This window comes from Scyliorhinus canicula, chromosome 4 (assembly GCF_902713615.1).
Source record: "Scyliorhinus canicula chromosome 4, sScyCan1.1, whole genome shotgun sequence".
Taxonomy (NCBI): Eukaryota; Metazoa; Chordata; class Chondrichthyes; order Carcharhiniformes; family Scyliorhinidae; genus Scyliorhinus; species Scyliorhinus canicula.
In genome coordinates this window covers 188,657,129-188,801,307 of record NC_052149.1, presented here as the reverse complement: position 1 = coordinate 188,801,307, position 144,179 = coordinate 188,657,129, and the positions used below count along the sequence as shown (strand labels likewise).

General features: G+C 47.4%; 1 protein-coding gene across 2 annotated transcripts; it reads right to left on the bottom strand.

Annotated features, from left to right (window-relative positions):
- Positions 1-52,524: 52,524 nt before the first annotated feature.
- Positions 52,525-142,050, bottom strand: rufy1 (RUN and FYVE domain containing 1). 2 transcript variants are annotated; one of them, XM_038795708.1, is made up of 19 exons: positions 141,762-142,050; positions 137,594-137,767; positions 137,394-137,511; positions 137,215-137,316; positions 131,205-131,328; positions 117,204-117,268; positions 106,677-106,742; positions 106,055-106,124; positions 105,858-105,959; positions 94,916-95,032; positions 94,149-94,316; positions 92,597-92,694; positions 88,258-88,377; positions 84,486-84,615; positions 72,457-72,551; positions 65,325-65,373; positions 62,032-62,118; positions 61,248-61,325; positions 52,525-53,675 (listed from the first exon to the last, which is right to left on the bottom strand). In XM_038795708.1, the coding sequence occupies exons 1-19, from the start codon at positions 142,000-142,002 to the stop codon at positions 53,532-53,534; spliced, it is 2,148 nt and encodes a 715-aa protein (XP_038651636.1). In that variant the 5' UTR covers positions 142,003-142,050; the 3' UTR covers positions 52,525-53,531. The 2 variants fall into 2 exon arrangements, with proteins under 2 accessions (XP_038651636.1, XP_038651637.1); XM_038795709.1 differs by lacking the exon at positions 62,032-62,118 and having other exon boundaries at positions 141,762-142,002.
- Positions 142,051-144,179: the final 2,129 nt, after the last annotated feature.

The following is a 144,179-nucleotide window of genomic DNA, read 5'->3' as shown; positions in this document are numbered from 1 at the left end:
GCGTCGAATGTGATGGCAGACAGCGGCGGGAGGTATGTGACAGTAAGCGGTAAGCTGCAGGGGGAGCGGGTGGTGCTGGTCAATGTATACGCCCCGAATTGGGATGATGCGGGTTTCATGCGGCGCATGTTGGGCCGGATTCCAGATTTGGAGGCAGGGTGCCTGATAATGGGGGGGTGGGGGGGGGGGGGGGGGGGGGGGGGGGGGGGGGGGATTTTAACACGGTGCTGGACCCGGCACTGGATCGATCCAGATCCACGATGGGGAGGAGACCAGCGGTGGCTAAGGTGTTGAGGGGGTTTATGGACCAGATGGGAGGGGTGGATCCATGGAGGTTTGCGAGGCCAAGGGCCAGAGAATTTTCATACCTCTCCCATGTGCATAAGGCCTATTCCCGGATTGATTTTTTCGTTATGAGTAGGGCGCTGATTGTGAGGGTGGAGGATGCTGAGTATTTGGCGATCGCTATTTCTGACCATGCCCTGCACTGGGTGGACCTCGAGCTGGGGGAGGAGAGGGACCAGCGCCCGCTTTGGCACTTGGAGATGGGGCTGCTGGCGGACGAGGAGGTGGGCGGGCGGGTTCGAGGATGTATCGAGAGGTACCTGGAGGCCAATGACAATGGGGAGGTCCGGGTGGGGACGGTCTGGGAGGCGCTGAAGGTGGTGGTTAGGGGGGAGCCCACAAGGAGAGGAGAGAGGGAGAGACTGGTGGGGGAGATGGTGAGGGTGGACAGGAGATATGCGGAGGCTCCGGAGGAGGGATTGCTGAGGGAGCGGCATAGTCTCCAGGCTGAGTTTGACTTGTTGACCACCAGAAAGGCGGAAGCTCAGTGGAGGAAGGCACAGGGAGCGGTGTATGAATATGGGGAGAAGGCAAGCAGGATGCTGGCGCACCAGCTCCGTAAGCGGGATGCGGCCAGGGAAATTGGTGGAGTTAAGGATAGGGGAGGGAATGTGGTGCGAAGGGGGGTAGATATTAATGGGGTCTTCAGGGACTTTTATGATGAACTGTATCGGTCCGAACCCCCAGCGGAGGAGGGGGGGATAGGGCGCTTCTTGGACCGGTTGAGATTCCCGAGGGTGGAGGAGGGACTGGGGGCGCCGGTTGAGCTGGAGGAGCTGGTCAAAGGGATAGGGAGCATGCAGTTGGGGAAGGCGCCGGGGCCGGATGGGTTCGCGGTCGAATTCTATAATGTATGCAGACCTGTTGGGCCCCCTGTTGGTTAGGGCCTTCAATGAGGCAAGGGAAGGGGGGGGCTCTGCCTCCGACGATGTCTCGGGCGCTGATTTCCTTGATCCTTAAGCGGGACAAGGATCCCCTGCAGTGTGGGTCATACAGGCCGATCTCACTCTTAAATGTAGACGCCAAGGATAGAGGATTGTATGCTGCAGGTTATCCACGAGGATCAAACAGGGTTTGTGAAGGGGAGGCAGCTGAACACTAACATACGGAGGCTCTTGAATGTTATAATGATGCCGGCGGTAGAAGGGGAGGCGGAGATAGTGGTGGCGTTGGACGCGGAGAAGGCCTTTGATAGGGTTGAGTGGGGGTACTTGTGGGAGGTGTTAGAGAGGTTTGGGTTTGGGGAGGGGTTTGTCAGGTGGGCGAGGCTGTTATATGAGGCCCCGATGGCGAGCGTGGCCATGAATAGGAGGAGGTCGGAGTATTTTCGGTTATACTGAGGGACGAGGCAGGGGTGTCCCTTGTCCCCCCCTGCTTTTTGCGCTGGCAATTGAACCCCTGGCCATGGCGCTGAGGGAGTCGAGGAACTGGAGGGGGCTGGTGCGAGGTGGGGAGGAACACCGAGTGTCGCTCTATGCGGATGACCTATTGTTGTATGTGGCGGACCCGGTGGGGGGAATGCCGGAGGTGATGAGGATTCTCAGGGAATTTGGTAATTTCTCAGGGTACAAGCTCAACTTGGGGAAGAGCGAGCTGTTCGTTGTACACACGTGGGACCAGGAGGGGGGGATTGGTAGGCTCCCACTAAAAAGGGCGGAGAGGAGCTTCAGGTACTTGGGGGTTCAGGTGGCCAGGAGCTGGGGGGCCTTGCAGAAGCTTAACCTCACGAAGCTGGAGGAGCAAATGGAGGAGGAGTTTTAAGAGGTGGGACATGCTGCCGCTGTCTCTGGCGGGTAGGGTGCAATCAGTCAAGATGATGGTGCTCCCGAGATTTCTGTTCCTGTTCCAGTGCCTCCCCATCCTTATCCCAAAGGCGTTTTTCAGGCGGGTTAACAGGAGCATTACGGGATTTGTGTGGGTGCACGGGACCCCGAGGATGAGAAGGGTGTTCCTGGAGCGGGGCAGGGATAGGGGGAAGCTGGTGCTGCCCAACCTCTGGGTATTATTGGGCTGCCAACGCAGCGATGGTGCATAAGTGGGTGATGGACGGGGAAGGGGCAGCATGGAAGAGGATGGAGATGGCGTCCTGTGTGGGCACGAGCCTGGAGGCGCTGGTATCGGCGCCGTTGCCGCTCCCTCCAACGAGGTATACCACGAGCCCGGAGGTGGCGGCTACCCTCAAAATTTGGGGGCAATGGAGATGGCACAGGAGGGATGGCCTCGATACGGGGGAACCACCGGTTTGTCCCGGGGAGAATTGATGGTGGGTTCCTGAGTTGGCACAGGGCAGGTGTTAGGAAGTTGAGGGACCTGTTCGTAGACGGGAAGTTTGCGAGTCTGGGTGAGCTGGAAGGGAAGTTCGGGCTCCCCCCGGGGAACATCTTTAGGTACATGCAGGTAAAAGCGTTTGTCAGGCGGCAGGTGGCGGAGTTCCCTCTGTTGCTGCCGCGTGGGGTCCAGGACAGGGTGCTGTCGGGGGTGTGGGTAGGAGAGGGGAGGATCTCGGCAACGTACCAAGTGATGCAGGAGGTAGACGAGGCCTCGGTGGAGGAGCTGAAGGGTAAATGGGAGGAGGAGCTGGGCGAAGAGATTGAGGAGGGGACGTGGGCAGACGCCCTAGGAAGGGTGAACTCCTCCTCTTCTTGTACGAGGCATAGCCTCATACAGTTTAAGATGCTGCATAGGGCTCACATGACCGGGACAAGGATGAACCGGTTCTTTGGGAACGAGGACAGGTGTATTAGGGAGCCCAGCAAACCATGCCCATATGTTCTGGGCATGCTCAGCAATTATTAAATTGGAGAGGGTGAAATTTGCCCGAAGGGGGTCAGTGCAGGGGTTCTTCAAGAGGTGGCAGCCATTGCTAGATGTTCTGGCAGAACGGTAGAAAAAGGACAGCAGCAGCAGCAACCCGGAGGGGGGGGGAGGGATTCGGGGGGGGGGGGGGGGGGTTGGTGGAGGGGGGGGAGGGGGGGAGGGGTTGGAGGGGGGGAGGGGAGGGGAAGGGGGTGGAGGGGGAGGGGGAGAGATTGGAGGGGGGAGGGGTTGGAGGGGGAAGGGGCTGGAGGGGGGAGGGGCTGGAGTGAGAGGGGGGAGGGGTTGGAGTGAGAGGGGGGGAGGGGTTGGAGGGGGGGAGGGGAGGGGAAGGGGTTGGGGGGAGTGGGAGAGATTGGAAGGGGGGAGGGGTTGGAGGGGGGAGGGGTTGGAGGGGGGGAGGGGTTGGAATGAGAGGGGGAGGGGTTGGAGGGAGATGGGGAGGGGTTGGAGTGAGAGGGGGAGGGGTTGGAGGGAGATGGGGAGGGGTTGGAGGGAGGGGGGAGGGGTTGGAGGGAGGGGTTGGAGGGAGGGGGGGGAGGGGTTGGAGGGGGGAGGGGTTGGAGGGAGGGGTTGGAGGGAGGGGGGGAGGGGTTGGAGGGGGGAGGGGTTGGAGGGGGGAGGGGTTGGAGGGGGGAGGGGTTGGAGGGAGGGGGAGGGGTTGGCGGGAGGGGGTGGGATGGGGTTGGCGGGAGGGGGGAGGGGTTGGCGGAGGGGGGAGGGCTTGGGGTGTTGGGGGGTGGGTTGGGGTGTTGGGGGGTGGGGTGGGTTGGGGTGTTGGGGGGTGGGTGGGGGTGGGGTGGGGTTGGGGTGTGGAGGGTGGGGTGGGTTGGGGGGTGGGGATGGGGGGTTGGGGGGTGGGTTGGGGGGGGGGGTGGGGTTGGGGGGGGTGGGGTTGGGTGGTGGGGGGGGTGGGGGGGGGTGGGGTGGGGTGGGGGGGTGGAGTGGGGTTGGTGGGGTGGGGTTGGGGGGGGTGGGGTTGGGGGGTGGGTTGGGGTTGGGGGGTGGGTTGGGGTGGGGGGTGGGGTTGGGGAGTGGGGGGGTGGGGTTGGGGGGTGGGGGGGGGTGGGGGTGGGGGGGGTGGGGAGGGTGGGTGGGGTGAGGGGGGAGGGGTTGGGGAGGTGGAGGGAGGGGGTAGAGCGAGGGAGGGGGAGGGCAGGGAGGGGGAGGGCGAGGGAGGGGGGAGGGCGAGGGAGGGGGGAGGGCGAGGGAGGGAGGAGGGTTGAGGGGGTGGAGGGGAGGGGGTGGGAGGAGGGCAGGGGATGGGGGGAGGGGTTGGAGGGAGGGGGGAGGGTGGGAGGAGGGCAGGGGGAGGGGGAGGGGTTGGAGGGAGGGGGGGAGGGGTGGCGGGAGGGGGGAGGGGTTGGCGGGAGGGGTTGGAGGGGGGGGGAGGGAGGGGAGGGGGGGGGGGGAGGGGAGGGGTGAGGGGAGGGGGAGGGGAAGGGGAGCCGGGAGTGTAGGAGGCTAGGAAGGGGAGCCGGGAGTGTAGGAGGCTAAAAAGGCCGGCATCCTGGCCTTGCGTCCCTAGTAGCCCGGCGGAGGATTCTTCTTCAGTGGAAGGATGTGAGACCCCCAAGCATGGGAGACCCCCCAAGCATGGGAGACCCCCAAGCATGGAGGCCTGGATCAACGATATGGCGGGGTTTATTAAATTGGAGAGGGTGAAATTTGCCCTAAGGGGGTCAGTGCAGGGGTTCTTCAAGAGGTGGCAGCCATTGCTAGATGTTCTGGCAGAACGGTAGAAAAAGGACAGCAGCAGCAGCAACCCGGGGGGAGGGCTTGGGGTGTTGGGGGGTGGGGTGGGGTGGGGTGGGGTGGGGGGTGGGTTGGGGGGTGGTGTGGGTTGGGGGGTGGGTTGGGGGGGGTGGGGGGTGGGGTGGGGTTGGGGGGTGGGTGGTGGGGTTGGGGGGGTGGGGTGGGGTGGGGTTGGGGGGGGTGGGGGGGGTGGGGTTGGGGGGGGTGGGTTGGGGGGGTTGGGGGGGGTGGGGGGTGGCGGGGGTTGGGGGGGGTTGGGGGGTGGGGTGGGTGTTTGGGTGGGGTTGGGGTGGGGTTGGGGAGTGGGGTGGGGAGGGTGGGTGTGGGGTGAGTGGGGAGGGTTGGGGAGGTGGAGGGAGGGGGGTGTGGGTAGGTTAGGGAGCGAGGGAGGGGGAGGGGAGGTAGAGGGAGGGAGGCGAGGGAGGGGGCGAGGGCGAGGGAGGGGGGGGTGAGGGAGGGGAGGGGAGGAGGGGGAGGGAGGGAGGGAGAGGGGAGGGAGGGGAGGGGAGGGGCGAGGAAGAGGGAGGGTTGAGGGGGTGGAGGGGAGGGGGAGGGAGGAGGGCAGGAGGAGGGAGGGCAGGGGGGAGGAGGGAGGACGGGCGGGAGGAGGGGGCAGGGGCGGGGGGATTAGAGGAGGGCAAGGGGTGGGGACGGGGAGGGGGGCGAGAGGGGGAGGGGTTGAGGGGGTGGAGGGGAGGGGGCGGGAGGAGGGGGCAGGGGGAGGGGGGAGGAGGGCGGGAGGAGGAGGGGGGAGGGGGGGATAGAGGAGGGCAGGGTGGGGACGGGGAGGGGGGCGAGCGGGGAAGGGGTTGGGGGGAGGGGGAGGGGTTGGGGAGGTGGAGGGCGGGGTAGCTAGAGCGAGGGGGGGAGGGATGGGGAGGGGAGGGGGGAGGGAGGAGGGGGCAGGGGGAGGGAGGGGGGAGGGAGGAGGGGGCAGGGGGAGGGAGGGATAGAGGAGGGCAAGGGGAGGGATAGAGGAGGGCAAGGGAGGGATAGAGGAGGGCAAGGGGTGGGAGGAGGGCAAGGGGTGGGGAGGAGGCAAGGGGTGGGGAGGGGACGGCGAGGGGGGTAGAGGGGGAGGGAGGGAGGAGGGGGACGGGGAGGCGGGGCGAGAGGGGAGGGGGAGGGGCGATAGGGGGAAGGGGAGGGGGGTAGAGGGGGAAGGGGGAGAGGGGAGGGAGGAGGGGAAGGGGGAGAGGGGAGGGAGGAGGGGAGGGCGGACGGACGGGAGGGGGAAGCAGAGGGAGTGAGGGAGGGGTGGGAGCAGAGGGAGGTGGGGGAGGGAGGGGAGGGGGGGATGTTTCTTTGTTTTGGGCTGAAGGGACGTGTATAGTTGTTCATTGCTAATGATGGGCGTTAATTTATTTTTCTGTTTTGTATACATGAGGGGGAGTTTTGTTCTTTCTTTTCTTGATTTTTTTGTTATTGATATTTTTGTGAAAATATGAATAAAAATTATTTTTAAAAAAGATAAAGAAAGAAAGAAGGAAGGAGGTGTTAGTCGTTGTAGCTCAAGGGAAGCGATAAATCCAGATGATTCTGAATTTGACATTCCCAAATTAATGGATAATGAAGTATTAAGTACTTGGGATAAATTTTTATTTAAAAAAAAAAAAAATTTTATTGAACATTTTTACAAAATATAAACATCTCAACTCTATTAACAAACAACCGCGGTGGTAACACCCCAAGAAACAATACCACCCAACTTCAAAAGCAACTACAAACAAAAGAACACCCAAACAACAAAAGGGAAGGGATAACACCCGCCACATCCCACAAACCCATGTACACAGTTCTCCCTCCCACGATCCAATCCCCCCTCGCTCCCCCCTCCCCCCTCTCCTCCCCCCCCCCCCCCCCCCCCCCCCCCCCCCCCCCCCCCCCCCACCCCCCCCCCCCCCCCCCCCCCCCCCCCCCCCCCCAAGAACCCTTGTACTGATCCCCTCAGGGCAAATTTCACCTTCTCCAATTTGATGAACTCCGCCATATCATTGATCCAGGCCTCCACGCTGGGGGCCTCGCATCTTTCCACTGGAGCAAGATCCTCCGCCGGGCTACTAGGGACGCAAAGGCCAGAACACCGGCCTCTTTCGCCTCCTGCACTCCCAGCTCCACTGCAACCCCAAAAATTGCGAGTCCCCAGCCTGGCTTGACCCTAGATCCCAGCACCCTCGACACCGTCCTTGCTACCCCCTTCCAAAACTCCCCCAGCGCTGGGCACGCCCAAAACATATGGCCGTGGTTCGCTGGGCTCCCCATAGCACTTAGCACACCTGTCCTCGCCCCCGAAAAACCTACTCATCCTCGTCCCAGTCATGTGGGCCCTATGCAGCACCTTGAACTGTATGAGGCTAAGCCTCGCACAGGAAGAGGAGGAATTCACTCTCTCCAGGGCATCCGCCCACGTCCCCTCCTCAATCTCCTCACCCAGCTCCTCTTCCCATTTACCCTTCAGTTCCTCCACCGAGGCCTCGTCTACCTCCTGCATTACCCGGTATATGTCCAAAATCCTCCCTCCTCCAGCCCACACCCCCGAGAGCAACCGATCCCGCACCCCTCGTGGGGGCAGCAAGGGGAACCCCTCCACCTGCTGCCTGGCAAACGCCCTCACCTGCATGTACCTAAACATGTTCCCCGGGGGGAGCCCAAACTTCCCCTCTAACTCCCCCAAGCTCGCGAACCTCCCCTCCACAAACAGGTCCCTCAACCTCCTAACCCCTGCCCTGTGCCAGCCCAGAAATTCGCCATCAATGCTCCCTGGGACAAACCGATGGTTCCCCCGTATCGGGGCCTCCATCGAACCCCCCACTTCTCCCCTATGTCGTCTCCATTGCCCCCATATTTTGAGGGTAGCCGCCACCACCGGGCTCGTGGTATACCTCGTTGGAGGGAGTGGCAACGGCACCGTTACCAGCGCCTCCAGGCTCGTGCCCACACAGGAAGCCACCTCCATCCTCTTCCATGCTGCCCCTTCCCCATCCATTACCCACTTACGCACCATCGCTGCGTTGGCAGCCCAATAGTACCCACAGAGGTTGGGCAATGCCAGCCCCCCCCCCCCCCCCCCCCCCCCCCCCCCCCCCCCCCCCCCCCCCCCCCCCCCCCCCCCCCCCCCATCCCTGCCCCGTTCCAAGAACACCCTTCTCACCCACGGAGTCCCATGCGCCCACACAAATCCCGTAATACTCCTGTTGACCCTCCTAAAAAAGGCCTTCGGGATAAGGATGGAACACTGGAACAGGAACAAAAACCTCGGGAGCACCGTCATCTTAACGGACTGCACCCTCCCCGCCAGTGACAGCGGTAACATATCCCACCTCTTAAACTCCTCCTCCATCTGCTCCACCAACCTTGTGAGGTTGAGCTTGTGCAGGGCCCCCCCTAACTCCCAGCCACCTGGACCTCTAGGTACCTGAAGCTCTTCCTTGCCTGCTTCAGTGGGAGCCTACCAATCCCCTCCTCTTGATCCCCCGGATGCACCACAAACAACTCACTCTTGCCCAGGTTCAACTTATACCCAGAGAAACCCCCGAATTCACTAAGAATCCTCATCACCTCCGGCATCCCCCCCACCGGGTCCGCCACATACAGCAACAGGTCGTCCGCATACAGCGACACTCGATGCTCCTCCCCACCCTGCACCAGGCCCCTCCAGTTCCCTGACTCCCTCAATGCCATGGCCAGGGGCTCAATCGCCAACACGAAGAGCAAGGGGGACAGGGGGCACCCCTGTCTCGTCCCCCGGTACAGCCAAAAGTACTCCGACCTCCTCCTATTTGTGGCTACACTCGCCAACGGGGCCTCGTAGAGCAGCCTCACCCACCGGATAAACCCAAACCCAAACCTCTCCAACACCTCCCACAAATACTCCCACTCAACCCTATCAAAGGCCTTCTCTGCATCCAATGCCACCACTATCTCCGCCTCCCCTTCCATGGCCGGCATCATAATGACATTGGGGAGCATTCGCACGTTCGTATTCAACTGCCTTCCCTTCACAAACCCCGTCTGGTCCTCATGAATGACCCCGGGCACGCATCCTCTATTCTAGTGGCCAGGATCTTTGCCAGCAGCTTAGCGTCGGCGTTTAGCAGCGAAATCGGCCTATATGACCCGCACTGCAGAGGGTCCTTGTCCCGCTTCAGGATCAAGGAAATCAGCGCCCGTGACATTCTTGGGGGCAAAGCCCCCCCGCCCCCCCCCCCCCCCCCCCCCCCCCCCCCTCCCTTGCCTCGTTAAAGGTCCGGACCAACAGGGGGCCCAACAGGTCCAAATACCTTTTATAAAATTCCGCCGGAAACCCGTCCGGCCCCGGCGCCTTTTCCGACTGCATGCTCCATATCCCTTTGACCACCTACTCCAGCTCGATCGGCGGCCCCAGTCCCTTCACCTGCTCCTCCTCCATTGGGATAAATTATTGAGTTACCTTCCAGAGGAAAATCGAAATGACCTAAAAGAGTTATTGCAGTCGCATAGAGCTCTTTGTGGGAATAAATTTTGATGTACAAAAGTAATCATGCTGGTTTAGGGGCTGGTTTAGCTCACTGGGCTAAATCGTTGGCTTTTAAAGCAGACCAAGCAAGCCAGCAGCACGGTTCGATTCCTGTGCCAGCCTCCGCGAACAGGCGCCGGAATGTGGCGACTAGGGGCTTTTCACAGTAACTTCATTTGAGGCCTACTCGTGACAATAAGTGATTTTCATTTCATTTTTCATTTCATGCATGATGTAGATGTAGGAAATGCTATTCTCATTAAACAACATCCATTCAGGCTCAATTCACTAAAGTTAGCACAGGTACAAAAGGAGATTGATAGCATGCTTATGGCTGATATCGTTGAAGTGATTGGAACACGTGTGTGGACTATAGAAATGTCAATGCAGTTACGAAGTCAGATTCGTATCCTGTTCCTCATTTGGAAGACTGTATTGAAAAGGTGGGACAAGCAAATTTTATTACCAAACTTGATTTAGTTAAAGGATATCAGACAGGACAAAGAAAGTTTTGGCTTTTATGACACCAAAAGGTCTGTATCAATTTAAAGTCATACCATTTGGAACAAGGAATGCGCCAGCAACATTCCAAAGATTAGCCAACAAGGTAATTTCTGTAGGGTGTGCATTGACGATTTGGCGGTGTTCAATCAAACGTGGAAGGAGCATTTGGAACATTTAAAATCTTTATTTGATCAACTACAGGAGGCTGGATTGGCGGTAAATTTGGCTAAAAGTGAATTTGTGAAAGTTCAAGTCATATTATCAGGCCATACAATTGGACTTGGTCAGATGACCCCACTAAATGTGAAAAGGAAAGCTATTCGAGAGTTTCCAATACCATCAACGGGGAGAGAAGTTCTGAGATTTCAGGGCATGAGTGGTTTCTACTGGAAATTTGTGCCAAACTTCAGCAGCGTGCTTTCTCCACTGACTGAACTTCTGAAAAAGCACAAGAAATGTCAGCGGACGTCGGAATGTCAGGAGGCATTCGATAATCTGAAGACTGTATTAACCATTGCACCAGTGTTGATGACACCTAATTATGCCAAGCAATCTAAGGTGACAATTGATGTGAGTGATGTGGTGTTGGTGCTGTACTGTTGCAGAAAGACGATGAAGAATCTAAAGACCTATTGGTTATTTTTCTCAGAAACTAAATATTCATCAAAATAAATATTTGACCATCGAGAAGGAGACACTGAGTTTGGTATTGGCTTGGAAACATTTTGACATTTATGTTAGTAACAATTCATCGGAGATAATTGTAATACAGAACATAATCCATTAAAGTTTTTGGACAAGTTTACACATCAAAATGCAAGACTGTTCAGATGGAGTTTATTATTACAGCCATTTAAATTAACAATTCTACATGTGACAGGAAGGGAAAATATGGTTTATCACAACTGTGACGTATGAGAAGACTGGAACATTCGAAAGTGGAAAGGAAAGACTGAAATGGACTATACCCGTTTACATTTGCAGGTTTAAAATGTAAAATTATACTATCTTATGTAGTATAAGTTGTGTTTAATCATGAGAAATGTTTAGAGTTAAAACGGCTTTGGAAAAATGAAGCCATTTATTTATATTGCTGGTTCCTTTTTTAAAGGGGGGGGGCGTTGTGTGACAAATGCAGGATTGTCGATATATTGGATTATAAACATTTGGCAATTTAAGGGTTAAAAGCTTGGGTTTGACTGCACTAGTCATGTTTTTAGAAGAACCTTGCTTTGCAAGACCAGAAAACGTTTAGGAGCCAGAGGTGAAATTGACCATCGTAAAAGCCTGGGTTAATGTACTGTTGTTTGACTTTGGGGGGGGGGGGGGGGGGGGGGGGGGGGGGGAGACCCTGGGGAGTTAATGTGTTTTCAGCCTGGGGAATTAATTTGTTTATCGACTTGGGGAGATTATGTCATTGCTGGGTGGAGCTAAGGCATTCAAACATTTTGAGTTGAGTGCTGATCTGGCTACCCTTTAGATCACAAGTAAAGTATTTTGTTCTCACAGTAGGATAGTGAAAAAAATAATAGTTTTTAAGGCAGTGCAGACTTCTCAGAGGACAAGGAAGAAGCTGAAACAAGCCAGTTGAAACAACTTTTTGAAGATATCCAACCAGAGTCTGCAGGGAATCTGACAGGAATCAAATCTATTCTGGAAAGTAAGTATTACTCTGTGCCATTGGAATGTAGGATGGTTTGAGAGTTTTCTTCTTTCTTGTTGTAAAGAGATTGTAATTATTTACTGTATTGAGTTAAAGGTGTAATTGTAAGCTATATTCGGGTTAAAGGGGTATGGAGAACAGGCAAAGAGGTGGATTTGAGACCATAAGAACATAAGAACTAGGAGCAGGAGTAGGCCATCTGGCCCCTCGAGCCTGCTCCGCCATTCAATGAGATCATGGCTGATCTTTTGTGGACTCAGCTCCACTTTCCGGCCTGAACACCATAACCCTTAATCCCTTTATTCTTCAAAAAACTATCTATCTTTACCTTAAAAACATGTAATGAAGGAGCCTCAACTGCTTCACTGGGCAAGGAATTCCATAGATTCACAACCCTTTGGGTGAAGAAGTTCTTCCTAAACTCAGTCCTAAATCTACTTCCCCTTATTTTGAGGCTATGTCCCCTAGTTCTGCTTTCACCCGCCAGTGGAAACAACCTGCCCGCATCTATCCTATCTATTCCCTTCATAATTTTAAATGTTTCTATAAGATCCGCCCTCATCCTTCTAAATTCCAATGAGTACAGTCCCAGTCTACTCAACTTCTCCTCATAATCCAACCCCTTCAGCTCTGGGATTAACCTAGTGAATCTCCTCTGGACACCCTCCAGTGCCAGTACGTCCTTTCTCAAGTAAGGAGACCAAAACTGAACACAATACTCCAGGTGTGGCCTCACTAACATCTTATACAATTGCAACATAACCTCCCTAGTCTTAAACTCCATCCCTCTAGCAATGAAGGACAAAATTCCATTTGCCTTCTTAATCACCTGTTGCACTTGTAAACCAACCTTCTGTGACTCATGCACTAGCACACCCAAGTCTCTGCACAGCGGCATGCTTTAATATTTTATCGTTTAAATAATAATCCCGTTTGCTGTTATTCCTACCAAAATGGATAACCTCACATTTGTCAACATTGTATTCCATCTGCCAGACCCTAGCCCAGGGGTGGGCAAACTACGGCCCGCGGGCTGCATGCGGCCCGCCAAAGGTCTTTATGCGGCCCACCAAGTCATTAAAAAAAGGTTTAAGGTTAATGGGGGGGCTGTTGGGTTACTTACTGGTATAGGGTGGATACGTTGACTTGAGTAGGGTGATCATTGCTCGGCACAACGTCGAGGGCTGAAGGGCCTGTTCTGTGCTGTACTGTTCTATGTCCTATATGAGGCGCCCAGAATCATAACCGGGTGAAGTAATTATTTTACTTAATATACTATGCGGCCCTTTAAAATTGTGAATTTCTGAATCTGGCCCTTGCACGGAAAAGTTTGCCCACCCCTGCCCTAGCCCATTCACTTAACCTATCCAAATCCCTCTGCAGACTTCCAGCATCCTCTGCACTTTTCGCTTTACCACTCATCTTAGTGTCATCTGCAAACTTGGACACATTGCCCTTGGTCCCCAACTCCAAATCATCTATGTAAATTGTGAACAATTGTGGGCCCAACACGGATCCCTGAGGGACACCACTAGCTACTGATTGCCAACCAGAGAAACACCCATTAATCCCAACTCTTTGCTTTCTATTAATTAACCAATCCTCTATCCATGCTACTACTTTACACTTAATGCCATGCATCTTTATCTTATGCAGCAACCTTTTGTGTGACACCTTGTTAAAGGCTTTCTGGAAATCCAGATATACCACATCCATTGGCTCCCTGTTATCTACTGCACTGGTAATGTCCTCAAAAAATTCCACTAAATTAGTTAGGCATGACCTGCCCTTTATGAACCCATGCTGCGTCTGCCCAATGGGACAATTTCTATCCAGATGCCTCGCTATTTCTTCCTTGATGATAGATTCCAGCATCTTCCCTACTACCGAAGTTAAGCTCACTGGCCTATAATGTCCTGCTTTCTGCCTACCTCCTTTTTTAAACAGTGGTGTCACGTTTGCTAATTTCCAATCCACCGGGACCACCCCAGAGTCTAGTGAATTTCGGTAAATTATCACTAGTGCATCTGCAATTTCCCTAGCCATCTCTTTTAGCACTCTGGGATGCATGCCATCAGGGCCAGGAGACTTGTCTACCTTTAGCCCCATTAGCTTGCCCATCACTACCTCCTTAGTGATAACAATCCTCTCACGGTCCTCACCTGTCATAGCCTCATTTCTATCAGTCGTTGGCATGTTATTTGTGTCTTCCACTGTGAAGACCGACCCAAAACACCTGTTCAGTTCCTCAGCCATTTCCTCATTTCCCATTATTAAAACTCCCTTCTCATCCTCTAAAGGACCAATATTTACCTTAGCCACTCTTTTTTGTTTTATATATTTGTAAAAACTTTTACTCTGTTTTTATATTCTGAGCAAGTTTACTCTCATACTCTATCTTACTCTTCTTTATAGCTTTTTTAGTAGCTTTCTGTTGCCCCCTAAAGATTTCCCAGTCCTCTAATCTCCCAGCAATCTTTGCCACTTTATATGCTTTTTCCTTCAATTTGATACTCTCCCTTATTTCCTTAGATATCCACGGTCGGTTTTCCCTCTTTCTACCGTCCTTCCTTTTTGTTGGTATAAACCTTTGCTGAGCACTGTGAAAAATCGCTTGGAAGGTTCTCCACTGTTCCTCAACTGTTCCACCATAAAGTCTTTGCTCCCAGTCTACCTTAGCTAGTTCTTCTCTCATCCCCTTGTAATCTCCTTTGTTTAAACACAAAACACTAATATTTGATTTTACTTTCTCACCCTCCATCTGTATTTTAAATTCCACCATATTGTGATCGCTCCTTCCGAGAGGATCCCTAACTATGAGATCATGAATCAATCCTGTCTCATTACACAGGACAAGATCTAGGACCGCTTGTTCCCTCGTAGGTTCCATTACATACTGTTCTAGGAAACTATCGCGGATACATTCTATAAACTCCTCCTCAAGGTTGCCTTGACCGACCTGGTTAAACCAATCGACATGTAGATTAAAATCCCCCATGATAACTGCTGTACCATTTCTACATGCATCAGTTATTTCTTTGTTTATTGCCTGCCCCACCATAACGTTACTATTTGGTGGCCGATAGACTACTCCTATCAGTGACTTTTACGCCTTACTATTCCTGATTTCCACCCAAATGGATTCAACCTTATCCTCCATAGCACCCATGTCATCCCTTACTATTGCTCAGATGTCATCCTTAAATAACAGAGCAACACCACCTACCTTACCATCCACTCTGTCCTTCCGAATAGTTTGATACCCTCGGATATTTAACTCTCAGTCGTGACCATCCTTTAACCATGTTTCAGTAATGGCCACTAAATCATAGTCATTAACGATGATTTGTGCCATCAACTCATTTACTTTATTCCGAATACTACGAGCATTCAGGTAAAGTACACTTATGTTGGTTTTTTTACCTCTGTTTTGAATCTTAACATATCCAGTTTTATTCCTTTTGTTATTACTGGGCCTATTCACTGAGCTCCCCTCAGTCACTGTACCTTGTACTGTCGCCCTTTTAGATTTTTGACTATGTCTTCTCTGTCTTGCACTTTCCCCCTTACTTCCTTTTGCTTCTGTCCCTGTTTTACTACCTTCCAACTTCCTGCATCAGGAAGAGATCAGCCATGATCTGATTGAATGGCAGAGCAGGCTCGAACGGCTGAATTGCTTACTTCTGCTCCTAATACCTATGTATCTATATGATGTTAAATTGTTTAATATTATGTTAATAATAAAGTTTTGTTTTAAAAATACCAAATCCCTATTTCTTCGTGCAATCACTCCTGGAGCGAAGTGTTCTTTCTGCACAGTCTTACAAAATAAATGAAACATATTGGGGATTTGGTCCAGTATCCTAGCTACTGTTGGGGTCTGGTCTGCGATCGTAATAACGGTACTTTCTCAGTTCAAACCTGATGATCAGATTTACATGAGGAATTTTGGTAGTAAACAGAGGAGGTTACCAGGAGTAATTTTAAATCAAAGTTGTCCAGAATCTTGTGTCTTGAGACTGCAACATGGAAGAATTGTTGGCAGACACCAAGACCGTATTCGCTTACGTTATGACTCAGTGTCAGGTGAAGTTTCAAAGTGAGCAATCGGTACAGAGAGCATGGCAGATGGTTCTGCTGCAGTGGGCGTTCACCAGGAAGTGGTTCCTGTGTGTCCAGGTATGCCAGTTCACTCTGCTGGGGGAGTGGAAGAGGAATGTTCATGTTCAGATTCTCAATCTACCACATCACCTATGATTACAGATCAACTGTTTCAAGATTCACTAGTGATATTGCGTAGGCCGCAATATAAATCGCTAAATTCCGGACAGACTGGCATATAGTTAAGACATTACTTTAATTGTATTTCTGTCCTGATGGGGGTTGAAATTGGGGGGGGGGGGGGGGGGGGGCTGTTATACAGCGTAATTTGGAGTGCAGAGTGTTCTTATAAGTCTTTTTCCTATGTAATTGTTTCTCTGGTGTCTGTTCAGGATTTTGGATGTGTGTGGACTTTGGCAGATTTTTCAATCTGCAAGACCTGTTTTACTAGTTCTCTTGTTTCTTTTAAACAACATTCGACTACCTGCTTTTTGGTCTCAAGTTACCACAGCTCCAAACACTGACAGAGCTGGTACCTTCCCAGGGTGAAAGTCAACAGGCATTCATACTCCAGTCACAACTGCAAGTCTTCTCTTCAGAGTTGGAGATCAGCTCAGAAGCTGCAGCAGAATCAATATCACTTCTGCAGCCGTAGAATCCTGTACAGCAACTTTGTCTCAACAGTTAATTATCCACAAGAAGTTCACCTCATTACAAAAGGTGAGGCTGTCTTGTCTCCATACTCTCATCAATTCTTCCCATTGCTCATAGTGGAGCAATTTTGTGCAGAGGGAAGCGTGTGTCGTTCACCACTGCCTACAGAAAGTATGTCTGTTCCCCCCCCCCCCCCCCCCCCCCGCCCCAAATATCACTGTGAAATCATCTCTTCTTTTCCTGGCATACTTACACGAAGTTGGTCGTTTCTCCCCCCCAACCCCCCTTTGTTGTATAAGTTCATTGAAATAAATCTCAGATCTTCAATGCCGTTTCAGCTTTTGATACAGTTATCACAGTCTTCCCTGTAGTTGAATATCATTCCTCTTCTGAAGCTTCTTCCCAAAGTCTTTCAAGGGAGCAACAAGTTCCTCATAGTGTCCTGAGTTCTTCTCTTCTAATTCCAGAGAGCCCAAAGTTCTTCATTCTTTTCTTTTGGATCAGTCTTTCATTCAAAAGTCTTCATTCACCTTGTTATTCAATTATCCTGCATCCCAGCAATTGGGTTAGTAAAATATTGTCCAATTCTGCAGATGATGATGTCTTACCAGATCCAGAAGAACACCTTCATGTGTCCAAGAAGTTTTGCCTAAGGGCTGAGTATACTGAGGTCACTGGACCTTAAGGGGGGTGCCCAACTTCAGAAGGGAGAAGCAGGCTTCTGATACCCCCTCCACTCCACCTGAGATGCAACTTAATTCTATTTTGGGCTGCCCCCATGGAGGATCAATCTTTCCACCAACCTAAAAATTGAGACAGGGCAGGAAACGGTCATTAATTGGCCATTTAAGTGTTCAGTTAGGGGAAGTCAAGGACTTACCTGCCCACCCTAGCTTAAAATCGCTTGGTGTTCATGGCAAGTGGGAACCTGGATTGAATCCCGTCCCTTCAATTTTAAACTCTCATCCGTTGGTGGAGGAACATAAAATCCTGACCTATGTTTTATTGTGTCCCTTTAACTTAAAGTGAAACAGAATTCCTGGTAAACAGCTTTGTTCAGAGAAATGCAAATGTGATCTGGTTGCCATGGGAGTGAAACTGAAACAGAAACCCATGGTGGTGGCGGCTACTAGTTTTATCATTGTTCACAGTGGGGTGGTATAGTGGTAAGCACTGCTGCCTCACAGCTCCAAGGATTCAATTCCAGCCTCGAGTGACTGTGTGGAGTTTGCACTTTCTCCACATGTCTGCGTGGGTTTCCTCCGGGTGCTCTGGTTCCCTCCCACAGTCCAAAGATGTGCAAGTTAGGTGGATTGGCCATGCTAAATTGCCCCTTAGTGTCCAAAAGGTTAGGTCGGGTTACTGCATTATTGGGATGGGAGGAGGCTTAAGTAGGGTGCTCTTTCCAAGGACTGCTGCAGACTCGATGGGCCAAATGGCCTCCTCTGCACTGTTGATTCTGTGATTCTATCTCAGGACCGAGAGCCTCTTTGAAGCGAGAAACAGTTCATGTTTCAGGTCAAGTATCTTTCATCAGAACTGAAAGAAGATAGAAACGCAATAGGTTTCGTTCAAGTGAAAAGTGTGGGGGTGGGGGGGGGGGGGGGGGGTGGCAGGATGAGCAAAAGGGAGAGTTTGTGATATGGTGGACTGAAAGAGGTTATATGCAAACTATTTCAAGGTACCAAAGGCAAAGGGAGTAGTAATGGTTGTAGTAAAGAAACAAAAGATTTGGCCAGAGGTGATGTGATAGTAGAATAATGAACAGTTGTGTCCAAAAACAAAAATCATATTAAGATCTGCACACGCAAAAACAAGTTTTTTAAAAACGCAACAGGGATTACCATCTGAAATTGTTGAACTCAATGTTCAGCCCAGAAGGCTATAAGGTGAGGTGCTGTTCTTCAACATTGCATTCAACTTCTTTGCAACACATCAGCAGGCCAAGGAACAAGGTGGAGAATTAAAATGGCAGACAACTGGAAGCTTGGGTCATGAGATATTCCACAAAGTGCCCGCAAAGTCTATGTTCAGAGGGCGGCACGGTGGCGCAGAGGTTAGCACTGCTGCCTCACGGCACCGAGGACCCCAGTTCGGTACCGGCCCCAGGTCACTGTCTGTGTGGAGTTTGCACATTCTCCCCGTGTCTGCATGGATCTCACCCCCACAACCCAAAAATGTGCAGGGTAGGTGGATCAGCCATGCTAAATTGCCCCTTAAAAAATCTACGTTCGATCTCCCAAGTGGGGAGGAGACTGCATTGTGAGCGAATGCAGTATAATAAATTGAAAGAAGTTCACGTGCTTTACCCTGAAGGAGTGTTTGGAGCCTTGAACGGTGAGGAGAGAGGAGTTAAAAGGTCAGGAGTTACATCTGCATTTGCGTGGATGCTGTGGGAAGGGAATGAGATATTGGGGACGATTGAGGAGTGGACCAGGATGTCACGGATGAATCGCCAGATTGTTTTGCTGATTGTCATGGGGAAGGGAAGGCGTGACTGCTGGTGGCATTGCTGTAGAAATGGCGGGAATAGTGGAGAATGATCCATCAGATGCGAAGATGGTGGGGTGGAAGGTGAGGACATCTAATCTCGATATTTCCATCCCCTCTAAAGGTCTGAGAGCTCAAGCAACCACCCTCCTCAGTCTGGCTGAACTTGTTCTCTCATTGAACAAGTTTTTCTATAATTCATCTCATTTCCTCTAAATAAAAGGTGTTCCTATGGGTACACACATGGGTTCTAGCTATTTTTAAATTATTATTTCTTCATGGGATGTGGACATGGCTGGCTGGGCCAGCGTTTATTACCCATCCCTAATTGCCCTTGAGAAGGTGATGGTGAGCTGCCTTCTTGAACTGTTGCAGTCCCTGTGGTGCAAGTACATCCACAGTGCTGTTAGACAGGGAGTTCCAGGATATTAACCCAGCAACAACTATATAGTTCCAAGTCAGAATGGTGAGTAGCTTGGAGGGGGCCTTGCAGGTGGTGGTGCTACAGTTTGTCTGCTGTACTTGTCCTTCCAAATCTCAGTGGTCGTAGATTTGGAAGGTGCTTTCTAAGAAGCCTTGGTGAGTTCCTGCTATGCTGGCCTTGATCTAGGGTATGTCAGGGCCTCTCAACTCTTATTCTGTTACGTCAATGACTGTATTGGTGCTGTTCCCTGCTTTCATCAAGTCCAGAATAGTTATGTTTTCTGATGTAAGGGCAGCACAGTGGTTGGCATTGCTGCCTCACGGCGCTGAGGTCCCAGGTTTGATCCTGGCTCTGGGTCACTGTCCGTGTGGAGTTTGCACATTCTCCCCGTGTCTGCGTGGGTTTCGCCCCCACAACCCAAAGATGTGCAGGGTAGGTGGATTGGCCACACTAAATTGCCCCTTAATTCGAAAAAATGAATTGGGTACTTTAAATTTATTTCTTTTTAAAATGTTTTCCGATGCTGCATTAAGAAGAAAATAAAGCCTGTAAACTTTCAGTTGGGATCAAATGGAGGTTGATGTGGGATTCCACAACAGGCAAAAATACAAGGAGCATTGGGAGGAGCTGGAGAACAGTGTATTACCAGAGTCATCCTGTCACCTCTCTGCCAATCAATTTCTCTGCCTTTGCTGCTATGAAATCTTAGTAAACTCAACTACATTAAACTGCAGACAGTTTTTGCCGACATTTCTTGGTACTGTGGTGGGCTGCTTCCAGTAACTTGAAAACATAATCAAATTTGCTTATAATTTCCAGCCTTCTCTCACCTTCAAATGTTTCATCTCCAACTCTTCCCTCGCCTCCTCCATCTCCATTTCTGGGAGCAGGCTATCAGCCAATATTCATTATAAACTGACTGATTTCCACAATTACCTTGATTATACTTCCTCACATCCTCTATGCTGTGTAGACGCCATTTTATTCTCCCAGTACCTCCATCTCCAAAACATCTGTTTTGATGATGCAACCTTCCACAAGAGCACTTCGGATATGTCTTCTTTTTTCCACAGCGAAGGATTCACCCACTGCAATTGACAGGGTCATCAACCATGTCCAACCTATTTCCCACACTTCTGCCCTCACTCCTCCCCATCCCTCCCAAAGCAAAGATAAAGTGTGAGATTCTCCGTTGCTCGACGCCGATATCGTAATCGGCGATCAGGCGGAGAATCAACTCTCATGTCCAAATTGGGGCCGGCGCCAGTTTGACACCGGTCAGCCATGCCGTTCCCCCTCGGAAATGGCATAATCGCATCACGCACCGGTGTAACATCGTCATCGATCAGCCCTCCCATGATGCTCCACCCCTGATAGGCTGAGTTCCCGACAGCACGGGACACATGTGGTCTCAGCGGTCGGGAACTCGGCGTGGCAACTGCGGACTGTGTCCAGCGCCAACACACTTGACCGGGGTCTGTACTGCTGGCCGGGGAGGACTTCTGCGAGGGCTGGGGGGACTGGTGGACGGTGGCCTGTGGGGTCGTGGATGGCGGGTCGGGTCCCTGCACGACCAGCGCCATGTATGGCGCGACTGCTACAGGTCGTCAACCAGGCGCATGCACGGCCTGGGACCCGGCCATTCTTCGGCCTTTTCCGGCACGGGAACAAGGAGTTTCATCCGGCGCTGCTGCTAGCCCCTCACTGGTCCCGGAATCGGTGAGGGGTGGCCGCCGATTTTTCCCTCGTAAACCTTCCGCGGATTCTCCGTTCGAGCCGGCACTGAGCTGCTGAAATGGAGAATCCAGCCCAAGTTCCCCTTGTCCTCACCTTCTTCCTCATTAGTCTCTACATTTAACAAATAATCCCATTCCGCCAACTCCCAGCATGATGCCACCACTAGATACATCTTCCCCTTCTCTCGCATCGCCTGTCAGCATTCAGTAGGCACCGTTCCTCGACATCCTGGTCCATTCCTCAATCACCCCCAACAATGTGTCTCTTTCTCAAGGCACCTAACTATGCAGAAGCTTACTCGCTCCTCACCACCAAAGTCCCAAACATTTCATCCAGATGAAGCAGTGAGTTCCACATACTTCTTTCAACAATTTCAGACCGCAAACTCTGACACCAATTTTTTCTTTTTTTCTTTTTGCATGTGCTGTTCTTAATTTTGTTTTTCCTGTTTTTGCTTTAGGACCTTTAGGGCACAGCTATTCATTATCCTGCTATTCATATCCACTCTGTTTCTTTACTACAACCATTACCACTCATTTTCCTTTAGTACCATGAAAACCTTTGTCATATAACCTGTCCTGCCATCCACCTTTTTCTCACCCTTTTCACTTGCATAAAACGTACTATATTTATATCTTCCTTTAGTTCGAAGAAAGGTCCTTGACAGAGAGGCTAATGCTGTTACTCTCTCCACAGATGCTGCCAGACCTGCTGAGTATTTCCAGCAATTTCTGTTTTTATTTCAGATTTCCAACATCCGCACAATTTGTTTTAGCTGTTGCTGAGCCTCAGGTAAAAGAAGTTTTGGAACTTTCCCAGGAACAAGTGTCCGTTGCCCTGTAAGAAATGGTGGAGAGAGGAAGTAAAGCTCTCAAAAGAAAAACAGAGCCAATGAAACGTCTAAAGGGGTCAGATACAGGCATTTCTGGAATCCTGAATCGTCAGGACAGGGAAAAAAGTGAATCTGAAGGGTTAGAATTTGCTGGTGATAATTATGTCTGGGAAAACTCTGGCAAATTGCAATTATTGCCCAAGGACACTGGAAGTTTCAACCTGCTGTGGTAGGGAGAGATGACTCTTGCAGGACAGCTCAGAGTGATGTTGGGACTGGTTCTGTAATGCTAGATATCCACCGGCAACATGGCATGGAGCATAAGCAATTCATAGGACATATTTTAGTTTTGTTAGTTAATGCAGAACCTACATTTTTGGTCTGTTAATTAGTCTTTGGTCTATGTAAAAGTGAGATAGCAACTTAAAACAATCATTAGGAAAATTAATACAACTATAGGCTGACGACTCCCCTGGACTTAGAAGAAGTGGCTGCAGAGATAGTGGGTGAATTCAGTGTAATCTTCTAAAATTCCCCTGAGCCTGGAAAGATCCCAGCAGATTGGAAAACAACAAATGTAACATCACTATTCGAGAAAGGAGGGAGACAGGAAACTAGACCAGTTAGTCTAACATCTGTCATTGGGCAAATGCAAGAATCCATTATGAAGGAGGTTTAGAAAATCATAATTCAATCAGGCAGTCAGTGTGATTTTGTGAAAGGGAAATTGTGTTTGACAAATTTATTAGAGTTCTTTGAGGATTTTAAAAGCAAGTTAGACAAAGAGGAGCCAATAGATGTAATGCATTTGGATTTGGAAAGACATACAGTAAGGTACTGCACAAGATAAAAATTCATGGTGTTGGGATGGTATATTACCATGGATAGGGGGTTGCTAACAAATAGGAATTAGGCGGATAAGATAAATGGATCATTTTCACATTGACAAACTGTAACTGATGGAGTACCGCAGGAATCAATGCTGAGGCCTCAGCTATTTACACTTAATTAATAACTTAGATGAAGGCATCATTATGGACAAATTTTCTGATGATAGAAAGGTAGGTAGGAGAACATGTGAGGATCGGCAATGGGATATTGATAGCTTAAGTGAGTGGGCAAAAATGTGGCAGATAGAGTATAATGTGGAAAAATATGAGGTTGCCCACTTTGGCAGGAAGAATAGAAAAGAAGCATATCATTTAAAAAGGAGAGAGACTGCAAAATGAAATGAAAATGAAATGAAAATGAATGAAATGAAATGAAAATCGCTTATTGTCACGAGTAGACTTCAAATGAAGTTACTGTGAAAAGCCCCTAGTCGCCACATTCCGGCGCCTGTTCGGGGAGGCTGTTACGGGAATTGAACCGTGCTGCTGGCCTGCTTGGTCTGCTTTAAAAGTCAGCTATTTAGCCCAGTGTGCTAAACAACCCCGAGTGCTAAACAGCCCCGAGAAATGCTGTGGCACAGGGGGATCTGGGTGTCCTTGTACACAAATCACAAAAGGTTAGAATGCAAGTACAGCAAGTAATTAATAATAATATTTATTAGTGTCACAAGTAGGCTTACATTAACACTGGAATGAAGTTACTGTGAAAATCCCCTAATTAGGAAGGCAAGTGGAATATCAGCCTTTCTTTCGAGCACAAAAGTAAGGAAGTCTTGCTACAACTGTTCAGGGCAGTGGTAAGGCTGCACCTAGAATACTGTTTACAGTGATGCATTTTGGAAGATCAAATTCAAGAGCGGACTATATGGTCAATGGAAGGGTCTTGGGGAAAATTGATGTGCAGAGAGATCTGGGAGTTCAGGTCCATTGTACCCTGAAGGTGGCAACGCAGGTTGATAGAGTGGTCAAGAAGGCATACAGCATGCTTGCCTTCATCGGACGGGGTATTGAGTACAAGAGTTGGCAGGTCATGTTACAGTTGTATAGGACTTTGGTTAGGCCACATTTGGAATACTGCGTGCAGTTCTGGTCGCCACATTACCAGAAGGATGTGGATGCCTTGGAGAGGGTGCAGAGGAGGTTCACCAGGATGTTGCCTGGTATGGAGGTTGCTAGCTATGAAGAAAGGTTGAGTAGATTAGGATTGTTTTTGTTGGAAAGACGGAGGTTGAGGGGGGACCTGATTGAGGTCTACAAAATTATGAGAGGTATGGACAGGGTGGATAGCAACAAGCTTTTCCCAAGAGTGGGGGTGTCAGTTACAAGGGGTCACGATTTCAAGGTGAGAGGGGGAAAGTTTAAGGGAGATGTGCGTGGAAAGTTTTTTACGCAGAGGGTGGCGGGTGCCTGGAACGCTTTACCAGCGGAGGTGGTAGAGGCGGGCACGATAGCATCATTTAAGACGCATCTAGACAGGTATATGAATGGGCGGGAACAGAGGGAAGTAGACCTTGGAAAATAGGAGACAGGTTTAGATAAAGGATCTGGATCGGCGCAGGCTGGGAGGGCCGAAGGGCCTGTTCCTGTGCTGTAATTTTCTTTGTTCTTTGTTCTTTTGTTCCACATAATCTCTACACTGCCGAAGGAAGCCATTTGAGTAGGTACCAACCCTCTGAAAGAGCACCCTACCTAAGCCCACTCCCCCGCCCTACCCCGGTAACCCCATAACCCCACCTAACCTGCACATCCTTGAACTGTGGGAGGAAACTAGAGTGCCCGGAAGAAACCCACGCAGACACAGGGAGAATGTGCAAACTCCACACAGTCACCCAATGCCAGAATCGAACACGGTCTCTGGCACTGAGAGGCAGCAGTGCTAACCACTGTATCGCCCCTTACTTAAGAATGGATATAGTTGCTTTGGAAACAATTCACTACACGAAGGATTTGACTCTTGAGGAAAGGTTGAGCACGTTGACTCATTGGAGTTTCGAAGAGGTCATCTTATTGAAACATAAAGGTGATCTTACTGAAATATAAAGGTGATCTTATTGAAACATAAAGGTGATCTTATTGAAACATAAAAGATTCTGAGGAAGCACGATAGGGTTGATGCTGATAGGAATATTTGCCCTTGTGCGGGAACCTAGAACTAAGGGACACTTTAAAATTAAGGGATTTTCCATTTAAGATGGAAATGAGGAGGAATTTATTTTCTCAGAAGATCATTAATCTTCCAGAGAGAGCAGTTGCAGACTGGGCCATTGAAAATGGTCGGTGCTGATTTTGACATATTTTTGATCAATAAGGGTTATGATGGACTGGAAGGAAAGTAAGTTAAGGCCACAATCAGGTCAGCCATGATCTCATTCAATGACAAAGCAGACTTGATGGGCTGAATTATCTACTCCTGTTCCTATTTGCTATTATCTTATGATGATCAATAAACCCAAGAGGACAAGGTAAATTAAGATGAATTAAAATTGCTGAGGATGAGAAGTCAATGCTGGTGAGGGAAACTGAGGAAATGTGTGCGTGGGTCTTGAGTGAGTAGTAAGAGGATGATGATTTAAGAGTGTGGGGTGGAACAAGGTAATGCACTGAAATTCAGAGTTAAATATTTTGAGCATCAGTCACTTTAACTGAGAAAACATCAGTTAAAAATGTATATGTACATTACACAGGCCAAGCTTCCTCCTGCAACAGATCCACCTCTTCAATGGCTTTCAGTATATTCTTCAAAGTCTGATGGGTGGGTGAGTGAATAGATATTCTGCTCCTGACGGAAAAGTGTATTTATTATGAGGCTGTCATAATAAAAATTGCATATTCCCTGCCCTAATGTGCTGCGGTACAAGTGTCGCCTCTGTCATGATCCATCCTTCCCTATGCTGACTTGTCATTTATTCTTGACCACTACCATCCGCTTTCAAAACAAGTGGTCACAACATGACTTGATGGAACCTTTAGCATCACCAGACACCACTCATATGTTTGACAACTATAAATGAGTTAGCCTTAAAATTATTTTCAGTTGGGAACTGATATAATGATTACTTTTTCCTTCTGATCTACAAACCTAAAAACAACGGTTTTCAGTCATTCTAAATTGAAAAGTAATTCTCTCATCTTCCTCTAACTGCAGAAGAAAATGTTTTTAAAAAGCAGTAAAAGGGTACTGTGAATAGTTCTGAGAACCAGCATGAACAAGATAGTTATCAGGTTTCCTGCAATTACTAAATTCCATAGCATTAGGAGTCATCATTTACTTTTGCTGGAACAAATCATTTTTCAGGGTCTATTCTGATTCTATGTAAGAGCTCGGCTGGAGAGCAGATGCGGTTTCTAAACTCTACCCTATTCTCATGACCATTTGTTTTTAATAACCAACAACATAGCTTCAATATTTTAATTATTTAAAACAGTGTCCTTAAACAGGATTAAGATTACCTTCTAGAATAGGATTTTCTCTGAGGTACAGACAGTATTCCAGGGTGCAGTTATCATTTTTATCCACAAGAAGGGAATATTGATGAGCCTGAAAATTTCAGAATCTTGTTGCTATTAAGTTGTTGGAGTGTGTTTATTTTGACATTTTGGCTGCTTTAGAATAAGCACAGTAAGAAGTCTTACAACACCAGGTTAAAGTCCAACAGGTTTGTTTCAAACACTAGCTTTCGGAGCACTGCTCCTTCCTCAGGTGAATGAAGAGGTATATTCCAGAAACATATATATAGACAAATTCAAAGATGCCAGACAATGCTTAGAATGTGAGCATTTGCAGCTAATTAAGTCTTTACAGATCCAGAGATAGGGGTAACCCCAGGTTAAAGAGGTGTGAATTGTCTCAAGCCAGGACAGTTGGGAGGATTTTGCAAGCCCAGGCCAGACGGTGGGGGATGAATGTAATGCGACATGAATCCCAGGTCCCGGTTGAGGCCGCACCCGTGTGCCAAACTTGGCTATAAGTTTCTGCTCGGCGATTCTGCGTTGTCGCGCGTCCTGAAGGCCGCCTTGGAGAACGCTTACCCGGAGATCAGAGGCTAAATGCCCTTGACTGCTGAAGTGTTCCCCGACTGGAAGGGAACATTCCTGCCTGGTGATTGTCGCACAATGTCCGTTCATTCGTTGTCGCAACGTCTGCATGGTCTTGCCAATGTACCATGCTTCAGGACATCCTTTCCTGCAGCGTATGAGGTAGACAACGTTGGCCGACTCGCACGAGTATGTACCGTGTACCTGGTGGGTGGTGTTCAACGTGTAATGGTGGTACCCATGTCAATGATCTGGCATGTCTTGCAGAGATTGCCATGGCAGAGTTGTGTGGTGTCGTGGTCGCTGTTCTGAAGGCTGGGTAGTTTGCTGCAAACAATGGTTTGTTTGAGGTTGCGCGATTGTTTGAAGGCAAGTAGTGGAGGTGTGGGGATGACCGTGGCAAGATGTTCATCTTCATCGATGATGTGTTGAAGGCTGCGAAGAAGATGTTGTAGTTTCTCCACTCCGGGAAAGTATTGGACGACGTAGGGTACTCTGTCGGTTGTGTCCTGTGTAGAATAAGCATTGAGGATAACTTGTGGTATTATTTGAAGTGACAGAAGAGATGCATTTCCATTGCTTTGCACCTACTTGACATAGATCCAGTGACGGGGTGGTCAGGATAAGTGTGACAACGTTCTTGTAATAGGGTCAGTTGTGCTGCTTACCACAATTTCCTGAAACTTGATGCAAGTATTGAAAGCTCAGCCTCTTGTTGGTTGCCTTGAGAACCGGCTTTAGTGATCTTCGCCAGGGGAGGCAGGGAAAGAGTGAATCAATCATCAAAGTGGTGCACTGGGCACAGGTAATCTTCACACCTGCGGACACAGATTAACCGCAAAGCATTATCTAACAAGAGGTTTACCACATTAATGGATTGCTCTATTCTCAGCCTTATCATCTGATATGGGGCAGGGTCTCTTGTAGAAGTATATAATCAGGGATCGTTTACCAGCAGAACTAGGGACTTTGAATGGAGAATGGACACAATGATGTCCTCATTACACTTACACTCCATAAGGAATTATTCCATGAGTTGGTACGGTTATAAAGTATATCACTCTGGTACTGGTCAGTAATTTACAGTTTCACATAATGGAAATGGATGGAAAATCAGCCAGCGCAGAGTTACAATTATAAGACTCACATTCCCTGTAAGCAGGATTGTTTGCTGGTAAAGGCTAATCAACTTGATCTATGTACTTGCAGCAGCAGAGGTTCCATTATTGGAGTAACCAACTCTGAAGAAAATAAAAGAGACACTTGGACCATGCAAGGGAGTGCAGCAACCAAGCCCAAGCGAGCAAAGTGACTGATGGCGGAAAGGGGGTGTGAGGCTGTGTGACCCTCCCTCCCATGGTGAGGATCCTGAGTATTTTTCATGTTGAAATGGTGCTGTTTTGTGCATTCGTTTCCTCCATTTTCATTGAAAATAGATGTTCAGTCAAAACTTGAAAATATGTAAACAATGTCCGCTTCCCATGCAAATTGTTCAAGGGTCCCAAAATAATGTTGCTTTATTAATGCAACCTGGATTCATAAGCTCAGTTTAACCCTGCAATTTCACATGTGAATTGAATTTGAACATTGTTTTCCAGTTATGATTTAATGTAAACGAAATTTGGTTCCTTTTCCATGTATATATTATTTGTGCTAATATACTATTTTGTATGATTCATACAATTCATGCCATTTTTGATCCCAATAAAAACTTTGATGGAAATGTAAAATATTGCACTAAATGTTTTTTTATTGTGATCTTTTGGATATGATTAAACTTATACATTTGATTGTAAGAATTTGTAAATATTTAGTCTCGCAATGAAATCCCTTGTTAGAATACTTTTTATGCTGCAGCTTCCAGCAGACAACAATTAGATCATGCAAAGGCTATAAATGCACATCTTACTTGCAGTTTAGCCTTGATGTGTTCAACATTATACGCATTCCTACAACATTTGTCCCAAATTTCTGCGGGTGTTTAAGTTTGCTGGGCGAGCCCTAGGTGCCATCAGAGTCAGTCTTTTAACTCTAGCTCTCTCGCCTGTCTACTCCCGTGTCGATCTCGCCACCGCTATCACCTTGCTGAGCCTACTCATGGCCAGAATTCTTCGTTCGTTCACGGCAGCGCAATTCTCTGATCCCACTGCAGTTATTGGGAGATTTGGCTGAGCCCCAAATTCTCCATCCTCGTTAGCAGCGGTAGCGGGGCGGACTCCTGCCACCAGTGAATGGCGCAAAGCTGCCCGCTACCGAGAACTGCGCGGCTTGGAGGCCGGAGATTACCTCCACCACCAGTCACACACTTCTGATGCCACCTCACCTCTCACCAACCCCGCTCCTTCTCCTCAGTGTCTGAACCCCAGCAGCAAGAGGAACACTGCTTTGGGGACCAGAGGCGGAATTTCCCGGCCTCCCAGCCACATGTTTCTCAGTTCCCGCCACCGTCAATAGGAATTCCTATTGAAACCACCCCACGCCACTGGAAAAACCACAGGCGGGGGTGCACTACCAAAGGACCAAAGAATCCCACCGCCAGCGAACGGCCGGAGAACCCCAGCCCAAAACGTTGCAGTTTATCAACAGAGCCAAACGTTCAGACGCAAAGGCCAGGATTGACCGTTGCAAGTCCGACCGGCTACCGCTGCTTACGAGGACAGGAAATTTGGTGCGCAGCCAAAACTTTTGTTTACTGCAGGGGGACCGGAGAATCCCGCTGCCGTGAATTGACGGAGAATTCCTGCCAAATAGAAATACGGACAAACAGACTTCCGGTGGCGGCAATGCGGAGCTAAGCCGCACGTTCGGCAGCTCCCGCTTTAATAGGACTTGTGGGCTCTTTTAAGGGCCCCACACGGCGCTGATTCGATGATTCCCAGTGTATAAAGGGGTCTGGAGCAATACCCCCCGGGATTTATGGTGCGGACCCGGAGTGAGGCGAGGAAAAAAGCGGCAGCAGCTCCCCTGGAAAAGCGAGGGAAGGTGGACAAAATGGCGGCCGGTGGAGCCCCTGAGGAGTGGAGGCAGTGGGCCGAGGAGCAGCAGGCGGCCCTTCTGCGCTACTTTACGGAGTTGAAAGTCGAGTTGCTGGACTCTCTGAAGGCTACGACAAGTAAGCTGCTGGAGACCCAGACAACCCAGGGTGCAGCCATCCTTGAGTTGCAGCAGCAGGCCTCTGAACGCGAGGATGAGGTCTCGGCCCTCGTGGGGAAGGTGGAGATGCATGAGGCGCTGCACAAAAAGTGGCAGGATCGCTTTGAGGAGATGGAGTTTCGGACAAGGAGGAAGAACTTGCGGATCCTGGGCCTCGCGGAGGGGCTGTAGGGGTCGGACCTGCCGGCTTATGTGGCCATGATGTTGAACTCGCTGGTGGGGGCAGGATCTTTCCATCTGCCTCTGGAGCTGGAGGGGGCCCACAGAGTGCTGGCCAGGAGGCCTAAAGCGAATGAACCCCCGCGGGCGGTGCTGGTGCGGTTCCATCGGTTCAGTGACCGGGAGTGTGTCCTGCGATGGGCCAAGAAGGTGAGGAGCAGCAAATGGGAGAATTCGGTAGCGCGTATCTACCAGGACTGGAGTGCGGAGGTGGCCAAGCGGAGGGCCGGGTTTAACCGGACGAAGGCGGTGCTCCACAGCAGGCAGGTGAAATTCGGCATGCTGCCGCCTGCGCGCTTGTGGGTCACCTACAAGGACCGGCATCACTATTTTGAGTCCCCGGAGGAAGCGTGGGCCTTTGTGCAGGCTGAAAAGTTGGACTCGATCTAGGGATTGGGGACTGTGGGGTGTTTTTTATATCACTGCTTATGCTGTTGCTGGCTATTCTGTTTGTTTGTTTTTTCCCGCTTTCGGATGATGTTGGTTATGGTTTTGTGCCTGAGGGGGGTATTGGGGCTTGTGGTTGATCTGTTTTTGTTTGTACGGGGTTGGTGGATGGGTTAGGACTGCTATTTGGGAGCTGTGTTGAGGGGGTGGGGTGGGGCAGTGGGAAAGCGCGGGCTTTCCTCTGGTTTCCCGCGCTGCGGGACGAGGGGGGTGGAGCTGGAGGCAAGGGGCGTGGATATCAGTTCCGTTTTCCCGCGCTGGAGCGGTGCCAAGGAGCTGCTGAAGGGGGGGGAGGGGTGACCCCATATCGGGAGGGGTCGGAGTTAGGGCGGGAGCTGCCGGGGTCAGCAGAAGTCAGCTGGCTCACGGGAGTACTATGGAGGGAGCGTCGCGGTTAGGAGGGGTCCTAACCTGCGGGCGGGGGGTTACCGGGTTGCTGCTGGAATGGCCAGGGAGGAGCTGGTGCGGGTCGGGGGGATCGGGGTGAGGTTCTATCGCCATAGGAAACGGGCCGAGTGGGGGGTGCTGGCCAGGGGCGAGCAGTCGATGGGCTATGGCTAGTTGACGGGGGAGTGGTGCCCCCTGATCTGGCTGATCACGTGGAACGTGAGGGGTTGAATGGGCCGGTTAAGCGGGCCTGGGTGTTTTCGCATCTGAAGGGGCTGAAGGCGGACGTGGCCATGCTTCAGGAGATTCACCTGAAGGTGGCGGACCAGGTTCGTCTGAGGAAGGGGTGGGTGGGGCAAGTTTTCCATTCAGGGCTCGACACGAAGAACCGGGGGGTGGCGATCCTGGTGGCGAAGAGGGTGGCGTTTGAGGCGTCTGAGGTGGTGGCTGATAGTGGCGGCAGATATGTGATGGTGAGCGGTAAGCTGCAGGGGGAGAGGGTGGTGTTGGTAAATGTGTATGCCCCAAATTGGGATGCTGTTTGTTTCATGAGGCGTATTTTGGGCCGCATTCCTGACCTGGAGGAGGGGGGCCTGATCATGGGGTGGGACTTCAATACGGTGCTGGATCCCGCACTGGATCGTTCTAGTTCTAGGACAGGCAGGAGGCCAGCGGCGGCCAAGGTGTTGAGGGGGTTTATGGACCAGATGGGAGGGGTAGATCCCTGGAGGTTTGGGAGGCCGAGGGCACGGGAGTACTCTTTTTTTCTCCCACAAGCACAGGGTTTATTCCCGCATTTACTTTTTTGTCCTGAGTAGGGGGCTGGTCCTGAGGGTGGAGGATGCCGAATATTCGGCTATAGTGATTTCGGACCATGCTCCGCTTTGGCGTTTGGATGTGGGGCTGTTGGCTGATGACGGGGTGTGCAGGAGGGTCTGGGGATGTATTGAGAGGTACCTCGAGGCAAATGATACTGGGGAGGTCCGGGTGGGGATGGTGTGGGAGGCTCTGAAGGCAGTGATTAGGGGGGAGCTGATCTCCATCCGAGCCTATAGGGAGAGGGGGGAGAGGAGGGAGAGACTGGTGGGGGAGCTGCTGAGTGTAGATAGGAGGTATGCGGAGGCCCCGGAGGATGGATTGCTGGGGGAGCGGCGTAGCCTGCAGGCCAAGTTTGATTTATTGTCCACCAGAAAAGTGGAGACACAGTGGAGGAAGGCGCAGGGAGCGGTCTATGAATATGGAGAGAAGGCGAGCAGGATGCTGGCGCATCAGCTTCGCAAGCGGGACGCAGCTAGGGAGATTGGTGGAGTGAAGGATAGGGGTGGGAATGTGGTGCGGCAGGGGGCAGAGGTCAATGGGGTCTTTAGGGACTTCTGCAAGGAACTGTACCGGCCGGTGCCGCCGGTGGTGGGGGGTGGGGAATGGAGAGCTTTTTGAACAGGCTGCGATTTCCAAGGGAGCAGGTGGAGGGACTGGGGGCGCCGATTGAGTTGGAGGAGCTGGTTAGAGGGATTGGCCACGTGCAGTCAGGGAAGGCGCCGGGACCGGATGGGTTCCCGGTTGTATTTCATAAAAAATACGCGGACCTGTTGGGCCCCCTGTTGGTTCGGACCTTTAACGAGGCATGGGAGGGGGGGAGTTTTGCCCCCGATGATGTCACGGGCGCTGATTTCCCTGATCCTGAAGCGAGATAAGGACCCCTTGCAGTGTGGATCATATAGGCCAATTTCACTGCTGAATGTGGACGCCAAGTTGCTGGCGAAGATCTTGGCCACTAGAATAGAGGACTGTGTGTCGGGGGTGATACATGAAGATCAGACGGGATTTGTGAAGGGGAGGCAGCTGAACACTAACGTGCGAAGGCTGCTAAATGTGATAATGATGCCGGCGGCAGAAGGTGAGGCGGAGATTGTGGTGGCATTGGATGCGGAGAAGGCCTTTGGTAGGGTTGAGTGGGGGTACTTGTGGGAGGTGTTAGAGAGTTTCGGGTTTGGGGAGGGGTTTATTAAATGGGTGAGGTTGCTGTACGAGGCCCCGATGGCGAGTGTAGCGACAAATGGGAGGAGGTCTGAGTACTTCAGGCTCTACCGTGGGACAAGGCGGGGTGCCCCCTGTCCCCCTTGCTTTTTGCGTTGGCAATTGAGCCTCTGGTCATGGCGCTCAGGGAGTCGGGGAGGTGGAGGGTGCGGGGTGGGGAGGAGTACCGAGTGTCGCTTTATGCTGCTGTATGTAGCAGACCCGGTGGGGGGAATGCCGGAGGTGATGGAGATTCTTGCTGAGTTTGGGAGTTTCTCGGGCTATAAGTTGAACCTGGGCAAGAGTGAGCTGTTTGTTGTACACCCGGGAGATCAAGAGGAGGGGATTGGTAGGCTCCCGCTAAAAAGGGCAGTGAGGAGTTTTAGGTACCTGGGGGTTCAGGTGGCTAGGAGTTGGGGGACTTTGCATAAGCTTAATTTTACTAGGTTGGTGGAGCAGATGGAGGAGGAATTTAAACGGTGGGACATGCTGCCGTTATCGTTGGCGGGTAGAGTACAGTCCGTTAAAATGACGGTGCTCCCGAGGTTTTTGTTTTTGTTTCAGTGCCTCCCCATTTTCATTCCGAGGGCCTTTTTTAGGAGGGTGAATAGCAGCATCATGGGATTTGTTTGGGCGCATGGGACTCCGAGGGTGAGGAGGGTCTTTTTGGAGCGGGGCAGGGATAGAGGGGGGCTGGCGCTGCCCAACCTCTCTGGGTACTATTGGGCGGCTAATGTCACGATGATACGCAGGTGGGTAATGGATGGGGAGGGGGCAGCATGGAAATGGATGGAGATGGCGTCCTGTGGAGGCATGAGCCTGAAGGCACTGGTAACGACGCCGTTGCCGCTCCCTCCAACGAGGTATACTACGAGCCCGATGGTGGCGGCTACCCTCAAGATTTGGGGGCAGTGGAGGCGACACAGGGGGGAAGTGGGGGGCTCGGTGGAGGCCCCGCTGTGGGGGAACCACCGGTTTGTCCCAGGAAACATTGATGGCGGGTTCCTGGGGTGTCACAGGGCGGGCATAAGGAAGTTGGGAGACCTGTTCATTGACGGGAGGTTTGCGAGCCTGGGTGAGCTGGAGGAGAAGTTTGAGCTCCCCCCGGGGAATATGTTCAGGTACCTTCAGGTCAAGGCGTTTGCTAGGCAGCAGGTGGAGGGGTTCCCTTCGCTGCCCCCGTGGGGGGTAAGGGATAGGGTGCTTTCGGGGGTGTGGGTCGGGATGGGAAGGTGTCTGACATCTACCAGGTGATGCAGGAGGTGGAGGAGGTGTCGGTAGAGGAGCTGAAGGCTAAGTGGGAAGTGGAGCTGGGCGAGCAGATTGAGGAGGGGACATGGGCGGACGCCCTCGAGAGGGTGAACTCCTCCTCTTCATGTGCGAGGCTTAGCCTCATCCAGTTCAAGGTACTGCACAGGGCTCATATGTCCGGGACAAGGATGAGCAGGTTTTTTGGGGGTGAGGACAGGTGCATTAGTTGTTAGGGGAGCCCAGCGAACCATGCCCATATGTTTTGGGCATGCCCGGCACTGGGGGAATTCTGGCAGGGGGTGGCGAGGACGGTGTCGAGGGTGGTAGGGTCCAGGGTCAAGCCAGGCTGGGGACTCGCGATATTTGGTGTTGGGGTGGAGTGCAGGAGGCGAAAGAGGCCGATGTTTTGGACTTTGCGTCCCTGGTAGCCCGGCGGAGGATCTTGTTGCAATGGAAAGATGCGAGACCCCCCAAGCGTGGAGACCTGGATCAATGACATGGTGGGATTAATTAAGCTGGAGAAGGTCAAATTCGCCCTGAGGGGGTCGGTACAAGGGTTCTTTAGGCGGTGGCAGCCTTTCCTCGACTTTCTGGCTCAAAGGTAGGGGACTAGGTCAGCAGCAGCAGCAACCCGGGGGGGAGAGAGAAAAGGGGGGAGGGAGAAGGGGGGGAGAGGGAGAGGGAGAAGGGGGGGGAGAGGGAGAAGGGGGGGAGAGGGAGAAGGGGGGGGAGAAGGGGGGGAGAGGGAGAAGGGGGGGGAGAAGGGGGGGGAGAAAGGGGGGGAGAAGAGGGGGGAGGGAAAAGGGGGGGAGAAGGGGGGAGGGAGAAAGGGGGGGAGAAAGGGGGGAAGAAAGGGGAAGGGGGGTTTAGGGGGCATTGTTTATGTTAATTTAATTTATTGTTAATTTATTTTGTTGTTTATTGGGTTTGGGGGGGGGGGGTGGGGTTGTTTGGTATATGCGTTGTTATGGGTGCCGGGGGTGGTTATTATTGTTATTGTTATTATTATTATTGTTCTGTTGTTATACATTTTTCAAAAATCTCAATAAAAATTATTTAAAAAAAAAAGAAATACGGACAAACAGAGGCCCAGAAAGATGCCCTACAGCCTACAGGATGCAGGACAAATGTTAAAAACATGGGATAGTCAGTCACCCTGTCCACCATCCAAGGAAGAACAATAGTTTTTTGTCACTGACCAAGGACTGAACATGGTAGAGAATCTTAAGCATCGGCTGTGGGACCTGGCAAGAGCCAGTCCATAGTGTTTATGAAAGCTAGGTCACTCAGAACAATTGCCTATATTTCAAACTTTGTATGATGAAATGACTGACTGGAATACGACTGCGCAATATTCGCTAAAACTGTCTGTAAACAGCAGACACTGGCACTAATTGAATGTGTTATTGATCCAAATTTGTCATTTAAAAATGTTTATTGACATTCAGTTTGGACTAGGTGATGGCTTCTTGGGAAGGAAGCATGTACTTATTCTCGGAGAATTTCATTCTTCCATTTAACCATTAGGTTGTGGCCTTGTGAGCTGCCAATTTGGAAAAGGGCCACAGAATTATATAATTAAGCCCATTTTGAAAATGTCTGAGCTATTTGCCTCAACCACAAATACGAAAGCAAAATACTGCAGATTCTGGCAATTTGAAATATAAGCAGAAAGTGCTGGAAATACTCAGTAGGTCAGACAGCAACCTGAAACCTTGGGCGGGATTCTCCGTTGCCCGACGCCGAAATCGTATTCGGCGATCGGGCGGACAATCCCCTTTTGCGACCGAATCGGGGCCGGCGGTGCTTTCCGGATGTTCCGCTCCCTCCAAATCGGCATCATCTCGGAGCGCGCCGCACGCCATTGTGATGGCGTTAGCGCATTGCTTTGAGGCCCTCCCCCGATGGGCCGAGTTCACGACCGCGCAGGTTGCGTGTGGCCTGAGCTTTTGTAAACCCGGTGTGGCTGCTGCGGACTGTGTCCAGCGCCACCACACTCGAGGAGGGGGGAGGAAGCTCTGCTGCTGGCAATATGGGGGGCTTTGGAGAGGGTGGGGGGGGGGGGGGGACTGGTGGATGGTGATTTGGGGGTGGCGTGGGGGGGGGGTTAAGGGGGACACTATTTGGCCGCCGGTCGGGTCTATGTGTGGCCCATGCCATGCTGTACAGCGCAACCACCGCAGGTCGTCGCCATGTTATAAGCGGCCACAGACATGGCAATTCTCCGGCCGTTTATGTTGAGAGTTTTATCTGGCACCGCTTCTAGCCCCCCCCCCACTGGGTGGAGCATCGGCGCGGGGGCGGCGTTGACTTTTTCATTGTAAAACTAGACACTTCCTCCGGACATAACCTCAAAAGCGGAGAATCCAGTCCCTTAATTCTATTTCTCAACACAGAGGATGTCTGACCTACTGAGTAGTTCCTGCATTTTCTGCTTATATTTCAAATGTCAATTTCTAACGGCTCAATCCCCACCTGTGCTAGCAAGTTCCACATTCAAACTCATTGAACAAAAGAATCGTTCCTCGTTTCCCTACTGGACGAATAACTATCTTGTATTTATTATCCCTAGGACCAGAGAATCCCGCTGCCATGAACAGACGGAGAATCCCTTGTTTTTGATTCTTTCACAATTGGAAACATTCTCTGCCCATCTACTCTGCTCAATCCATTCACAATTTCAGACATTTAGCGGAATTCAAACTTTTAAAAGCCCAATCTGCTCAATTTTCCAGATAACTGTAACCTGAGCTTGCCATCTTTGTAAATCATTTTCACACTTTCTCCAGTGCTTCCGTTCAACTGCAGCAACCCACCACACATTGTGATCCTTAAATTTTATGGCCCAAGACTCATAGATCATTTAGAATTTACTGTGCAGAAGGAGGCCATTCGGCCCATCGAGTCTACACCGGCCCTTGGAAAGAGGACCCTACCTAAGCCCACGCCTCCTCCCTATACCAATAACCCGACCTAACCTTTTGGACACGAAGAGCAATTTATCATGGCCAATCCACCTAGCCTGCACGTCTTTGGACTGTGGGAGGAAACCGGAGCATCCGGAGGAAACCCACGCAGACACGGGGAGAAAGTGCAATCTCCACACAGACAATCACCTGAGGCCGGAATTGAACCCGGGACCCTGGAGCTGTAAGGCAACAGTGCTAACCACTGTGTCATCGTGCCGCCCCAATTTAGAACTCCTGATCGTGGTGCAGTCCAATTACTTACTCACCGAAGAACCCCAAAAGTGTCAGCATTGCCTTAGTGCTGACGCCTGACCAGACATTCTAGGTTGACACTTCAGTGTATTCTACAGGAACATCCTGTTGCACTGTTTAAACGGTGTTGTTTTGACTTGCGGTGGCGGCCATGGTGTGAGTGGTTGCACATTTGCTGGCCCCCGCTTGTGGAGGTATTTTTGGACATTTTCCCCAGCTAACGTGTGGATGTGTTGAGGAAAAAAATGCAGGAGTGGTGGAAGAAGAGGGTAACCCACCGGTGGATGGATTTGTGGGCCAGGAGTGGTTTTGAAAGAAAGAAGCAGTTGCAGCGAGAAGCTGTACCTACGACACAGGAGAAGATTGTGGAGGGTAAGAGTCCGGCCCGTGGAGTCGGACACTTTAGGAACTTTCCCAAGCGGTTATTGAATAGGCACATGGAGCACACCAGAATGACAGGGAGTTGGTTAGCTTAACCTTGGTTTCGGACAATGCTCGGCACAACATCGAGGGCCGAAGGGCCTGTTCTGCGCTGTAATGTTCTATGTTCTGTGTTCTACCATCTCAGTGGTCGATGGAGCAGCTGGTGGACTTCTTGAATGAGAAGTTCACCCAGCAGAGGAAGGAGACTTTGGAGGACCTGGCAAGGACGGTAGATCAGATTAAGGTGGGGATTGACCGCCTGAAAACGAGGCTGGAAGCTCAGAACCAGGCGATCCAGAGGGTGGAGGAGATAGTGGGGCTGTACGAGGAGCAGCTCACCTTGATGGCGGCCAAGTTGGGGGTGATGCAGGATACTCCGAGGCGGCTGCAGGAGGAGGTGGAGGACTTGGAGAACCGATCCCGGAGACAGAACCTGAGGATCGTGGGGCTGCCGGAGGGCAGAGAGGGAGAGGATCCTGTCTCGTACATGGCCAGAGTGTTAGAGAAGTTGATGGGAGTGGGGACCTTTGAATGACCCTTAGAGGTGGATTGGACACTGGGCGCTGATGAGGAAGCCACAGGGGATCGAGCCGCTGAGGGCTATGGTGGAGCGACTGCACCGGTTCTTGGATAAGGAACGGATCCTGAGGTGGACCAAGCAGACGAGGTGGTATACCTGGGAGGGCAGTGAACTACAGATGTACCAGGACCTGGGTGCGGAGCTGGCCAAGAGGAGTGCGGGGTTCAACAAAGTGAAGGCTGTCCTTTTCAAGAAGGGAGCGAAATTCGGAAGCTTGCCTCTGGGTGACTAATAATGGCCATGAGGTTTATTTTGGGACGCAATGGAATTTGTCAGAGACAATAGACTAACAGGTGAAGGAGGGCATTGAACTTTGTAGGAGGTGTTTGTTTTTGTTCCTTTTGGTTTATTTTCTCTGGGGGGCATTGTCCTGTGTTCTTTTGTGGGTAATGGTTGGTTGCTCTTTTCTTTGTTTTGGGGTTTTGAATGTCGGTGTTGTTTGGACCGGGAAAGTGTTTGAGCGGCGGGGGGTGGGGGGGAAATCGGTGGGTGGTAGGATGCTAGGCGCTATTGGCGGGGGCTACCAGGCTAGCTGGGCAGGCTAGTTCACGGAAGCGCAGTGGGGGGTTGGAGGTGGTTGGGGTGAGCAGGTGGTTGGAGTGTCGATGGGAGTTGGGATAGTTATGTTGTGGGGGAGAACTGCTGACAGAGGAGGGGCTTTTGAAATTTGGTATGGGGAGGGTCGATGATGGTGGACATCTGAGGACGGGCCTGAGGGGGTGCGGGATGCGGGCTGGCCCAGGAGGAGTATGGTTGATCGGGTGGGGGGGGGGGGGGGGGGGGGGGGGGGCTGATCACATGGAATGTGAGAGGGTTGCATGGGCCAGTCAAGAGGACTTGCATATTCGCACATCTGAGGAATCTAAAGGCGGACATGGCATTTTTGCAAGAAACACATTTAAAGATTGGGGATCAAACTAGGCTTAGGAAAGGGTGGGTAGGGCAGGTATTTCATTCTGGATTGGACTCGAAGACGTAGGGCGTAGCGGTAAATAAACGGGTAGCTTTTGAAGTGGGCAGCATATTGGCAGACCCGAGAGGGAGGTATGTTATTGTGAGTGGGAAATTGGAGGGGATGCTGGTGGTGTTGGTGAATGTTTATGCCCCGAACTGGGACGATGCACAGTTCATGAGGCGGGTGTTGAGGAAGATCCTGGACCTGGACACGCACTGGTTGATGGGGGGGGGGGGGGGGGGGGGGGGGGGGATTTTAATACAGTTCTGGATCCAAAGTTGGATTGCTCGAGTCCGAGGTCGGGGAGAGTATCGGCGGTGGCGAAGGAGGTGAGGAGGTTTATGGAACACATGGGGGGGGGGGGGGGGGGGGGGGGGGTGGATCCGTGGAGGTTTGGCAGGCCAAGGGCGAAGGAATTTTCGTTTTTCTCCCACATGCATGGGGTGTACTCCTGAATCAACTATTTTGTGCTGGACAGGACGGTGTTGGCAGGGGTGGTTGGTTCGGAGTACTCGAAAATTGTAATGTCGGCCCATGTGCCGCATTGGGCGGACTTGCAGGTAAACCGGGGATGGCGGACGGCGCCTGCAGTGAGGTTGGATGTGGGACTGTTTGCAGATGAGGTCTGTGAACGGGTGTGGGCTCCCATTCGGGCTATGTGGAGCTGAACGACACCGGGGAGGATTCGGCCGCCACGTTGTGGGAGGTATTGAAGCAGTAGTGAGGGAGATTTATTTTGTTACGGTCTCACAGGGATAAGACAGAGTGGGCGGAAATGGCAAGGTTAGTGGAGGAGATCTTGCACGTGGATAAGGAGGTATTCAGAGGCCCGTAGGTGGGGTTGTCGAGGGAGGAGCATAAACTGCAGATGGAGTATGGATTATTATCTACGGGGAAGGTGGTAGAGCAGTTAAGGAGGGCGAAGAGTCTATTAATACGGGGAAATGACGAGTAGGATGTTGGCACATCAACTGAGGAACAGGAGGCAGCGAGGGAGATCGGAAAAGTGAAGGATAGGCGGGGAACATGGTCTTGGGCCCGGTGGGGGTGAATGGGATGTTTGGGGATTTTTATAGGAGGTTGTATGAGTCGGAACCCCCAGCCGGGATGGAGGGAATGAGGCGATGTCTGGAGGGGTTGGAGTTCCCAAGGGTGGAGGAAGACCTAGTGGAGGGGCTTGGAGCCCCCATTGGGCTGGTGGAGGTGGTGGAGGCTCTTGGGGCGATGCAGGCGGGGAAGGCCCCGAGGCCGGATGGGTTTCCAATGGAAATTTTCAAAAAGTTCTGGGGGACCTGGGCACTCTGCTGGTGAGAGCGTTTAATGAGGCGAGGGAGCAGGGGGTGCTTCCCCCCGGTGTGATCGCAGGCCTCGATCTCCTTAATTTTAAAGAGGGACAAGGGTCCGGAGCCTATCGGCCGATTTCTCTACTAAATGTCGACACCAGGTTCCTGGCCAAGGTCTTGGCCTCAAGGAACAAGGATTGTGTGCCGGGAGGTGATAGGCGAGGACCAGACGGGGTTCGTTAAGAGGAGGCATCGGTCGGCCAACATTAGGAGGTTACTGAATGCTATAATGATGCTCCCCAAGGGATGAGATGTGGAGGTGGTGGACGCCTGGATGCGGAGAAGACCTCCGATCGAGTGGAGTGGGATTATTTGTGGAAGGTTCTGGAGCGGTTTGGGTTTGGGCAGTGATTTGTGGATTGGGTCCGGTTGTTGTACCGGGTGCCGGTGGCGAGTGTGCGGACAAACCGGGTGATTCAGGCTGCACCTGGGACGAGGCAGGGATGCCACTCTCCTTATTGCTCTTTTCCTTGGCTATGGAGCCATTGGCAATGGCGCTGAGATTGGCAGGGGATAGTACAGGAGAGGAGGAGCATAGGGTCTCGCTGTATGCGGATGACTTGCTGCTTTATATTTCGGACCCGTTGGAAGGTATTGGGGGGGATTATGAGAATTTTGGAGGAATTCGGACGGTTCTCAGGGTATAAATTGAACATGGGAAAGAGTGAGGTGTTTCCGATCCAGACAAGGGGGCAGGAGAAGAGGCTGGGGGAATTGTCGTTTCGGGTGGTGGGGGGCGGGGGACTTTCCGCACTTGGGCATTCAGGTGGCGCGGGGTAAGAGCAGCTGCTCAAGCTGAATTTGGCCTCGCTGGTGGAACAGATGTAGGGGGATTTTAGGAGGTGGGATGTGCTCCCGCTGTCGTTGGCAGGACGGGTACAATCAGTGAAGATGATGGTCCTCCCAAGGTTCTTGTTTGTGTTCCAGAACCTCCTGATTTTTATTCCCGAGGCTTTTTGTAGTAGGGTGAACACAGTGATTTCAGGGTCTGTTTGGGGGGGGTAAAACCCCGCGGGTGAAGAAGCTGCTGCTGGAAAGGGGTCGAGGCGAGGGGGGGGGGGGGGGGGGGGGCGCGGTTTGGCTCTCCCGAACTTCATGAATTATTACTGTGTGGCTAACATAACTATGGTTTGGAAGTGTGTAGTGGGGGAGGGGCCGGTATGGAAGCGGATGGAGGCAGCCTCTTGTAAAGACGCGGGTTTGGGGGCACTGTTAATGACGCCTCTGCTGTTCTCGCTGGCCCACAAGCCCGGTTTGGGCACCAATTTGTGCGAATCACCGGCTTCCATGGGGTGCTGGATGGGGGGTTCCGGGGGTGGCAGCGAGCGGGGATTGAGCGGTTTGGGGATCTGTTCATCGACGGTGGCTTTCCGAGCTTGGAGGAGGAATTTGAGCTGCCCGTTGGGAATGGGTTTCGGTATTTACAGATGAGGGACTACAGGATAACGTGGTGTCAAGGACAGAGGTAAGGGAGCGGAAGGTATCGGAAATTTACAAGGAACTGATGGACTGGGAGGGAGTCCCGATAGGGGTAGTGAAGCGTTGGGTTTGGGTGTTGGAGGCAGGGTTGTGGGAAGATACCCTGAGGAGAGTGAATGCATCCTTGTCGAGCGCTGGGCAGTGTGCGGGTCGGCCCGTGAATCATGTCCACATGTTTTGGGCATGTCCGAAGCTTGGGGGATTCTGGCAGGGGTTTGCCGACATTATGTCGGAGGTCCTGAAGGTGAAGGTGGTTTCCGAGTCCAGAAGTAGCGATCTTCGGAGTGTCAGAAGACCCGGGGAGTCCAGGGAGCGAGAGGCCGATGTCTTGGTCTTTGCCTCCCTGGTAATTCGGAGACGGATATTGTTGGAATGGAGGGACTCGGGGCCCTGAAACCGGGAATGTGGGTGAGTGACCTGGCAGAGTTTCTCAGGCTGGAGGAGATAAAGTTTGCAATGAGAAGGTCTGTGGAGGGGTTTGCCTGGAGGTGGCAGCCATTTATCGACTTCTTCGAGAAAAATTAAGATATTAGGGGGGAGTGGGGTTAAAAGTGGGAGGCAGGGGAGTTATGAAATATGGGGGCAATTTGGTGAGTTGATTATTTACAACCCTGTTGGCTTAATTTGGTTTATGATTATGTTTGTTGTGTTACTATATAAATGCCTTAATAAAATATATATATTTTTAAAAATGGTGTCGTCTTTCTATCCCCAACTGCCCTTGAAAAAGTGGTGGTGAGCGCCTTCTTGAACCCTGCAGCCCACGTGGTGTAGTTATACCCACTGTGCTCTTCGGGAGGAAGTTCCCGGATTTTGACTCGGCGACAGTGAAGGAACAATGACTTCATTGAAGCCTATTCGTGACAATAAGCAATTTCATTTCATTTAGTTCCAAGTCAGGATGTTGTGTGGTTTGGAGGGGAACTTGCAAGTGGTAGTGCTCCCATGTATCTGCTGCCCTTGTCCTTCTAGGTGATAGAATGGTACTGAAACTATGCAATCATCAGCGAACATCCCCACTCCTGACCTTATGATGAAGGAAAGATTACTGATGAAGCAGTTGAAGTTTTTGGGCCTCGGCCACTTCCCTGAACTCCTGCATTGATGTCCTGGGACTGAGGTGATTGACCTTCATCAACCACATCTTCCTTTGTGCTAGAAATGACTCCAACCAGTGGAGGGGCCATTGACTCCAGTTTTGCCAGAGCTCCTGGATGCCATATTTTCTTTTTTAATCAACATTTTATTGGAGTGTTTATGGTTTTACAACAACAAAGTAAACAATGTACATGAATTTATAAACATAGTGCAAAAGCCGTCTTCCTCTATTACAGGTCCCACCGTTGCTAACCACCTACTCTAAACTAAGCTAACCCCCCCACCCCCTAAGTCGACGAACGGCTGCCACCTCCAGGCAAACCCTAACATTGATCCTCTCAAGGCAAACTTGACTTTCTCCAAGCAGAGAAAGCTAGCCATGTCAGATAGCCAGGTTTCCGACTTCGGGGGCTTTGAGTCCTTCCAAGCTAATAATATCCTACCAGGGAAGCAAAGGTCAGAACGTCTGCTCTTTCTCCTCCTGGATTCCCGGATGTTCCGACACTCTGAAAATCGGCACCTCTGGACTCATTGCCACCCTTATTTTTTAACACCGTGGACATGACATCCGCAAGCCCCTGCCAGAATCCCCAAAGCTTTGGGCATGTCCAGAACATGTGGACATGATTCGCTGGCCCGCCTTATCTTCTACCCAAAGAACCTAGTCATCCGGGCCATTGTCATGTGAGCCCGGTGAACGACCTTGAATTGTATCTAGCTGAGCCTGCCACATGTTGTGGACGCGTCGACTCTACTCAACGCGTCCGCCGAGAGACCATCCTCTATCTCTCCTCCCAACTCCTCTTACCACTTGCGCTTCAGCTCCTTCATCTGCGTCCCCTCTCACCCCATGAGTTCCTTGTAGATGTCAAAGACCCTCCCTTCTCCCACCCACACTCTGGAAACTACCCTCTCCTGGATCCCCCTTGGTGGTAGAGCGGGAAGGTTGAAACCTGCCCACTTAGGAAGTCTCGCACCTGCAGGTACCTAAATTTGTTTCCCCATGCCAATCCAAATTTCTCCTCCAGCTCCCTCAGGCTAGGAAAGCTCCCCTCTATAAACAAATCCTCCATCCTCTCAATCCCTGCTCTCTGCCATCCCCAAAACCCTCCATCCATCCTTCCCGGGGCAAACTTCTAGAGGCCTGGATACAAATGTTTTGAGGTTAAGCAGGGCTTCTAGCACTTTTTCAGTACAGTATCCTATCAATGCAGTTCCTCAGAACAATTAACCTTTGGAATTTCGCTGATTTGGGCTTGTTCTCTGTCAAGAGCCAAATGAGCTTCAATCCATTGAAAAGCATGGTGACTGTCATACTATTACGCAGGGGTCACAGGATAGTAATAAAACTTGCTGGAGGGCTTTCCAAAGGACTTCGCAGTTAAAGACCTTGTGGGGTTTTAGCATTATCCCAAACACTTTTTTTGGATTTGTCAAGTGACAAAGATCATGGGCTGGATTCTCCGCTCCTGAGACTAAGTGTTGCTGTTGGGGCCGAACCTGGACTGATTCAGCGACTGTGGAGGGGCTAGCAACCAGCGCCACGTTGAATACAATAGATTCCAATTAAAAATGGTGCGGGATTCGTTGGGTCTGTGATTGACACTCGGGAGGCTGGCAAGTTACAGCCGCATATACACATTACAATCCCCACACACACTCATCCCAGCCAACAAGGTGGAGCACGCCCATCCCACTGATGAGTCAGCTGGGGCCAGAGGGTACCGAGGGGAGTGCCCTGTGGGGACACCCATACGATCTGTGGCCCTAAGTTCACAGTGAGCAGTCAGTGGCATGTGTAGCTGCATGGCAGGTCACGGCAATGGTGCTCCCTGCCGTCCACCCCAACCCCACAGCCCATCTCCTGGCCTCCCCCCACTAATCAGCACAACTGTCAGTAAACTATGGCAATGTTGGACACTTTCTGTACCCCTTCTCTCTCCCTCATCAGCCATGAAGTCGGTTTCACGACTTTTAAAAGCACAAGTGAAACCCGCCGTCGGCAACTCAGCCCATCAGGGGCAGAGAATTGCGGAGGCCCCGGAGAATAGCAGGTCGGGCCCGCTAATAATATTTAATGGTGTTTACTGTGCGTGCGTTCCAGACTCTATTGACGCCACCAAGGTGACAGTGAATTGCGTTTTGGTGTGAAATTGGCATCTGCCGCGATGTTGGCGTTGGAACCAATTCTCTGCTCAACCGCATTTCGCGATTCTGGCATCAGCAGCCAGAGAATCCCGCCCCAGGTCTGTGGTTCCTCTGGTTAGCTGGAAACCATGTTTGGCTTCTGGAAAGATACTTTGCTGCCAGGTAGGAGATGGATCATCATCACAACCCTGATCATACAAAATCAGCTCTGCTGATCCGGACACAGCAGACGTATGCCAAACGTACTCATGGGTGTTCTGGTTTCCTCCCACAATCCAAAGATGCGCAGATTAAATGGATTGGCCATGATAAATTACCCTTAAGTGTCCAAAAAAGGGATGGAGTTACTGGGTTACAGGGATAGGGTGGAGGCGTGGATTGGAGCCGTGCTCTTTCCAAGGGCCGGTGCAGACTCAATGGGCCAAATGGCCTCCTTCTGCACTGTAAATTCTATGAAATCATTTACAAAGCTGATTGTGTTTTCACAATTTAAGGATGACATAGATACCAAGATTCTGTGGACACTAAAGGCCTTCTTGAAAAGGGGCCAAATTGATTTCAAACCGTACAATGTGGCAGTGCCTCATTTAAAAGCTGCAAGTGTGAGGAGGTGACCAGTCCAAAGATGTGCCCCTTAGTGTGAATATTAGGTTGAGATAAGGGGTCGATGGGGGAAGTGGACACGTGTAGAGTGCTCTTTCAAAGAGTCGGTGCAGACTTGATGAGTCGAATGGCCTCCTATATGTAGGGATTCTATGACCAAATGTATATCGAGCGAGTGAGCAAGAGAACAAGCACAAGCAATATATGCATGCCTGGCAGCTCATCGTCCTCCTTTTGAAAGACTGACATGACTATGTTTATATTCTGCACTAACTTCCCATTCCAGCTACTTCATTGCAGCTGTTCAGCATTCCTGTCCCCTCACCCACTGCCATTTCATTCTGAAAGCATCTAAGCAATTTACTGCAATCACCCCTGCGGTAGCAAGCTCCACTTCCTAACTGCTGAGGAAAGATATTGGATTAATAGCCGTCTTGTATTTATGGCTGACTGTTTTGGACAGTAATACCTTATCGTTCCCTGAAAGCAACAAGCTGCAGTGATCATGCTGAATTTGCATTTGTGATTTCAACTCTTCAATACCTCAGCAGTAGTATTTTTTCTATTCTCTGCTTAGTGATTGAAGATATAGAGACATAAGAACACAGGAGCACAGAAAAGGGCCTGGAGCCCATTGAGTCTGCACCGACAATAACTATCCCCAATCTTGCGCTAATCCCATTTACCAGCACTTGTCCCATATCTTGAATGTGATGGTGTTTCAAACGCTCATCCAAGTGCTTGTGAAAGGTTGTGAGGATTCCAGCCTCCACTATCTTCCCAGGCCCTGCATTCCACATTCTCACCACTAAGCAAATTTTTTTTTTCTCAAATCACCTCGGAAACCTCTGCCCCTCACCCTAAAACTATGCCCCGTGTGATTAACCCCTCAAACAAAGGGAGCTTCCTAGTGGCCTGCCATTCATTAAACCTGTTCCTTCTTCCAAAGTGCATCACCTTGCACTTATACCATCTGACCAACCCACATACATCTTCCTATGATCGACGACCCTCTTTTTCACTGTTAACCACCCTACTAATCTTGGTGTCATCTGCAAACGTACTTATAATTCCCCCCCACATTCTCATCTATATCATTTTTATATATAACAAACAATAAGGGACCAGCACTGATCCCTGCGGGACACAAATGGACACCAGCCTCCAGCTCTTCAAACAGCCTTCTATTCCACTTTCTTTGTCCTATTACTAAGCCAGTTTTGGATCCATCTCCCCAAGATTCCTGTAATTCCATGTAGTTCAACCTTGTCAAAGGCTTTGCTACAGTCCATATAAACTACATCAGATGCACTACCCTCATCTACACATCTGATCAGCTCCTCGAAAAATTCAATCAAATTTGTTAGGCATGATTCCCTTTGGCAAATCCATGCTGACTATTCCTAATCAACCCATGCCTTTCCAAGTGGAGATTAATTCTCTCCTTCAGAATTTTCTCCAAGTTTCCCTACCACGGATGTGAAATTCACTGGTCTGCAATTCCCTGGTTTATCTCTACCACCCTTCTTGAAAGGTGGAACTACATTAGCTGTTCACCAGCCCTCTGGCACTTCCCCACTGGCTAGAGAGGAATTAAAAGCTTGCGTCAGAGCCCCTGAAATTTCTGCCTCGCCTCCCACAGCAGCCTGGGATGCACTTCATCCAGGCCTGGGGATTTGTCTTTTTTAAGTCAATCAAAGCTTCCAATATCTCCTCCCCTCCTATGTCAAACTGCTCAAGGTCCTCAGTCCCATTTTCTGAATCCTGTACCTATGACCTCCTTCTGAGTGAAGACCAATGGGAAGTATTCATTTAACACCTAGCAATGTCCTGCTGTTCAGACACAGATTGCTTCCTTGGTCTCTAATGGGCCCTACTCTTTCCCTAGTTAACCTCTTCCCATTAATGTATTTATAGAATATATTAGGGTCTTCCTAACCTTATTCTCAGTTCCTTAGGGTGGCACGGTAGCACAGTGGTTGACACTGCTGCCACACAGCACCAGCGACCTGGGTTCAATTCCGACCTTAGGTCACCGTCGGTGTGAAGTTTGTACATTCTCCCAGCGTCTGCGTGGCATTTCTCCGGGTGTTCTCACTGTCCAAAGTGCAGGTTAGGTGGATTGGCCGCTATTGCAGGAGTAAACCTGCAGTTGTTGCAGATGGGGGCCATGGTGGACATTTTGGTTAGGCCAAGGGCTGCCTCATTTGGTACCATATCAGAAGCATGGCTACTACAACTGGACTCAAGTGTTTGGTCGGACTCAGAGGGTTTGGCACCCTGGGCCGGGGGGGGGGGGGGGGGGGTGGAAAGGGAAATGAGAGAGCGATTATGGCTAGGGCTCAGCGGGACGTTCTTATGTAGGAATTCTACTCCATCTTCACCTGGTTCCTTCACTCTTTCTGTGGTGGCCGCCTAGTAGTGGAACTGTAGGTTCGGGAGGGCCAGGCCTCCATGTTTCTTTTCCTTTGTAGGACCTTCTTTTGGATCCTCGGGTTCTTCCAACACCATCACACAAACACCATGATTAGTTTGTCGACTGCGTTGAAAAAGGCCTTGGGGATGTAGATCAGAAGGGATCTAAACAGGAAGAGGAACCTGGGCAGTATGTTCATTTTGATCGTCAGTATTCCCCCTGCCAGGGAGAATGGGAGTGGGCCCCACCGCTGCAGGTCCTTTTTGACTTCCTCACCAGACTCACTAATGACAAGACTTTTAGGCTCTCACTACTTCTGGGAGCTTGGGAAAGCTTTCCCCTGCAACACGTTTGCCCAGCATCTGTGCCACATACTCCGTCGGGTTCCTGCCTCACTGGTAGGCTCACAATGCAAAGGTTTTGGTGACGTGGCTGATTCTCTTGGTCCTCAAGTTACCCCCCTTAGCGCCCCTTGTGTCACCACCAACCTTGTCATCTCCAGGAAGGTAATCCGATTGCTCTGGTCTCTCGCGGCCTTCTTCAGCTCTCTGCTCATTGCCTCCTCCAGACGCCACTCCGCCTTTTCCTAGCACTGCTTGAAAGGGGACTTGCACCTCGCTACCGCCACTTACATCGTCGGCATCATGGAGTTTAATGGCATCTTTGAGTGCTTGAGGAGGTCCCTCCATTCATTTATCGGTGGGTAGTCCAGCATAGTTCCGGTGGCCCATCCTATTCGGGTGTGGCCAGATACTTGTCACCCCGCGTGTACTCCATCGCCTCAATCTTCCTCTCCAGATTTTTACTGGCTCTGCCTTTTTATCTCTTCAGGTTGTTGCCTGGCCTGCCTTGATCATTGTGATGGTGTTGGAGGAGGGTGGGAGGGGGGTAGAGAGAGAGAACGAGTGAACGCGAGGGTGGGGGGGATTATTTTCCGGGGATTAGCAGTCGATCTTTGGACTAAAAGTGCCTAATTTCTTTCCAGGAGGAGATCCATCTTTCGTGCGTCCGCTCAGCACAGGACCCCAACTGTTTATAGATAAATGATTTGGACGAGGGAACTAAATGTAATTGTTCCAAATTTGCAGATGATACAAAGTTGGGTGGGAAGGGGAACTGGGAAAAGGATGCAGAGATGCTTTAGCATAATTTGGATAGGCTGAGTGAGTGAACACATGCATGGCAAATGCAGTATAACATGGATAAATGGGAGGTTTTCCACTTTGATAGCAAAAGTAGGAAGGAAGGCAGATTATTTGAGTGGTGTAAATTGAAAGGTGGATACACAGTGAGACCTTGAAAACCAGAGTGGTGAATCTGGAACTCACTACCAAAAAAAGTAGTTGAGGTGAAAGGTCCAGTGGCCCTGACATCAATCATAATTAAGCGTTTCAAGAGGTTGGTCATGAAGCACATCAATGCCATACTGCCAGAACGCCTAGATCCACTGCAATTCTATACCACTGCAACAGGTCCACAGCAGATGCCATGTCCCTGGCCCTACACTCATCCATAGAGCATCTCGACAACAAGGACTCCTACATCAGACTCCTATTTATTGACTACAGCTCTGCCTTCAACACCATAATCCCAGCCAAGCTCATATCAAAGCACCAAAACCTAGGACTTGGTTCCTCAATCTTCAACCGAATCCTCTACTTTCTGACCAACAGGCCGCAATCAGTAAGAATAAACAACAACACCTCCTCCATGATAGTCCTCCAATACCGGGGCCCGCAAGGCTGCGTACTTAGTCCCCTACTATACTCCCTGTACACACACGACTGTGCGGCAAAATTTGGTTCCAACTCCATTTACAAGTTTGCGGATGACATGACCATAGTCGGTCGGATCCCGAACGACGAGTCAGAATACAGGAGGGAGATCGAGAACCCCACAACAATCTACCCCTCAATGCCAGCAAAACTAAAGAGCTGGTCACTGACTTCAAGAAGCAAAGTACTGTACACACCCCTGATTGCATCAATGGAGCCGAAGTGGAGATGGTTAACAGCTTCAAATTCCTAGGAGTGCACATCACCAAAAATCTATTCTGGTCCACCCATGTCAATACTACCACCAAGAAAGCACAACAGCGCCTATACTTACTCAGGAAATTCGGCATATCCACACTGACGCTTGCCAACTTTTACAGATGCACATTAGGAAGCATCCTATCTGGCTGCATCACAGCCTGTTATGGCAACTGTTCGGCCCAAGGCCGCAAGAAACTAGAGTTGTGAACAAAAGCACAGTCCATCACACAAACCTGCTCCTCATCTATTGACTCTGTTGTGTTGCCCTGTTATGTATTTTCTTTTTTTTTTCATGTACTAAATGATCGGTTTGTGCGGCTCACAGAAAAATATTTTTCACTGTACCTTGATACACGTGATAATAAACAAATCCACATTGTGCAATTTCAAGAAGGAATGAGACATAGCTCGAGGTTAAGGGATCAGAGATATGGAGGGGGGGGGGGGGGAAAGAGAAAAGAGATCAGGGTATTGAACTTGATGGTCAGCCATGATCCTAATGAATGGTGGAGCAGGCTCAAAGGGCCTCCTCCCACTTTCTATGTTCTATTTCTCCTGTCATCGGTAGCTCCCCAAAGCCGTCTTTTGCAGGTCATCTATTTTCCTTGTCCACAACAAACTTGAACCGTATAGTGTTGTGGTTGTTATCGCTAAAATGCTCCCCACTGCCACATGAACACTTGTCCGACTTAGTTCCCCAGAACCAGATCCAGTACTGCTCCATCCCTTGTTGGGCCTTCCACATATTGATACAAAAAACTCCCCTGAATATATTTCAAAAGATCCATCCGCTCTAAACCCTTTACTCCCAGTTAGGTTAGGGGAAGTTTAAATCCCCAGTATAATTACCCCGATTATTATTATTTTATTTAATACATTTAGGAGTACCCAATTCATTTTTCCAATTAAGGGGCAATTTAGCGTGGCCAATCCACCTATCCTGCACATTTTTGGGTTGTGGGGGTGAAACCTATGCAAACACAGGGAGAATTTGCAAACTCCACACGGACAGTGACCCAAAGCTGGATCGGACCTGGGACCACGGTACAGTGAGGCACAAGTGCTAACCAATGCGCCACCCTCCCGCTTATTATTCTTACACATCTCAGTAAATTGCTTACATATCTATTCGTCTATTTCCCACTGACTCTTTGGGGGCCTCTAATACACTCCCAGTGATGTGGCTACCCCCTTTGTATTCCTAAGTTCTATCCATAAAGCCTCATTTGAAAACCCTTCCAAGATATCATCTCTTCACACTACAGTAATTGATTCCTAATTAATAGTGCATCACCACCACCTCCCTTTTTAAACAAGCCTCTGTCTCGCCTAAAGTTCCTATACCCTGGAATATTAAGTTGTCAGTCCTGTGTCCTTAACTATACATCTAGGATGGCAACAATGTCACAATTGCACGTGTCAATCCATGCCCTTAATGTCGGTCTTACTTCTAGCATTAAAGTAAGGACCTTGCAGCCTTAGCTTCCCCTCTTGACATTCAACATAACTGAACTCACTCTCTGACCTACTTCCTTTACTATAACATGATATGTCTCTATTTTACTAACACTCTGTGCATCCTCCCCTTGCCAAACTAGTTTAAACTCCTTCCAACAGCACTAGCAAACCTACCTGAAAGGATGTTGATCCCAATGTGGTCCAGGAGCAGACTGTTCCTCTTGTACATGTCACACCTTCAACAGAAACAGTCCCAGTGATCCAAGAATCTAAAACCCATCCTCCTGCACCAATTGAGGCACAAATTAATCAGCCCCGTTTTCCTATTTCCATACTCGCGAGCACGTGGCCCCAGGACTACAACTTTAGAGGTCCTGCTTTTTAGTCAACTGCCCAGCTCCCTAAATTCTTGATGCAAGACCTCATTCTGAAATCCACCTATATTGTTGGTACCAATATGCACCACAACCTCTGACTTTTCACCCTCCCCGTTTAGGATGCCCTGCAGTCGTTCAGTGATAAAATAAATAAAAATTTATTTGCAGAACACAATTTGCAGCAAACGCTAATATGTAAAAGTGTAATTTCAAGTAGAACATGTAGCAAAGTAGCAAACAAAGCTTAAATTAGTAAAAGTATTATTCCCGGCAAAATTAACAGAATCTGTTTTATATTGAAGTGCATCAGACATTAGAAATATACAAAATAGTACACAGAGAAAAGTTTAACATATTCAGGGAAAAAGATCCAGTGAACCAAGTATATAAAGAAGAATCTCAACCAAAAGCATACAATTGTGTTTTTCACATGCATACACTTCATCCTTTCTGTGTCAGAACAGCAGACCCTTATGCCTTGTTCTTGCAAAGCTGTGGTATAATTGTCCAGTTTGACGTTGACAAGGTGCAAGTGAGAGTTGCACAACATTTTATTTCTAGCAGTATAATGGGCACATAATTAAATTCATACATCTATATTCTACAGCATCAATACAGGTATTGCAATTTATGTTATCCAACAAAGGCACATGGAGCCATAAAAATAGCTCTGAAGTACAAATACAATATCATGGCACTGCATACCTGAAAAATATTTTTTTTCCAACTTCTGCCACCATAATCAATGATATTGACCATAACGGAGTGAGGGATACATTGGTTAGTATCAGACCAGGAACCAATTAAAACATTTGGGGGGGGGGGGGGGGGGGTGGGGGGGGGGGGGAGAATTAATGAAAGGAGAAAACAGGACAGGAATAATATTTGGAAATGAAGGTTAATGGCAACCTGTGTTACTATTCTTGACAGAGTTTGCAATAAAAGGAGTGAATGACCTACAGAGCAAAATATCAAAAATTGATTATATTTCTAGTATTTGACTTAAGTGTCAATTTGGTCAATCTCTCAATGCAAGCCCTTTCATTTGGACAGTACGTGAAAATATCCAGCTTTGAATTTCAGAAAAGATATTGGCATATAGAACTTAATTTATTTTAACAGCTTTACTGATGCAGTAGAGCTAAACCAGCTAGCACTGGTACTAATCCTGTTGAATTCATCTCACGAAGCATTTGAAGAGCACCTTTGTAGTAGTAGCGAATGGCAAGCGTCACAGACCCGCACAGGCTTAGGATAAGAAGGAAGTGCCAACTCATTACTGGAACAGTTGTTGCAGAAGATGTCACCACAGTTTCTACAGTGATGCTGACCATAGGGAAAGACAGGATAAAAAAAGGATTAGAATAAGGTACATTTTATGTTAACATGCTCAAAGTTTCTCTTTCCTCTTCTTCTCAGCAGTTTGTGTTGGGATACCTTTCCTTATCAGGTCATAATTGCATTCCAGGTATTTAAAAGTTTTGGAAGAATATTTCAGTGTTACAGACAGATTTGTCCTCATCCATTCAGACATATACATTGTAGCCAGTTAATGGAACTGTTCCATGGCAGAAGCCTTGATGACACATTTGGCTGTGCAGAAAATCTAGGTTGGCACTTCAGTGGGAACATAATGCTGCAACATCTGCTGTTGGGCAATTGCTAGGGTCTATAGTTAAGAATAAAGAGTGAGAGAATCAGCATGTAAAAGTTTGGTCATGCCTGACAAATCTGATGATGAGGTTTTTGAAGAGGTAAGTAGTAAACAACATCTCGGAATGTTATTTATATGAACTTTCTGAAGGCATGTGATAAACTCTCTCAGAAGAGATTGTTAACTGAAGACAAATGAATGATCTGGTTAGGAAATTGGTTGAGTGGCAGGAGACAGTAGGATTCATGGCAGGGACTCCAACTGCCAGGAAGTGACTGGTGATGTTCTGAAACACTGCAACAGGGCCTCCAGTGTTCACTGTATCTATCAAGGTAGTGTTTAGAAAGGCACCCATCAAAATTTGCTGATTACACACTAGTAGCTTACACTGTCAAATGTAAATAGGAACATAAAATTGCAGAGGTATTAATGAATATTAATTCAAATGGTAAAACTTTGTTAAATTGATTTCAATGGATGCAAATTTCAGATGTTTCTCATTGGCCCCAAAAGGATAGAGTAAATATTTATGGTAAAAAAAACTCGAAACAGTGGAGTTCCAGAGAGATTTTGGAGCTCAAGATACAGGTTAAAAGGTTATGAACAGGTACAGAAAATAATCCAAAAGATTAATGCGATACTGCACTTTGTGCCTCAGGAACAAGAATAAAATGCAGTAAAGTTATGCTACAGCTATGGAAAGCCCTGCTTAGACCACACCTGGGGAATGTTTGCAGATCTTTTTTTTTTTAAATTTAGATTACCCAATTATTTTTTCCAATTAAGGGGCAATTTAGTGTGGCCAATCTACCTACTCTGCACATCGGGGCGAAACCCACGCAGACACGGGGAGAATGTGCAAACTCCACACGGACGGTGACCCAGAGCCGGGATCGAACCTGGGACCTCAGGGCCGTGAGGCAGTTGTGCTAACCACTAGGCCACCGTGCTGCCCATGTTTGCAGATCTTGGCATCACACCGTCGGAAGAATTTATTTAATTTTTAAAGTTTAAATGTTCACACATTCTCCATGTCTGCGTGGGTCTCACCCCCCAAAACCTAAAAAATGTGCAGGGTAGGTGGATTGGCCACACTAAATTGCCCTTTAATAGGAAAAAATATATTATTGGGTACTCTAAAAAATTTTTTTAAGTTTAATGTTCATAGGATGTGGGTATCGCTGGCTATTCCAGCATTTACTGTCCGCTGGCTATTCCAGCATTTACTGTCCTAACTGCCCCAGAGAAAGCAATAAGCTACTTTATATTGGCAGATGGGTCAAAGGAAATACCAAACAATTATAGTCCTGATAATTGGTGGTGGGCAAATTAGTAGAATCAATCTTGAGAGAAAGGAATAACTGTCACATACAAAGGCATGGGTTAGTCAAGAACGGTCAGCATGGATTTGTTAAAGGAAGATCTTGCCTGACAAATTTGATTGAATTCTTTGGGGAATGTGACAAGTGCAATGGGTGCTGTGTACAAGGATTTAGCAGGTTTTTGACAAGGTACCTGATAAAGCCCATGGGATTCAAGGTAATGTGGCAAACTGGATAAAACATTGGCTCAGCAACAGGAAACAAAGGGTAATCATCGATGGATGCCCTTGCCAATGGAAGGTATTTCACAGGACTCAATGTTGGGACCCTTACTGTTCGAGCTATATATTAACAATGCCACAACTGGAGTACATGATGTGGAGATGCCGGCGTTGGACTGGGGTGGCCGGCGTTGGACTGGGGTGAGCACAATAAGAAGTCTTACAACACCAGGTTAAAGTCCAACGGGTTTGTTTCAAACATGAGCTTTCGGAGCTGCACTCCAAAAGCTCGTGTTTGAAACAAACCTGTTGGATTTTAACCTGGTGTTGCAAGACTTCTCACTACAACTGGAGTAGTGTGCGCAGTTATCGTCACATTACAAGGAGGACACAATTGCTGTGGCGAAAGAGAAAATGCTGGAAAATCTCAGCAGGTCTGGCAGCATCTGTAGGGAGAGAAAAGAGCTAACGTTTCGAGTCCGATGACTCTTTGTCAAAGCTAACAAACAGAGAAAGAAGGAAATATTTATTCTGTGGAGTGAGAATGAAAGATGAGTCATAGCCACAGAATCCAAGGGAACAGGGTGCTAATAGCCACAGAAACCAAGGGAAAGAGTGCTAATGGCAATCCCCAGAGAGAACAAAAGATGTGAAAAGTCAAACAGCAGGGAAACTAACATCAGAGGATGAACTGTAGATGTGGGGGGAGGGGAAGGGGGACGCAAAGAGGAGAAAGGTGAAGGAAAAGGTGGATAAGATTGGGTGGGGGGGGGAATTAAATATATATTAAGAAAGAAAGAAATGGTAAAAGACAGTTAAAATGAAATGGGATGAAAACAAATGGGTCGAGGTGAGGTAGAGCTGATCATCTGAAGTTGTTGAATTCAATGTTCAGGCCGGAAAGGCTGTAGCGTGCCTAACCAGAAGATGTGATGTTGATCCTCCAGTTCGCGTTGAGCTTCACTGGAACACTGCAGCAGGCCAAGAACAGACATGTGGGCATGGGAGCAGGGTCTTTTGTTAAAATGGCAAGCAACAGGAAGGTCAGGGTCCTGAATGCGCACAGACCGAAGATGCTCTGCAAAGTGATTACCAGTTTGCGATTGGTCTCTCTGATATAGAGGAGACCACATTGGGAGCAATGAATGCATTAGACCAAATTGGAAGAGATGCAAGTGAAACGCTGCTTAATCTGGAATGAGTGTTTTGGGCCTGGGATGTTAAGCATGGAAGAGGTAAAGGGGCAGGTGTTACACCTTCTGCGATTGCATGGGAAGGTGCCATGGGTGATGGGAGAGGTACTGGCTATGGTGGAGGAGTGGACTAGATTTTTTCTCTCAAGCATCAGAACATACAGTGCAGAAGGAGGCCATTCGGCCCATCGAGTCTGCACCAACCCACTTAAGCCCTCACTTCCACCCTATCCCCTTAACCCAATAACCCCTCCTAACCTTTTCGGTCACCAAGGGCAATTTATCATGGCAACCTGCACATCTTTGGACTGTGGGAGGAAACCCCGAGCACCCGGAGTGTGGTATTGTGCGAAACAAATAATGGCATGATGGGAGAACTAGTCAAGTTTCTTGGTACAATGAAATTTAAACTGACTTCGCATAACCCAAGGCACAAATACAAGCAGCCACGGTCAACTTGACCCGAAAACTTGCTGACTCTAAACTCGGATAAAACTCAGCTGTCATACCCCAGAGCAGTCTAAATACACAAGATAAACTAGAAATAGTTATTTTCGATACTTAAACATATCTGCTCCGTTTCTTAACTTTCTCCGTGGGCAGCACGGTAGCATGGTGGTTAGCATAAATGCTTCACAGCTCCAGGGTCCCAGGATCGATTCCCGGCTGGGTCACTGTCTGTGCGGAGTCTGCACGTCCTCCCCATGTGTGCGTGGGTTTCCTCCGGGTGCTCCGGTTTCCTCCCACAGTCCAAAGATGTGAGGGTTAGGTGGATTGGCCATGCTAAATTGCCCGTAGTGTCCTAAAAGTTGGGGTTGGGTTGTTGGGGTTGGGGGGGGGGTGTGGGGTGGGGGGGGGGGGGGGGGGGGGTGTTGGGTTACGGGTGTGGGGTGGATACGTGGGTTTGAGTGGGGTGGTCATTGCTCGGCACAACATCGAGGGCCGAAGGGCCTGTTCTGTGCTGTACTGTTCTATATTAAACATGCGACCAAAAGACAAGATAATGATATGAGACCCCGAGTCCTCTAAAGGTCAGCAAGGTGACGCCAGTTTAATGATTATTACTTATGTTTTACTTTTGATCAAATTCCTGATCAAGCTGTATTCACGTTATCTTGATTTTATAATGTATAAATGTATACCTATTTTTTGTAATGGGCAGACTTGGAAAGGAACCAGCAGTTTGTAATTGACTGCCTTCCGACTCCAAGTCTCAGCCATACTGCTAGCAGTTGTAATTCGTAAATAAAGCTTAGTTTTGCTTACCTAACGAACCTTGTTGAATCTTTCTATCACAGTCCAGAAGCGGGAAAAATATTGATTACGACAGGAGGAAACCCACGCAGACACGGGGAGAACGTGCAGACTCCGCACAGAGAGTGACCCTGGCGCCGTGCTACCGTGCTGCCCTAGACTGTCTCTGCGGAATGCTGACAGAGGGAGTGAAGGGAAGATGTGTTTGGTGCTGGCATCACGCTGGAGTTGGCGAAAATGGCGGAGGCTTGTGCTTTGCATACAGAGGCTGGTGGGATGAAATGTGAGAACGAGCTAGATTCTATCCTTGTTCTGGGAAGGAGTGGAAGGGGCGAGGGTCGTGGCTCAGGAGATGGACCGCATACTGTTGAGGGCCCTGTCCACAACTGTAGGAGGGAAAACACGGTTGAGGAAGAAGGAACACATTTTCGAAGCACCATTTTGGAAAGTGGCATCATTGGAACAAATGCGACGGAGGTGAAGGAGTTGAGAGAAAGGAAAGGAGTCTTTACAGTGTGTAGGGTGCGAAGAGCTGCAGTCCAGATAGCTGTCGGAGTCAATGGGCCTGTAGTGGATAGTCATTGAGGAAATGGAGACAGAAAGATCAAGGAAGGGAAGGGAAGGGAAGTGTCTGAGATGGACCACGTGAAAGTGATGATGGGGTGGAAACTGGAAGCGAAGTTGATGAATGTTTCCAGGTCCGGGCAAGAGCATGACGCGACACCAAAATAGTTGTCAATGTATCGGTAAAAGAGTTGTGGACCTCCCACAAAGGAATGTTCCACATACCCCATAAAAAGGCAAGCATAGTTAGAACCCATGCAGGTACCCATGGGAGTGCAGCGGAGGTTTGCAAGAATGTTTCCAAAGCTAGAAAAAAGCGTTGCTATGAGTAGAGATTGGAGAGGTCGGGGTTATTTTCCTTGGAACTAAGACGACTGAGGGGTGACTTGATTGAGGTGTACAACATTATGAAGGGAAGAGATAGAGTGGACAGGATCAAAGTGTTTCCCTTGGAGAAGAATTTCATAACCAAAGAACATAGATTCGAGATAAGTGGCAGAAAGTAGAGGGCACACGAGGAAGAACATTGCGTTTTTTTTTAAAAAGCGGAATGGTTGTGGGGACCTGGAATTTGCTGCCGAGTTGGTGGTGGAGGCAGATACCCTGAACACTTTTTTTTTAAAGTACCTGGATTTGCGCCTTAAGTGGTTTAAGCGACAGGGCTATGGGCCAGGTGCAGGAAGGTGGGATTAGAAAGGACATCTAGGTGTCCTTGGGCTGACGTGGACAAGATGAGCCGAACTGCCTCCTTCTGTGCTGCAACTATTCATGGCTCTTTGCATCTCCTCAGAGGTTGCAGCATTGATTTATCAGAATACCTAGATTCCAAGGATTCATAGAATCAACAGTCCAGAAGAGGCCATTTGGCCCATCGAGTCTACACCAGCCCTTGGAAAGAGCACCCTACCCAAGCCTACACCTCCACCCTATCCCAGTTTTTGGACACCAAGGGCAATTTATCATGACCAATCCACCTAACCTGCACATCTTTGGACTGTGGGAGGAAACCGGAGCACCCGGAGGAAACCCACACACACAGGGAGAATGTGCAGACTCCGCAAACATTGACCCAACCCAGTGACTGAACCTGGGACTCTGGAGCTGTGAAGCAGCAGTGCTAACCACTGCCGAAATTAGATTACACAAACTGGGGTTATAATCCATGGAATTTAAAAGGTTAAAAGTGATTTGAGCAAGGTTTCCAAGTCGGATGCAAATTTCTGCCAGTTGAGGAGTCTGGGATTAAATGTAGAGTCAAAAAATTAGAACCAGACCTTTTGGGGGTGAAATGAGGAAACACTGCTGCATGCAAAAAGGTGGTAGAAGTTTAGAACTCTCTTCTTCAGATGTCATGGATGATGATCTATTTTTGTTCACCGAAGGCATAACGGGGTATGGCGCAATGGCAAATATTACGGAGTTAGGTCATAGTTTAATCACAACTGTATTGAATGATTGAACAGGCTTGTCCTTATATTCCTGTCCATAGCCAGAAATATCAATACATCAATTAACACTATTCCTTTACAGATGCATCCAGCTTTCAAATGACTCCTCAAAACAAAACGCTCTTCAATGATGATTCTGAAACCATCTCGTTTGACCAAATAGCTTTATACAAAAAGGAAATTTTCTCTAGTTTTAGTTACGATGGGAATGTCTATATTTGACAAGTATTGCAAATTACATACATACATTACTTAATTTCTGGAAACACAGAATCAAAGAAACAGCAGAAGTCATTATGTAATACCCCCAGGCATCTAATGAAGATCATTATTATGGAGTACAATTGGGAGAGATTCAGAATTTGCTTGCTAACCAATTGCTCAGCACTTACAGGCACACCAGTTCTGCATCTCGCAAGGTATTGATTGCCGGACATTATTGTTTCTTCCAACTGCTCAAAATTAGAATAACAGTCATTGGGTTGTCTTGATATTTTCCAGGATTTTAGATTGTTAATTAAACAGCAAGTCTTGCTGGTTGGATCTCCCTCAAAAGTGATCAATTTAAAACAACCATGAGCAACGCTGATCGGTCTTTGAAAAGCAGAGTAAAGGTTTCTTTTCACCAGCTAACCAGCAAAACAGGACGTTAAAATGCCCACGTTTCAGTCCAAGTTTTGAGTAGATTGAAGAAAAGTTTCTTATTTTTCCTGCTCTTCCCACCAAAAAGAATGGCAGGTGGGGCGGGAGTCATTTTCGAGACTTAAAGAGACTAGATAATAGGAAAAAATGCATTTGCGTGAAAGACATGTTAAGTATTTCAGAATCGGATAAATGACAATGGGATTGATCAAGAAAGAAATACAACAGATGAAGGGCATGAAGAAAGAAAAAAGAAAGGCGAGATGGATCTGCCAATTGTGTAGTGAAAAGGACAGAGAAATAATACTCCTAATGCAGTGGTCCAAGAATATAGCTCACCACTGCCTTCTCAAGGGCAATTGGAGATGGACACTAAATGCTGGCCTAGCCAGTGGTGCCCACATCCTGTTGATGGATAAAACATTCAAGAGTGAAGGTCAGTAGTAGGGATATAAAGCTGAAGTATGTGACGCAACATTCCCTTTAAAGAAATGCAGTTCTTAAAAGTGGCAATGTTATATTTTGAAGCCACATTGGCCCTGGGGAAAAGTAATAATTAGTTAAATTGAGTGAAAAAGTCATTAACTATTTGAGCAATACCTTTCTTCTTGAGATTGAAAATTCTTTCTCGCATTGTTTGCAGGACGTTGCTTCATCATCCTTCAGCCAGGCATTTCCCTATAAATAAAAGCAGTTTTACATGAGTTCAGCAAGAACTAAGCGATGATAACTAATTTAGCATTACATTACCTATATTTAATTTGATATTTTAATTCAGTTGTTCTTTATTGATGCAAATTAAGTTACATAATAAGGTACAAGATCATTTCAATTAAATCGATCTCCACAAATGAGACAAGTTCACCAACGACATAGGTAGGAAGAGAGATGGGGATTTGAGACAGAAATTCAGGGAGCTCGGGTGGAAGCTGAGAGCTAGAACAAACAAGAGTTTTTATCTCTGGGTTGTTACCCGTGCCACGTGCTAGCGAAGTGAGAAATAAGGAGAGAGAGGAGTTGAATACATGGCTACAGGGATGGTGCAGGAGGGAGGGTTTTGGTTTCCTGGATAATTGGGGCTCATTCTGGGGTAGGTGGGACCTCTACAAACAGGATGGTCTTCACCTGAACCAGAGGGGTACCAATATCCTGGGGGGGAGATTTGCTAGTGCTCTTTGGGGGGGGGGTTTAAACTAATTCAGCAGGGGGATGGGAACCTAAATTGTAGTCCCAGTGTACAGGATGTTGAGAGTAGTGAGGTCAGGGATAGGGTTAAAAGTTCGAAAGAGGGCACCGGCAAGCAAGACGCTGGTTTGAAGTGTGTCTACTTCAATGCCAGGAGCATCCGGAATAAGGTGGGTGAGCTTGCAGCATGGGTTGGTACCTGGGATCTCGATGTTGTGGCGATTTCAGAGACATGGGTAGAGCAGGGACAGGAATGGTTGTTGCAGGTTCCAGGATGTAGATGTTTCTGTAAGAACAGAGAAGATGGTAAAAGAGGGGGGGGTGTGGCATTGTTAATCAAGGAAAGTATTACGGCGGTAGAAAGGACGTTTGAGGATTCGTCTACTGAGGTAGTATGGGCCGAGGTTAGGAACAGGAGAGGAGAGGTCACCCTGTTGGGAGTTGTCTATAGACCTCCGAATAGTTCCAGAGATGTAGAGGAAAGGATTGCAAAGATGATTCTCGACAGGAGCGAGTGTAACAGGGTAGTTGTTATGGGGGACTTTAACTTTCCAAATATTGACTGGAAATACTATAGTTCGAGTACTGTAGATGGGTCAGTTTTTGTACAGTGTGTGCAGGAGGGTTTTCTGACACAGTATGTAGACAGGTCAACAAGGGGCGAGGCCACATTGGATTTGGTACTGGGTAATGAACCCGGCCAGGTGTTAGATTTAGATGTAGGTGAGCACTTTGGTGATAGTGATCACAACTCGGTTATGTTTACTTTAGCAATGGGCAGGGATAGGTATATACCGCAAGGCAAGAATTATAGCTGGGGGAAAGGCAATTATGATGCTATTCGGCAAGATTTAGGATGTATAGGATGGGGAAGGAAACTGCAGGGGATGAGTACAATCGAAATGTGGAGCTTTTTCAAGGAACAGCTACTGCATGTCCTTGATAAGTATGTACCTGTCAGGCAGGGAGGAAGTTATCGAGCAAGGGAACCGTGGTTTACTAAGGAAGTTGAAGCACTTGTCAAGAGGAAGAAGGCGGCTTATGTTAGGATGAGACATGAAGGCTCAGTTAGGGCACTTGAGAGTTACAAGTTAGCCAGGAAGGACCTAAAGGGAGAGTTAAGAAGAGCGAGGCGAGGACACGAAAAGTCGTTGGCGGATAGAACATAGAACAGTACAGCACAGAACAGGCCCTTCGGCCCTCGATGTTGTGCCGAGCCATGATCACCCTACTCAAACCCACGTATCCACCCTATACCCCCAACAACCCCCCCCCCTCCCCTTAACCTTACTTTTTAGGACCCTACGGGTAATTTAGCATGGCCAATCCACCTAACCTGCACATCTTTGGACTGTGGGAGGAAACCGGAGCACCCGGAGGAAACCCACGCACACACGGGGAGGACGTGCAGACTCCACACAGACAGTGACCCAGCCGGGAATCGAACCTGGGACCCTGGAGCTGTGAAGCATTTATGCTAACCACCAAACTACCGTGCTGCCCCAAATTAGGATAGGATCAAGGAAAACCCTAAGGCTTTCTATAGGTATATCAAGAACAAAAGAATGACTAGAGTAAGATTAGGGCCAATTAAGGATAGTAGTGGAAAGTTGTGTGGGGGATCAGAGGAGATGGGGAAGCGTTAAATGGATATTTTTCATCAGTGTTTACACTGGAGAAAGACAATGTTGTCGAAGAGAATACTCAGGTTCAGTCGACCAGGCTAGATGGAATTGGGGTTCAAAAGGAGGAGGTGATAGCAATTTTGGAAAATATCAAAATAGACAAGTCCCCTGGGCCAGATGGGATTTATCCTAGGATTCTCTGGGAAGCCAGGGAGGAGATTGCAGAGCCTTTGTCCTTGATCTTTATGTCGTCTTTGTCGACAGGAATAGTGCCGGAAGACTGGAGGATAGCAAATGTTGTCCCCTTGTTCAAGAAGGGGAGTAGAGACAACCCTGGTAATTATAGACCTGTGAGCCTTACTTCGGTTGTGGGTAAAATGTTGGAAAAGGTTATAAGAGATAGGGTTTATAATCATCTTGAAAAGAACAAGTTGATTAGCGATAGTCAACACGGTTTTGTGAAGGGTAGGTCATGCCTCACAAACCTTATTGAGTTTTTTGAGAAGGTGACCAAACAGGTGGATGAGGGTAAAGTGGTTGATGTGGTGTATATGGATTTCAGTAAGGCGTTTGATAACGTTCCCCACGGTAGACTATTGCAGAAAATAATTAAGTATGGGATTGAAGGTGATTTAGCGGTTTGGATCAGTAATTGGCTAGCTGAAAGAAGACAGAGGGTGGTGGTTGATGGCAAATGTTCATCCTGGAGTTCAGTTACTAGTGGTGTACCGCAAGGAGCTGTTTTGGGACCACTGCTGTTTGTCATTTTTATAAATGACCTGGAAGAGGGTGTAGAAGGATGGGTTAGTAAATTTGCAGATGACACGAAGGTCGGTGGAGTTGTGGATAGTGCTGAAGGATGTTATAGGATACAGAGGGACATAGATAAGCTGCAGAGCTGGGCTGAGAGGTGGCAGATGGAGTTTAATGCGGAAAAGTGTGAGGTGGTTCACTTTGGAAGGAGTAACAGGAATGCAGAGTACTGGGCTAATGGCAAGATTCTTGGTAGTGTAGATGAACAGAGAGATCTCAGCATCCAGGTACATAAATCCCTGAAAGTTGCCACCCAGGTTAATAGGGCTGTTAAGAAGGCATATGGTGTGCTAGCCTTTATCAGCAGGGGGATTGAGTTTCGGAGCCACAAGGTCATGCTGCAGCTGTACATAACTCTGGTGCGGCCGCACCTGGAGTACTGCGTGCAGTTCTGGTCACCACATTATAGGAAGGATGTGGAAGCTTTGGAAAAGGTTCAGAGGAGATTTACTAGGATGTTGCCTGGTATGGAGGGAAGGTCTTACGAGGAAAGGCTCAGGGACTTGAAGTTGTTTTCGTTAGAGAGGAGAAGGCGGAGAGGTGACTTAATAGAGACATATAAGATAGTCAGAGGGTTAGATAGGGTGGACAGAGAGAGTCTTTTTCCTTGGATGGTGATGACCAACACAAGGGGACATAGCTTTAACTTGAGGGGTGGTAGATATAGGACAGATATCAGAGGCAGTTTCTTTACTCAGAGAGTAGTAGGGGTGTGGAACGCCCTGCCTGCAACAGTAGTAGACTCGCCAACTTTAAGGGCATTTAAGTGGTCACTGGATAGACACATGGATGAAAATGGAATAGTGTAGGTCAGATAGGCTTCAGATGGTTTCACAGGTCGGCGCAACATCGAGGGCCGAAGGGCCCGTACTGCGCTGTAATGTTCTATGTTCTAAATTAAATTGCATGTCTTCTAAAAGCAACCCTGAAATAGAGGCTACATGAAAAAAGAGGCACATAGGAAAACGTATACTTGAGCCATCCTAACATTCACCATGATGTTTCCAGCTCTAATGAATTGTAGACGGTTTCAAAACATTGCCAGAATGAATACCTTTAATGCTTTATTGACCTCTTTAATGTCCTCCATTTTCAATTTTGATCTGGAAAAAAAGTTAGATATTATTCTTGCTGATTTAGCTACTTTAACAGGATTTGACTAAGCATTTAAAGTTCCTCACAGAAAAGCCTGAACAATGAAGTCCAGATCTATACCAAGACATCAAACTTTCCGTAATATATTAATTTTGACTTCCGGTGGCGGCATGTAGGTGGAGGTCGCATGTTGGGTGGGTCCTGTTAAAAGTCTCCGTTTTTTGCTCCTTAATGCCCAGTTTCAGGGTTAGTTTGTGGATGAGTTGGTGTTGGAAATTATGAGGAAGACGAGGAATGTCAGTGTCCCAGACGAAAGGTGCTGGAAAGGGGCGAGTGAAGGTCCGCTGGCAAGTGAGATTGAGAGTCCTAGATCATCGAGTGGAGCCACTTCCCTCACGGTGGAAACGTACCGATGTGAGAGGCTGTTTGCCAATCATTTGGAGGGAGGTGATGGCTATGCTGAAAGAGTGGATAGAGGAAGCGACTGTCCCGGTAAAGGCGGTCAAGATGCAAGGAGAGAAGTTGAAGGGGGTGGAGGAGGCATTGTCGCAACAAAGCAATCAGTTCACCTCGATGGGCGAGGAGCTGAGGAGGGTAGTGGAGGTCAACAAAGGGCTCAGAGCCAAGGTGGAGGACCCGAATAACAGTTCGAGGAGGCAAAACTTGTGAATTGTGGGCCTGCCCAAAAGGCTGGAGCGCCCAAGGCCGACCGAATACTTTGCAAAGATGTTCGCGGAGTTGACAGGAGAGGGGAAAGAATCCTCCTGCTAAGAGTTGGACAGGGCACATTGGTCGCTCAGGTCAATGCCACTAAGGACGGTTATTGTCTGCGTTCACAGCTACCACGGGAAGGTTTTGAGCTGGGCGAAGCAGAAATTAGATGTTAAGTGAGGTGTTGGTTATGCATATACCAAGACCTGACGGCGGAGTTGTTGAGAAGGCGGGTGGCCTTTGGACTGAAGGCGGCATTGTATCGGAGCAGAGTGAGATTTGGAGTGGTCTCTCCTGTGAAGCTGAGACTGACTCAATTCAAGGGATTTTTATTTGAGATGGTGGAGCCGTTCTTTTAAGACTGAAGGACTAGGATTGAGATGAGAGTTGGGATTTTGACTTGGTTGGTGGAGACAGGGTTTGTGTTTTTTTTTTAAATGGAGGGTTTTTTATTTGATTGGGGTTTTGTTTTCTGTCTCTTGAATGGGTGGGGTTCATTTGCATGTGCACAAATAGAATGAACTCTCAGTATTTTGCATTAAATCGGGGTATGAGGCAGGGAGGCCCCATGATCCCCCCCCTTTTTAAAAAAAAATAAAATATTTCTATTCGCCATATTTTCATCATTTTCACCATACAAAAAAACAACACAATCAAACAATCCCAATAATGTAAAACCTAAAGCAGCAACTCGGAAGTCAAAAGCTAAAACCAAATGACAAACAAGCCTCCGCCTCTCCCTCAGCATTCAACAGCAACCAACTCCTGGAAATACATGATACACGAACCCCAAGAATTGTAGAACCCCTCCTTCGCACCCCCCTCCCCAAAAGTTCAAACTTCACCCTCTCCAGGGTCAAAAACTCCAGCAGGCTCCTCGCCCATGCCAAGGGATAGATGGTGAAACTGACCTCCACCCCAGCAGGACCCATCTCCGAGCGATCACCGAGGCGAAGGCTAAAACGTCTACCCCTGCATGCGTCTGCAACTCGGGCCAGTCTGACACCCTGAAAATGGCCGCTGGGGGACCAGGTTCCACATCCATATGTAACACCCCCGAGACAGTGCCAAAAAGCCTCCCTCCAATACTTTTCCAGCTTCGGGCAGGGCCAAAACATAGGAACGTGGTCTGCGGGGCACCTCCCACACGCTCACAAACCCTCATACAGCCGGCTCAACCTTGATTTTGTGAGGTGCGCCCTGTACACAACCTTCAATTGTATCAGGCCCAACCTCGTGCACGAGGTTGAGGCATCTACCCTTCGCAGCTCCTCATACCTCATTCCCTCTTCCATCGCCCCCCCACCTCTTCCTCCATTTCACCGTAACTCCCTCCAGGGACACCCTATCCTCTTCCAGAATCCTCCCATAAAGGCCAATTCCACCTCCTTCTCCAACCAACCCACCGACAGTACCACCTCCAACAGCGATGCCGGCGGCGTTACCGGGAAGTTCGGGAAAGCCTTTCTTGCAAAATCTCAAACCTGCAGGTACCTAAACCTCCTGCGCCAACCTTTACTTCTCTCCTAGCTCCTCCAAGCTTGTAAATCATCCCCCAAGAAACAGATCTTTCATTTCCTTAATCCGCCTCATCTCCGAAACCTCGCATCCATCCTTCCCTGTTCGAACCCATGATTCCTCCTAATTGGCACACCCCCCCAACTTAATGTGCTGTCTAAACTGCCTCCAGATCTTCAAAGTGGTCACCAGTGGATTCATTGAATACTTACCCAGAGCCATTGTTACCAACGCCCTCAACCGCCACCCCCTACATGAGCCCTCCTCCACTTTAAACTTTAACCCATCGAGACTCTTCTCCTCCCCTCCACCCCGCCCCTTAATCCAGCCCTGCACCTTCTCCGCATCCGCCAGCCAGCAATAGTAAAGTTTAAAGTTTGGGAGGCCCCCCCCCCCCCCCACTGTGAATCCATCCAGTCCCTCTGCCTTCCCTGACTGCATCCTCCCGATTGCCTCCTTTATCTCCTGCTCCCCCACCAGCCCCTCCAGCCCTGCCGTGCTCCCACAACCATGGGTACTCCAACCCATCTAGGAACTTATTCATCTCTCGTTCCTCTCCCGATGGTTCCGACCTATACAACATCTCATAGAGCTCCTCAAAAACATTGATCTTCTCCGGGGTCACCACTAACTTCCCCATCTTATCCCGCACCTGGACTATATCCCTCGCCATCACCTCCCGCCAGAGCTGCTTGGCCAACAAACACACCGCCTTCTCCACAAGTTCATAGACTGCCTCCCTCGCCCTTCTCAACTGGTGCACCGCTTTCTCTGTGGACAGTTAAACTTTGCCTGAAGCTCCTTCTTCCTGGCCAAAAGGGCCGGAGCCGGATCGCCCACGTACCTCCTATCCACCTCCAGCATCTTCTCTATCAATGTTTAATGCTCCTCCCTCTCTTCCTTGTCCATCTTAGCCTTAAACAAGGTCACCTGCCCCCTTTCTGCAGCCTTCAGAGCCTCCCTAATCATTAACTGCGAAACTTCGCCAGTGCACATATTTCTCAATCACCTTTCCAATCTTATTGCAAAAACTCCGGTCCCCTACTAACCTCACATTCATTCTCCACCCCAGCCTCTGGGCCACCCCCTACTCCAGAATCACATCCACCCATTGCGGCGCATGATCCAAAACCAATATTGCTGACTACTCCAACTCTTTGACCCCAGCCAATAACGCCGTCCCCATATAAAAAAGTCTATTCTCGAGTACATTTTATGTACCAGGGAGAAAAGCGAATACTCAGCTCCATCAGGTGCAGGAACCTCCACGGGTCCATCTCTCTCATGAACGCAGCCAGTGCTTTTGCCCCCTCCTGACTGGGCTAGCGAGCGCAGCCGAGACCGGCCCATCCTCGGCTCTTGCACCATATTTCAATTCCCAACACTATTAACTTGCGAGTGTCCAAATCTGGGTCAGCAAGCTGCACCCTCTTCGCAAACCCTACATTATCCCAGTTGGGGCCATATATGCTTGGCTGCTCTACCAACCTCCCCTCTAAGCAGCCCCCCCCCCCGGTCCATTGCCACCTTCTCCATCTGAAACCTCACCTCTTGCCCACTAATACCGCTATACCAGGGCCCTGCTATCAAACCCCAATTGGAAAAACTGACTCATCCAGTCCTTTGAGCCTCACCTGATCCTTCACCCTGAAATGAGCCTCCTGCAGCATCACCACGTTGGCCTTTAGGCTCTTTAAATGCGCAAACACCCATGACCTCTTCACCAGATCCCCAACCGCTTCACGTTACTAATCTGACCAGAGAGGTCTCACTCACACACACAACCCCCCCCCCCCCCCCGCCATCACGATCTCCAGGGTAATCCTTCCCACTGCGTCTGACCCACCCGGTCCCTGTTGCCATTGAACCCCCTCCCCCCTCTAGAATCCCCCACCCACTTCCTCTTGAAAACACCTCTCCCAGTATCAATCCCACCCCCCCACCTTTCAAACTTCCCAGGCCCATCGAAACCTGTTCAACCAGGTTCCAACGATCGCGGCCCCTCTCCCCACCACACTCCCGTTCACTAGCAAACCTTTGCTTGCTAGTGTGGAGGCACCTGCTTCGGCTTCCCCCTCTTCCCAATCCCCTCTCCGTGACCCAGTCCTTGAAAACAAAGGCAAACAAATAAAACCAGTGGAAAAAAAAACACATCACAGGAAACCAGCAAAACGCCAAAGTTCAATATTCTCCTACACACTGTAACTATAGCAGAGGGTACACTACCCTTCTCCATCAACCAATCCAAAAAACCAAACCCAACTGTTCCCCCTAACCATAGAAAACAAATAAACTTCCTGAAACAAGAAATGAGGCTGTATACAGCATTCCATCCTCTTCCCTCAATCCAGAACCAAACCCCAGTCTGTCAGCCTTCACGAACGCCTCCACTATCTCAAAGCAGAAAAGCCTCGAGTATAGGTCACCCTCAGGTTCGCCGGGTAGACCACGCCAAACCTCACACCATTACTGTAGAATGCCGCCTTCACCTGACCAATAGGTCACCCACCTTCTCGCCAGCTCCACAGTTAAGTCCTATGAATACCGGCTACTTCCCACTGCACATCATGTCTTTGTTTCGCCCAACTCAGCACCATCTCCTTTACATGGAATTTGTGAAAACAAATTATGACCGCCCTGGACAGCCCATTTGTCTTCGGCTTGGGCCTGAGCGACCGATGAGTCCTGTCCAGTTCATACCGCAAAGGTTCATCCCCATCCCCCTGCATCTCCACCAACATCTTCATGAAGTACTCAGTCGGCTGGGGCCCTCCACCCCCTCAGGCAGGCCCACAATTCTTAAATTTTGCCGCCTCAACCTGTCCTCCAATTTGGCTCGGAGTCCTTTGTTGCCTTCCACCACTCTCCGCAGCTCCTCACCCATCGAGGTGAACTGGTCACTATGTTGCGACAGAGCTTCCTCCTCCCCCTTCAACTTCTCTCCTTGTTCCCATACCGCAACCGTTGCCTTCAACACCGGTGCCTTCATTGCCTCTTCCACCAGTTCCTTCATCACTGCATCATCTCCTTACGCATCACCTCCAGGTGCTTGGTGAACTGTCTTTCAAACTCTCAAGCCATCACCTCGGTCAAAGTCTTTACTGTGAATGGCATGGCCCCACCCAGCAACCTAATCTCTGCCATCTTTCCTGCTATCGGGCTGACCAGTTCATTCAACAGCGAACGTTCGCTCATCCCCTTCTTCCCTGTGGCTTTTTTCTGGGTCTTCGACATTCCCCTGCTTCCCTATGTCTTCCTATATCCACTTATCCAAAAAACTGCCCCTGGAACCAGGCATTAAACTCTAAAAACCAAAGCCACCCAATGTGCGACTTCCACCTACATGCCGCCACCGGAAGTCCAAGTCCCCTCCTTTAGTTTGCATTGGTTAAAGAGCCCTTGGACATTGCATGGAGGAACTCGGGGTTGTGGAAGGGGATAGTGGGGGGGATCCTTATATGCAGATGACTTGTTACTGTATATTTCAGAGCCAAGCTCTTTGGTGGAGAGCATAATGAGGTTGCTTCAGATATTTGGGACTTTTCAGGGTACAAATTGAATTTAGGGAAAAGTGAACACTTTGTGGTCTCCCCTGCCATTTTGCCTGGCGGCGTCTCACTTTAGGTATCTGGGGAGCCTGGGATTGGGTTGGGCTTAGGAAGTTTAACTTCATTAACTTGGTGGGGAAGAGTGAAGGCTGAATTGGGGAGGTAGATGAATGTTTTACTGCGATTCCTGTTCTTGTTTCAATGCATGGCCGGTCTTTTTGCCCAAGCTATTTTTGGGGGGGGGGGGGGGGGGGCGCAAATACAGAGCAGATTCGGAGATGGATTGGGGGGGGGGGGGGGGGGGGGCCTGGCGTGGGGCGAAAGTTTCAGTTCTATGCAAGTGTGGGGTCTTGCGAGGAAGGTCTTTCCCTCCTTCCCGAAAGCACCTGCACGTTACCGAGGCAGTGCTGTCAACAGGGGTGTTGGAGAGGGGGTCGTCGTGGTGAGTTACGGGAGGATTTTGGAAGAGGACGGGGTATCCATGGACGGAGTTAAGGTGAAGTGGGAAAGAGGTGGGCTGGTGCGTGGTACTGCAGAGGGTAACTGCCTTGACTTCCGTGCATGAGCCTGGGGCTGGGGCTGATACAGCTGAAGATAGTTTAGAAAGCACACTTCACAAAGTCTAGGATGAGCTGGCTGTTTAAAGGGGTGGAGGATGTCTATGAGTGATATGGGAGGGGCTGGAAAGGTTTTGGAGGACAATTTTTCAGCACCATCTCAGGGGTCTCGCATGTGATCGTGGAGCCCGGTTCCTAGGAGTCATATTCGGGGTGTTGGACCGGCCAGAGCTGCAGGCGGGTGCAGATGTTTTAGCCTTTGCCTCGCTGATTGCTCGTAGGCGGGTCTTGTTGGGATGGAAGTCAGCGTCTCCATCCTATGCCTCAGCGTGGCAGGGGGACCTGCTGGAGTTTCTGACACTGAAAATTATGAAATTAGCTCTAAGGGGGCCGAGAGATGGGTTCTACAATTGTTGGGGTTTGTTCATCATGCATTTTCGGGGGTTGATTACCGTTAACTGTTGGGGGGTTGAGGGGAGTTTGGGGGGTTGTGAATTGTAACACTGTTGAAAATTTGTTGAATAAAAATACTTTCAAAAAAATAATAAAATTTGTGGGTATATTGAGCTTTACATTTTGAAACTGTTTAACTTCTAAACGCAACTTAATCAGCATATTAGCCACAAACATACATTGAGGCTCAATTAGTTGAGTGTTACTCAATATCTTATGCCATCCTTTGTCTTGGGGAAAAAAAGGACAAAACTGAACCCGAAGTTGAAGCCAAGCATCAAGAGACACTAAAACAGTGGCTTACTGACTCAGATGGAGCCCCATTTCTTGAAGTGCCTGTTCCTGCTCTTCGCAGATCTTTCGTAGTTCTTTTTTCTCATCCTTCATCTTCTGCATTTCCTGTAACACAAATATATCAATCTTTTAAGTAAGATGACTGCAAATGGTACAGTACTCTGTTGATACTGTTATTAAGTGGCTCAGTAGGTTTGTGATGCTGTTCTAGCATGTGGAACATAAATTATAATTCATATACAAAACTGTACACATCATCTATGATTCTATTTTTTCCCTCTGTATCATGTGTCAATTTGTCAATTTAAATACATGAAACCTACCAAAAAAGGTCAGCTTCATCTTTCATGTTGATGTTTTCCACTCACATTGGCCAACTACCTTACAGTTTGGACCTTCTATTTGGTGCACTATTCAGCTGTTAATCTATGACATCACGTGTGGCATTAAAACATCCCTAAACATCACAATGAATGCTATTAAACCATCTTCAGCATAAGATATTTTGTATTCAAAATACCATGGAGCAGCTCTTTGACAGAACACTACTTTCATGATGGGCCACGCAGCTATGTACATGAATTGTCAGGTACCAAATATCTTTTATAGGCCATAATGGAACAGGAACACAAAAAGTATTAAAGTACAAGTGGAGGGGAGATTGGTGATCTCTTACAGAAAACATGGTTGAACATTGTTCCTTTATATAGGAACCCTAAATGCTTCAAGAAACCTCTAGATTCATTTCATTTTAGATACCAAAGCAAAGAGGAAACTTTGGGCTGCTCTTACTTAGACCATTGAAAATCATCCCATGCTCTTATTAGCATGTTTGCTTGCTGCATACCACACTGTCTCAGCTTGAAGTTAAATTTGCTCTGGAAGAGGTGCTCTTGATACAGCCTCCCTTATGCTTTCCTGAATAATCTATTACATATTAAAGGTAGCCACTATTTAAGGAAAGGATGGAGAGGAGGAAAATGAGAGGACACTGAGCCTCCAAGATATTTTCTCCCACAGTGGTTCCCACTTTATATAATTTTTTGAGTATTGCAGAAAAAAAAAGACATACCAAACATATCGTCTTGCACGGATCAGGTCTTTACAACATAAACAAAGCACCCTGATGCATTCTCCATGGCAACACATCAAACAATCAGAGCTGAATGCCCAACAAATCAATACTCTCTTCTCACTCAATACAAATTGTTGCTTCCTTTAAAAGTTGGCATTCTTGTGCCTGTGGTGACAAGCGCAAGACAAAAGCTTTGACAGCATGTCTCTGTTCAGCAATACTCAAGTTCTGTATCACCAAGCAATTATTTGTATAGTTTTCCTTCTCTTCAATGAATGTGTGGGAATCATTACGAGTAATGCATCAAATACTATATCTCCAAATGGGAGGAGAAAAAAATGGAGAAAGAATAACAAACGATATGTGAAGTGTCAATTCTATAACAAGTATTAGGAAGATGATATATTTGGAGACATTTTCTCAATGTGGTTATACTATTTATCAAAGTACATAATTAGAGACTATTCTAGTAAACCCTGCAAAACTAATTAAATTTGAGATGTATTTTGACCTAAAGAAAAACTCAAGAAGCAGATGTGCAAAGGAAAATTGCCAGGGAAAAGCTTGGAAATTGAAGTCAAAAACAAACTCTTCACTGCAGGAAGAATCCATCGGATCTTGCAAGTTCAGTTTCAATTCCCAGAATGCAAAGTCAGCACACCTAGCAAGAGTGAGCTAAAGCTTTTAAATTCCAGTATAAAGCAAGCCCTGAGAAATTTAATAGTTCAGTAGTCAGAAATTGCTGTTTAAAAACAAAAAAAAAAAAAAGAGATTCTCGAGTTGCACTTGCTCCAAAAAGGGAAAGTGAATTAATTAATTCAGAAGCATCACGATTAAAGAATTAGCTTTAAAGACTAGGACTCAATGCTTTCATGATCCTAAAGCACAGCACTAAAACAGAGATGTCTGCAGCTAGTCAACCCAAGCAACCACTGTTTAAAATCTTTTCAAGGCCGAGCGCAAGTGCCATTGCATCAGGGGTTTGCCAAATCTGATATGTGTAGGTAAACCTTTGTGAATGGTGCCGCCATCTTGAATTTCAGCAACGTTTTAAAGCTAAGTCGACACTAAAAATTTCTAACCAATGATCAAAAATCCACTCTTCCAGATCAATTTGGACTTATTCAAGGCCCAGATCTGTTTCATAGTTTGGTACTTTGGAGAAAAAGATTCCTTAGATTCATAATTGCTTCAGGTCTGGATAAACAGAAACTCAACAAGTTAACTCACTGCTTCATTTGGTAGTTCTGAGAACAGACATTATTAATAGAAAAGGAATCAATTAAAAATGTGCTAATTTTGAAGCAGTATTAAAATCATCTGATGGTTATTTTAAACCCAAAAAGTACAAAATCCTTGAAGGTGCTGAATTTAATGAGTCTCCTGTCACTAATGAGCTGGACAGGATGGCTGAAGGCTGTGAATACAGAGACCTAAAATTTGAATGGATCAGGGATAGAATAGTTGTGGCAGTAGCAGACGACACACTCTCAGACATGCTTCAAGTGAAGGAAGATCTAACACAAGTCATCCTGATTGCTAGGCAGTCTGAACTCTGGGTGCAGCACAGGTCCATCTTAAGCAGAAAAAGTAACTGTGGTACAAAGGAAATCCCACAGTCCAGTTAGTGGACCAGCACAGGAGCGGGACACTCCAGGCCAAGGAATAGAAAATCCTAACCGACTAGTAGATTTTGATTTGATTTATTGTCACATGTACCGAATTACAGTGAAAGGTATTTTTCTGCGGCCGAGGGAACGTACACAGTAGACAAAGAGAATAATCAACAGGGAACATTGACAAATGGTACATAGACAAACTGATTGGTTACAGCGCGGAACAAGAGGCCAAACAAAGCAAATACATGAGCAAGAGCAGCATAGGGCATCGTGAATAGCGTTCTTACAGGGGACAGATCAGTCCGAGGGGGAGTCGTTGAGGAGTCTTATAGCTGTAGGAAACAAGCTGTTCCTATGTCTGGATGTGCGGGTTTTCAGACTTCTGTACCTTCTGCCTGATGCAAGGGTCTGAAAGAAGACAATGCCTGGGTGGGAGGGGTCTCCGATAATGCTGTCTGCCTTCCTGAGGCAGCGGGAGGTATATACAGAATCAATGTGGGGGTGGCAAGCTTGTGTGATGGGCTGGGCTGAGTTCACCACACTCTGCAGTTTCTTGCGATTTTGGACCGAGCAGTTGCCATACCGGGCTCTGATGTAGCCGAATAGGATGCTCTCTATTACACATGTGTAGAAGTTTGAGAGAGTCGATGCAGACATGCCAAATTTCTTTAGCTTCCGTAGGAAGTAGAGACGTTGTTGGGCTTTCTTGACTGTTGCATCAACCCAAGTGGACCAGGACAGACTGTTGGTGATGGTGACCCCCAGAACTTAAAGCTATCAACCATCTCCACTTCGGACCAATTGATGCAAACAGGTGTGTGTCATGCTACGCTTCCTGAAGTCGATGATCAGTTCCTTGGTCTTTCCGACATTTAGAGAGGTTGTTTTTGGTACACCATGCAACCAAGTGATTTATCTCCATCCTGGAGTCTGATTCGGCGCTGTTTGAGTTACGGCCCAGCAGTCTTTTCATCCGCAAACTTATAGATTGATTTGGAGTTAAATCTTGCCACAGTCATGTGTGTATAGGGAGTAGAGGACTGAGCACACATCCTTGTGGGGTCCCAGTGTTGAGGACTAATGTGGAGGAGGTGCTGTTGCCTATCCTGACAGATTGCCGTCTGTTGGTGCGGAAGTCAAGGATCCAGCTGCACAGGGAGGGGCAAGTCCAAGATTGCAGAGTTTGGTTATTAGTTTTGTCGGGATAATGGTATTGAAGACGGAGCTGTAGTCGATGAACAGCAGTCTTACATAGGTGCCCTTGTTGAGGTGTTAAGAGTGTTGATTGTAGAGCCAGAGAGATAGCATCTGCTGTGGACCAGTTGCAGTGATAGGCAAACTGGCAAACTTCTGTGGATCGAGACCTTCTGGGAGGCTGGCAGTGATCTGTCTCATGACTAGCTGCTCAAAGCATTTCATGATAACAGACGTCAAGGCCACCAGTCGGTAGTCATTGAGGCAGGCTACCTTGTTCTTCTTTCGTATATAGTAGAGCTACCATGCCAGCGATATGGAGCAAAGATCCCCCACGGATGAGATCAAAAGTTGCAATTTTAGCCCAATGTTTTCAACATAACATGATTGGACACTTTGGCGAACTGTGGTGGCACAGTGATGCAGTGGTTAGCATTGCTGCCTCACAGCGCTGAGGACACTGGTTCGATCCCGGCCCCGAGTCACTTTCCATATGGAGCTTGCACATTCTCCCCGTGTCTGCGTGGGTCTCACCCCCACAACACAAAAATGTAGGTGGATTAGCCAACCTAAATTGCCCTTAATTGGGCAAAAAAGAATTTAAAAACTTTTGCGAACTGTACAGGGCCAAAACAGCTAAACACACAAGACCCAATGATTCAGGAGGTGGAGACTGCACACCAAGAGGACACACAGCCATGCTTCATGGGGAGGTCAAAGGTTCAAGATTTTCACTTTGGAATGCAGACATTTTGGTTAACGGCCATCTCACAAACTTTAAATTGGATACATGTTCAGTGTTACAGTCCTGTCGAAGACCATGGCTGCGACGATAGCTGATGCCATCCACAACACATTTACATCCAGCAGGAGGCTTAAAGTTCCCGGTGAAAGGAGTCCTGCAAGTGACACCAAATACAAGGATACAGGAATTTCAAAGACTCTGATCCACAAACAGGACTGTTCACTACCAAGCCACAAAGTCTGTGTCGAACCTAACCTTCTACAAAAAATTGATGTCAACCAACAAGGGCCTGGCTCCAAGTATAAAAAGTTCCAGTGAGTTTCACATGACTGGGGTGACTGAAAAAACAAACAAGATCAAACTGAGGGAAGATGCTGAACCAGTCCCAAAACAAAACGGGTCCACCCATATTTGAGTCAATCTTACATAGTTCAATAAAGCCATAGCCAGAGAAGTAAACCCAAGTCCTCAGCGGGCCAAGGTCTGGCTGGGCACCAACTGCAGATTTTGGCAACTTTCCCTCGAGGAAATATCCAGGCTACTGACCACATTCAATACCCTCTTGTCAGATTCTGCTTTACCTGCCTGTCACTTGGAATCATTTTAGTGCCAGAAATATTTCAATGGACGAGGTCAGCCACTTTGCAGAGCCTACAGAGGGATAATTTGCCACATGGATGACGTATTGGTTCATGGTACAATTGTGGAGGTGACAAGAGACTCACGGCAGATTTAGGAGCACCTGCAGGAAGCAGGGCGGATGCTAAATTAGGTTCCTGGACCACAGTGAGCAATAAAAGCAACACAGCAGACCCACAGAAAACTAAAGCTATTAGCAACTTATCAGCCCCATCCTCGATCCCAGACTTTGTGATTCTTGGAGATGGTGAACCAGCAAGCAACAATTTTATCAAATTTGAGGCATCTGCTGAAGAGCAAGCATGGTGCTGGGACATTCCATCACATTAAGGTGATGCTGCTCTCCATTAACATTCTAGCTCACTGTGACCCATTTCTGCCCACCACCATAGCAGCAGATGCTTGGTACACAGGTCTTGAAGCATTCCTATTCCAAGAACAACTGGATGGAAGTCATCGACTGGAGTATGCACCCTTCCAGAGAGCTCTCAGACATGGAGATGAGATACACAATCAATGAAAAGGAACGCGTAACAGTCATGTTGGCATAGGAGAAGTTATTTTTTAATATAAATTTAGAGTACCCAATTATTTTATTTTCCAATTAAGGGGTAATTTAGCGTGGCCAATCCACTTAACCTGCACACCTTTGGGTTGCGGGGGTGAAACCCACGCAGACACAGGGAGAATGTGTAAACTCCACACGGACAGTGACCCGGGTCCTCGGCGCTGTAGGCAGCAGTGCTAACCACTGAGTCACCATTCCACCCACCTAGAAGTTTTCTGACTAGGTCATTGGCCTCAAGGTCACAATCAAAACAGACCATAAGCCATTAGTCTCATCACTGAATGACAAGGAGCTAGCAAAGATGCCCCCAGAGGTTCTGCCTACATCTCATGAGATGGGTATACATCCAAGGTATCAAACAATCACAGACACTTTCCAGGGCCACAGTAAACCTTCACATAAAACAAAATGTCAACCCCAATTGACAAGGAGAGACCTGCCAGTGACCACAAATAAATTCCATAGATTTACCAAGAAAATTGCATGTTCCCACATCCGCCATTATTGACAACAAGGGTGGCAGCATGAAAGCTTGGTACAAAAACTCTTTACTACGGTCATTGACAATCACCTAATTAGCAATGAGTGGCTGGTCATTTCAGTTTCCCTTTGGCCTATTGACTAAGATCAATCGCGAGATCAGGTGTATTCCTGTTCTTGTCAGTTGGATCTAGTATGGATTCATTAGTGGGAACAATAACTTAAGGCACTGAAGTGATGTTCACCAGCCACAGGATCCTGGATGGAATCATATCCAATAAATGGCCCACAACTTTCAAATGAGTACTTCTCACACTTTTGCCACCCCATCCTGCTTCCACCACTGCACCAGCTCCCCACAATACCCACAGTCAATAGAGGTCAAAAGACTGTAAACGGCCACCTAAAAAAGATCGAGAACTTCCAACAGTATGGTTAACCTAGAGGTCCACCCATTTATATGTGGCTGCAGCACTATCAGAGATCCTGATGTGCAGGAAACCACACGCAACTTCCAATTTTTCTGAAAAAACTCATACCAGGGAATCCAAGCAAGAGAGCAGAAGCAGGCTTTTAAAAAAAATAAAATTTAGAGTACCCAATTCATTTTTTCCAATTAAGGGGCAGTTTAGCGTGGCCAATCCACCTATCCTGCACATTTTTTTTTTGGATTGTGAGGGGCGAAACCCACACAAACACGGGGAGAATGTGCTAACTCCACATGGACAGTGACCCAGAGCCAGGATCAAACCTGGGACCTCGGCACCGTAAAGCTGCAGGGCTAACCCACTGCGCCACCGTGCTGCCCCTCAGAAGCAGGCTTTTGCCTACAACAGAAAGTACCACAGCAGACATTTGCCACAACCACAAAAGAATTATAAAATCCAGATTAAAGACCTCAAGAGAAATCGTACGATCAGGTAGCACGATGATCAACCTCAGTCCTGTCTGGATTGGCACCCAGAGGGTACAGTCAGGGGGAACAGGAAGAGTCTTGTTCTCATCTCTAGACCACCCGTTTTCACAGTACAGTGAAGATACATTGAGGAAGTTACCCAACTGCCAGAACAACCTTGAAATCTACCAGCAGCAACAGAGCCTATACACCGACAGTAGTGTAAACAAGATACGGAATGGTTATAAGGTGCTCAGACTGCCTGAAGCTATGAACTCAAGAGATTCAAAAGGGGAGATGGGGTAATATAGGGATGTAAATACATGGGGTAAACTATGTATTGGATAAAGGCCTGGGGGGGGGGGGGGGGGGGGGGGGGGGTGCGCTTGCACAGAAAAGGGTTAATGTGGGTCAGAATCCAGCATCATCCACAGTGATGCAAGAGAACACATGGCCAGCACTAGTGTCAGCCGAGTGTTGGTTAGAAACATGTACACAAGCAAGTACAGAGACAGCTCCTGGCATGAACCTTTTACTGTATATCTGTACATTCTTGGAGATAAATATATACACAGTTAACTTACTTAAGACTATGAAGACTTTCCGAATGGTATCCAACACCCTAGAACAGATTGTACAGCTGCCTTGAAATTACACTGGGCACCTTCTTCTGTTCTGGCATGAGCCTAAATAATAAGTTCTTGTTGGCCTAACCATTACTGCTAAATTGGTTTACAACTACCTTTCCAAGGCTAAATGGTTTGGAACTAGGAATAAAAACAGCATCTGTGAATGACATAGGTTCTTGATTCTATCCAAGCAGTAAAAGGATTCAAACACTGAATGAAATACGCATCTAACATAAGATAATGAAGCGCAATGAAAAGAGTGAATACGAAAACAAACAAGAATACATGCATATGTGCAGGAAAAGACAGTATGAGCAAAGCAAGCAAGAATGAGTAATATAGGATTAAAGGCAGGATTCTTGGGTGTGTGGAGGTACAGAGGGATTTTGGGGTCCACGTACATAGATCCCTCAAAGTTGCCACCCAGGTTGAAAGGTTTGTTAAGAAGGCTTTTAGTGTGTTGGCTTTCATTAACAGGGGGATTGAGTTTAAGAGCCGCGAGGTTTTGTTGCAGCTTTATAGAACCGTGGTTAGACCATACATGGAATATTGTGTCCCGTTCTGGTTGCCTAATTATAGAAGAATGTGGATGCTTTGGAGGTTGCAGAGGAGATTTACCAGGACGCTACCTCGACTGTTGGGCATGTCTTATGAAGAAAGGTTGAGGGGGCTGGGGCTTGTCTCACTGGAGCAAAGAAGGAAGAGAGGTGACATGATAGAGGTGTACAAGGTGATGAGAGAAGTGGATAGAGTGGACAGCCAGACTTTTCCCCAGGGCGGAGATAGCTGTCACGAGGGGACAGAATTTTAAGGTGATTGGAGGAAGGTATAGGAAAGATGTCAGAGGTAGGTTCTTTACACAGAGTGGTGGGTGCGTGGAATGCACTGCCAGCAGAGGTGGTGGAGTCAGAGTCATTAGGGACATTTAAGCGACTCTTGGACAGGCACATGGACAGCAGTAAATTGAAGGGGTGTAGATTAGGTTGATCTTACGATTAGGATAAATGGTCGCCACAACATTGTGGGCTGAAGGGCCTGTACTGTGCTGTACTGTTCTATGTTCTAAAAACCAAAAGAGCAAGCAAAGGTCAGACCCTGTGCTCTCCTGAGACAAAGAAAATCCCTGAAATAATTCCGTGAAAAAGATCGGCTAAGTCTTTAATTGTTATTAGAAAGCACCAATTTTCTTTGGCCACTAGTGTGACACATGCAGAAATTGGAATACATGCAAGAGTTTCCAAATTAACGCACAGAAATTCACCACAATTAATTTATGCCTGTCTGATATAAAATGACAGTTGCCCATCTTCTTCATGTAGAGCTATATCCCCCTTGTCCTAGTCCAGGGAACTTGGGTATAAAACGACACAGTACTCTCTTTGTGTAGACCGAACATTGGTTAATATTTAACCCAACTAAACTGTAGTTGAGCACCGAAGAGGAAAAAAATCCACTCACTGCAGCTATTTTGTTTTCTCATCTTCCTGAATCATTTAACTGCAGCTGTCGCGACAGATGGGGTAGCCATCTATCGAGGCACAGCTTTTAAAAAATAAATTATCAATTTTTTTCCTCCCCCCCCTCCCCCCCCCAATTAAGGAGCAATTTAGCATGGCCGATCCACCTACACTGCGCATCTTTTGGGTTGTTGAGGTGAGACCGAGGCAGACACGAGGAGAATGTGAAAATTTCACATGGACAGTGACCTAGGCCGGGAATCGAACATGGAATCCTGGCGCCGTGAAGCAACAGTGCTAACCACTGTGCTACCATACCAGCACTTCCTAACCAACAGAAGGCCAAGGGATCCCACATTTGTGAGAAACTTATGCAAAATTTCAATTTCCTGACAGCAGGTTGAGATGCAGCGATAAATCAGTGGTGTATCACAGTATGTGGAGTGTTACACCATCTGTGGTGGGTTCATGCATACCCATTAGTTTAACTTCTTTTAAAATTAGATCCTACCTTCAAGAATTTAGTCATACCCAGTTCACATTTGTTAAAAGGCGATGTGCATCAGTCAACTTTGGGCAGTTGTGCGTCAGGTTTTCCTCATTTAAATCTACGACACAAGTGAGGGAAGCAGGAGAATGGCAACTTGTATGAAGACTTGAGACTGGCAAGGACAAGTCAATGGAAGAGGGAAGGTCTTGGTGTCCAGGTTCTGGTGGGAATAGTTAGTCAAAGAAAGAAAGCGGAGGAGCCTAAAATGGCGTTAGAAAATCTGTGTCCATCCCAGGCTGATGGCTGTGTCTTTGTAGGGCTCTGATTTCACCTACACCATTTAATTCTCCCTGTTGTGAGTTACCTTGGACAATGTCCTTTGCGATGTATGAAGAGAGGGCCAGCTGAACCTGCAAGTTAAGTCATTCCACAGACTACAACTCTGGACACTGACATGAACATTCAATAAAGGGTGAACAGAAGAACACAACATTGTTTCACCCACAATAAAGGAAATTCCTCCAACTTCTCTATAACCATCAATGCATACCAAGCATGAGGCATGTCAGTACAGGAGGCATGCCAGTACATTTAGCTATCTGACCAAGTTACCGTCTCAACAAATAACCATGATATATACGTGAATAAAATGAAACCAATGTAACGTGAAATATTTACAAGTCATATTTAATTTTACGAAGCACCCATGCCACCATGGAGATCTCAAATATTATGTTGATGGCAGAGGAGTTGGGCAGAAAAAGTGGTGGTCGTGATGCAGAGCCTTCTTGTTTGACTAGGGGGCTCTTTTGTAGCCCAACTGTAACTGCAGCAATATCAGATGATGGTGGGTTTCACTGCTGAAAAACATCCTCTGCCAAGTGACCACACATGTTTCACCTGCATGCTGACATCAATTTGCAAAAAGCCAGAGAGCGGAAGTGGCGCGCACTTCCAATTTCAATGTCAGGAGCAGCATGCCTTTGACAAAATCCCATTCCACAGTGGTGTGTGCTCGACAATCATTTCCTCCAAGAGATGTCCTTTCCAGCGTGCCTCCAGGGGCCCTTACTCTTCAGGACTTACAAAGATGACCTTCCTAACAAGCTAAAAACCCAAGTCCAACTATTCACAGATGACAGCATGATCTATGCATCAGGCAGTACTCAAGGTCATATCAATTCCAAGATGATCTTCTGGAATTGCAAAAATGGTAAGACAAATGAGGGGATGAAATTCAATGCCAAAAATTGATCTGTCATGTAAGCCACCAACAAAAGATCCAACAACAGATAGCTTTAAGCTCTGTAATCAAATTCCACAACAGGTAGATACACAAACAAACCTGGGGGTTCATCTAAAAAATCTATCTTCAATGGGGATTCCACATTCAACACATAACATTCAAAGCAAACAGGGTTCTTGGATTTCTGAGGAAGCATTTTTGGTATTGCAATAAAAATATAATTACAGCTTACGAAATACTTGTTTGTCCAATCTGGAGTGTGAAAGCCATGTGTTGGGTCATTATATGGCAAAAGTCAAAAATAAAATTGAAGGAATCCAAAGGAACGCTTCAAAATTCTGCCTGAATCATTTGGAAAATACACCAGTGCACATCCTTGATCAAAGATGTGGAATGGAAATAACCACAGCAAAGGAGGGAGAAAAGTAGATTGATCATGTTCTATAAAACATGGAATGAACTGGTGGGAATTGACAGCAACAAGTGCCTAGTACCCTCCAGCAATGACTAAACATGAGGTAGCCATCCGTACAACTACAAAGGCCATTTGTTTCCAAGACAGTCATCAACAATCTTTCTTTCCAGGAACAGTGTCATAATGGAACAAGCTACCAAATAAAATACTCACAGCCCCATAACTTATCTTCAAGGCCTGTCTTTAGATCGTCTCCATTTATAAGTTTTTCATTATGATGAGCATATTAATGGGTCATGTCTGGTTCAGCTAGTGCTAACCACGTTCATTAATGTGTGAGGAATATGGATATTAGTTGGTGATGTTGACACAACCAAAGCAGAAGTGTGTTCTTGGGTCTTTACCAGTGAATTTCAAGAAGTTATCTTGAAAGGACCATACGGATTATCCTCAACAGGATGGCAAACATGTAAGCCGCATTATGGGCCAAATGTTTCGTTCCAAAATCTGGAATTTTCTAGAATACGGAATTGCTCAGTGCCATTTCAAAAACAAGAAATTTATCTGCAGAAAATTCACATATTTACCTTCTCTAGCCCCGACTTCTGCTGCAGTTCAGCTTTTAACTGAGATGTTACATCTCTCTCTTGTTGCAACTGTTGTTGAATATTTTGCCGTTGTTCCTTCTCAGCCTTAAGTTCAGAATCTAAAATAGAGCTATAGTTAAAAAAAAAAACCAGAGTTAATTGCAAAATTTTACTCACTGTGTCATTTTTAAAGTGCAGATTATCAACTACATGGCTTAGCTGTTCAACTGATGATTCCACAGGCAACATGATACCACGTTTGGAGACAAGAAAGACCCGACAAGCATGTCATCAACAGCAAAACGGACATTCACATTGCTATCATCACAAGGCACATCTTTTAAAGTATAACCCATTTCATACAAGGTTGAGCAGGTAAATGCGCTCTTTCAAAAACCAACTCTCTTCTTGCATCTCAGACCTACTCATCAGAGATATTCTGGAGAGGTTGTTGATTAGGAAAGTTTAGGTAGCTGCAGGAAAATTTGAACTCAAGCCTCAATAATGCTCAGATGATTGATGTAGACTTCAGGATGGTGAAATGGTCAAAAGTATGGCAGATGGAATTCAATACCTTAGTGCTCATGTGCACAAATTATTTTGAGTAGCAGGGAAGGTTGAGAAGGTGGTTAGAAAAGCACATGGGTTACTTGGGTTTTGTAAGCAGAGGCTTAGAATATAAAAACAAAAAAATCATGGTAAATCTTTACAAATCACTGGCTACGACTCAGCTGGAATATTACGGTTAATTCAGCACCACATTTCAGAAAACATGTAAAGACTTTAGAATACTTAGAGGTTTCCAGTGACAGGGTTGTGCTGAGCAGGCGCACAAAAGGTAGCTGTCCTCCCAAGAACCCAAAATTAGGCTCTTACCCAAAATAGCCCACAAAAACAGGGAATAAAGCATCCCCTCACCCTCTCCAACAGAAACATAAGGGGTAATGCCAAATAATAGCAGGTAAATAGACAAAAAATTGCAGAAGTCAGGAGAAGAGAGCAAACGCGACGGCAGAATCACGAGGCAAAGAAACGGCGGCCACACCAGAACGAGCTGCACACGGGGCTCCCCCACTTGTTGGAGGGTCGATGAAGGAAGTCTTACTAGGGAGCTCAAGGAGGCTGGAAAGGACAAAATAAAAAGCTGCAGTCGCGGAGGCCCTGGCCATCATGCAGACAGAGAGGCAACTGGAGGCCATGGGGAACACCATCAAAGAACTGGAAAGAGCCTCAACAGACCCGAAAGACCGGATCGTTGCCCTAGAGATGGAGATAGCGAGGTTGGTGGCCATGCAGGGAAGCCTAAAGGGAACAAGAGAGGACCAGTTCCCCCAACCCGTCAGAGATAAGACAGCCGGGCAGCATGGTGGCAGAGTAGTTAGCCCTGCTGCCTCACGGCACCAAAGACCCGGGTCACTACCTGTGTGGAGTTTGCACATGCTCTGTGTCTGTGTGGGTCTCACCCCAACAACCCAAAGATGTGCAGGGTATGCAGATTGACCACGCTAAATTGCCCCTTAAATTTGAAAAAAATAATTGGGTATGCTAAAAAATTAAGAAAAAAAGAGATAGACAGAGCCCACAGGTCATGACAGCCGAAACCCTAGACCGGAGAGCAGCCGAGGGCTATAACTGCAAAGGTGCACCAGTACCAGTACCAGGAAAGAATCCTGCGCTGAGCAGGCAAACAAACACCATCTGGGAAGGATACCAGACCAGAATACATCAAGGCATTGGGGCAGACCTGGCCAACACCGGGCAGAGCTCAACAGAGCAAAGGCGGCCGGGATCGAACCCAGGTTCAGAGCACCATGATGCAGCAATGCTAACGACTGTGCCGCCCCAAGACATTACTTTCTAAGCATTTCTTCAACCTTTAATTTCAAACACGAATGAGAGGAGGATTATTGGAAATCATGGAAGTGGTTTTATTTCAGAAAGAGCAATTATGAACAAAACACAGGGGGCTCAGGGGATAAGTGGAGCGACCATCTAAGTAACTCCTTTCCTAGTGGCTGTCAGAAAGCTCCTTTTGTATAAAACAGGTGCCCACTCTGCCCCTTCCCCAGACAATGAATATGGATATCCAAACAAAAGGGTGGATTCTTTACAGGAAGTCCAAAATGAAACCAATTACTAATTGGCCCAATTAACATGGAGCACATGTTCACTGCCTACTTCATGAACAAATAAACCCCCGTCTCAACAATAGCAGTATATGCTTGGGTACAATTCTAACTCACCACATCAATTTGAAAACAAAACATTTTAAAAACTAATTTCCAAATTCTATGAAAAATCCAAAGATGTGAGTACACTCAATGGCATAGAAAAAATTAATTTGAAACAGCTAATGGATAGCACTTGTTGGATCCATATTTTAAAATACCTTTCCTAGCAGAGGTATTGATTTTGAAAAATTGCCTCTGCATTGCAGTATTTCCTCAAGAGGCGATCTACTGAAACAAAATGTGCCTTATCACCTCTTGAATAACTTCTCACAGCATGGCAAATTGTTAATGCAATGAATATTAATGATTTCTCTCTGGGTGGTCAGCTGAGTTTTCATCACAAGTACTGCCAACCACCCCTATTAGGTATTCTATTTCTATTTATAACTTAAAGCATGATAATAGAAAAAGATCGGAGTATAGATAAAAAGTTTAAACTCACCCAGCTAAAAAATTATGTACATAATTTTCATACTATAAAACACAAAGATTAATGTTTCTGCATGTTCAGCACAATCATGCGGAAAATAGATCATTTCAAATAAAGTTACCAGGCTCGCTAGAACTAAAGGAACTAGAACAATCACACTTTTAGATTTATAGCGACACAAAAGTCTTTCAACTGTAATCATTTTCTATACATCTGCAAAAATTCCAGGCAAATAAACTGTGGACTTGATTCCACTAGCTGCATATGATGAAGTCAAAAGCCAGCTCCCAGTTAAAAGATTTTGGGGGTTTGGTGGTGGTTGGGGGGGGAAAAAAATTAAATCTATGCCAGACCCATATTACTATGGTTGATATGTCTGGACACGTGAAAATGCACCATTGTTGGCCACTTAGAGAATGTCAAGGAGATCTGTGATTTCCATGAAGATTTGCAGCATGACAGCATAGCTAGTGATCTTTTTGCATTGGTCATCTTGGATGCTGCTCTCATGAGCTTCAATATTACCAAAATGTTTAACAGGATCTTGCACAATGCACTTCCACACAAGCTATAAATATAGAGTCCCATCAGAGCCATATTCAGGACTTTTGAGATCCATCTCAAAAGCATAGCATTAACATGAGAGTTGATAATTTCATTCAAAAAGTCTTGCTAATCTGTTTACTGTCCCTCCCACCCTTCATTCTTTGTGTCAAGCACTTTAACTCATCAATTTGTTAATTCTGTTTTACATTCAGCTGTTTCAATTCAATGGGTGCCTTTGACGCCATGTCCCAGCATAAATTTTCTGGCCATTATTCTATTAGCTGCCAGCATTGAGGTAATGATTCTTCCCATGTCTGCGTGGGTTTCCTCCGGGTGCTCCAGTTTCCTCCCAGAAGTCCTGAAAGACGTGCTTGTTAGGTGAATTGGACATTCTGAATTCTCTGTCAGTGTTCCCAAACAGACGCCATAGTGTGGCGACGAGGGGATTTTCACAGTAACTTCATTGCAGTGTTAACGCAAGTCTACTTGTGACACTAATAAAGATTATGATTTAGTTACTAGTGCAATATCTTATAGAAGATATACCACTGTTCTGATTTCTTACCGTTGTTTGTTCAGTTCACTGAGCTGTTGCTGGAGATTCTCAATTTTGCTGACAAATTCCTGTTCAATCTTCCGATTTTTCTCTTCCACTAAATGTTTAGTTTGTTCAGACTGTTGCAACCTAAGATTAAACAAATGTAGTGTCAATTGATGCAGAAGTTATGAGATATCAGAAAGATATATCTGAAAAATGTTGAATACGAATAATATAGTAATAATTATTTAATAATGCAGCACTCAAAAGATTTCATACCAATTAACTCTGAACCCTCATCATTTAGATTTTGAAAAGGTTTTCATTGCTTCTTTTGAGTACATGAACTCTGACATCAACTGCCTCTGTACCAGGCATCTGCCAATACTGCTTCAGCTCAGCTAACAAGATACATTAGTGTACCCTAGAACAGCCATCATGTTCCCTACTCCTTTTGGTTAACTATCCAATATCCACATTGCGCAACACACACAGCGGTACATCCAGGATTAGGATAAAATATGGAGAGTGGGGCAAATTTGAGGTGGAGAAAAGAAAATCAAACCGTACTCTATGACCTGACAACACAGTGGTTTTCCAACACACTGCTTGATGTTCTTTACCTTGCATCAAGTCAGAGGCATATAGACTATTGATAGTTTTAGGTGCTAAGTGAATGCTGAGAGATAAAGTTGTTAAAGGTGTCTTAATTGTGAGAATACAATCATCAGTTACAGCAAGGTCTCCAGGCCAAACTGTGCCGTGAGAAACCTATCAAGTAATTTTTCTGAGACTGCGCACGCAGACGCTGAGCTAGTTTTAATGGGCACCAGTCAATCTTAAGTAATGTCCAATGGTTGATTAATATTCATCCTCTAAGTAACAGACATCCATTTGAACAAACCAGGAGGTCTCAGCTGAGAATTAGAAACCAATGAGAGTAAATAAGGGGTTAAATCAGAGGAAAGAATTCTCTTAAAAGTAGGACCTCGTGGTCGAAGTCTTGTTCCGAATTCAGGCATTCCTGAATTCTTGAATCATCTTTCTGTTTGTGTTTAAAGTGATTTATTTATGCTTTTATGTTTTTGGCTTCGGCCCTCGTCTATCGTTTGATATTTCATTTCTCAAGTTTTGATTCAGTTCTTAACAAAGTGTATTCAAGTGAATAATTAGCAATACAATCGTATTTTGATATTGTGGCCGAATGCCACCTAACATGGCATACAAAGGACGCTGGGAAAATGTAACCAAGTAATGGTCAAGCTGCAGCCTAGACATCACAATACACAGGGAAAATGCCAGAGCATCAGACTAGACCAAGGACCGAACACTGGGGACTAACAAAGTCAAATATAGATAATGGCCTTTATCTGTCTGGGTACTTGCTGGGTACTCTATTAAGTTAAGGTCTAGTTTGAACTTTAGTATTCTGTAAAATAACTTGTGTTGGATGGTGTGGTTGATAAACTGTAACATTATGAGTGTGAATAAACACTATTGATTAAACAAAGCCTGCTTACAGTCATTTGTCCACCGCATATGGGTTAAAAACACACTGTGGTAGCAACAATACCATCAATCAACCGGGCTCTTGAGAAGAGACTGGGAGAGCTGCCACTTAGAATGGTAGGAAAGAGCTTTCGGTATCTGGGAATCCAGGTGGCCCGAGAATAGGAGGCACTGCACAAGTTAAACCTATCCCGGTTGGTAAAACAAATGGAAGGGGACTTTAAGAGATGGTACATGCTCCCACTATCACTGGCAGGGAGGGTACAGACCGTGAAAATGACAGTCCTCCCCAGATTTCTGTTTGTCTTTCAGTGCCTTCCTATCTTCATCCCAAAAGCCTTTTTCAAGCAGATGAATAAGGTTATTTCGGGCTTTGTGTGGGCGGGTAAAACCCCGCGAGTGAAGAAAGTGTTGCTGGAGCGCAGTCGGGGGGAGGGTGCGTTGGCGCTGCCGAGCTTCTGCAATTACTACTGGGCAGCTAATATAGCCATGATTAGGAAGTGGATAGTGGGGGAGGGATCGGCATGAGTGGATGGAGGCGGCGTCATGCAAAGACACCAGTTTGGGAGCACTGATAATGGCACCTCCTCCGTTCTCGCCGTCTCAATACTCCACAAGTCCGGTGGTGGTGGCGGCTCTGAGAATCTGGGGGCAATGGGAGGAGATATAAGAGAGTGGAGGGAGCATCGGTTTGGACCCCGATTTATAACAATCATCGGTTTGTACCAGGTAGGCTAGATAGAGGGTTCCAGAGTTGGCAAAGGGCAGGAATTGGAAGGATGGAGGATCTATTTATAGATGGGAGCTTTCCCAGCTTGAAAGCCTTGGAAGATAAATTTGAATTGCCAGCAGGGAACGGGTTTAGGTATTTGCAGGTGCGAGACTTCCTGAGAAAACAGGTGCTGGCCTTTCCGCTGCTGCCGCCACGGGGGATACAGGATAAAGTAGTCTGCAGTACCTGGGTGGGAGAGGGGAAGGTTTCAGATATAGGTTTCAGAGGCGGAGGAAACTCCGTTGGAGAAGCTTACAGGCAAGTGGGAGGACGAGCTAGGAGGAGAGATAGAGGCCGGTCTATGGGCCCTAAGCAGGGTTAATACCACCTTATCATGTGCCAGATACAATTTAAAGTAGTCCACCGGGCACACGTGACAGCGGCTAGGATGAGCAGGTTTTTCGGGGTAGAAGGTAGGTGTGCGAAGCCCAGCAAATAATGTCCACATGTTTTGGGCATGCCTGAAGTTTAGAGGGTTTTGCTAAGGCAATGTCCACGGTGCTAAAAACACAGGTGGTGCCGAGTCCAGAGGTAGCGATCTTTGGAGTTTTGGAAGAGCCGGGAGTTCAGGGAGTGAAAGAGGCTGACGTCTTGGTCTTTGCCTCCCTGGTAGGCTGAAGACGGATCTTGTTAATGTGGAGGGCATCGAAGCCCCTGAGTGTAGAGACCTGGGTTAGTGACATGGCTGGGTTTCTCAGTCTCGAGAAAATAAAGTTCGCCTCAAGAGGGTCAATGGTCGGGTTCACCTGGAGCTGGCAGCCGTTCGTCGACTTTCTCGGGAAAATTAAAATGTCCGCAGATGCAGTATTCCAAGGTGGGTGGGTGGGGGATTGTTGTTTTATGGTTGGGGTAAATGAAGTTTGAGATGGGGGGGGGGGGGAATGTTTATTATACCATGTTGATGTAATTGTTTGTTATTTTTATAAAAATTTTCAAATACCTTAATATATATATATTTTTTTTAAATCAACTGGGCTATCAACTCTTTATTAGAAGGCAAAATAAGAGCCCGAAAAGGGGCGGCACATGGCACAGTGGTTAGCCCTGTTGCCTTATTCTTAGTTTGCACATTCTCCCCATTTCTGTAATGGGTCTCACCCCCACAACCCAAAGATGTGCAGGTAAGTGGATTGGCCACGCTAAATGGCCCCTTAATTGGAAAACAAAAGAAGGGGGCACTTTAAATTAGAAAAAACAGTCTTGCATCAATATCCACCATGCAGCTTGGGCGGCCCGGTGGCGCAGTGGTCAGCACTGCCACCTCACACAACGTTGAGACCGGGTTCAATCCTAGCCCCGGGTCCATAAGGAGTTTGCACATTCTCTCCACGTCTCACCCCACAACCTAAAGATGTGCAGGATAGGTAAATTGGCCACGCTAAATTTCCCCTTAGTTGGGAAAAAAAAAAATTGGGTACTCTACATTTATTTAAAAAGTTTACTGTACAGCTATTTCACTGAAGCATTAATGCTTTGATTTCAACTAGGTGGCTAAAAATAAAGTAGTGTACCACCCAGTCTGATCCACAACCATGTGGAACAGCAAGTTCTCAGATTTGACCCCAGGACGGATTGTATAACAAAAAGAAGACAATTAACTTACCATTTAATGCAGTTTAGGCATATTCTACAACATGCTACCCCTTGATTGGGAAGTCCGGCAACCCATTACCAAATCTACCAAAAACAGTGTTAATTAACTCTCCTTCAAAAGGAAAGCACCAACATTGCAGATAGTTATGCAAAGACAATTAAAAAAAAAAAATTTAGAGTACCCAATTATTTTTTCCAATTAAGGGGCAATTTAGTGTGGTCAATCCACCTATCCTGCACATCTTTGGGTCGTGGGGGTGAAACCCACACAGACACGGGGAGAATGTGAAAACTCCACACAGACAGTGACCCAGGGCCAGGATTTGAACCCGGGTCCTCAGTGCCATAGGCAGCAGTGCTAACCACTGTGCCACCGTGCTGCCCGTGCAAAGACAAATTTAACATGAAGAATCATAATAATGTTTTCAGCTGTGAATATAGAATGTTGCACGTGAATGAAATTTATTTATATAGGTTCTATCGTTACTGTACCTTTCCTCCATCTGTTTCGTAGCATCAATCATCTGATTAGTCTTTTGTTCCAAAGAGTTTATCATCTCATTCTTCTGCTGCGCTGAGCCTTCAGAGTTCTAAATGACAATTCACCAAAAGAGAATAAAACACAGAATAGGTCACAACTACAACACTTTACATCTATTGCAGAAGAACTTTATTTGACATCTTTTAACTCTGGAGCTACACCTTTGTGCAGTTTTTAACATGCAATTATTGAAAAGGCATTAAAGCCAAACATAGCAAGCAGCATATAAATTCACCAGGGATTTTTTTTTAAAACTATCGTTACGAACAGAGACTTAAGGTGTCACAGACCAAAGGAGAAGATGGGACACAATGAGGCACAGCAATGGGGTGGCATGGTGGTTGGCACTGCTGCTTCACAGCGCCAGGGACCCAGGTTCAATTCCCCCTTGGGATGACTGGTGATTGTGGTTCCTGCATGGGTTTCCTGCTACAGTCCAAGGATCTGCAGGTTAGATGGATTGGCCATGCTAAAATTGGCCTTTAATGTCCAATGATTAGATGGTGTTGCAGGATAGTGTGCGAGAGTGGGCCTTGGTCGGGTGCTCTTTCGGAGGGTCAGTGCAGACTCGATAGGCCGAATAGCCTCCCTCTGCACTGCAGGGATTCTATGATTCCAACTATTTCCACTGGTGTAAAATACCCAAAAGTATCAAAGATTTTTAAAAGTATTTTAATAGGAATAATATTGAAACGCTATTTCCTCCAGTTGTCGTGTCAATACAGAGGGGTTATTAATTCAGAATAGTAGGGCCGCACCGTGGTGCAGTGGTAAGCACTGCTGCTTCATGGTGCTGAGGACCCGGATTCGATCCCAGCCCCATGTAGTGTTTGCACATTCTCTTAGTTTCTGCGTGGGTGTCACCCCCACAACCCAATGATGTGCAGGGTAGATGAATTCGGTATGCTAAATTGCCCAATTGTAAATTTGTTTTTTATAAAAATAATTCAAAATAGTGTGAGTAGCAGGACTATAAAGAGCAAAATCCATAATATAGAGCATTTCTATGGTTCTATGCTACTGTCATATTCCATCATTGTTCTGATGTTAAGTAAGGCAATATGATTAACTATTGGCACAGTGGCTAGCACTGCTCCCTCACAGCACCAGGGACCCAGGTTCAATTCCAGCCTTGGTTGACTTTGTAGAGTTTGTAGCACTTTCTACGCATGTCTGCGTGGGTTTGCTCCGGGTGCTCGGGTTTCCTCTCACTGTCCAAAGATGTGCAGGTTAGATAGATTGGCTGTGCTAAATTGCCCCTTAGTAGCCAAAGATTTGCAGGTTAGGTGGGGTTATGGGGTTGGGGTTGGGGAGTGGGCCTAGATAGGGTGTTCTTTTAGAGGATCGATGCAGACTCGATGGATCAAATGGCCTACTTCTACACTGGAGGAATTCTAATTTTAAAATTCTAATTCCAGATCCCAGTACTTCCACAATGTATAGCCTTGAACATTACTTGCTCAGTGAGGAGTCAGTATTATCCCATCCCCCTCAATGCTTTACCTTAGCTTTATGAAACATCTGTAAATTGATGGCCTTAACTTCTTCTAACTGTTGTCGGAGAGCTACTAATGTATCTTGCTTTTCATGTGTGTCCTTCTCCAATAGCTTCATGGCTATTTCCATTTCTTGCTTCAAGCTCATCTGCAATTCCAGTTCTTTCTCCAGTTCCTGCATAGAAAGTATACACCGTTTCAACCATTAAAACTGAACAAAAAAAATAAAAGCAAACAGGTGAGGATATATGTTTGGAAGTTAAGTGAGAGTTTGGTCATGCTAAAATTACTTTTTCTTCCACGACTATTATAGACAGGAATTCCTACACAGACGTAACCAAAAATGATCATATCTTTTTTTTTTTAAATTTAGAGTACCCAATTATTTTTTCTAATTGAGGGGCAATTTAGAGTGTTCAATCTACCTACCCTGCACATCTTTGGGTTGTGGGGGTGAAACCCACGCAGACACGGGGGGAATGTGTAAACTCCACACGGACAGTGACCCAGGGCCGGGATTCGAACCCGGGTCCTCAGCGCCGTAGGCAGCAGTGCTAACCACTGTGCCACCGTGCTGCCCAAAATGATCATATCTAAATAAATGTTCAAAGTTTAGTTAATTTTCATGGTTCTTTTTAAAGCCAGTACTGAAATACACCAATTAAAATTTTCTCCAATATTCAAAAGTTTCACAAAGTTAGTAACCAATCTTTTTATTAACTGCTGCTCGTTTCTTAAACAAAGCACCATTATCCTTTGCAGACAAACATTTACCATTCGAATTTTTCTCTCTTCTTTCAATTGTTTCCAGACTTCATTGTACATTTCGTCCAGACCTTGACGAGTTTGCTTGTATGTTTCCAGCTCTACTTCGGAATCTTGTCTGCTCACCTGATTAAAAGTCAAAAATAAAGAGTTTAAAAACTGATGGAAAAAGTTGCAATTTCCATACACAAAAGCATAAAGTTACTTGAGTAACTTTATAGCAAGTCTTTGTTTTAAGTTACCTGTTTGATGTCATTTTGTTTCAACATCATTTGTACTTTAGGGCCCGTTGTGTGTCACCGTTTTCATTCTATTTGAACTCTTGGCCAGCTGCCCCATGTTTTGAAGCTGGACCAACCACTATCATCAGAGGCCAAGGCTGTATGGAGAGAGTGGGGACCAAGATCCAGGAGCAGGGAACTTGAGCCAGAGGCTCAGTCGAGTCAGTCACTGCCACTTGAAGAGGAGCCATATAGAACATAGAACATAGAACAGTACAGGCCCTTCGGCCCTCGATGTTGTGCCGAGCAATGATCACCCTACTCAAACCCACGTATCCATCCTATACCCGTAACAGAACAACCCCCCCCCTTACTTTTAAGGACACTACGGGCAATTTAGCATGGCCAATCCACCTAACCCGCACATCTTTGGACTGTGGGAGGAAACCGGAGCACCCAGGGGAAACCCACGCACACACGGGGAGGACGTGACCCAGCCGGGAACCGAACCTGGGACCCTGGAGCTGTGAAGCATTTATGCTAACCACCATGCTATGTTTCATGATGGAAAGCTGCCGACTGGGTGGTGAAGTAAGAGTAACAGGAACTCCCTCTTCCCTACCTCCGGCTTAAATCCTGGGCCATGTGCTATTCAGAGCTTGTTTGGGGTGATTTTGTGTTATCGAATTTGAATTTATATAGCATTTATGTTGTATTCAGTCATTTACTCCAACTAAGAATGCACAGTACTTCACATATACGGTACAGTATTTCAACTTGTGCATTGTTTTTACTGGGCAAGGAATGTCCAACGGTGCCTAACTCTGGCTTTAATATGGAATTCTACGGGAACCCATGATTCACTTTAAATGGTTTCACTTAGAAGTGAGGACATATAATACTTGACAGTTCTGATATTAACTGCAATCTTTTTTTCCCTCCCTTTCTTCCTCTGAAAAGCATCAACCCGATTCAAGAAAACATGTTCTGAGACTATGCTGATGCCAAACATTAGGAAGTGGGGTAAAGGGGCTGGATTAAGAGTGCTGAGGCACGTCATTGAATCTATATTTTTTATTCTTTGCCTTGCCTGGTCGTGTCCTTTGGCAATGCTTACAGCAGCCTCGCGACTGACACTTGTAGTCCTTTGGGAAGGCTTCCCTGTTACTGCTATGGTTATCCAGCCCCTCTTCCGAGATGCCAGAATGTCTTAGCGGTGGGTGAGATATGTAGGAAACTTTGCTGGGAATGCTGGCTCCTTGGGAGTTCTTGGGCCCCTTTCCTCGCATCCTTCAATGGTAGTGCTAATTCTATAGCCCTTTTGAGATCTAGGACAGATACTACCAACAGTATTGTTTGTATTGCAACATTATTGATCACGATTTTTTGTATCGCAACATTATTGATCACATACACTAGCTGGTTGCTTAGTATCTCGGTCAGGAATGGGCCAAACTCTCAGATTTTGGTCAGCTTCCTTAATCCAGACAGCGCTTTTGTCCACAGGTTCCCCAAGGGTTTTCCAGTTGTTTTGAATCTGTAGCGTTGGAGGATTATGGACGGCTTTGGGTCGTAATGGTTCGTTACTGGATCCACAAGCTTCTTGCTGAACGTGAGGGGATGGGTGAAGAAACCGGAAGTAGAGTGGGTGAAGATGGAGGAGAGTTCCTGCATCAGGGCACCCCTCCAAACTTTAGCCGCCGCAGCTCTCACTTCCCATCCTCCCTCCCCAATACTGGAGGAGCCCAGTGGTAGTCACCACACTCCGAACGTGGTAGCAAATGAGGCAGCACTTCGGCCTAACCAAAATGCCCACCATGGACCCCCATTTGCAACAACCACAGGTTTACTCCTGCAATAATGGACACCACCTTCAAAAGATGGAGACAGGACCAGGAACACCGATGATTAGGGACATGTACAAGGACGAGAGTAGTGGCCCTCGGGGAACTCACGGAGAGGTTCCATTTACCAAGAGAAAACGACCAGAGCTAAAAAGACTCCTCCGTAAGGAAACAAAGACATACCCCCAGATACAGGACACTGGTTACTGGAAGAACTTCTGGACGTGGGCAACCTAGGGAAGGGAAATTGTGCAGACTTGTACGGGCGACTGTTGGAGGAGGATGCTACCCCCCAGGAAGAGACGAGGAAAAAATGGGAAGAGGAACTGGGCAGCACAGTGGCAATGGTTAGCACTGTGGCTTCACAGTGCCAGGGTCTCTGGTTCGATTCCCCGCTGGGTCACTGTCTGTGCGGAGTCTGCACATTCTCCCCGTGTCTGCGTGGGTTTCCTACGGGTGCTCCGGTTTCCTCCCACAGTGCAAAGACGTGCAAGTTAGGTGGATTGGCCATGCTAAATTGTCCTTGGTGCCCAAAAAGTTTAGGAGGGATTATTGGCTACGGGAGATTGGGTGGAAGTGAGGCCTTAAGTGGGTCGGTGCAGACTCATGTATAGAGATGGGGGAGGACTCTGTATTGAAGTAATACACAGGGCGAACTTCACCTCCACATGCGTAGGGCTGAGCCTAACACAGCTAAAGGTGGCGCACAGAGCAACTAACCAAAACCTAAATAGTTTGGTCTTCCACCTCCAGAAATAACCTATGTAAACAGTGCCAGGGAGGCCCAACCAACCACACCTGCATGTTCTGGGCTTGCCCCAGACTCGTTGGGTACTGGACAACCTTGGTTTCCACAAGATGTGGACGCCATTCAATCTGTACCAAGATCTGTTCGTAGCCAGCAAACAGTAGAGTAAGGGAAGCAGACTACGGACAAAGGCACATAAAGAGAATGCGAGAGATAAGGGAAAAAGCAAAAGAGGACTGGTCCAATGGAAAGCTGAAGCTCAAACTAAACTGTAAATAGACACTTGTAAATATACACTCTGGCCATTGTAATAATGTACACTGACTAAAAAGGGGAGCCATGGCCACAGCAGGAGTGAAGACAATAGCCTCCCATCCATTGATTCCATCTACACCTCCTGCTGCCTTGGGAAAACGGGCAGCATAATAAAGACCCCTCTCACACGGCTTACTCTTCCAACTTCTTCCATCGGGTAGGAGGTACAAAAGTCTGAGAACACGTACGAACAAATTCAAGACTTTGGTGCGGTCATATTTAGAATACTGCGTACAGTTCTGGTTGCCACATCACCACAAGGATGTGGATGCTTTGGAGAGGGTGCAGAGGTGGTACACCAGGATGTTGCCTGGTATGGATGGCGCCAGCTATGAAGAGAGGTTGAGTAGATTAGGATTATTTTCATTAGAAAGACGGAAGTTGAGGGGGGGGGGGGGGGCTCATTGAGGTCTACAAAATCATGAGAGGTATAGACAGGGTGGATAGCAAGAAGCTTTTCCCTCCCCCCAGAGTGGGGGACTCAATTACTAGGGGTCACGAGTTCAAGGTGAGGGGGGGAAAAGTTTCAGGGAGATATTCATGGAAAGTGGTGAGTGCCTGGAACGCATTGCCAGCGAAGGTGGTAGAGGTGGTCACGGTAGTGTCATTTAAGATGTATCTAGACAGATACATGAATGGGCAGGGAGCAGAGGGATACAGATCCTTAGAAAATAGGCGACAGTTTTAGATAGAGGATCTGGATCGGCGCAGGCTTGGAGGGTTGAAGGGCCTGATCCTGTGCTGTAATTTTTCTTTGTTCTCTTTGTTCTTAAAAACAGCTTCTTCCCCACTGTTGCCAGACTCATAAATGACCCTGTTATGGACTGATGCTGGTGTCAATGTATTTACATTGTGTACCTTGTGTTGGCCTATTATGTATTTTCTTTTCATGTACTAAATGATTTGCTCGCAAAAAAAAACTTTTCACTGCATCTCAGTACACGTGACAATAAAAAAATCCATCCACAGTCTGTAAATATATGTGCCGAGATATGTTTGTCATTTTCATTTTTATTTTGTGTGCGGTTTTACATGGTATCAGAAGAATAACAATATCCCCATCATTCCTTTCTATGCCATTAGCAGAAAAGAAATAGTGCGCGCGTCCGGCATTCAAAAGAGCTCATTAAAATGGCTTCCACCTCAGGGTAAACCCCTCTTCCACTCAGCAAAACTTTTTCCAGGTAAAAATGTTCTGCCAGGTCACTCACCCATACCTTTGCCTTTGGCAGCTCCGACTTCCACCAACTCAACAAAATCCGTCTCCAGGCTATCAGGGAGGCAAAGGGCAAGACAGTGGCCACCACGCTCCTCGCCTGAACTCCAGGATATTCCGACACTCCGAATATCGCCACCTCTGTACTAGGAGCCACTTTCCGCCCAGAATTTCGGACATTACATCTGAAAACCCCTTCCAGAGTCCCCTCAACTTCGGACACGCCCAAAACATATGCTTTTGGTTCACCCCCCTCCCCCACACCCATCCTCCACCCCCAAAAAGAACCGGCTCATCCTCGAGACCATGTGGGCTCTGTGCACCACCTTAAATTGGATGAGGCTTAACCTTGCCCATGACGAGAAGAATTCGCCCTCCACAGGGCTTTCCTCCACCTCCTTGGCCCCCAACTCTTCCTCCCACTTGCATCTGATCTCCTTCACAGAAGCACCCTTCCTATCCATATATATCCGCCAGTCTCCCCTCCCTAAATGTCATCCTCGGGCAACTTGGTTTGCAGCACCAGAGGTGGCAACTCCAGAAACGAAGGCATGTCTTTTCTAACAAAGTCCCTCACCTGCAGGTACCTCAATCTGTTTCCCTTAGATAACCGATACCTCTCCTCAAGCTCCTCCAGGCCTGCAACCATTCCTCCCACAAACAAATCCCTAAAGTGCTTTATCCCTACCTGCCGCCACTCCCGGAAACTCAATTCCAGTCCCACTGGCGCAAACCTATGATTGTCACATATCAGCACCCCAGAGACTAGCCATCTAGTCTCAAGTGTTACCTACTCTGGTTCCTGATCCTCAACGCTGTTACAACCACCAGATTGAGGAGTATCAGACCGGCGAGAACGGCAGCATGGTAACAGTGGCTAGCACAGTTGCTTCACAGCTCTATGGTTACAGGTTCGATTCCCAGCTTGAGTCACTGTCTGTGCAGAGTCTGTACGCTCTCCCCGTGTCTGCGTGGGTTTCCTCCGGGTGCTCTGGTTCCCTCCCACAAGTCCCAAAGACATGCTGTTAGGTAAATAGCAGATCCTGAATTCTCCCTCAGTATACCTGAACAGGCGGCAGAATATGGCAACTGGGGACTTTTCACAGTACCTTCATTTGCAGTGTAAATGTCAGCCTACTTGTGACAATAAAGATTATTATTATTAATAAATGTGGTCATGACCTCTTCGGAGGGGCAGGTCCAATAAGTAATCATATCGATGGACGCGGAAAAGGCCTTTGACAGGGTGGAGTGGCGATACCAGTTCGAGATCCTCGGAAGGTTTGGGTTTGGACCGAAATTTGGTGCATTGGGTACGGCTACTGTATGCATCCCCAGGGCAAGTGTGAGAACGAACGAGATTCGCTCGGTTTATTTTGGGCTGCATAGGGAAACATGGCAGAGATACCCACTGTCGCCATTGTTTGCATTGGAAATTGAGTCCTTGGCAATTGCGCTTTGGAAGAGTGGCAGGGGATTGTGAAGGGAGTAGGAGGCATTGGGTGTCTTTGTACGCCAACGTTGTACTGTTGTACATAGCAAATCCACTGGACAGTAAGGGGAGAACTATGGAACTGTTGGGAAAGTTTGGGGCCTTTCGGAAAAGTGAGATTTTCCCTCCGATTGCTTTGGGGTAGTGCAAACTTGGGAGCTCTCCTGAGTGGCATGGGTAGATTTTGGGATTTGGGAATTCAGGTGGCGCATGACTGGGCTACTATAGCCTGGGTCTAGTTGGAGGAGGATTCATTCAAGGGGACAAGTTTGAGGGCCCATTGGACAGCCCCGCCAATGTTTTCCCTGAGGAGTACGTGAGCAGTCCAGTGGTGGTACCTTCAATTAAAATTTGGAATCAATTGAGGGGATATTTTAAATTCGTGCACATACCGGTATTGACCCCACTATGTGGGAACAACAGGTTTTCACTGGGGGCGGATGGATAGGATATACTGGAGATGGCGATAGGAACGGATAGTGAGGGTGAGAGACCTATTTGTGGAGGGCAAGTTTGCGGTACTGGAGGAAGTGCGGGAGAGGTTTGACTTGCCAAGGGGGAGCATGTTTCGATACTGGCAGGTGCAGGATTTTGTGTGGGAGGAACTGCCTTCAGAGTATACGTTGTGGCGAAGTTGCTGATCCTGGATGTGTGAGGAGGGGAAGAGAGGATTGGAGATATCTATGGGTGGTTGGGAGAGAAGGGGTTGGCTTTATTGAAAGATATCGAGTGGAAGTGGGAGAAAGAGTTGGGATGGGGAATTGGGAGTGAAATAATGCTCCAAGTCAACTCAACCTCCTCCTGTGCGAGGATGAGCCTTATACAGTTTAAGGTGGTACATTGGGCCCATATGACCCTGACCCATTAAGGGTTTTCTTCCGGGGATAGAAGCTATGTACGGGAGGTGTGGGAGGGGGCTGGTCAGTGCCCAATCCTGACACAGTGGGATAAATTTTGGGAGGTGCTGTTTGAGTCTGTCAGGGATTGTGGACGTCAATCTTACACCGGTTCTTTTGGTGCCGATTCTTATGCGGCGTCGTAGGTGCCGGGGCTGCAGGAGGGGAAGGGGCTTTCTTGTGGCCTCGGCCTCTGATTGCCTGGCGATGGATACTTTTGAGCTGGAGATCAACAGCGCCACCGGGGAGTTGCAGCAGCTCCCAGACCCGGACTGGCAGTTACGATAGTCACAATGGTGACTGCAGCTCCCATTTCCACCTCCATTTCTAGGGAATGGCCTCCCACTGCCCACAAACTTGGTCCCTCTGCCGGAATTGGAAGTCATCATGTCATGACCTTGAACTGCCAGGATACCTTGCCAGTATCCGCGAAGCACATTCAAGCATGGGTCCAGAAGGACCACACTCTGGCAAAATTGCACCATATGATCCGCAATGGCAGCATCAAAGGACACCCTACAGATGGCAAAATTGCACCATACGATCCGCAATGGCGGAATCAGAGGACACCCTACAGATGACATGAAGCTCTTCCTCACTAAATGACAAGAGCCAAGAGTAGATAATGGTACCACTTTGTGGGAGGCAGAGTAGTCACCCCCACCCAGGTCGGTGCCCAATCCTGACAGCTCACTCAGCTAAATCGCTGGCTTTTAAAGCAGACCAAGCAGGCCCGCAGCACAGTTTCGATTCCCGTACCAGCTTCCCCAGACAGGCGCCGGAATGTGGCGACTAGGTGCTTTTCACAGTAACTTCCTTGAAGCCTACTTGTGACAATAAGCGATTTTCCTTTCATAATGGACACCCCGAGTTTCATGGATGAAAATACTCGCAAGGAGCTACAATTGGTGGTGCGGGCTCAGTACAGACATGGAGAGTCTGATGAAGCTGTGCCTAATTTGGCCAGGAGAATCAGAAGTTCCCACCGTTGGCCTTTTTGCACCCAGGGAATGGCCAGGAATACCATGGTATGGGTGCAAATGAACTTTGGGCCACTCTTGGGATCGATGCCCACTCAAAATGGTTAGAAGTCTCCCATGACTTCTCATACGATAGAAAAAAATGCCGGCATTTCGCATCCGATAATGGTACCCCCTTTATCAGTGGAGGCGTTTAGACATTCATGAAATTGAACAGCATTAAATGCATCCGAACGTCCAACGTCTCATGGCCTGGCTGAACGGGCAGTTCAAACATTGAAAACCGGAATGAAGAAGCAGCCTGTTGGTCCCCTGGATATTGAACATTGAACAGTACAGCACAGAACAGGCCCTTCAGCCCTCAATGTTGTGCCGAGCCATGATCACCCTACTCAAACCCACATATCCACCCTATACCCGTAACCCAACAACCCCCCCTTAACCTTACTTTTATTAGGACACTACGGGCAATTTAGCATGGCCAATCCACCTAACCCGCACATCTTTGGACTGTGGGAGGAAACCGGAGCACCCGGAGGAAACCCACGCACACAGGGGGAGGACGTGCAGACTCCACACAGACAGTGACCCAGCCGGGAATCGAACCTGGGACTCTGGAGCTGTGAAGCATTTATGCTAACCACCATACAAAATTGTCCTGGTTCTTCTTTGATTGTAGAACCATGGCGCACACGACGACGATGAGAGTCACAACAGCATAATTATTAAATGGGACGACGACTACAAACCATTCTTAGCCTGCCGTTCCTAATCTGAGGGGTGGTGATTTAAGAACCAAAAAGGAACCACGACACTAGAAGACCCAAAAGAATATTAGGAACAGGAGCTGTCATCTATGTGCGGAGCATTGGAGATGGCTACCAATGGATCATTGGAGTTGTGTTGGAAAAGGCTGGTCCAGTTTCTTACAAAGTCATAGTCCAAGGGAAGGCCATGAAAAAGCACCTGGACCACATGAGAAGCAAGGAACCCACTCCAGTGGAGATTATTTCAGCAGAGACGACGTGCTTGACCCCCGTTGCAACTACCTCCGGCAAGGGGACTCAGCCTATGGACCCCCCCCACCCCCCGAGAGTCGTTCCCCCAGCTATGAAGATGTGGAAGCTGAGGAGATTAATGCCCCACCGGAGTTCTACGTCAAAGATGAGCCTCCATCCGTGGCCCTTCAGCGCTCAACAAGGAAGCAGCGATCCCCAGTCCACTTCACACTCCCCAACCAGGCTCCATCAGCCGGCAACTCAAGGCCTCGTGCCAAGTGACGAAAGAGGCCTTGTCACAGCGGGAGTCCACGAGGACCATGAGGGAAAAATCACTGTCTGATCTTCCCGTGGGCTTAGTAGAACGAGAGTTCCCGTTGTGAGCGGGCAAAGGCCCACCCAACTGGGGCTCATTAATCGGGACTTTTAAATGTAGCTACCAGACAAGGATAGCCTTGAGCTAGGACGTTTTTTTGTGTGCCCTGGTAGCGGATTTATTTTCAGTAAAATAAACCAGTTTGACCTTTCACTCCACACCTGGAATTATCACAGTAAAGATGGATCTTTTTGTCAGAATGGCTTAGTAATGCATTTACTTAGCAGACAGCAAGGAAATTCCCCAATTGCTGACTTCGTCAATAAGTAAACTCAGAATGGGAAATGAATCTTGGATCTTCTGGTCAGGATGGTTTTGCAAGATTAGCACTTCTTAAAATGCTCCCTTAGTAACCTTCTTAAAGGGAACAAGAAAAAGGATTTCCTAAATTTTAAAGACTATATTCTACCGTGTACTTTTGAGCATGGTAATTCATGCTAGATTATAGTTCAACAGAAATTAATCACCCATCCAGTGCTTGGCTTAAGTAACAATGTAGTAATAATAATCTTTATTAATGTCACAAGTAGGCTTACATTAACACTGCAATGAAGTTACTGTGAAAATCCCCTCGTCGCCACACTCCAGCACCTGTTCAGGAGAAATCACCTAACAGCACATCCTCCGGGACTTGTGGGTAGAAAACAGAGCAGGAAACCAGAGCACCCGGAAGAAATCCACGCAGACACAGAGAACGTGCAGACTCTGCACAGACATTGACCCAAGCCAGGAATCGAACCCGAGGCCCTGCTGCAGTGATGCAACAGTGCATCATAACTGAGCCCATCCCTGCCTTCACAACAGCGTCTCATCTAACCTCTCACACTTCACAGATGTCATCATATGATTTCCTCCTTTTAGCCCAGGGCTATCAAGCCACCACCCAAACAAACATCTAAATCACAGTCATTATGAAGTGCATTTCAAATTTGTCAAGTCATTGTAAATTACAGTTCTCTGACGAAACCAACATGTTGGTTGATGAAAATGTATTTACCACATACATACAACAGAAATCTTAATGCATTAAAGCTTTATGCTTGAGGAATTTACAGCACAGAAGGTAAGCCACTTTTAATGATTCTGCATATGAACTAGAAAGGTCTCGTTGTTCATCTGTACATTTTAACATTGCGCCATATAGTATACTGTTTTCCACATCAATCCTTCAAAATACATTATTTCACACTGCTCCATTTGATAGGATTCTGCCCATTTCACCATTCTGTTTATGTCATACTTAAGGCAATAACTATCCATACTCTACTACTTTACCAAGTTTTGGATCCTCTGCAAACTTTATAACAGTTCCCTCCACTAGAGTCTAGGTCATTCATCAAAATTGCAGAGCAATAAACCCAAGATTCCAAAAAGTATCCAGCAGACTACCAATGCAAACCACTTCCTCATCTGATAAACATCCATCCACCACTACCCTTCACTTCCAGTATTGAGGCAATTCTGTATTCATACCACCACTTTTGAAAGATCGACCGGAGAACTAATATTTTTCTCTGTAGAAGGGTCATATGGATTTGAAAAGTTCTGTTTCGCACTCCACAGATGCTGGCAGATTTTGTTTTAATTTCAGATTTCCAGCATTCGCAGTGAAAAGCAGGTTCGAGTGCGCACCCACAAAACACTTTAAAAAATTGAATAAAGTTAGTCACACGTGATTTGCCTTTAACAAATCCATGCTGGCTCCCTTGATTAACCCATGCCTTCTCAAATGAATGTTTATTAGGTTTTATAAGAAAAACATTTGTAATTTTAATTACTGCAAATATCCCTTTTGCAGCAGATAATGGATCAGTGGAAGCCAGTTTTGTACATTGTAGAATATTACATTAGCTCTTTTGACCAACCTCCACTCGACGTTCACTTGTTTCAAGGATCGATGAGTTTTCTTGCTTCAGTTGATTCTGTTCCTCCTGAAGTGACTGAATTCTGTCATTTGCTGCAGCAAGCTAAAAACATATCAAAATAAGCAGAGAATCAGATTGTAGACTCAAGTAGAATGCCAAGAAAAACACCAGGAAAAGACCTGATAATTACGATTCACCTCTTCAATTATTTTTGCGTTGGTTTTTTCCAATGAATCCAGTTTTGTCTGCAGATCTGAAACTGTACCACTGTAGAACAGAAAGAGATTCAGTCAAATGTCACACTTAGTTAATACAAACAATAGCATACTCAGATTAAGTCAAGAGGTGAGGTGACACATGAAATGTCACTACACTGTAGTAAGGCATTAACAACCCAGATAATATTCAAATTTTCATCCTTTTTAGTAGAGCAAAGAAAATAACAGAGCATGCTTATAACATTTAACAAAATATATTATATATTTTAATTCTAATAATAATCATTATTAGTGTCACAAGTAGGATTACATTCACGCCACAATGAAGTTACTGTGAAAATACCCTAGTCGCCACACTACGACGTCAGTTCGGGTACACTGAGGGAGAATTCAGAATGTCAAAATACCCAACAGGCACGTCCTTCGGGACTGGTGGAAGGAAACCGAAGCACCCAAAGAAACCCCATGCAGACACAGGGAGAACGTGCAGACTCCGCACAGACAGTTACTCAAGCCGGGAATCGAACCTGGGTCCCTGGCGCTGTGAAGCAAGTGCTATTCTATACAGCATAGGTATGAATAAAGACTTTTGATGGTTCACCTTAAGTGTCTGTTGAGTTCTTCCACATAATGTTTCTGGTCCAGAATTGTAGTGAGTTCAGCATCCCTGCCGGTCAAGAAATAGAAGTAAACAATAGACCATTGATTTTGAACATCTCCAAATCAAGCTGAACTCCGTCAACTTATCTCAAGTGCAGACTTAATTTGTTTGTGAGCTATTCATGCTATGTTCCCAGATATATCATTTTAGGTGAAGGAGCCTCTTGGGAAGAAGAGTCATCATGTTATATTTATGTTGCACCTCGAGTGATTCAATTAAGTCTAAAACTATGGTCTTAAATATAAACAAAGAAGACAACATAGGTCCGAGCGGCAAACACCAGTTTTTCACGAATACCCAATTCCGTCACTGCAGCACAGTTATATGATGAATTAGCAAATATTACGTGAGGGCGGAGGGAGCATTAGTGTGGTCTCTAATCTGTAATAATCACTGGTTCGCCCCGGGAAGGATGGATGGAGCGTTCCGGAGATGGCAGAGAGCAGGGATTGAGAGGATGGGGGATATGTTTATAGAGGGGAGCTTTTCTAGCCTGAGGGAGCTGGAGGAGGAATTTGGATTGGGAGAAGAAATGAATTTAGGTACCTGCAGGTGTGGAACTTCCTACGCAGGCAGGTCTCAACCTTCCCGCTCCTACCACCAAGGGGGATACAGGACAGGGTAGTTTCTGGAGTGTGGGTGGGAGAAGGGAGGGTTTCGGACATTTACAAAGAACTCGGGGTCAGAGGAGACGCAGACTGAGGAGTTGAAACGCAAGTGGGAAGAGAAGTTAGGAGGAGAGAGATAGAGGTTGGTCTCTGGGTGGACGTGTTGAGTAGCGTCAATGTGTCCACAACATGTGCCAGGCTCAGCCGGATACAATTTAAGATCGTTCACCGGGCCCACATGACAGTAGCCCGGATGAGCAGGTTCTTTGGGGTAGAAGCTAGGTGCGCAAGGGTCAGCGAAACATGTCCATATGTTCTGGGCATGCCCGAAGCTTAGGGGATTCTGGCAAGGGCTTGCAGAGGTCATGTCCAAGGTGTTAAAAACAAGGGTGGCACCGAGTCCAAAGGTGGTGATTTTCAGAGGAAAAGACAGCACTTCTCTCCTCGTGAAATTCCAGACCTGCAGGTACCCAAATCCGTTCCCCCCGGGAAACTCATTCTTCCTCCAGGTTCTCCAACTTTGCAAATCTGCCCCCTATAAACAGATTGCCAATCCTTGTCTGCCGCCACCCCCGGAACCTCGCATCCAACCTCCCCCAGTGCAACCTACGCTTGTCACAAATCTGCACCTTCGATACCAAAGTGTACCACAACCTCTGACTTATCATTCTTGCCCTGAAACCCCTGATTCCGGTCCCAGGGAGGCAACACCATTCTGGAGTCACATTGCGGCCACAGAAATGTTGTCTGCTCCCCAACTAATTAATTCCCTAATGCTCCTCCTTCCTCCCCCCCTGTACAGCCATGCCATTTGTACAGTCAGGTCACTTGTGGTGCCAGAAGCTTGGCTCTGACTGCACTCCCTTGAGGAACCTGCACCCTCATCAGTTTCCAAAATGGAAAACTGATTTGAGAGCAGGACGTCAGGGAACCCCTGCTTCTTGGACTGCCCGCTGGTCACCCTTTCCTCCAGATCTTCGTGCTGCGGTTTTGTTTTCTTTAAAGAAAAAAGATTCGCAAGTATCTGTTCCTCAGAAGAAAATGGGTAAGAAACCAAGTTTTAGAGTGATGCTCAAAGACATTTGGAACGGACTTCCGGTATGCAGCATGGAGTGAGTGAGCACACAGAGGCAGCTCCTGCCCAAGGTTACAGAAAAGAGCTCTTTTTTGGGCGGCACGGGTTGGAATTTCGATGAAAAGCTGTAGGTGAATGTTCGAGGAGTACTTTCCCCCAGGAATAGTATGTTTCTTGGTTATCAGACCCTCAGAAACAGTGCAAGATTGGGCGGAAACAGCAGCAAACAAAAGCCTCTACAAGCAGGCAGGCGGGGGAAGGGCCAGTTTATAGGTCTCAAGCTGACTTAAGGGCCTTTATGAAAGCTGAATTCTAGCAGCAGTCGACGCTGTCCCGACAAATCCCAGTGGGGGAAGGTGTCTAGAGGAGCATTCCCCATAATTTATGGTGCTCACCCGGAGAGGGGCAAACGAAAAAGCTGCAGCAGCTCCCCAAGAAAAGCAGGGGAAGAAAGACAAAATGGCGGGCGGCGGAACACCCGAGGACTGGTGGAAGTGGGCGCAGGAGCAGCAAGCCTCTCTTCTGCGCTGTTTTGCGGAGCTGAAGGCTGAGTTGCTGGACTCCCTGAATGCAACTACAAACAAGCTGTTTGGGACCGAGGCGGCACAGGAGGTGTCGATTCGGGAGTTGCAGCAGCAGGCCGCTGAACGGGAGGAGGAGGCCGTGGTCCTCGTGGGGAAAGTGGAGTTGCACGAGGCACTTCACAAAAAGTGGCAAGACCACTTGGAGGAGCTGGACGTTCGCACGAGGCGAAAGAATTTGAGGATCCTGGGCCTGGCGGAGGGGCTGGAGGGGTTGGATTTCCCGTCGTACGTGACCACGATGTTGAGCTCGTTGATGGGAGCAGGGTCCTTCCATTTGCCCCTGGAGCTTGAGGGAGCTCACAGAGTGCTGGCCAGGAGGCCTAAGGCAAATGAACCCCCGCGGGCGGTGCTGGTGCGGTTCCATCGATTTAGTGACCGGGAGTGTGTGCTGCGCTGGGCCAAGAAAGAGAGGAGCAGCAAGTGGGAGAATTCGGTGGTGTGAATCTACCAGGACTGGGGTGCGAAGGTGGCAAAGCGGCGGGCCAGGTTCAACCGGACGAAGGCGGTGCTGCATGCCAAGCAGGTCAGATTTGGAATGCTGCAGCCTGCGCGTGACATATAAGGACCGGCACCACTACTTCGAGTCCCCGGAGGAGGCGTGGGCCTTTGTACAGGCGGAGAAGCTGGACTCGAACTAGGGTCTGGGGACACACTATGGCCGTTGCTGTTTTCGCTGTTGCTGTTCTTCAATTTTGACAGGTATTATTTTTATGCTGGTTTTCTTTTTGCTCTGTTTCTGGGTGGGTTTGTCTGTTGGGTATGGGTGTGGGGTATGTGGGGAACGTTGGGGGTATGTGCTTTATATGTTCTCTTCTGTACGGGGCTGGGGGTTGGGGGTGAAACTGGATTTTGAGGAGCTGCGTCAGAAGGGTGGGGTGCGGCAGTGTGAAAGCGCGGGCTTTCCTTTGGATGTCCGCGCTGCGGGGCAGGGGGGGGCGGAGCTGGAGGTGGGGGCGTGGCCTTCACTGGTTTTCTTTCCCCCGCTGAAGCAGTGCCAAGGAGTTGTGGCAAGAGGGAGATGACCCCATGCCGGGAGGAGATGGGTTTTGGCAGGAGCTGCCGGGTCAGCAGAAGTCAGCTGACTCACGGAAGTACCATGGAGGGTGCGTCGCGGCTAGGAGGGGTCCTAGCCTGTTGGGGGGGGGGGGGGGGGGGGGGGGGGGGGGGGGGAGATACCGGGTTGCTGCTGGAATGGCCAGGAAGGAGCTGGTGTGGGCCGGGGGGGGTAGAGGAGAGGCGTTATAGAACATAGAACATAGAACATAGAACAGTACAGCACAGAACAGGCCCTTCGGCCCTCAATGTTGTGCCGAGCCATGATCACCATGGGGAACAGGTCAGGCGGGGCGAGCTGGCCTGGGGCGAGCAGTCGATAAGCTATGGCTAGCCGGCGGGGGAGAGGGGCAGGTTGCCCTCTGATCCGGCTGATTACCTGGAACGTGAGGGGGCTGAATGGGCTGGTTAAGAGAACTAGGGTTTTTTCTCATCTGAAGGGGCTGAAGGCGGACGTACGTGGCTATGCTCCAGGAGACCCACTGAAGGTGGCGGACCAGGTTCGTCTGAGGAAGGGGTGGGTGGGGCAGGTTTTTCACTCAGGATTGGACGCGAAGAACCGGGGGGTGGCGATTCTGGTGGGGAAGAGGGTGGCGTTCGAGGCGGCTGAGGTGGTGTCGGACAAGGAGGGCAGATATATTATGGTGAAGGGTAGGCTGCAGAGAGAGAAGGTGGTGCTGGTTAATGTATATGCCCCGAAGAGGCGCTTGTTGGGCCACATTCCGGACCTGGAGGCGGGGGGCCTGATCATGGGGGTAGACTTTAACACAGTGCTGGATCCCCCACTGGACCGGTCCAGTTCAAGGACGGGTAGGAGACCGGCGGCGGCCAAAGTGCTGAGGGGGTTTGTGAACCAGATGGGAGGGGTGGATCCCTGGAGGTTTGGGAGGCCGAGCACGGGAGTATTCCTTTTTCTCCCATGTCCATAGGGTCTATTCCCGAATAGATTTTTTCATCCTGAGCAGGGGATTGATCCCGAGGGTGCAGGATGCCGAGTATTCGGCCATAGCGATTTCGGACCATGCCCCGCACTGGGTTGATCTGGAGATGGGGGAGGCGCGGGACCAGCGCCCGCTCTGGCGCCTGGATGTGGGGATGCTGGCTGATGAGGAGGTGTGTAGGAGGGTCCGGGGAAGTATTGAGGGGTATCTGGATACCAACGACACGGGGGAGGTCCGGGTGGGGATGGTCTGGGAGGCTCTGAAAGCAGTGATCCGGGGGGAGCTGATCTCCATCCGGGCCCATAGGGAAAGGAGGGAGAGGAAGGAGAGGGAGAGACTGGTGAGGGAGCTCCTGGATGTGGACAGGAGATACGCGGAGGCACCGGAGGAGGGGTTGCTGGGGGAACGGCGTAGTTTGCAGGCCAAATTTGACTTGTTGACCACCAAAAAGGCGGAGACACAGTGGAGGAGGTCGCAGGGCGCGGTATATGAGTATGGGGAGAAGGCGAGCAGGATGTTGGCGCATCAGCTCCGCAGGCGAGATGCGGCTAGGGAAATTGGTGGAGTGATGGATAGGGGTGGGAATGTAGTGCAGAAGGGGACAGAAGTAAATGGGGTCTTTAGGGACTTCTACGAGGAACTGTACCGGTCAGAACCTCCGATGGGGAGAGGGGGGATGAAGAGCTTCATGAACAGGCTATGTTTCCCAAGGGTTCAAGAGGAGCTGGTAGAGGGGCTGGGGGCGCCGATAGAGTTGGAGGAGCTAGTCAGGGGGATTGGACAAATGCAGTCAGGTAAGGCGCCGGGGCCGGATGGGTTCCCGGTGGAATTTTATAAAAAGTATGCGGATCTGGTGGGCCCCCCGTTGGTGCGAGCCTTCAATGAGGCATGGGAGGGGGGGGGGGCTTTGCCCCCGACGATGTCGTGGGCACTGATCTCTCTGATCCTGAAGCGGGATAAGGACCCCTTGCAGTGTGGATCACACAGGCCTATCTCGCTCCTCAATATTGACGCTAAGTTGCTGGCGAAGATCCTGGCCACCAGGATAGAGGACTGTGTGCCAGGGGTGATACACGAGGATCAGACAGGATTTGTCAAGGGACGGCAGCTCAACACGAATGTGCGGAGACTGCTAAATGTTATTATGATGCCGGCAGTGGAGGGGGAGGCGGAGATAGTGGTGGCGCTGGATGCGGAGAAAGCGTTTGATAGAGTTGAGTGGGGGTACCTGTGGGAGGTGCTGGAGCGGTTCGGATTCGGGGAGGGATTCATCAAATGGGTGAGGTTGCTCTACGCGGCTCCGATGGCAAGTGTAGTTACCAATGGAAGGAGATCGGAGTACTTTAGGCTCTACCGTGGGACCAGGCAGGGGTGCCCCCTGTCCCCCTTGCTCTTTGCACTGGCGATTGAACCTTTGGCTATGGCGTTGAGGGAGTCAGGGAGATGGAGGGGTCTGGTGCGGGGTGGGGAGGAACATCGTATATCGCTGTATGCGGACGAGGTGCTGTTGTATGTGGCGGATCCAGAAGGGGGAATGCCGGGGGTGATGGAGCTGTTAGCGGAATTTGGGGGCTTCTCGGGCTATAAGTTAAATTTAGGCAAGAGTGAGGTATTTGTAGTACACCCGGGTGATCAGGAGGAGGGAATTGGGAGACTCCCATTTAAGAGGGCAGTGAAGAGTTTCAGATACCTGGGGGTGCAGGTGGCCAGGAGTTGGGGGACTCTCCATAAGCTTAATTTTACCAGGCTGGTGGAGCAGATGGAGGAGGAATTTAAAAGGTGGGACATGGTGCCTCTATCGTTGGCGGGTAGAGTGCAGTCCGTCAAAATGACGGTTCTCTCGAGGTTCTTGTTCCTTTTTCAGTGTTTGCCCATCTTTATCCCTAGGGCCTTTTTTAGAAGGGTGACTAGCAGCATCATGAGCTTTGTTTGGGCACATGGGACCCCGAGGGTGAAGAGGGTCTTCTTGGAGCGGGGTAGAGATGGGGGGGGCTGGCGTTACCCAATCTCTCGGGGTATTATTGGGCGGCCAATGTGTCGATGGTGCACAAGTGGGTAATGGAGGGGGCAGCATGGAAACGGATGGAGAGGGCGTCCTGTGGAGATACAAGCCTGGGGGCCCTGGTAACGGCGCCGTGGCCGCTCCCTCCTACGAGGTATACCACGAGTCCGGTGGTGGCGGCTACCCTCAAGATTTGGGGGCAGTGGAGGCGACATAGGGGAGAAGTGGGGGGCTCGATGGAGGCTCCGTTAAGGGGGAACCATAGGTTCGTCCCGGGGAACATTGATGGGGGATTCAGGGTTGGCACAGAGTGGGCATCAGACAGCTGAGGGACCTGTTTATTGATGGGAGGTTTGCGAGCCTGGGGGAGTTGGAGGAGACATTTGGGCTCCCCCCGGGGAACATGTTCAGGTATCTGCAGGTAAAGGCATTTGCTAGGCGGCAGGTGGAGGGATTCCCTTCGCTTCCCGCGAGGTGGGTGAGCGACAGGGTGCTTTTGGGGGTCTGGGTCGGAGAGGGGAAGATATCTGATATCTACAAGGTTATGCAGGAGGTGGAGGAGGCGTCAGTAGAGGAGCTGAAAGCTAAGTGGGAGGGGGAACTGGGGGAACAGATCGAAGACGGGACATGGGCTGATGCTCTGGAGAGGGTTAATTCTTCCTCCTCGTGTGCGCGGCTTAGCCTCATCCAATTCAAGGTGCTGCACCGGGCCCACATGGCTGGGACGAGGAGGAGTAGGTTCTTTGGGGGTGAAGACAGGTGTGTCAGGTGCTCGGGGAGTCCAGCGAACCATGCCCATATGTTCTGGGCATGCCCGGCACTGGAGGAGTTCTGGAAGGGGGTGGCGAGGACGGTGTCAAGGGTGGTGGGATCCAGGGTCAAGCCAGGATGGGGACTCGCGATTTTTGGGGTTGGGGTGGAGCCGGGAGTGCGGGAGGCGAAAGAGGCCGGTGTGCTGGCCTTTGCGTCCCTAGTAGCCCGGCGAAGGATCTTGCTACAATGGAAGGATGCGAGGCCCCAAGCGTGGAGACCTGGATCAATGACATGGCGGGTTTCATTAAGCTAGAGAAGGTCAAATTCGCCCTGAGAGGGTCGGTGCAAGGGTTCTTTAGGCGGTGGCAACCTTTTCTCGACTTTCTGGCTCAACAATAGGGTACAGGGACAGTAGCAGCAGCAACCCGGGGGGGGAGGGCGGACAATGACTATGTTTGTTTATTTCATTTAAATTTATTTTTAAGTTCTTTTGTTGTTCATTGGGGTTGGGGGGGATGGGGGGGATGTGATACATGCGTCTATACGGTCTGGGGGTGTTACAGTTATTATGGGTTATTTTGTTGCATTTCATTGTTTGTCGTTATGTTTTATATTTTCTGTAAAAAATTACAATAAAAATTATATTTAAAAAAAAAGACATTTGGAACACCACTCATTAATTCTCAGATTTTCTGTTGTTGGGGAAAGAGAAAAGAAACATAACAATGTCCCCCCCCCACCACCAATCAAACCAGGTGATTCTCCAAACATACTGGCACAATCTTCTGTGGAATCCTACCCTAGTAAAGGCTGACAAAAACCTTCAGGAGGAGATAAGAGAAGTGGAGAAAAATAGAAGTAAATGGTTTTTGTCACGCAGGCCTGCCACACTAGAAGAATTGGCTTGCACTAGATAAAGCATACCAACTTTAGAAAGCAAAACATTAAGGAAAAAAGCCAAAATGAGCTTGTTCATTCAACATTGCTAAATGCCATAGGCACAATGGAAAAATTGATTTTGGATTAGCGCCAAACAAACGTAATGATCGATACAGCTTGGCGGAGCATCATTAAAATTTTAGTACAAAGTAAACTAGTTCCTACTTGTATTAAATGGTTAATCTGCAAAACTGCGAAGGGCAGCAATTTTACCACCGTTAAGCTGCCAAAAGTATAACAAAAACACCAATGTTACGGAGGCTCTTGAATTTTATTACGATGCCGGCGGTGGAAGGGGAGGTGGAGATAGTGGTGGCGCTAGATGCGGAGAAGGCCTTTGATAGGCTCGAGTGGGGGTACTTGTGGGAGGTGCTGGAAAGGTTCGGGTTTGGGGAGGGGTTTGTCAGTTGGGTGAGGCTGTTGTACGAGGCCCCGATGGCGAGTGTGGCCACGAATAAGAGGAGGTCGGAGTATTTTCGACTATACCGAGGGACGAGGCAGGGGTGTCCCGTGTCCCCTGTCCCCCCTACTTTTTGCGCTGGCAATTGAACCCCTGGCTATGGCGCTGAGGGAGTCGGGGGATTGGAGGGGGCTGGTCCGGGGTGGGGAGGAGCACCGAGTGTCGCTCTATGCGGATGACCTATTGTTGTATGTGGCGGACCCGGTGGGGGGGAATGCCGGTGGTGATGTGAATTCTCCTGGAATTTGGGGATTTCTCAGGGTATAAGCTTAACTTTGGGAAAAGAGAGCTGTTTGTGGTACACCCGGGGGACCAGGAGGGGGGGATTGGGAGGCTCCCACTGAAAAGGGCGGAGAGGAGCTTCAGGTACTTGGGGGTTCAGGTGGCCAGGAGCTGGGGGGCCTTGCATAAGCTAAACCTCAAGGCTGGTGGAGCAAATGGAGGAGGAGTTTAAGAGGTGGGACATGCTGCCGCTGTCTTTGGCGGGTAGGGTGCAGTCAGTCAAGATGACGGTGCTCCCGAGGTTTCTGTTCCTGTTCCAGTGCCTCCCCATCCTTATCCCGAAGGCCTTTTTCAGGCGGGTTAACAGGAGCATTACGGGGTTTGTGTGGGCACACGGGACTCTAAGGGTGAGACGCGTGTTCTTGGAGCGGGGCAGGGATGGGGGGGGGGGGCTGGCGTTGCCCAACCTCTATGGGTATTATTGGGCTGCCAACGCAGCGATGGTGCGCAAGTGGGTAATGGACGAGGAGGGGGCGGCATGGAAGAGGCTGGAGATGGCATCCTGTGTGAGTACGAGCCTGGAAGCGCTTGCAACGGCGCCACTACCGCCGACGAGGTATACCACGAACCCGGTGGTGGCAGCTACCCTCAAGATTTGGGGGCAATGGAGGCAGCACAGGGGGGAGGTGGGGGCCTCGATGGGGTCCCCGATATGGGGGAACCACCGGTTTGTTCCGGGGAGAATTGATGGCGGGTTCCTGAGTTGGCACAGGGCAGGTGTCAGGAGGCTGGGGGACCTGTTCATAGACGGGAAGTTTGCGAGCCTGGGTGAGCTGGAAGGGAAGTTCAGGCTCCCCCGGGGAACACCTTTAGGTACATGCAAGTAAGGTAGTTTGTCAGGCGACAGTGTTACCCCTGCTGCCGCCGCGTGGGGTCCAGGACAGGGTGCTCTCGGGAGTATGGGTTGGAGAGGGGAGGATCTCGGAAGTGTACCAGGTGATGCAGGAAGTAGATGAGGCCTCGGCGGAGGAGCTGAAAGATAAATGGGAGGAGGAGCTGGGAGGAGGAGATTGAGGTGGGGACGTGGGCGGATGCCCTAGAAAGGGTGAACTCCTCCTCTTCGTGTGCGAGGCTTAGCCTCACACAGTTTAAGGTACTGCATAGGGCTCATATGACCGGGACAAGGATGAGCCTGTTTTTTGGGACCGGGGACAGGTGTATTAGGTGCTCAGGGAGCCCAGCAAACCATGTCCACATGTTCTGGGCATGCCCAGCGCTGGGGGAATTTTGGAAGGGTGTAGCAAGGACGGTATCGAGGGTGGTAGGATCCAGGGTCAATCCAGGCTGGGGACTCGCAATATTTGGGGTTGCAGTGGAGCCAGGAGTGCAGGAGGCGAAAGAGGCCGGTGTTCTAGCCTTTGCGTCCCTAGTAGCCCGGCGGAGAATTCTTCTTCAGTGGAAGGATGCGAGGCCCCCAAACGTGGAGGCCTGGGTCAACGATATGGCGGGGTTTATTAAATTGGAGGGGGTGAAATTTGCCCTAAGGGGGTCAGTGCAGGGGTTTTCCAGGAGATAGCAACCATTCCTAGTTCTCCTGGCAGAACGGTAAAAACAAAAGGTCAGCAGCAGCAACCCAGAAGTTTTTTGCCAATGACGGGCGTTAATTTATTGTTTCTCTTTTATATTTACGGCAGGGGGCTTGTTTTTTTTTTGTTCTTAGAATTTTCTGTTATTGTTTTCTTTTTTGTGAAAATATGAAAATTTGAATAAAAATTATTTTTAAAAATACAAAAAAAAACACCAATGTTACAAGTGGTTTTGAATACTCACTCTTTTCTGTCAGAACTATCCTGAACTCCATCTTTAAGATACAATGAGAAGTCAATCACCCCAACCTGAAATTCAAGCCAGGAAATTTATTAGAACAAATTTCAATCGGTGGCAACAAAACAATCGATTTGGGCTTTGTGGCAACCAAAACATTTTCAATGAATCGGAACATTTAGACCAGTAGTTCTAAAACTGAAGCCCTTGTGATCTGCAAGATACTCTAGTCAGCAAGAGACAACTGCCCACTTAGTATAAATTAATGACAGTTAATGTTTGTCTTGCACAAGTAGCTGACAAGGTGCCTACCCACAAAGCTCCAGAATACACTTTGTTTGCAGTGATGCGTATATTAGCTTCCATGTTTTTTAGCAGTGAATCTAGCACTTTGGTCGCAAAGGGGAGATGAGAGGCTAGCTACTGCTGTGATATTAGGGTGCATTCCACAAGTAACATTAAATTGCTCCCCGATCTGCTGAGCATTTTACGTATTGCTATGAAAACTATATTTACCATTTTGAACTTTTTGAGGACGAGAGATTCAACTCCTGATGGACCTCGGACTTTATGCACATTTGCAAGCCAGGAAGCAGGCTGCACATTCATAGTTCTGCAATTGATAAGTACTTTGGGCTAGCGCTCCTGCACATATGGAGGAAAAAAGGCATGAAATCTCAGGTCAAGTGACAGGGAACTGAACACCATAGCTGGCAAGCGTCCCAAGCAGGGAAGAGGGTGAGGTCCCAAAAACTGGAGAGGAAACATGGAGAGGTCCCAAAAGGAAGTCCCAGTTAAGGGACAGAAATAGGCTCCAAATTAGCCAAAGGGCTGCAGGGAGCATTTTACATAAAAAAGGGCTCAGGGGAAGCCCTATTAATGGCAGAGGGGGCTCAGGGGAACTCAAACATGAAAAAGGCAACCAAAAGTGGACAACTCTTGTGTTATAGGTTGTTGGAGCAAAGATACGCTTTTGGAGCAGTAGCATTCTGTTCGGCACAGTCCAAGATCTGAAGGGGTGCCTGTAATTTGGTGTTTAGTGCACACTTGGGAGTCCAGGGGAACGGAATCTCAAGATGAGATTGAAACTTTGCGAAGTGGGCCATTGCTCATGCTGTCCAAGTTGTGTGACTTCCAAGGCAAAATCTTGGAAGGTGAAGATTGGAAATCTTCGTAAGAGAGACAGAGTTCAGTCAGATTGGTTGACTCAAATGTTACTGACATCTGGGTGGGTTGTTGAGAAATCGGAGGTGGGTTGTTGAGAAATCCATGTTATCTGTTTTGGTCATATCTGCCATTCATTATTTCACGTAGTGTATTCAACCATAGTTGTTAATTTACATGCATCTCATACTTACCCTGAATATTAGAATAGAAGATAGATATTTACCCTGAATGTTAAGAGTACAAGATAGATATTGTAAGTTGCATCATCTTTTTGACCTTGTACAGGAAAACATATTTTTGTTTGTTCAAAACTCATGGAATCGGTTTTGGCCATATCTGCCATTCATTATTTCACAGTGTATTCAACCACAGTTGGCTTATTAATTCACATGCATCTGATACTTACCCTGAATGTTAGAATAGAAGATAGGTATTTATCCTGAATGTTAAGAGTACAAGATGTAAGTTGCTTCATCTTTCTCACCCTGTACAGGAAAATGTAATGTTTGTTGAAAACTCATGGGAATCTTGTGGCTTTGTTTACCGAGAAAGTGTCTAGAATCTCAAACCTTGTCCACTTGGCCCGAACCAGATCTTGCCAACATCTTTGGGATGCTGGCCAAGGATCATAACAGTACATTGCCATGAGAATGTCACTTTCAGAAATGTTTGAATGCTCATGGTGCTGCAGTGGTGTCAGAGTGTGGGTGGAGCTGAGCTTTGGCTCTGCTTTTTAGTTTCACTTTGAGAAAAGCCTGGATGTGTCTGTGCTTTTTGGTTTCGTTTTCAGTGTTGGAGCTGAAGCCAGACAAAGCAGCTGTACTGCTGTTCTCTCTGCCATGAAAAGACTATATCTTGATCATTTGGTGAATTCAGAATTATAAATGTTCTGAGTAATGACTTTAACCTGATGTGCTTCTGTTAAAGGTTATGTATTTTGTAAGTCTTCTGCATGTTAAAAGGACAGCATAAGCATTACTTAGTGTTGTATTCTTTGGGGGTTATATTGAATTGATGGTTGCTAAGATGTTCACTGTATGTTTTAAAAAGGTTTGAGTTCATAGAATAAACACTGTTTTGCTTTAAAAAATACTTTTCCATTTCTGCTGTACCACACCTGTACAGTGGGCCGTGTGCTCACCATACTGCAATCTATTAAAAGCTGTTGGTCAGGTGAACTCCATAATACACTTTGGGGTTCTCTAAACCCTGGCCCATAACAACATCAAGTTCTGTTGTTTCTTATCATCACAGAAAAGCGGTTGTTTGATTTACTTAAAGCCTCCAAAATGATGCAATACTGTAAATAACACCAGAAACTGACTGGGTTTGCACAGGTCTGTACACATAACATTCTCTGGAATATTGAGTATTCCGTGATAGAATTAGTGGGAAAGAAACTCGTATGTTTATGGGAAGTTACTTGAAAAAAATTCTAAAACAGTAACCTGCTTTGAACTGGTTAAAAATCTGAAGGTGGCGAGATTATAGTTAATGCAGATTTGACAAATAGTTGTTTTAATTCAATGTGATCTATGGGCTGATTGCCTGTTAATAGCATACATACTCAATCTTTAACCACATTAAAAGCACTTCAATTGGCATGCACTAGAATATTAGTGGAATCAAATTCTATCCAGGTGTAACATCAAAAGTGGCAAAGTTAAAACTACAACACACCTGTTAATGTGGCTCCTCAGGAAATAAATCATAATGACCTGCCAGCCACATTCAGGATTACTTTATACTAACAGGGAAAACATGGCCAAGGATTATTTTATTTATTTATTTTTTTTTAAAAGAAGATTTTCTCTGCCGAACTATTTACTGCAAGCGTGGTTTGAGAGAAGCTTTAGTTTAAGCTTCACTCTTTTAACCTTTTGCAAAAACAGAGGATTTTTGAACCTTTTGAGGAAAGAAATTCTGGCTCCCTATTAGTATTTATCAAATATTGCAGACATAGGTTTTCCCAGTGATTTATTTGGTAAAACCCACATGCTGCAGCAGAGGTATAAATTCATAGAATAGCTACAGCATATATGGAGGCTATTTGGCCCTTTGTGTCGGTGCCAGATTGAGAACAATATCTGACCTAACCCCAGTAGCTCGTCTTTTCCCAGTAGCACTTCAAAATAATTAGAATTCTCTTTTGAAAGCATCAAATGAACTACATCTGCCACACACATGAGCAGTGCATTCCGGATTGTAGCCACTTGCAGCACGGTGGTTAGCATAAATGCTTCACAGCTCCAGGGTCCCAGGTTCGATTCCCGGCTGGGTCACTGTCTGTGTGGAATCTGCACGTCCTCCCCGTGTGCGCGTGGGTTTCCTCCGGGTGCTCTGGTTTCCTCCCACAGTCCAAAGATGTGCGGGTTAGGTGGATTGGCCATGCTAAATTGCCCGTAGTGTAAGGTTAATGGGGGGATTGTTGGGTTACGGGTATAGGGTGGATACGTGGGTTTGAGTAGGGTGATCATTGCTCGGCACAACATCGAGGGCCGAAGGGACTGTTCTGTGCTGTACTGTTCTATGTTCTATGCTACACAAGGCAGTTGTGTCATCATTGCTTCTCTTGCAAATATGTTCTCTGGCTCTTGATCTTTCTGCCAATAGCAGTTTCTCCCTTTCTACTCTGTCCAGATACCTCAATTTTGAAAATCTCTACCTCAAAGTTCTCTTTTCCAAGGAGAACAGGCTAATATCTCCATCTTTCCACACAGCTGAAGTTTCTCATTTTTAATTTATTGGCACCTTCTCCAATGGCTTCACATTTTTCCAAATGTATGGAAATTGGACACAATACTCCAGCTGAGAGCGAACAAGGGCTTTTATGCCAGCTTACCATAACTTCCTTACTTTTGTATTCCATTCCCCTATTGTCCAGAATCCTGCCTGCCTTATTAACCACTTCCTCTGCCTTGCCGCCTTCATCGATTTGTGTACATGCACTTCCAGTTCTCTCTGTTCCAGCACCCACCCCCATTAGAATTCTATCCTTCATTTCATATTGCCTCTACTCGTTCTTCATTCTAAAATGTACCACTTCACATTTCTCTATTAAATTTAGTCTGCCATCTGTCCACCCATTCCATCAGTTTATGTCCTCTTGAAGTCTATATTTGTCCTACTCATAGTTCACAAGACTTCAAAAGTCTAGTGTAATGCAAAATTGTGCCTGTACACCAAAGTCTAGGTTACTAACATACATCAAGAAAAGCAGTGGTCCTAACAATTGAGCCCTCTGGAACTACATACCTTCCTCCAATATCAAAAACAACCATCATTAATTATAATAATCTTCATTGGCGTTACAATTAGGCTTACATTAACACTGCACTGAAGTTACTGTGAAAATCCCCTCGTCGCCACATTCTGGTGCCTGTTCGAGTACAGAGGGAGAATTCAGAATATCCAATTCGCCTAACAAGCACATCTCTCGGGTCTTGTGGGAGGAAATGGGAGCACCCAGAGGAAACCCACACAGACTCGGGGAGAACGTGCAGACTCCACTCAGACAATGACCCAAGCCGGGAATCGAACCCGGGTCCCTGGTGCTGTAAAGCAACAGTGCTAACTACTGTGCTACATTACTGTTTCCTGCCACTCATTCAACGTTGTATCATTCCTTGAGCTCTAACTTTGCGGACACTTTTGCAGACTGCCTTTTGGAAGTCCATGTACATCATATCAACTTCCCGTGTTGCCTCATTTTAAAAATTCAAGCAAGTTAAACGAGATTTGTCTTTAATAAATCCGTGCTGACTTTCCTCATTTGTCCAAGTGAGTGTTAATTTTGTCCAGAATTATTGAATCTAAAAGCTTTCTCACCACGAAGGTTCAACTGACTGACCGAGAGTTGCTGGGCTTTTCTTTACATCCTTTTTGAACAATTATGTAACATTTGCAACTGTCCAGTCCTCTAGGAGTAGGCCATTCAGTTCATCGAGCCTACTCTGCCATTCAATGTGATCATGGCTGATCCTCTATCACACCTTTAGTGTCTATAAATCTATCTATTTCTTTCTAAATCTATTTCTTTCCTAAATACATTCAGTCACTTGGCCTCCACAGCCTTGTGTGGAACAGAATGCCACAGGTTCACCACCTTCTGAGCGATCGAGTTTCTCCTCATCTCAGTCCAACCCTGTATCCTGAGACCATCACCCATTGTTCTAGACACCCCTCAACCAAGGGAAACATCATCCCTGCATCTAGTCTGTCCAGCCCCATCAGAACTTTACATGTGTGGGGTCACTGTCCGTGTGGAGTTTGCACATTCTCCGTGTTTGCGTGGGTTTCGCCCCCACAACCCAAAGATGTGCAGGGTAGGTGGATTGGCCATGATAAATTGCCCCTTAATTGGAAAAAAATGAATTAGATACACTAAATTTTTAAAAATAATAATAATTTTGTGTTAATAAGATCCCTTCTAATTCTTCTGGACTCCAGTGAATACAGGCCTAATCAACCCAATTACTCCAGCCTGCATTGAGGATGGAAAGATTATGGCCATAGCCTCTGCAGTTATCAGCCTTACCCCCCTTGGTATACTTGGATGCATCTCATCTGCTCCTGGTAACTCATCAACTTTGAAAAACATTCAGTCAATGTAATATATCTTCTTTCTAAATTTTTTGCCATTCAGTAACGCAACTACCTCCGCTTTTACTATGACTTGAGCAGCATCATCATCTTTGATAAAGACAGATGTAAAGCACCCATTTAGTATCTCAGCCATGCCTCTCGCCTCCCTGCATAAAAACCCTTTTCGATCCCTAATTGGGCCCACTCCTCATTTTACTATTTATATGCCCAGGATTTGGGGATTCTCTTTTATGTTAGCTGCCTGTCTCTTCTTATGCTCCATCTTTGCTTCTCTTATTTCTTTTTCCCCTTTCCCTCTGGACTTTCTATATTCAGCCTGAATTCAAATGTATTAGTCACCTGGACGTCTAAATTTGTTGGTCTTGCCACTTCCCTCGTGAGAATGTACTTGAACTATCCCCTTGAGGGCAGCCGGTTTTTCCACAACAGTTCTGCCAGCCAATCTTTGATTCTAATTTACCTGGCCCACAATTAATTATTTTTACTTTGGCTAGCTCCTCATCCTTTTCCATAGCTAATCTAAAAATGGTGATGATGTAATCCACTTGACTCATCTTATTCTCCCAGAACCAGATCCAGCATTAACTCATTCTTTGTTGGGCCAAAATGCACCGGTCTAGAAAGTTCTCCTGAACACTTTAGAAACTCTTTTCCCTCTCTGCAATTTACATTATTATCCCAGTCTATAACAAGTTCATTAGAGTCCCCCATTAACTATCCTACTGTTATTGCACCTCTAATTTTTTTCAGAATTTGATCCCGCACATCTTCCCAACTAGAGAGAGTGACCTACATAAACATCTGTTAGAATAATGGTATGTCTATTGTTTCTGTCCTTGACCCCTCTCAGACAACCCCTCTCTAGCTCTGTAATGTTACCCTTAATCAGTATTTCAACACCACCTTCCTTCTTTGCTTTCCCATCTTTCCAGGAATATTTAACAACCATTCCTGCCCTTTCTTTGAGTCAGATCTCATTTATCACAATGTCATATTCCCATATGACTATATGCACCAACAGCTCACCAACTTTATTTACCACATTCGGCACATTCGCATAAAGGCATGGCAAACTTGGAACTTAATTCATTCCCTCTTGCTCTGACCCAACCTACCTAATACCTCTTCTAATTCTCTGTGCACCTTGATTTCCCTCTTTAATATTTCCTGGTTCTCACATCCCTGCTAAATTAGTTTAAACCCTTCCCAATAGCACCAGCAAATTGCCCCACAAGGAAATTAATTCCAGTTCTGTTCAGTACATCCCTTCCACCCTTTACAGGTCCCATATCCCTCAGAACTGCACCCAATGTTTCAGGGATCTAAAATCTTCCCTTCTGCATCATCTCTCTGGCCACACTGAATCTGTTCTACACTCCTATTTCTATACACGCCATGTGTGTGGTGCTTTTCAAGTAACTTCATTGCAGTGTTAATGTAAGCCTATTTGTTACAATAAAGATTATAATCTCCAGCAAAGTGGTGCTGATGGTTTCAATGTCAAAAACTTTCGCTGGTCTCTTCTTCCTCCTTTCCTCTTCCCCACCTACAGTTGCTATTTCCTGTAAAAACACAGCCACCGGCTGGATTCATTGCATCCCCTGCAAAACTTGCTTTTAAACATGTGCCTGTTTTGAAAATCAATCATTTTCTTCAGGAAGGATGCACAATTTCCCCTCCTTCATTCAGCTCAATAGTCTAACCAAAGTAACATCGGTTATACAGAATGCCTATATTGGCAATGCATTTACTGTAATACATGCAAACATATAGAACATTTAGAGGCCTCCACAGATAAATCCCAGAATAAAAACACTGAATCAATGTGATACTAGAACTGGAGTGTTCAAGTTAGACCATTGGGCTGTGCTCAATTAGCCAACTTGAGTCAAACAACAATAATACCAAGATTTTCACTGCCGATTCCAGTGAAGGTCACTGAATCACAAAGCGCACGAGTGGATATCACATGAAACGGAATACAGCATTACTTTTTCTGTAGCACTGATTAATATTTAGTGCAACTTTCCAAAGCTGGATTCTGAGCAATGGCAATGAGTACAAAGCACTGAGCCATGATGAACATTGAACAAGCACACATGTATGCCATAGTTAAAGATATTTTGATAGAATTCTCCAGAATCGCAAGTTTCACATTAAGTAAAATAAGCTCATAATTGTATGACTAAGTTTTATAAACAAAAACAAACAACTTGGGTTACAGGGAAGGGGAGCCTCAAATGCAAACGGTTTAGATCTTCTGAGACCTATGCCAAATTTGTTGATATAAGTCACGTCACGAGAACATGCAAAACAGTGCACCAGTTCAGTGCCCTAAAAGTGAGGGCAAGGTGAAAAAAAGAGCCAATCGTCTGAATATTCAGTGATAACTCAAAATAAATGTACACATTTCAGTTAGTCTTTAATCTATGGTTAAAGACTGGGAGTTAAATATCCACGGGTATCAAACTATTCGGAAGGACAGAGTGGATGGTAAGGGAGGTGGTGTAGCTCTGTTATTTAAGGATGATATCCGGGCAATAGTAAGGGATGACATCGGTGCTATGGAGGATAAGGTTGAATCCATTTGGGTGGAAATCAGGAATAGTAAGGTGAAAAAGTCACTGATCGGAGTAGTCTATAGGCCACCAAATAGTAACATTGTGGTGGGGCAGGCAATAAACAAAGAAATAACTGATGCATGTAGAAATGGTACAGCAGTTATCATGGGGGATTTTAATCTACATGTCGATTGGTTGAAACCAGGTCGGTCAAGGCAGCCTTGAGGAGGAGTTTATAGAATGTATCCGCGATAGATTCCTAGAACAGTATGTAATGGAACCTACGAGGGAACATGCAGTTCTAGATCTGGTCCTGTGTAATGAGACAGGATTGATTAACGATCTCATAGTTAGGGATCCTCTCGGAAGGAGCTATCACAATATGGTGGAATTTAAAATACAGATGAAGGGTGAGAAGGTAAAAATAAAACACGTAGTGTTTTGTACTTAAAGGAGATTACAATGGGATGAGAGAAGAGTAGACTGGGAACAAAGACTTTATGGTGAAACAGTTGAGGAACCTTCCAACCGATTTTTCACAGTGCTCTGCAAAGGTTTATACCAACAAAAAGGACGGTAGAAAGAGGGAAAAATCGACCGTGGATATCTAAGGAAATAAGGGAGAGTATCAAATTGAAGGAAAAAGCATATAAAGTGGCAAAGATTGGTGGGAGACTAGAGGACTGGGAAATCTTTAGGGGGCAACAGAAAGCTACTAAAAAAGCTATAAAGAAGAGCAAGATAGATTATGAGAGTAAACTTGCTCAGAATATAAAAACAGATATAAATTTCTACAAATACATAAAACAAAAAAGAGTGGCTAAGGTAAATATTGGTCCTTTAGAGGATGAGAAGGGAGATTTAATAATGGGAGATTAGGAAATGGCTGAGGAACTGAACAGGTTTTTTTGGGTTGGTCTTCACAGTGGAAGACACAAATAACATGCCAGTGACTGATAGAAATGAGGCTATGACAGGTGAGGACCTTGAGATGATTGTTATCACTAAGGAGGTAGTGATGGGCAAGCTAATGGGGCTAGACAAGTCTCCTGGCCCTGATGGAATGCATCCCAGAGTGCTGAAAGAGATGGCTAGGGAAATTGCAAATGCACTAGTGATAATTTACCAAAATTCTCTACTCTGGGGTGGTCCCGGCGGATTGGAAATTAGCAAACGTGACACCACTGTTTAAAAAAGGAGGCAGGCAGAAAGCGGCTAATTATAGGCCAGTTAGCTTAACTTCGGTAGTAGAGAAGATGCTGGAATCGATCATCAAGGAAGAAATAGCGAGGCATCTGGATGGAAATTGTCCCATTGGGCAGATGCAGCATGGGTTCATAAAGGGCACGTCGTGCCTAACTAATTTAGTGGAATTTTCTGAGGACATTACCAGTGCGGCAGATAACGGGGAGCCAATGGATGTGGTATATCTGGATTTCCAGAAAGCCTTTAACAAGGTGTCACACAAAAGGTTGCTGCATAAGATAAAGATGCATGCAATTAAGGGTAAAGTTGTAGCATGGATAGAGGATTGGTTAATTAATAGAAAGCAAAGAGTGGGGATTAATGGGTGTTTCTCTGGTGGGCAATCAGTAGCTAGTGTGTCCCTCAGGGATCCGTATTGGGCCCACAATTGTTCACAATTTACATAGATGATTTGGAGTGGGGGACCAAGTGCAATGTGTTCAAGTTTGCAGACGATACTCAATCCTGTAAAAGTGATGTCAGGTTGGGATCTCAACATCAACATGCTCTCTTCATGAATTCACATGATTTGAAGGCAAGATGAGTGGTAAAGCAAAAAAGTGCAGAGGATACCAGAAGTCTGCAGAGGGATTTGGATAGGTTGAGTGAATGGGCTAGGGTCTGGCAGATGGAATACAATGTTGACAAATGTGAGGATATCCATTTTGGTAGGAATAACAGCAAAAGGGATTATTATTTAAATGATAAAATATTAAAACATGCAGCTGTGCAGAGAGACCTGGGTGTGCTAGTGCATGAGTCGCAAAAAGTTGGTTTACAGGTGCAACAGTTGATTAAGAAGGTGAATGGAATTTTGTCCTTCATTGCTAGAGGGATGGAGTTTAAGACTAGGGAGGTTATGCTGCAATTATATACGGTGCTAGTGAGGCCACACCTGGAGTATTGTGTTCAGTTTTGGTCTCCTTACCTGAGAAAGGACGTACTGGCGCTGGAGGGTGTGCAGAAGAAGTTCACTAGGTTAAACCCAGAGCTGAAGGGGTTGGATTACGAGGAGAGGTTGAGTAGACTGGGACTGTACTCATTGGAATTTAGAAGGATATGGGGGGGGGGGGGGATCTTATAGAAACATATAAAATTATGAAGGAATAGATAGGATAGATGTAGGCAGGTTGTTTCCACTGGCGGGTGAAAGCAGAACTAGGGGGCATAGCCTCAAAATAAGGTGAAGTAGATTTAGGACTGAGTTTAGGAGGAATTTCTTCACCCAAAGGGTTGTGAATCTATGGAATTCCTTGCCCAGTGAAGCACCTGAGGCTCCTTCATTAAATGTTTTTAAGATAAAGATGGATAGTTTTTTAAGAATAAAGGGATTAAGGGTTATGGTGTTCGGGCCGGAAAGTGGAGCCGAGTCCACGAAAGATCAGCCATGATCTCATTGAATGGCGGAGCAGGCTCGAGGGGCCATATGGCCTACGCTTGGTTCTTATTCAGTTCATCTGAAATTAATTGTTTTACACACATATTGAAACATTCAAATTAATTCCCGAGTTAAGAACATCTCACTAAAGCAAAATACTGCAGGTATTGAAAATCCGAAATAAATACAGAAAATACTCAGCAGCTCTGGCAACATGTGGAAAAAGAAACAGTTAACACCTCAGATCAAGGGGGGAGGGGGCATTGTTTATGTTAATTTAATTTATTGTTAATTTATTTTGTTGTTTATTGGGTTTGGGGTTAGTTATATGCGTTATGGGTGCCGGGGGGGGGGGGGGGGGGGGGGGGGGGTTTATTATTTTTATTATTATTATTGTTCCGTTGTTATACATTTTTCAAAAATCTCAATAAAAATTATTTTAAAAAAACAACACTTTCAGATCAATAACTTTCATCAGAATTGGCTGGCCGGTTTTGTCTTATGAATACTAATTGCCTCCATGCTGCTTGTTCTGCCTGCCAGCAGATACACAATTGCTTTCTCACAGCCTTCCACACTGGCTAAAAGCTTAGACAAAGGGTCATCTGGACTCTAAACATTAGCTCTTTTCTCTCCCTCCAGATGCTGCCAGACCTGCTGAGATTTTCCAGCATTTTGCTTGGTTAAAACAGAACTCAGTTGCTATTTAGAATATTTAAATGCCTTGCTCCACAACTGCAAGTAGGGATGGGTGGGGTGGTTCCCCACTTGCCTTCAAATCATGTGAATTCATGGAGAGCATGTTGATGTTCAGATCCCAACCTGACATCACTTTTACAGGATTGAATTCCTCACGCACACACACGCACGCGCACACACTGTAACCCACCTCTTGCTTGGGAAGATTCAGCCATTCTTTACTCACAGAGTAGTAAGGGAGTGGAATGCCCTGTCTGCAACAGTAGTGGACTCGCCAACACTAAACGCATTCAAATGGTCATTGGATAGGCATATGGACGATAAGAGAATAGTGTAGATGGGCTTTAGAGGGGTTTTACAGGTCGGCACAACATCGAGGGCTGAAGGGCCTGTACTGCGCTGTAATGTTCTCTTTGTTTCCATACTGGTTAACTATTTCTGCGAGAAAACACACAGATAAACCCAACACAAAAGACTGCCTCCCTGTGATCTGACCCCTGTTATGGGCCAGGGTTTAGAGAACCCCAAAGTGTATCATGCAGTTCACCTGACCCACAACTTTTAATAGATTGTGGTATGGGGAGCACACAGCTCACTGTACAGGTGTGGTACAGCATAAATGGAGAAGTATTTTTTAAAGCAAAACAATGTTTATTCTATGAACTCAAGTTAACCTTTTTAAAACATGCAGTGAACATCTTAGCAACCATCAATTCAAATACAACCCCCAAAAATTATAAAGGGCCTGTTCTGTGTTACCCTAAGTAATTCTTACTTTCCTTTTAACATCCATAAGACTTAAAAACACCTTCAACAGAAAGACATCAGGCTTAACTTCATTACTGAGAACAGTTACCACGTTGAAATCAGCAAATGGACACTCATAAGCTTGCAGAGATTGACACACAGCCTGTTGTGATTGCAGCTTCTCCAAAACCAAAATGAAACCAAACCCACCCTGCAGCAAACAGCCTAAAATGAAAATAAAAAGCTGACAGACAGTCCAGCTCCACCCACTCTGACATCACTGCAGTAGTAAACACCCATTTCTTAAAGGTACTCTCACTACAGATATTTATATACATACCCATTTAAAAACACCCATTTCTTAGAGGTTCTCTCACATGACACCCCATGACAACAGCTCACTTGCGATATCCCAGATAGACTAATTCATTTTTGAAGCGATGAGACTCTAACTACAAAATTACATCTTCAAGGCAGAGGAGGTTACTCGACGGTAATTAACACAGCGCTAAAAATTCACTTGCTCCTAAATGCAACAGCCCTGTTTTTTTCTGGCAGCGTTAGCGGAAAGTGAAAATACCAACTTCACGGTAGCATGGTGGCAGCACGGTAGCATGGTGGTACCAGCAGCACCGGTAGCATGGTGGTTAGCATAAATGCTTCACAGCTCCAGGGTCCCAGGTTCGATTCCCGGCTGGGTCACTGTCTGTGTGGAGTCTGCACGTCCTCCCAGTGTGTGCGTGGGTTTCCTCCGGGTGCTCCGGTTTCCTCCCACAGTCCAAAGATGTGCGGGTTAGGTGGATTGGGCATGCTAAATTGCCTGTAGTGTCCTAAAAAGTAAGGGGGGGGGGGGGGGGGGTCGTTGGGTTACGGGTATAGGGTAGATACGTGGGTTTGAGTAGGGTGATCATTGCTCGGCACAACATCGAGGGCCGAAGGGCCTGTTCTGTGCTGTACTGTTCTATGGTCTATACCATCGCATTAATTTAAAGTGCAGAAGCTATTAGAGGGGACATACAGGGCACCCTGTGGAGGAGCAGGGTTACAGGATTTTCATGCATATTCGGATGCCAGCAGTTGGTGACCGATTTTCTCCATTATCATTGCAATTGCGGCTATTTCAGAAAACTGAGCACTGACACAATGGGTTGAATGGCCTCCTGTGCTTTAACCATTCTATAATTCTTATACCAGATTTTTTCACCAATTTCAAATGGTCCTGATTGCGCAACTATGAAATACAACAATCCTCAACTAAAACACCAAATGCAAAAAATGGGTAAGAAACGTGTTAAACTTAAAACAGAGTATGGGTAAGAAACGTGTTAAATTAAAAACACAGTACTCCTTAAGGGCAAGTAGTCAGATAGTCAACACTGCTAAGTAAAGTGCTTTATGACAAGAGGCACAAATGGGACTAAAGATCTTTCTTGTCCCGGACAAGGGAAAACGACGGCAAGGCTTTGTGACACAGAATCCTTCAAAATAATTCAGATAAATTTTTTATAAACCAACTGCTCTTAAAAAAAATACATCATGCAAACTCCAATGTTTCTATAACACCTACAATTACTTTTAAAATCTAGACATTACATAAAATATTACCTGAGAATCCAAGTCTTCTCCTTTTAAACATAGATTAGCATCGATAACTGTAAGGCCCACAAGAAGACCAACAATAACTGCACCCTCATCATGCATCATCAGTGCATTTGGATCATAGAATTCACTACATTAAAAAAGTACTTAAATTAATTCACGCAAAGCTTACAACTGATATTTGACAATTGGCAGTGATTTCTTTACTGAAGAATATTGACAAGTTAAAAAGACATTCATTTATTTTTACAACATTCGTCGCCAAGAAAATACCCTCACTATTAAAACAAAGAAAGGTGCACCCTGCACTCCAATTTAATACCAACACAATGTCAATAACGCTGCTTCCAAAACGTCCACGTCATTTTCACATATTTCACGTAATAAAATAATGACTGGTCTCAAGATTTCAAAGTTACCGCATCAGTTAGTGGGAGCGATTTTGAACCCACTCTCTGCCCAGGAGAAACTCAATGCAGGTTCAAGATGCAGAGAATCGAAAAATGCGGTTCTCCCCGGTATGATTGGGTTTTGGAATGCTCACACCCCTCCCTCCAGAGTAGTGTGAATCACGCCACGGGAGCCTGGGAACCTCATTTTAATTCATTAACATGTCATTAGCGAGCACTCTCTCCAGACTCATGGAATATTCACCAGGCCCCCAGCGGTGGCGTCATTTACAACTGGTCTGCAAAAGTTTTTAACTGGTGGCCTCACCTCCGAGGGGGATATCGGAGGGTGAGCTCTCAGGCAGCCATGGCGCTCCAGGTGCTACATTGGTCAGGGTTGCACCGGAGGGCAGAAGTTCAATTGGGGTTGGGGCCTTAGTCCACTCAATCCTGGTGGCGGGGGTTGCTAGCAGGCCCCCATATCTTCCATTCACTTGTGGGGGTGCCCCTTGTTTTTAAGGGGGCCCCTTGTTATTTAAGGGGGTATGGCAGGCTGTGCATGCAGGCATCGTTTCCTTTATCCTCGTTGTTGGGCTTGTGGCCAAATCACCACTGAGAGAGTGCCTTGTCCTTAGTGGGAGCAGGATAAGTTCGGTGGGCAGTGAGCCCCCCTGAATACGGAGGTCAGCACTGGGGTGACCGAGGTGTCCTGGGTGGGGCCCCATGAGAGGCCAGAGTGGGGTTCTCAGGAATGGGTGACATCTCTGCCTCATGAAGACATGAAGACCTTCTCACTTGTGGTGTTGGGGGGGGGGGGGGGGGGGCGGCACGCACAGTGACACAGGGCTGGTTTAGCTCACAAGGCTAAATCGCTGGCTTTAAAGTCAGACCAAGCAGGCCAGCAGCACGGTTCGATTCCCGTACCAGCTCCCCGGACAGGCGCCGGAATGTGGCGATAGGGGCTTTTCACAGTAACTTTCATTGAAGCCTACTCGTGACAATAAGCGATTTTCATTTGTTAGCAACTGCTACCTCACAGCGCCAGGGACCTGGGTTAGATTCCAGCCTTGGATGACTGGCTGTGTGCAGTTTGCATGTTCTCCCGTGCCTGTGTGGGTTTCCTCCGAGTGTTCAGGTATTTTCCCACACCAATGATGTGCAGATTAGGTGGACTGGCCATGCTAAATTTTGCCTTAGATTCCAAAGATGTGCAGGTTTAGTGAGTTTACGGGGATAGGGCAGGGGGGCAGACCTAGGTAGAGTGCTCTTTCAGAGGCTCGGTGTAGACTTACTGGGCTGGATGGCCTCCTTCTACACTGTAAAGACTCCTGTGGAACTGAATGGTGAGTGGTTATCCCACACTCGGGTTAGAACCAAGGACCAAGATGTTGAGCTCTATTAATATCAGTCCACGGGACTTCGGTGGCGGCTATGAAGGAGTAAGTCACACATTTTGTGGCTTCCCGCTCGGGTCGGACTTATGGACCTTTTCCCCGATTTTCTACTGGACTTGAACTTTAAAACTGAAGCAGAGGCAATTGTGTACTGAATTCCCACATCGTGCATGGAGAGGACTAGAACGTGCCGTAAAGGCAGAAACAGAAAGACAGAGAAGGCTTGGGCCTGAAGCTGCAGCGGGAGACAGCATGGCGGAGGACCGGGCCGCTGGCTTGTCGATCCAGCAGTCAAGGAAGCAGCTGATGCTAGTTATTCAGGAAGGCTTACTACTGCAGAAATGGGACTGCTTGGACCGGAATAAAAGAGTCGGTTCTGTTATCATAGAATTTAAAGTGCAGAAGGAGGCCATTTGGCCCATCGCAGTCTGCACCGGCTCTTGGAAAGAGCCCCCTACCCAAGTCAACACCTCCCCTATCCCAATAACCACAGTAACCCCACCCAACAATAAAGGGCAAATTTTTGACACCAAGGGCAATTTATCATGTGCCAATCCACCTAATCTTGCACATCTTTGGACTGTGGGAGGAAACCCGGAGCACCGGAGGGAAACCCCCGCACCACACGGGGAGGATGTGCAGACTCCGCACAGACAGTGACCCCAAGCTGGAATCGAACCTGGGACCCTGGAGCTGTTAAGCGATTGTGCTCTCCACACTGCTACGTGCACCTGAAAAAGGTTGAGCGGCTGGAGCTTAGATTGGACACCCAAGATCTGGCGATCCAGAAGGTGGAGAAGGGGCTGGCTGAGCAAAGAGGAACATCAAACTGTGGTGGAGTTGGGGATGCTGAGAGACCAGCAGAAGAAGTCCTGGAGGAAGGTGGAGGACCTAGAGAATGGGTACGGCCAGCAGAACTCGAGAATCGTTGGGCTCCCAGAGGGGTCCAAAGGAGCAGATGCTGGGGCATACATCGCAGATATGTTTGAGAAGCTGCTGGGGGATGGGGCATTCTCCCGACCCTTGGAGGTGGACAGGGCTCACAGAGCATCCGCAAGGGATCTGCGAAATGGGAGACCCCCCCCTCCACCCCCGAGGGCAATGGTGGCGAGATTCCAGAGGTACTTGGATACGGAGCGCATTCTACAGTGGGCCAAGCAGACGCGGAGCTGTACGTGGGAAATAGTATCCTGCGGGTCTACCAAGACCAGAGTGTGTCTACCAAGACCAGAGTGTGGAGGTGGCCAGGAGAAGAGCAGGCTTCAACCAGATTAGGTCGATCCTTTTTAAGAAAAACAGACTGTTGTATCCAGTCCATCTCTGGGTCACGTATGAGGAACAGCACTTTTATTTCAAGTCACCCGAGGACGCGCTGGACTTCGTGAAAAGGAAAGAACTGGTGGTGGACTGAGAACTTTTGAACTTTGCTGCAGTGTTCATGTTTTTCTTTTTTTTTTTGCTTTGTTCTTTTAAAAAAAGAAAATGTCTTGTTTTTCGTTTTGTGGAAGCTGTTTGTAATGCCTTCTGTACTGATTTGGGACCAGTGGCAGAGCTGAGTGTTTTAAGGTTTTCATTTGCACTGTTGGGGGTTGGAGGTGTGCTTGCCACCAGGCTAGCTGGGTTGGCTAGCTCGCGGGAGTGCAGTGGGGGGGGCGGGTGGAGGTACAGAGCATGGGCTGGAGGCGGGCCCAAAAAAGGGGATGGCTGATTGGCGAAGAGGGAGTGCAATGAGCCCCCCAACTAGGCTGATCACCTGGAATGTTCAAGGGTTAAATGGGCCCGGTCAAGAGGGCACATGTGTTCAGTTCAACCCGCCAGTGACAGAGGGGGACCATCCCACCTTGCCAGATCGGCTTTCACTCTCCCCACCAAACTAGAGATGTTGTACCTGCGAAGTCTCCCCCACTCCCGGGCAACCTGCACCCCCAGATACCTAAAGTGAGTCCCTGCCCTACAGAATGGCAGCCCACCCACCCCTGCCCCCACCCCCAGCTGAGACACCACAAAATACTCACTCTTGTCTAGGTTCAGCTTGTACCCAGAGAAAGACCCAAATACTCCAATAGTCCCCCTATCGACATACTCGGTTCCGACACATAACAGCAAGTCGTCGGCATATAAGGACACCCTATGCTCTATCCCCCCCCCCCCCCCACTCCCACTATTCCTTTCCATGCTCCCGAACTTCTTAATGCGATGGCCAACGGCTCAATCGCAAGTGCAAACAGCAGGGGGGGACATTGGACATCGCTTGCCTCGTCCCATGGTGGAGAGAAAAGTATCTCAAGCTGATGTATTTGTGCGGACACTCGCCTTCGGCTCCTTATATAGTAGCTTTACCCAGTTCACAAATCTTGGTCCAATCCCAAACCACTCCAGAACTGCCATCAAGTACCCCATTGTACTTGGTTCAAACACCTTCTCGACATCCAATGCCACAACCACCTTCGCCAGTGCCCATAACGACATTCAAAACCCTCCTAATGTTCGAAAAAAAGCAGCCTCCCTCTCACGAACCCCGTCTGATCCTCACCTGTCACCTTTGGGAGGCACTCCTCCAGCCTACCTGCCAGTACCTTCGCCAATACTTTTGCGTCCACATTCAGAAGTGATATGGGCCTATACGACGCACACTTCGTTGGATCCTTATCTTTTTTTAGCAACAGTGAAATAGAGGTCTGCCCCAAGGTTTGTGGCAACACCCCTTCTCTATTGCCTCTTCAAACGTCCCCACCATCAGGGGTGCCAGCTTATCATTGAATTTTTTATAATATTCCACCGGAAACCAATCCGGCCCCGCCACCTTCCCCGACTGCATCCTCCCAATCGTATCTTTATCTTCTGCTCCACTATCGCTCCTTCTACTGTAGCCCTGTCCCCCTCCCCTAACCTCGGGTACTTCAACCCATCTAGAAATTCCTGCATCTCACGGTCTCCCCCGGGTGACTCTGACCTGTACCTCTCATAAAACTCCTCAAAAACCTTGTTAATCAGCTCCGGAGCACCACCAACTTCCCTGCCCTATCCCTCACCTGAAGAATTTCCCTTGCCGCCTGCTTCCCTCCGGAGCTGACATGCCTCATCTCCATGTTCATAAACTGCACCCCTCAGTTGCATGTACATTGTTTATTGTGTTGTTGTTATAATACCAAAAAATACCTCAAAATGTTTATTAAAAAAATGTATCAATTCCACTTGTCTAGGAATTCTTTTTCTCAGGAATAAGTGTGTAGGGCTGTGAAACGGGAGAATGGGGGGGCCCTGTAGATGTGGGCTTGTCATGCTAATTGCAGGCTTCACTAATAAGCTGTGCCTCGTCTGTTACGAGGGTCATTCATTAGCTTAATATGCAATTTTACCCTTCATTGAACGGTGCCAATGAATTATGCAGAGCTAAAGTTCACTGCCATTTGTAGTCACAAGCATTGAAGTCCAATGCTCAAACATTTTTTTTTCATAGTTTTAGAATACTCAATTAATTTTTTCCAATTAAGGTGCAATTTGGCGTGGCCAATCCACCTAGCCTGCACATCTTTGGGTTGTGGGGGTGAAACCCACACAAACACGGGGAGAATGTGTAAACTCCACACGGACAGTGACCCAGAGCCGGGATCAAACCTGGGACCTCGGCGCCGTGAGACAGCAGGGCTAACCCACTGTGCTGCCTCACCATGCTCAAACAAAGTTCACATCACAGAAGATGCACTGATGTGAACCCGAAAGCAAGGCCTCATGGTATAGTCTATCATCACTCACCTCTTTACATGTCATGATGGGGATCTTTGAGGTGCACTGTGAGGATGCAGACTTGGGGGTCATCCGTCCACTCAATAGCCCCGACAGCTTAAAACAAGGAGTAGGGGGCAGTGCGTTGGAGAATGGCTGGGAGAAATGTGCTAGGCATTTAAATGGAGCAGTGGTTGCAATGACCAAGTTAAAATTCCATGAGAAAGTCAGCTGGATTCACACAAAATTTATAAAAACATTAGTTATGTGGTTAAAGGTTTCTAACAGATATGGCGAAGGGAATGGATTAGATCATGTGGTTTTATAGAGAAAAGCACCAGTGCAGAAGTGACAGGAATGGCCACTTTCTTAGCAGTTAAAAGTCTATTTCACTTCATTTTAGCACCCAAATCCCAGCAATAATTCCATAGGTTTTTGCAATCAGTGACAACTACCATCTGTCCCAGCAAAGCAAACATTGCATACAAAGAAAAGACCACAACTCACCTCAGTAGGTCTTTCCGATCAATCAAGGTCTTCAAATAATCGGCGATTTTCTTCTGCATTAAAGCAAGATTAAGCCATGCCCTTCCTTTTCCTACAGGAGTTCTGAAAGGTAGACATTTATGTTTAATGTTTTTGACCTAAATAAAGCACCATACAAAAAATTATTTACGAAAACTCACTTGAGCCCTGGCAGATCTCGAACACTAGTTGCTATTTCAGCAGCCTCGGGACAAAGTTTTTCCACCAGCTCCAGAGGACCCCAAAATGATTTGTTTGGTCCAAGAAAAGTTTTCTTTACTGTGAGTTATGAAAAAAATGTTTTGTCAGTCTTCCAAACTTTTGCTGAATGAGACACAGCTACTAAAATATCATCCTGTACCTTTCAGTCCATGTTTGAGACACTGCTCCATCACCACAAAGAACTGCTGGAGAGGAGGATAATCGGCATCCAAAGTTCTTCCCAGGCTTAATGCAGATTGAATGAGCACTTTAATACTAAGTTTCATCATATTCATGAGGTTGACTCGCTCATTTTTCACCTGCTCATTAACATCTAATTAAAAAAACAAAAATTAACAGATTAGAAATAGCATACTATTGTTTACTATAATATCCCGGCCCATGGGTCTGTGTGTGTGGACTTTGCACATTCTCCCCGTGTGTGTGGGTCTCACCTCCACAACCCCAAGATGTGCAGGGTAGGTGGATTGGCATTAAATTGCCCCTTAATTATAAAAAAATGTAAAAATATAATTAAGAGATCATGGTAAAAGTAACACTTTTATACTACCTTAAAAACATTTGTGCAGCAACCTCAACAGTTCAGTTCAACTTTCAAACCAGTTTTCGCTACTGCACTCTGCCATTTCCCATCCTTGAAAAAAAAAACAGACTAGTTCTTCTCTAGCTTCTACTGTCACTTCTATCTGAGGCCATTTAGCTGTCACTAGTTGACAGGCACTGAATACATCCAGCTGTTCTCATCCATTAAGCCACTTCTTTCCACGGCAGTTTCTAGTGGTAAACACAAACACCTCCAGTGTCTGTTACACACACAGGTGCAAGCACAAAAGAGGTGATCATTTCACCTAAGAAACGATGGTCATTACTAGACTTAAGAAACATCATATTTAACTCTATAGACACAGTTGTCCAAGTACCAGGAACTCTGTTACTCGTGAATTTAAAAGCTACATGGCAATATGCTTATTTGCTGCAAATCACTGAAATCCATCAATATTTTTCTTATATAAATCAACGATTTCCCCATTGCTTTACAGTCAGCCCAGTTCACAGATTTCCTTTTTGTCATCCAATGGAAGATAAAGTATTCCCCGTGGATGCGTAGGTCTCACCCCCACAACCTAAAGAGCTGCAGGGTAGCTGGATTGGCCACACTAAATTGCCCCTTAAACGGAAAAAAATTAAACATTTTCAAAAAATAAAGATAAAGTATGACTGTTCATTTCACATGGGTTCCATTGGAAGATTGCAAAATTGTGTACTTGTATTTTTTTTTTAAAAAGAGGATATTTATGCCAATGCAACCCCAAATATTTAGATTAATCTGTACTTAAATTGAATTCAATTATATTGTTTTAGTTGAAAAGAAAACATCATGCAAAGTCGACTGAAAAGGTTTCTAATACCTGCTAAATAACAACCCGAATGTATAGAGCACTTCCAACATAATAAATGTCCCAATGCCCATCAAATGAGTTTTATAAATCAAATGTTGTCACCAATGCACAAGATACAAGCATGGACAGAAGTTTGGTCAAATAGATAAGTATTAAGGAGTATCTTAAAGAAGGAAAGAGGTAGAAAGATGGCACGGGTTAGGGCCTAGGCAGCTGAAGGCAGAGCAATGGTGGAGCAATTAAAACTCGGAATGTTCAAAAGGCTAGAACTAGATTAGTGTCAGATATATCAGACGGTTGTGGGCTAAAGGAGATGGAGGGTGACGAAGGATTTGACAACTAGAATGAGAATTTAAAATTAAGGTATGATTAACCTAGAGAAAATGAAGTCAGTGCGTACAGGAGAGAATGGGACCTTGTAAAGAGCAGCAGTTTTGCATAATATCACATTTAGAGAAGGTAGAATGTGAGGTACCAGCCTGGAATGCATTAGAGTAGCCAAACTCAAGGTATCAAAGGTATGGATGACAAATGGAAATACGGAATCTTAGTATTGGAGCAAAGCAATTTCAAATCAAATATGACACTGAAGTTGCCTGGTGTGGCCTCAGTGTTCAGCCAGGGAGAGGGATGGAGGTCTATAGCAAGGAGAACAGAGCTTGCAGTAGGGAACTGATGACAATAGCTTCTGCATTCCAAATAATTTAAGACAACTTCGGCACATCCAGTACTGAATGTGTCGTTTCTAATATTTTTCCCGCTTCTGGACTGTAATAGAAAGATTCAACAACTCTCGCTAAGAAAACAAAACAAGGCTTTATTTACGAATTACAATTACATGCAGAATTGGCTGAAACTTTGAGTCGGAGAGCAGTCAAATACAAACTGCTGGGTCCATCCCAAGTCTGCGTTAGTACAGGCAAATAGGACGATATTTATACATTATAGAATCAAGATAACATGAATACAGCTTGGTCAGGAATTTGATCAAAAGTAAAACATAAGTAATAATCATTAAACTAGCGTCACCTCACTGACCTTTAGAGGACTCGGGGTCTCATAATCATTATCTTGCCTTTTGGTCGCATGTTTAAGAAACGTAGCAGATTTGTTTAAGTATCGAAAAGAACTATTTCTAGTTTATCTTGTGTATTTAGACTGCTCTGGGGTGTGACGACTGAGTTTTTAAATCGGAGTTTAGAGTCAGCAAGTTTTCGGGTCAAGTTGACCTTGGTTGCTTGTATTTGTGCCTTAGGTTATGCAAAGTAAAGTCAGTTTAAATTTAATTGTACCAAGAAACTTGACTAGTTTTCCCATCATGCCATTATCTGCTTCGCACAATACCACAAATGTCCAATAAGCAGTCTGGCATCTTTAACAGCAATGGAAGGATGAGAAGAGGTGATAGTGAGGTAGAGCTGTGTGCCATCAGTGTACATGAGAGAAAAATTGTACTTTTGGATACAAACACAAAGGGCCACTACACCATGCAGATAAGAAACAGGAGGTGGCCAAGGATAGAAGGTACCAGCGCTAAAGGTTTGGCAGGAGAAAGAGAAGCCATTGCAATTAGATACACACGAATGGAACCAGGCGAGTGGAATCCTATCCAGCTGAACACTGGTCAACTGTGCCAAAAGTCAAGAATAATTTTAAAATGACCATAAGCCCAATTAAATTTATTTTCAGAAGAATATGCCTAAGAAGAGGCTGAGGCGGTCTCCCAGCTACACAACTTCCCAGTGGCTCGGATGAAAAGACCATAAGTCACAGGAGCAGAATTAGGCCACTTAGCCCATCAGGTCTGCCCCACCATTCAATCACAGCTGATATTTTTCTCATCCCTACTCTCCTGCCTAATCCCCATAACCCCTGACCCCTTATTAATCAATCTGTCTTAAAGACACTCAGTGATTTGGCCTCCACAGCCTGCTGTGGCAAAGGGTTCCACAGATTCGCCACCCTCTGAAGAAATTCCTCTTCATCTCCATTTTAAAGGATTGTCCCTTCAGTTTGAGGCTGTGCCCTCTGGTTCTAGTTTTTCCTACCAGCGGAAACATCCCCTCCATGTCCAATCTATCCAGGCCACACAGTATCCTGTAAGTTTCAATAAGATGCCCCCCTATCCTTCTGAACTCCAAAGAGTACAGACCCAGAGTCCTCAACCTCTCCTCATATGACTCTTCGTTCCACTGATCATTCTTGTGAACCTCCTCAGGACCCTTTCCATGGCCAGCACATCCTTCCTTAGATACAGGGCCCCAAATTGCTCATAATACTCCAAACGGGGTCTGACGAGAGCCTTATACAGCCTCAGAAGTACATGCCTGCTTGATATGAATGCTAACATTGCATTTGCCTTCCGAACTGCCGACTGAACCTGCATGTTAACCTTGAGAGAATCTTGAACTAGGCTCCCAAGTCCCTTTGTGCTTCTGATTTCCTAAGCATTTCCAAATTTAGAAAATAGTCTATGCTTCCATTCTTCCTTCCAAAGTGCATAACCTCACATTTTTCCACATCATATTCCGTCTGCCACTACTTTGCCCACTCTCCTAGCATGACCAAGTCCCTCTGCAGCTCCCCTGTTTTCCAATACTACTTTCCCTCTGCATATCTTTGTATTATCTGCAAACATAGCAACATTGCCCTCAGTTCCTTCTTCCAGATTATTAATGTATATTGTGAAAAGTTGTGGTCCCAAAACCGACCCCGGAGGCTCACCATTCCTCACTGCCATCCTGAAAAATACTCCTTTAACACAGAAATAAGGGGTTACAGCATCGACCCCGAGTGATGGCAAGATAGAGCTGCGTGACATATGTACAGAAGGAAAATAATATGTTTTTGGATAGTAACCCCCGCCCCCAAACCACCCTCTCCCGGCCCCGCCCCTTCCAGCCCTACTTTTACTGAGAGTGTTGTCGCTGCCGCTGGCTTTGACTGCGAATCCCACGGCTGCTGATTTTAAAGCACTTCCGTAGTTCGCCGACAGGGTCTCTGATGCTTTCTTGGCCAGCGACAGAATGGGGGTCGACCAGCCGCTCTCCTCCGCGACCCGACCGCTGGCAGCCGGTGACGGAGGCGGCTCAGTCTCGCAGTCCGTCTCGTCCAGGGCATTACTCAAATCCTCGGCTTCATCCGCCATCTTCCTTCACGGCGGCACAGACACGCGCAATCGCTCGCAGAAAAACTGCGCGTCACGCAGTCTGAGCAGTGAAGCCTGGAGCAATTAACCAGCGGGAGGAGGAGACTGCGCCGGCGCATTAGCCACAGTCCCATTTTTCAAAGATTCCCGCCTTTTTGGTGTGCCGCCTTTTACACCCTCCCCCGGGCCCAGCTCCAGCGCCCAGCTCCATTTGAAATCTGTTCCACAGATTCAACATCATTCCTCCCTGGAGAAGAATTGATTGATGCCAGTTTAATCAGGCACCAGGAGTCCAAAATAAGCATTTATTTTGCAACAATTATTTTACAACAATTATTTTTTTTTATAAATTTAGATTACCCAATTATTTTTTCCAATTAAGGGGCAATTTAGCGTGGCCAATCCACCTACCCTGCACATTTTTGGGTTGTGGGGGTGAAACCCACGCAGACACAGGGAGAATGTGCAAACTCCACACGGACAGTGACCCAGAGCCGGGATCGAACCTGGGACCTCAGCGCCGTGAGGCAGTTGTGCTAACCACTAGGCCACCGTGCTGCCCCATTTTACAACAATTATAGAGGCAGCAGGGCAGCACAGCGCCAAGGTCCCAGGTTCGATTCCCGGCTTGGGTCACTGTCTGTACGGAGTCTGCATGTTCTCCCCACATGTGGGCTTCCTCTAGGTGCTTCGGTTTCCTCCCACAGTCCAAAGATGTGTCGGTTAGGTGGATTGGCCATGCCAAATTGTGCCCAAAGGTTAGGTGGCGTTGTGGGGAGAGGGTGGGGGTGTGGTATTGTTCTCTTTCAGGAGCTGATGTTGACTCGATGGGCTGAATTCCCTCCAGCACAGTAAACTCTATGATACATGAGAAGCAGTAGAACCTCACCGGGTACTCCTGTTGGTTGGTTCCAGACTGCCCAACCTTTTAGGGGAAACTACCGTGCCCATACTTTTCAAAGAGTACGGAGAAAAGAATTATCCCCGCACCACATGTCCCATGCTGGTTATTACAGTCAGTTCCGATACTGCATTATTCCTTTGAAGGAAACCCTGGTCCCTCTATTCGCAATTGAGCTTGAAAGTCTTTCATACCTATCTCATTTCCATACTGGAAAGCTGAAGTTTCTGGTGGCTTCCCTTTTAATTCAAATTTTGTCACTAAAGGACCCCCACTCCCCAAATACATTTTTAAAGTTAAGACCCTAACTCTAACCCTAACTTGTTTCTCAGGATGCCAAATCCAATGTTCTACCTCCCTCCCCTAAAGTTTGTAAATGTGATTTAATCAGTGATTCCTAACCTGCCAGCTAAGTTCAATACATGTAATTTAGTATCAGATAAATTAGAATGAGAAATGTAATGTAGTTTTGTCAGTATCAGCAGAAGTGAGGAGATTTCGAGCCTCAAGACTGCTGAATATTTGATTAGCAATTATCACTGCCGGTAACAACATTTTGGCCACACATCATTAAAGTTGTTTGAGACTACTTATGGATGTCTGAGGCCATTGAGGGATACCTGCTTATTCACAGTGCAGACTTCTGAGGAGAAAGTATACTCTCATTCAGCAGACAGTCAAGGTCATTTGGCAGAATACCTCATCAACAGAGCTTTCAAACAAGCACTAAGATATCGTTTGACTGACATGATAAGAGCCCATCCTGTCAGATGTTTCCTGCACTTCCAGAATCTCTTTTTTTTAAAATAATTTTTATTGGAATTTTTTGAAAAATATATATCAACAGAACAATAATAACAATAATAATAAACACCCCCCGGCACCCGTAACAATGCATATAACAAACCCCCCCCACCCCCCCCCCAACCCCCATAAACAACAAAATAAATCAACAATAAGCAAATTAACTTAAACACTATCCGCCTAAAAAAAACAACCCTTTCCCCCAGGTTGCTGCTGCTGCTCACCTAGTACCTTATCGTTGAGCCAGAAAGTCGAGGAAAGGCTGCCACCTCCTAAAGAACCCTTGTACCGACCCCCTCAGGGCGAATTTGACCCTCTCCAGCTGAATGAATCCCGCCATGTCATTAATCCAGTCTCCACGCTCGGAGGTCTCGCATCTTTCCACTGCAGCAAGATCCTCTGCCGGGCTACTAGGGACGCAAAGGCCAAAACATCGCCCTCTTTCGCCTCCTGCACTCCCGGCTCCACCCCA

What these genes read in the sequence shown, in the direction of transcription:
- rufy1 (XM_038795708.1), bottom strand. Translation starts at nt 142,002, where the DNA reads ATGGCGGATGAAGCCGAGGATTTGAGTAATGCCCTGGACGAGACGGAC. An exon ending in AGTGAACTGAACAAACAACG is followed by an intron (nt 84,616 to 88,257) that starts GTAAGAAATCAG and finishes TTTTAACTATAG; the next exon opens with CTCTATTTTAGATTCTGAAC. An exon ending in AGGTCAATAAAGCATTAAAG is followed by an intron (nt 62,119 to 65,324) that starts GTATTCATTCTG and finishes CTGTTCTTACAG; the next exon opens with AAACATCTACATCCTGGAAC.